Genomic DNA, 144,179 nt, shown 5'->3' with positions numbered 1-144,179 from the left:
AAATGCACTACTTTGCTTTAATGGCATGTTGTGTATAAGCAAGGAGTTTGAAATCCAAAGGAATATCAGAGTAACAAGATGGACTAAAAGTCACTGCAAGGGTTTTTTTTTAAACTAATTTGACATGTTCTAAACATTTATTTATTCTTTAAATTAGGAGCGTGATCAGTTCTCAGAATATAATTCTGGACCATGAATTTAAAAAAATCATTCATGTGATAAACCTGCAGAAACTCGTCACAAAACCAAAGTTACAACTTAAAACAACAGTGTGCTGTAGTAGCCTACACGAACTCAAGAAAACCCAGTGTGTATGTGATTATAACGTTTTAACGTGTTGCATGAGGTGAATCATTTTTTTAGTTGGTAGATTTTCTTTCGCTTTTGCACATTTCATTGTATCGTGGCGGTGACATTAAGTTGCTCTTTAACTTCGCTGAGGGGAGACAGTAGCCTCTGAAAAACGAGGGCTTGGTTTAGCATCTACACTTGTTGTTGCTCAGACTCTCCATAGGTCCAACGCGTTGGACGGCATGAGACAATCGAGTCAGAGCGGCTCTGGGATCTGTAATGAGTCGACATGGCTCTGCAGTGGGCTAATTGTTAGAAGTCCAACATTCAATTAGCATCCTTGACATTGCCAATAATCTCTCTTTCATTGGAGTCTCCGCTAAAGGAGCACACTAATTAAAAGCGTTGCTTGAAATAATCGAAGCGTTAAAGAGAAGAGCCATAGCGACTTTGATTCCACTCCTGCGTGGACAGGAACATAGGTGTGTGTGTGTGTGTGTGTGTGTGTGTGTGTGTGTGTGTGTGTGTGTGTGTGTGTGTGTGTGTGTGTGTGTGTGTGTGTGTGTGTGTGTGTGTGTGTGTGTGTGTGTAAAAGACTTAATTATTCAATAGCCCGTATCCATAACGTATTCAAGGTTGAAGCAGAAATAGCTGTTTATATCCGGGTCCTGCTGGCACTGGTGCCTGTGTTCCTTCAATATATCAAACGGGTTGATTTGAGCATTATAATATTCAAAAATCAATTATAATCTCGCCGCAGTGCAACGCCAAGTTTGCCAGCACGCAAACGCATCGTTATGGCGATAACTAATGCAACAATTGGACTTTGAAACAATGGCTCAGGCTAACAAGAGCCTGAATATTCATGAGGTGCGTCTCTTCTCTCGGTGGTGTCAACAACTCCAGCCAGACTATGGTAGGCCTACTGCTGCAGTTAATATAGCGCGCGCGAGCGAGAGATAAGAAACAAGTGTTCGTGTCTGCAGGGTCACTTTCAAATGTCAGCTGTAAAAATTAAAATAAAAACCCCTATTTTTAAAGACGCGTCAAAAGTGACTAACGGGGAAGAATCGGGACAAAGAGTTTGAAGACAAGAAGACAAGAACAGGATCTGCCTCCCCTGGACTCCGCCTAAGACGTATGTCATCTTTATCGGAGTAAATGAAAAGAAGAAAAAGAAAATGTCATTTACGAATTTGAGACTTCCAAGAAAAATAAATGCAGCTCAGAAAGGGGCACACACATTTCCCTCCCAATATTAGGTGAATGACAAAATAAAAGTTCAATTTCAAGGTCACTGCAAAATGGCCTAAATGCCTATTAAACCCTAACAAATAAGAAAGAAAAAAAGTGGGCCATGTATAGGTAATTTAAACCCATAGTCAACATATCTCTTTAAATTTCCATTCCAAAAAGCACTTTACTTTTCGCCTGATCAATTATCACCGATACATCCAAAATCTAGGCCTAATGACAGACAATGGCTTCTTCGCATGTTATTGTAACCTTGGAGCCTCGGGTCCTCAAAGTGCACAAGTCACGAGGAGGATTAGGAGATGCGGCCTCCACAATACTTCATACACACAACAATGAGTTTTTAATCAAGAGCTGAAGCAGCGCTGCGCAGCATATGGGACCAACAGACGTTGCATTAATCCCTCTTGGTTTTTGTCTAACAGCGCCCTTTGTTTCCCCCCGGTCTGGGCTCTGTCCGGTCCGGTCACAGAACACGAGTCCGTCCTCCGCAAACGGTGGTTTGAAGGCCGCATGGCCTGCAGGGGACATGGGTAGATTGTACCCCAAATATGGCGGTCTGATCGTCGGTTATAAAAGTGATATGCAGCAGAACAAGAAAAAAAATCACATCACAAGTACATTTACCAGCCTTTCAACAGTTCAATATTTTGCAGTTCAATATGAGAGCCCACGGGGTTTCCCTGTGCATGTGATTCTTCCCTTAAACTGAGCAAACCAAGGTAAAATCCAGCCTACTTTCGCAGTTGAACTTAATGGAAATGTTGAGGAATATGTAAAAAGGTAAGTGTAGGTGATGAAAAGGACAAAAACGAGTTATTATTAGAATTGAGAGGCAAGAGAAAGACAGAATGAGAGAGATTAAAAACTGCCAAGGAATGTGGGAGTTTAAATTAATTTAAAAAAATAAAACAATAATAATTTATTATTTATGGCTCTCGATTAAAAATGACCAAATTGCTTTCAGGTCTTACACATTGTATAATAGCCTGTATATAATAGGCGTCTTGGTATATACAGTATATTATACTGTATTTATTGCTAGACATTGTGATTGGATCTCAAAATAAAAGCAATGCCATAATGATGTGGGCAAAATGTGCCAACAACTAATAAAATAAACAAAATTATTATTTTTTTAAAGATAATCCAGCGGTATCCCCTTGAAAGTGCTTATCCAGGCTTAGTCAACGTTTTGTGAAATTATTTAAGTTTGTGACATCATCAATGAATTTGATAATCTTGTCAAAGATTAAATTAAAAGGGTTTTGTGAAGCCCAACACATAATAACAGATTTAGATGTTTTAAAAACGACGTCTAAAGAGATTTGAAGTACAAGCGCAGTAAAAAGCATGTTATTTTAATTTCTCAGACTGCTCACACAAATCTGTGGATTTTGTAGAGATCCACAGCTGATAGTGAAACCAGCAGCTACATTATAGCTGCAGGTCTGATGAAAAGCAAAAGGGCCACACATCCTTTCTACAGCAGCAGGCGTCGCAGAACCTGTGAGATAACCCTCAACAACACTCTAAATATTTGGGCACTTTTTCAGCGGGGTCCTTTGACCACTTAAGGGCTCTTAAAAAAAACATGCCTAAACATTTGGCTTATGATGTTCATAAGCCCCAGTGGACACAGAGGGCTTATCAGTTCATTAGCCACTTGATGGCCTATTTCAAGTTATAGTATGTGGGAGGAGGGCGATGGATGAGGATACAACCATCCATTAGCGGGGCATATTTTGTTAAGCTATTCAGGGTCGTGGGGGGGGAATGAAAACCATAAGAAGATTACCAGATCTGAGCATATGTTGAAAAACATATTATTACTATACTTATGGGTTGAGTTGATACCCAGTTAGTTAAAGCTCACCTAGTTAGTACTGAAGAGACTGTCCATTTGAAAAAGGACACGTTTTATTTTGAAAGTTAAGGACATTGAAATCAATATAATTGAAGGAAAAATGAACAGATTCAGCCAGTACGTTTTGTCCCATAGCCACTTTGTTCATTGGGACAAATTTGAATATGAGAATTTTGGGGGAATGTGCTTTAAGCCTACAGGTTTTACAAGACTCCACAGATTAAATATTCCCCCCGACCATCAATTAAAAAGAATCTCCACTAGACAAATGGAAATATTTTAATAGTGGATTATGCATCATCCTGGTGGCGATGTCCCACACAGCGGGGTGTTAAAGGGTAAAGTGCTGAAATATTAAAAGCATAATCGCCCCTGCCCAAACTGATAAGCAAAGGACATTAACAAAGGTTTGGCCAATCAGTATTGAATGGAGCCATTAAGCTTGGTTTACTTTTGATTTTGGGACATTTTCAAACTCATCTCTCTGCCTTTTTCAGTAGAAAAGCTGGAAGGAAGTTGGAACCCTGTGTCAAGATTTATTTTTTCTTTCAAGCTTCTGTTTCAAATTTTGAACTATAAAGCTCAACATTTTTTCTGTATTGGTTTAGTCCATCAAATGTAAATGAGGGTGTGTGTGTGTGGGTTGCGTTTAAGGAACTGATAGACATGACCCACTGTAATCCCACTGAGGCGAGGCAAAGTGATGAGTTTGTGGCATCAAATGTGTGTCAGAAACAAAACAGTGTAAAACAAACTTCAGTAGTAGTAGTATTTAACAGCATTTACATAGTCAGCTTTTGATATTCTCCTCTGGCTTAATACTTACTTTCAACTGACATTGTGTGTGTGTGTGTGTGTGTGTGTGTGTGTGTGTGTGTGTGTGTGTGTGTGTGTGTTTGGGGTGATGGGGTGAGTGTAGCAGTAACAACTGACATTTGACATTTCCTGTAAGCCATGATCAAACTCCATAGTTAATGGCCTCAAACACACCTTTTGATCACAAATAGCTTACAAATTTAATGACTTCATGGTGAACGGAGCCAATTTCTCTTCACTCTGTTGCCAGTGTTCTTACCAGAGGCGTGAATTCAGCAAAGTCAACCAATTAAGTCATAAAAGGGGTGAGCTTTCTCTTTGAGTCATTTTCTCTGAATGAGTAAAGTGCATGTGGCTCCCCTTGTTTCTGCCGAGCCGCGTCATATAGTGCAGTCAGTCACCTGTGAAAAGGCCCACTTCTCTCCTCCTCACCCGGACCGCATAGCCCAAGACACTCCTCATTATGACAATTAAGGCAGGGGCACGCAATGAGGCCTCGCTGATCATTTACACCTTTCGAAAAAACAAACACTCTATCTCTTAATCTCATGCAAACACTATTCTCTTCAGAGACTGTGGCGGGCCTATAGGAGGAACCCAAAGTTAATTGGCTGCATCCAACAGATTACTGTAGAGCTTGGAGAACCCGCATTCCTAGATGGACAGCGGTTAGTTTCGGATGCAGTGTGGGGAGAGGAAAGAGGCACAAAAAAAATCATCCCAGGGGCAGAATCTCTCTCTTTTGCTTATTTCAATATTTCATTGAGTGTTATCCATCAATGAACTGTTTCAGGGTGTCATCGTGCAGAAGCTAAGCCTTTTTGGAATTCACAGACCAGCAAGTGTAGAGCCTATGCGTTCATCCAACGTAACCTGAATGCACCAAAGCAGGCGTCTCTATCACATAAGTTTAAAAAAACAAAACAATTCCCAACTTCTTGAAACACCACATGCACAAGACTGTATTCTTTGCTACCAGCAGCACATACACTTTTAATATCTTTCTCTTTCTTGATTTTGTCTCTATAGGAAAGAAATGTAGGGACAATATCTGACCTCACTAATCAAGATTCAAGCCACATCCTGCATGAATACTGACGTCTTTAACATAATAAAACTGTACTCAAAACATTACAATAAGCATGCAGTACAGACCAGGGAGAGCTATAACTTTTAAATAATGAACACAAAAAACACAATAACAGTTGCCTTTTGAAGAGTTGATGCTCTCAGGCCCCATAGGGTCAATATGGCTCAGTGGCAGACAAAACGTGCCTCATTAAATAGGCCAAACAGTTAATATGGCTGAAGGGTTGAGACTTCCCCTCTAAGTGAAATCTTCCAGGGGGATAATCAAATCTCAGCTTCTTTAATGTCTCATACAGCTAATTTGACAGTTTCAAAACCCAACTGTCCTTAGAACCATTTTACGTCTCCTAATCCCTCCCTCCGCCCCCCCCCCCCCCCATCCACCTGTTAGTCTGCTCTTGCCTGCGTGTCTCCCTCTCTTTCTCCTGAGAGCATATGGAGCAGTGGCTGACCCAGGGAGTCGTTGGGTGTAGGGACAGATGCAGCCCCCCCCCCCCCCCCCCTCCTCTTGGTCAAACCCGCCACCACCAGCCCTTCCCTCCTATCCACCTGTTTAGGTCACAGACCAGGGGGATGAGTGGCTGTGTGCGCGTGCCACACCGGCGGCTTGGCCACTGCCGCATTATCCCAAACCCCCAAGACAAAAGAGTATTTAGGGAGGCCGGCTGCCTGCCCAAAGGGGAACACAATGCCATGAGGCTGGCAGGCCTGTGGACTCGGGGGCCGACCATCACGTGCCCGCTTTATGGGAATGAGCGTCAGGGTGCATCTGTTGTATGTGTGTATGTATGTGTGTGTGTTTGTGTGCGTGTGTCTAACCTGAGGTATTATGCCAGACGAAGGGGCATGAGACAAAGAATATAACGTGTGTGTGTGTGTGTGTGTGTGTGAGAGAGAGAGAGAGAGGCGGAGGAGGGGGGGTGGGGGGGCACTTAAAAACAATTGCATCTATTATAATCAAATGAGGTCTACACTTGAATACATCATGGCCCGACTAATAACAGGTCAACTTCTGCTGCTAATGAAATTCACACTGGAGTAATTACAAACATGCATGCGTGTTTGTAATTACAAACATGCGTGCGTTTAACTAGTTTTAAACAACCAAAAATCATTTGTTCAGAGCCTTATAGTGAAAAATGGTGCAATTGGAAGTAATTGTACAAATAAAATAACTCAAGTCACCTCTGTTAAAAAATGTCCAAATTCAACTAACTAATCAAAATCTGTAGTGGAATATTTACTATTTTCAGAAAGCAAGTCGGAGCATGAACTTTCCTTTAAAGTGTTCCCCTGTAATGAACAAACCAACTTGAACTTCCACAATTAACCAAAGTCACCAAATGTACTACTATGTAATTAGAAATTAAGACTACAATTGGCCTCGGTCAACACTTGTTACAGTCCTTGCTCCTTCTTATCGCTTCACAAATCAATACAATTGATCGGCGCAAACGAGCAACGATTAGCTGTTTCCCATCTGCCCCCCGCTGACTGTGCTGCTGTGTGATTTATTAACTCCAGTGGAGTGCAACGCTTTAATATCTGCAATCCTAATTTGACCTCCTTTTGATCTCAGTGAGATGGCCCATGCTGCTTCCAGATCTTTCTTATGAAACAGTTTTAATATTAGACCTCTTTAAGTAACCAAATTGTCTTCATATCTACATTTGTAACTGCTCATCTCTTATACAATGTGGTGTTCCTGATATTTTGTCCACTCCCTGTATGTCTGCTTTGAGAAAATTCATTCATTCATGTGTGTGTGTGTGTGTGTATGTGTGTTTTTTTGTGTTTGGTCTAGACAATGTTACATCATTCTGGCACGGGTGTTTGTATGTTATTGTGTCTATTGTGGCTTACAACATCATGTCGTGCTCTCTCGTCAGGCACGGTTACACATGGCTTGTGGTGCCCTGACCTACAACTCCCCCCTCTTGTTTGTCAGCGGTTGTTTGGCCTACTTTCATAAAGACAAACACAGCCATTTGTTTTGTGTGTTGCATTTCCATGAAAATGGCATAAACATAAACGGCAGGGAAGGGGACAGTTGGAGTGCTTTTTTTTCTTCTTTTTTTTATTGGTGGTGGGGGTGTGTGTGTGGGGGGGGGGGGGTAAATACCAGGAAGTAGAACAACTTCTTAACACTTATAAGTCATTATTTGTGAAAAAAAGTATAAAACCAAAAACAAATGTCTAAATGTTAACCGTAAAGAACGAAAAGCTGGTTAATAATGAAAAAGATTAAAGTCAAACTATGTAAAGACTCTCCTGGACACTCATTGTCAAAAGTGCTGCACTCAGAAATAACCAACATGTTGTATTTAATATTTAAAAGGAGAAAAAATGTGTTTGCTAATTTGCTATCTTTTTTCATCTCATTAGGTCTTCCCTGACCTTCTGGACACCAACTGAACCACCAGCCACGAGGCCAGCAGACCGTCCCACCCCTCCCCTCTTCTCTCTCTCAACAGACAGTAAGGATGCTACAGTTCATTAATGAGTATGCTCCATAGCTCTTTAAGAGTCCTTAATTAGAGGCACACGGACACTGGGCAGCCATGCACCAGAGGGGGGTGGGGGGGATGGGGAGTCACACTGGGGGAGGGGAGTTTATATTCCCATTGTTGGCTTCACTCTTATATATCATATTTAATTAAATCAAAACATCTTACCCTATTCTGAATTATCAGTCCACCAATTGGATTGCTTTGGAAAAAATCAATTGTTTTGACATGGGGGAACTTGATCAAACACAACTGATTAGGTCGCTGAAATGATGTGACATGGATAGCCCCCTCCAAGGCTATATAGGCAACGGACTGTAGCAAACAGCAAACACGTGTGATTGAAAAGCTTTAAATGGGTGTCAAACAAGCGGGGGACATAATGTTTGACTTAAATTATCAGCAGTCCCCCAGGAGGCTCCTGGGACCGATCCCCAGAGCCGGGGATGTGTGTGTGGAATACAAACAGGGGATTCACCAGTGACCAGTGGGTCAGCCCTGGAAGAGGGGACAGGGGGGCTCGCTCCTGTGGGACTTGGCCACATTCCTGCAGCAGCTTTTTTAATTTGCTGGACATGACCCCCCCTAGCAGGCGCTAACGGGACAGACAACACTTCTGACATACAGCCACAGTCGCTTTGAGTGTGTGTGTGTGTGTGTGTGTGTGTGTGTTTGTGTTGGTGGAGCAGGTGGGGGGTCTAGGTGGGGGTGTGTGGGCTGTTGTAGGGTCCCAGATGGGTTAATGGGGAGTTTAGCATCAGGATTACAATGCGACAGTGTGGCTTCAGATTGACTAGTTATTATTATTGCCCCACGCTCACACTGGCTGCTACCCCCTTCTACTGCTCATCGGTGCCACTGCCGCAATTTTTAACCAAAAATGATTGATTTGACCAGAAATAGTGTGTAGAAAACAGTGCTTCTAAAAAGTCACGTTAGAAAGAAAGAAGAGATGTAGGGAATCTCCATTTAAGCTGTCATTATGAGTTGCTGAGTCTCTGTAGCTCATTAAAAAACAGATGCACACCCTCTCATGGCGATAGCTGGTTATTACGATTTGTAACGCATGCAGTCGTAATAATGTTCCTACTCCTATGTTCAGGCCAAAAAGTCAGCCTTTATGTTCTCCATCCCCTCTTTATTCCATAACACCCCCCCCCCCCCTGCCCCCAACCCAGAAACACTGCATCGGGGTGCTAGACTAATCTGTTTGTCAAAACGTGTCTTTCCTCTGCACCCTCGAACCCCCCCCACCCCAACCCATGCCTCCCTCCCAGTAGCTGGCCATCGCAGGTCCAGCTCCAGCTCCAGCTCCAGCAACGCCAGCCAGCCAGCCCAGGGAGATTGAAATGTTAAGGGCAGCGACGACAGCTCCACCACTAATTAAATTCCCCAGGTTAATCCCTGCCGATCCCCTCATCGCACTCTCCCACCAGGCCCTGCTGCAAGGAGACCGGGTAGGGGGGGACAACAACAAACAAACGCTCCACACACTAACAATGTGCATCATGGGAAAAAAATACAAACGTAAATGAAAAGACTGAAACACTGCACAGGGGTATGTGGTTGGTTTACATGAGCAAACGTGTAGACAAACAAGCATCCGTGTTCAGCAGGACACACTAACAATCGGCAAACAAACGTGTGCACACCAATGCATCACAAGCAAAACACTCACGGCGTATCCAATGCTTTCCTTATGGAGGACTCTAATTAAGACCTTTCCTTAAATATATATATATAATGGTTGAAGCTAATGAACAACCCCCCATGCAACTGTGCCCTCACATTCACAGGACTAGCCTTGGACCAGGTCCAGTCATCATCTCAGCATGTACAGTGACCTCATGTCTGACCCTGAGCCACTGTAATACACAGTTCTGCTGACATGCTGACCACTACCTCTAGCAAACTATGTGACCCTGGCATCATTAGAAGAGGTGATACGTTTCACCTTTTCAGGAAATGACTCTCAAACTGGTTTGAGAATAAAATGGTTGTTAGCTAGAGGCTTTTAGTTGGAACAAAGGAATCAGAAGAGCAGTCAATGCTTCAGAATAACAAACTTGGTAGCAGTCCAACATAAATCATCAACGTGTTGTTGTTTGTTAAAACACTGGAATGAACTCTTCCTAAAATGAAAAAAATTACGAATCTATATGCACCAAGATTGAAACATCTGCAGATGCATCAATAAAAAACTGCATTATAGACAAAAATACTATTATCTCTATTATTGTTTGGTAGTGAATGGATGAAGCAGTAAAGTAGATTTAAAAAGGGAATGAATAGAGCAGGTGCTTTTGTACACAGTGGGTGTGGCGTTGGGGAAGACGTGGGTGTATTACAGAGTGTGGGCGTGCTGCGTCACAGACACCACGCGCCTGCGTTGTGGCTTCGCTCAGAGGTGTAATGCCTGATTAGGGGATTACAGGAAAGTGCTTCTTTGCAGTTCTGTGAGAAACAATTATTAACATGTTGGTGTCTCTAATCCTGGATAAACACAGCTTTTCAAGAACAACAGTGAGTCTTTCTTCCCCCCTTTAAAAAAAAGAATCCGTGTTTAAACCCCGTAGTCACTTGAACTCCAAAGCCAAACTAATACCAGCAGAGGAGATAGGCCAGTCGGGTGGAACACTGTCATTACAGAGGTTGTGCTCTTGGTGGAAGACGCAGCCGGCCAGCAGGCCTTCACATCAGAGGGGAAATCCACATTTAGCTTGGGGAGGGAAAAGCATTGTGCTGAGCACTGCTTGTTGAAAGGGCATTAGACTGCAACATGTTCACAGCCTGTAAGCTTTTATTTGTTTGTACACTTCACTCATGTAATCTGCTTTCTGCTAATACACAGACGATTTCCTAAGTCATGCCGAGGGACTCGTGGATAACCCATCCAGGTGGCTTGGTATCACACAGGCACACTGCAAGTAGCATACTACTGGACTTTAACATGCACATGTGTTTGCCTGCTAAATTTTTACATATGAGATGCAGCACATCCTCTTTGGGAAGTGTTTAGTTATTACAACATTTATAACCAGTAGTAGAGCTAACCTGAACTGGTTACCGTAGTGACAATCGGACCTTCTTGCAAGAGTTTAATTGCAGTTTGTGCATCCATAACAGCAACTCACGTTTGATCCAAACAAGATGAATGTCTTCCAGATATCATAACTGGCTACATAAAGAAACTAAGACAATAACACAAATCTAGTGATTCATGAACTCAATTAGACACGTTTTAGTGCCAGATGTGTGCAATAAAAGTCAAGGAGGAAGCAATCGGCACACTGCTGATCCCTGAGCCACCAATCTACCCACACACACACACACTTTATCATTTCAGAGTTGCCTGTGGCTGTGAAATACAGCACATCAAAACAACCTGTAAGTTTCATTTCCGATACCCTTGAACCTGCTGACTGGTCATTCTGTCCACTAGCTGACACTTTGAAGAAGAGTACCTCATCTCACCCCGTCTCTCCTGCTGCCTCTCTCCGCGCTCCTGAGAAGACACCATTCACGATACATTCACCAACATGGCATGAACAAATATGTCTCATTAGTTAACCCATCTATATCAATGTTAATGCTTAGTTAATGCTAGATTAGCATTAATCATTAGTTAACAGTTAACTTATGTGTCTAGTTTTCATTTACTAATGGTGTTCATGTAAGGCACATTTTTACATAATTTAATGTTTATAAATATGCTATTGTCATTAATGAATACATTAATAAAGTATTAACTAACAACTTATTAATAAAAATAACTTAAAAGAGTATATTGTTAACATTTATGAGTAGGTTACATTTTAATTAAGGTGTAAAGCGAATTATTGATAAAGAGGTTAATTCACATGAGGTATACTTGTTCCGTTATCATTTTCACTTGTACTTGTTGTATCCCCTAAGTGACACTTCATAAATGCACAAGGATGCTGAATAAGCATTATTAGAGCATAATTAAACTACATTTAAAACGTATTAATGCTCTTTGAAACCCTCATTGTATAGTGGGAACCATTTACCCATTTAGCTAAAAGGTACAGGTTTCCCGAAACTTCAAATAATGGGGGAAAGAATATTCTTTAAATAAAATTTTAAAAAATTAAGGGTTGCTTCAATTGCTTTATGATGCTGGGTACATTTAAATTAGATTCATCGTCATCATGTCAGTGCACTTTTATGGACCCCTGTGTCAGTTGAGAAGCAAACCTGTGTGTGTCACGATGGCTCTGGTCCCTTGGATCCACTGAAGAAGGGGGCAGGGTGAGCAGTGGTCCTAAAGGTGCTGGTGTTTGCGATGTTGTGGGATGTGTTGTGCCCATCTGGCAGGGCAGGGTTTAGCCCTAATCCCAGAGCCCCTCGGCAGGGGGGGCCCCAGACTGTTGATCACTTCCCCCCTGCTGGCTCCTTCCACACAACTGACCATCTCAGCTCACAAACACAAACACACACGCACACACACGCACACACACACACACACACACACACACACCCCTGCCACAGGAAAAAACTAAGTCCAACACACGACATCAGCACATACATTTCATATTCCCCAGACCTTGTCTCATTTTTCCATGCATATGTCAATATTGGGTGAAGAGCTATGATGTCCAGTAGAGACATATACAGGCTTAGGTATTGCAGCTCCGGGAACGCAAATACAAATAGACGCAGTGAAAGACAGGGAGGAAATATGACCCTGACCAACAGAGAAGCACGCAAGAACATATACACACATTGCAGAGGGCGCAGAGACTTGTTTTTTGTGAGACAAACGTGGAATAACACATTTATCACACACACACAAGTAGAGACAGAGTAAATATATACACACACATAATTACAAAAACATGGACGGATAGGCAAACACACAAAGACACCCAGAAGCAGTCACCCAGCCATACACACCACACACCTAACCACTGATAATCCCCTAGACAGGGGAACACACTCACACACACACACAGAGCATCATTATGTTTATCACTGGGAACCAGCCCACCGACACCCATCACTCTAATTCCATTTGTCTGTTTAGATTCGTTTTGCTTTAATCCTCCCTTGTTTGTGCACATCTGCAAGCACTGCAATAGTACAGACACAGCGAGAACGGGAGAACGAGAGAGAAAGACAGTGGCGGAAATAGTGAGAGAGAGAGAGAGAGAGAGAGAGAGAGAGAGAGAGAGAGAGAGAGAGAGAGAGAGAGAGAGAGAGGGAGATTCACAGGGAGCACTCTCCCTCCTGACATCCTGGTCCCCTTAGCTCCAGCAGAAGGGGCAGACACAGGCGTATCTCCTTGCCCAGGGAGAAGCTCCCTGTCCCAGCCGCGGAGTCCCCGCCAGGCCCGCAGGCCCCTGTAATCACTGCAAACAGTCAAACATCCAGTCACACAAGGCTCTTACACCAACACAACATTACAGGCTTTTTACACAGTATTACACCACATCTTATTATCCCATTCAAGTCCCTCTATTAGCTCAATTGGATGGTGGGATTTTCATTTGTAAATTGGGGGGGGATTTTAGATTAGCTTGTCTGTCAGCGATGAAATTCCCCCCAGAGACAGTGTATTATGTGACCAATCACATATGAATCGATGCTTCTGCACGCCGCGGCAGCGCATGAATGGATGGTGTCGGCGAGAGGAAATTAAACAACTTTAACCTAGATTATGGGCTGCGTATATACGATAAAACTGATTTTTTTATCAATTTGAGCATCGCAGCCATATGATTACAGATTAGAATTACTGTGGTCCTTTACTTGTCTCATGAAATGCTAAATTCAGTCACATGAATTAGCCTTAATGTGTCAACAAAATGTGAATTACACGATATATATATTTTTTTTAGAGCTGACAATAAGCAGTGTTGGCTTTTGTACACCGATAGAGAATTATTAAATAGATAAATATTAGCTGCTATATACACCTAGCAGCAACATTATGCAGAACTGAAGCTGGTTGGTTGGTTGAAAGGAAGCGAATGAATTACCCCTCTTCTTCCCCAGGCCCTCCATTCAGACACGGAGTGAGAAAGAGAGAAAGAGAGAGAGAGAGAGAGAGAGAGAGAGAGAGAGAAAGAGAGGGAAAAAGAGGGGAGAAGAGGCACCCCGAGCTAGTCGAGAGACCCGGCAAATTATGAAAATGCCTCTCTGTGTCCTAAATGGAGGCCGAGCTCTTTAATGTGGCACAAAATTAGAACCTGGGGGAAGAAGTGTGGCCCGCTTGATTGGCGAAACCCCTCCTGGTCCACTACCCCCCCTCCTCTCAAAGCACAGAGAGATATTATCCCGTGGCTGGTGGCACTCTCTTGTATTGGAGGGAAACTGAAGGACCCAAGAGAGAGCCCAGGGGCATCCATAAAGGTGCCTAATTTGTCAGTTTACTCCTCAATTATTTAAATAGATCTAAGAAGGGAGTGGGAGAATGGGTGCTTTTTTTATGCCTCTTCGTAGTGAAAGCAGAGGGAGACCTTTCTCCACGCTAGACATTTTCAATTGTGCCCTGCACTGCTGTCTTTGATATACGGAAGTGCAGTGGTGGGGAGAGGCGCTGTATCAAAAAAACAAATGTGTGTACACGAGATAACAGCGGGAACTTGGGGATAGTGTTCAGTTTGCTCTGAAGAAGTGAAATGTTATTCCACATTTACAAATGTTCAGATTTCAAAAGGCGAAGCACACAAAGTCTGACATACATTGGCAAAACGCACACCCATTCATGTTATCTATCTATCAGGGGAGGATTTAGGTAGGTGAGGTTTGGATATAAAGCGCTGACCCTTTGTTACTCATCCCGCTGCTCCTTTTCCATCCCCACACACACACTATCCTATCAGCACCCCACACCCAGCCAGAGCACCAGCCCCTCCAGCCTGGCAGTGCCAGCCCTCAGCTAGAGAGACCACTGGAGGTATGCGGGGCCTGGGGCCAGAGATTACCCAGCGCTTGAAGATTGATCCTGGAAATGGAGATGTCGCATTCCCCAAACACCTCTGACCTCTAATCCCTCACATATCTGCCTCTATTGTTTGGTCTGTTTGTGAGGAGGATGAGGACGCAATGAGGGTGTGTGTGTGTTTGTGTTCGTGTGTGTGTGTGTGTGTGTGTGTGTTGGGGGGTCCTAAGGTGACCTTATCGCTCACATGCGTCTGGTGTAGGCAGGTAAAAGGACCCTCTCTTTGATTTAGAATAGCTTTCACCACCGAGACCCTTATAGAGTGTATTTCTCATCTGCCACAACAATCACTAAGCTTCCATATCAGCAATGATGCCAGCACTGCATCCAGTGGCGGTACAACAGTCTGCCTGCGCCTACACAAAGACTTGAGCACCAACACAATGGCGTAGTCCTTTAACATTCATGGAAAGACACTATCAAACACTGGAAACGTGTTGTCCAATTTGACACAGTTGATGCGGAGCAACACACACACAAACAGGAACACAATGGAGAGCAACTACAAAACACCTGGACAAATAAACTCAGTAAACACACTACACCTGACATACAAACAGTGGCTACCACACACTGAGAAACCCACACATCAAGAGTGACAGCAAACAAGAACCTGAGACAAGTCAATCATGTCAACACAGTCTGACGTTAATGGGCCTAATTCTATCCAATACACATCAATAAGTCTAGAGGAAAACATTTTCTTAAGGAGAAACAACAATATATTCAAATACAATTAAAGATTTAGAGATTTAGTCAGCTGTGTAAAGGTTCCACTGTATTGAGATTCTACCGTTATCTAAAGATATTACAGTCAAGCCACTGACAAAGAGTTGCCATTTCGGATAAACATGCAACTGAGTACACTGGAATAACAACAATCCCGAGCTAAAAATACACGCGGAGGGTAGCAGGCATTGGCAACCTTCACAAAGATGGGTGGTGCCTCGTAAACATCCTTGAAACAGGTTTGCCCATGCTTAGGAAAAGGGATCTGCGGGCAAAGTTTTTCGGGGAGTGAGATTCTGCAAAATCTGTGGCCAGCTCAGTATATCATGCCTCTCACACCCCTCTATTCTCTTCCCAAACACTAACCAACACCATCCCCGGCCCCTCCGCCTCCCTCCACTCCAAGCTTCCCCATCCATCCAGCCAGGGAGAGGAGAGGAGAGGAGATAGGCCCAGTTGCTAAAGCTGTCTTTTCAGCCCCTGCTCCCCGCTCCGTCTATCTGAGATACACAGCAAGCGGAGGTGTCGCTTTTTTTCCGCTGGCATTTCGGACAGTATCTACTTATAGACGGGGAGGAAAAAGAGAAAAGAAAAACAGAAGGGGTATTATCAGGGAGGGATGAGAGCAGCAAAGGCATTTTGTCTTTTTATTCCCCTTCTAAGCCCTGGGCTTTGCTCCCAATCCGATTGGTCGATACGGCCAGGGATGTAAATGAAATGCAAAGAGGAATAAGGCTGGCTTCCCATCTCCAGTGTGTGCCCCCCCCCCCCTCTCCCCTAAGTCCTCCGCCCCTCTTTTTTCTGTCTTGCTCTCTGGGCTGTTTATGATGTTGTGTTTCTGCACTTGCTGCTCTCCCTGTTTCCGTCTCACCCTCCTCAATCTGCCTCCTCTCGCTCTCTCTCTCTCTCAGCATCCCTCCCCTCTTCCCTGGCTGGGCTCACAGAGCTCTTATCTCCTCAGACGCCCCACATTCCAGCGTTGCCGTGGCTCCCTGCCTGCATCCCTGGTCACGGTGATTCCACGGGTTCCCACAATCCTCGGCAGCTTGCTGGTTTAGGGTGGGCAACTGACTCTCAGAGACAGGGGAGAGGAGAGGAACAGAGGGGTTAGGGAGAGACAGGGTGAGAGTGGGGGATGAGAGGCAGGGATGACAAAGGGGAGGACAGGAAGAAAGTAAAGTAAAAAAAACAAAAAACAAGAGAGGCATCATGAGACAAGTGGCTGCAAACCACTGTGATGTGAACACACAATAACAACAAAACTAAAGGGTTAAACAAATAAAAAAAGGTTTTTACAAAATGTATTAAAAATAGATACAATCTTTAATGGAGTATTTGAAATCGGTAGAAAAAAGAATGACAGGTTTCTTTTTTTTTTTAGGAGAAACTAAACCATCTGTGCTACAGCAGGTCCATTCTCATCATCTAGCCAGCTGACAAGACCAGGCCTACGAACACTGAGGGCAGATTACATTCTGAGAAAACGACACATTCACTTACTGTCCCTTTGATTTCTAACGGTATCACACACACACACACACACACACACACACACACACACACACACACACACACACACACACACACACACACACACACACACACACACACACACACACACACACACACACACACACACACACACACACACACACACACACACACACACACACACACACACACACACACACACACACACACACACACACACACACACACACAACTCTACAAATCAAAGTAAATCAAGATGTGCACCAGCGCTGACAAAAACAGTGTGCAACTGAGGTTTTGGACACAGAGAACACGTCAAAGGCGAGTGACTGGGGTCCACTGGCAGAGTTTGTGTTTCTATGCTAAAGGGCTAAAAGTCCATTTTCCCGGGAGCTTGTTTTTCTGACTGGTGGTCTTGCGTGTCCTTTGGAGTTTGCATGACTTTTGTGTTTTCATGATAATCAAAGTACTTTGCTTTTCCGTGTGACGATCTGTTTATTGCCAATGTTTATCGGCGAAAGGGCTCGGTAGGAGATTTAAGCATGTTCGCACACACGCCGACATGCAAACACAAAATCGACACACACACACGCACACAGAAACACACCTCTAAAAGGGTCCCTGGCATTGTGACATTTCACATTTCATTTAAATCCATGAGGGATTACAGGCCTCCCGTTAGGAAGGAAGGGGTGGCGAGGGCGGAAAAAAAACACTCATCGACTCCATTAGTTTTAAACATTTAAAGGACCATCTAAGATAGACTGATGGAAGGATAGAGGGGTTTGGTGGGTGGGTGGGTAGTGGCTAGTTAGGCTGGAGTGAGGACTGTGTGGCACAGCACAAGTCTGTCCTAGATTAAACAGCCGCTCTAATCCCCCATTTCGTCCCTCAAATTGGTTTTTCCTCAATCTCGGGCCGTGCCGTCCTAATGTGAGAAAAAGAGAACTAGAGCAGTAGCTGAGGCAAAATAATCAGCACATTAAAAGCTGTGAGAGAGAGAGAAGGGGGGGAGAGAGAAAAGAACGAGATGTCATGATAAAGCAATCGGCTGGGTGGGTTTGAAAGGAGAAGAACGCACAGCTGGATTGGGGTCAGTCAAGGCTTCCTCAAGTTGTACTCTGGTCTGTGGTCAACTGTAGGGATTCATTCAAATGTGACATGGCGGAGTGGTACTTCTCTGTCCTTTGAGCAGGGCTCTGTTTGCTCGAGACTAGTTGTACTTCAATTTTAGTCCATTTAGCCAAAACACAAGCTGAACAACACCACTACATCATTCCAGAGCACCACCTTTAAAACAACAAGAAAAGGTACATTCAGACGTTGTCCCCCAGAGCCTTGCACTTGGGCTGGGCTCACAGCACTCTCTCAATATGTCAGATCCATATACTGTAGTGGTAAGTCTCTGTGGATCTTCTCAGGGTGTGCGCCTCTGGCTCATGCGGAGGCCGTCTCTCTCTTTGAGCAGTTGGGCAATGGCCGAGCGTATGGCGGTGGCCTGCTCATCACTGGGTTCCTTCTCTAAATAGAGTCTGAAGTGCTCTGTGCTGCAGGTCAGCAGGCTGTCTGCACTGTAGCCCCGCTGACCTGAGCGCAGCAGCCTCTCGCAGGCCAACGCCAAGTTCTTGTCCCAGTTTGAAGGGTAGTCTGAGTGGGCATCCACAATCTCCTTATACAGCTGTTAAGCAACAACAACAAAAAAATACACACACACACAAAATCAGATGTTACTGCAAATAACAAGAAAGCCTCTGAATAGGTCATATGCTTTGCTTTGTGTGGCACTGAAATCTTTCTTTTTATTGTAACTGACAGTATTGCTGCATTTTTGTTGAGGTCAGACTCACAGTGTAAGACAGCTCAAAGAGGCGAACGTTCCCCTCTCCCTGCATCCTTTCTGCCAGGTCAAACAGAAAGAAAGCCGTCTTCATCCTGAAACAAAGCACACAGGGCTCAGGGCTAAGTGCTGGATGGATGAGCCATGCAGATCCACACACTCACAGACGCACCACTCCAATGGAGTGATTTATGTAGATGCCGATACCAAATAGAATGTACATGTAGATGCTCTACCACACCAGACTGCTTTATGGAGATGTTCTGGCTTGTATTCATCGTGACGCAGCTTTTTTGTTCTATCTGCACACTTTAAATATACATCGTCTCCAAAGAGGAAACCAGTTTGTTTGGTTTAAAAGAAGTTGACTGTACCTGGCTTGCCACATCTCCTCATTAGCGATATGCTCCCAGGATGCAGGATGGAAGCTGTTCCCACATGGAAAAAAAGAAACATTTCTTTATCTAAACAGCTTCAGGCTTGTGCACAGTTCCACTTACTTTAAATGATTATTTATGTGAATATATTGTTCCACCCAACTGTGCAGGATTTTGATACACTAAACATCAATGTTTGCTGCATAAACATTAAATGACGGGGGCAACAATACCAGCTAGCACATTAGACATGGAGTAAAACCACATCTCCCTTTTTTCACTTTGTTGACTGTAAACACTTGACCTCTTCTTCAAAAGAATATTTTAGCAGGGCTGCCGAGCTAATGTTTGGCTTGTGGGCATCGGGCGGACACGCTTGTCGTGAGGGTTGCGGGAAATAATGTCACAGTATTCAGCCGTGGATATCTGAGTGAATGAAGGGCTGCTGGCAAAAAGCAACAGAATACGGAGCTTTGACTAATTCCACTTTTGACACAGTTATTGACAAAAAAGCAATAAGAAACTCATTATTTTTCATCTTCAGCCTCATTTCAAATGGCTGAGGGGCCCTAATGTCTTGCTCTGGTTGAATTCACAAAGAGCTGGATCACAGCCTAAAGAACAGAGGACAACCTCACTGAATCTATGTTGGAGGATGACAGAAGACCACAGAGAGACGAGGGCTGAGGAGGTGTAGCTGATGAAATAGGTGCTGAGGAATCAGTAGTTGTATCTCATAAGCTCCTGGAAATTAAATCCTGTATATTTAACAACTTAAAACTTCCTAGACTTGCCACAGGGCCAGGAAACACCAGTACCTGTAACAAGCTGACACACAGTATTACCTTTGTCAACCTTTAAGCTACTTATGAGGAGGAAAGGGGGGAAACTATGTTTAGGGGTTAAGCACATACCTATACTAAGAGTAGACGTTAAAGGTGCAGTGTGTAAAGGGAATGGGCCTTTTTCAGAACAGACTTGGTAGAATGGAATATAATATTCATTAGTATATTTTAATAAGTGTTTAATCAATTGAAAATAAAAGTTGTTTTTTTCTTTTATGACCCTAGAGTGAGCGTTTTATATATAAATAGGAGAGGGGTGCTCGGCCGTGTTGCAACACCATGTTTCTACAGTAGCACAGAATGGATAAAATCAATGGCTGTATGTGTTTTAATATGTAGTTGGTGCCAGAAATGCACAGTTGGAAGTACTATAGAATAAATTAATAACTAATTACAGCTACACCTTCACCTTCACTTGATATTTTAGACTTGAGGCGGTGGTAGATGATGCCATCTTTAGTAACTACTAGCTTCTTGTCCTTGACCATAGCTTCCGTAAATTCTCTGACCAGGAGGGGTAGACACGGAGCGCTGCAATCAAGAACTTTCAACACTAGATGGCCCCAACATTCTGGGCCTTTACACATGTGACGGCACCTGATAATGTTAATGCTGTTGTATGTTTGTGTATGCACCTGTTGTGTGGTTCACTCCAGTTGTAGAGGTTGCGGGTTTGACGGGCCCACTCTTCGGGGTGAAACTGCCTCTGGTACGGCACCAAGTAGTCGCACACGCCCATAGGCCAACGAGAGAAAGTACGTTCCCAGCTCGGGTCTCCCTCTGGTAGTCCAATGCAGGCAAACACATCCCTCCTGCAAAGAAACAATCAGAAAAGAGGCTTGCTCACATCCTTAATGAATGACAAACAACACATCTATTAAAAAACACCCCTCTTTCTCCTCCCAGGTAACTACTGATGATGAGACACACATAGAAACACAGTGTAGACTAACATTTCCTCATATCATTACACCATGGAGCCTTCCCTACAGTCCAGTGCTGCTCATGGAGCCCTTGGCCCTGAGGGTGATTAATCCCACAGGTCTGTGTTGCCCCCTACAGAGAGACGGGGCATGTTGGCCTGGCAAACACTGCCCCCTGGTGGGCTTGGTATTAACAGGTCTCCAGACAGTTTCTGAATGGGTCTCTCAATGCCTTCTCGTGGAGCTATATGAGTTCCACCCAGAGACTGTTCAACCAAAGGGAGTAGATTAGTTGTTTGTAGTTCATCAAACTCCTTTCTATGGCCTCCACAGTTCTATGGGCTTATCGTCTCCCTGCACTCACCGTCTGTGTCCACCGTCCCACTGATCTGTGCCTCATTAGATCACCCACTTGTTCATTTGGTTTCATTGTTGCCCTCCCAATTGACTCTCTCTCTCTCTCTCTCTCCATTTTACAACCGTGTATTTATCCAATCACCCCATCCTATTGTTCTCTCTCTTTCTCTCTCTCTCTCTCTCTCTCCCTCCCTGTGTGTCAGAGACTCACTGTGTGTTGTGGGACAGGAACTGCTCCAGACTGAAGGTGTCTTTGCCCTCAGGATGGAGCGGGTCCCACCAGCGGCCAGGGAAGTGCACCCCGGGGTGGTGGTGCGCCAGCTTGGCCACATACCAGGCGTATGTCATCATCTAGGGAGGGACCAAAGAGTTACCGCACCAGCTCTGTTGTTCAATTCTTTGTATCCAGTGAGATTATTAGCAGTTCATTTACCACACAGTTTACAATTAACTTGAAGAAAAGGATTGATTCGCTTTTTCTCAATATTTGAGGTTATCCATCCTAACAGTCTGCAGTTAGAGGCTGTTGTTTTCACTTCTTATTTGAATTACGTCGCTCTCTTGAAGCCCTTTATGATCATGGTTATATTAAAGGGCACATACTAGCTTTGTTCACAGCTCAGAAAGCCTGCAAGGGACTGCCCAAAAAAAGCATAATACTGTCACAGATAGGACACATCCTTTTGTGGAGAAAAAAAAATCAAGCAATCTTAAAGATTTGAATATTTTGATATAAAATGGCCAAGCCGACATGATCAATTGTATTGTATCAAATATCTATACTTCAATGAGTAGTAAAAAAATATATATAAAAAAGTGAAAAAAACAGAAGAGAATAAAAAGAATGCTCTGACCTCCTGGTCGACCAGCCGTACATCGGGCCGTACACCCTGGCAGTAGTACACGTAGCGTAGAGAGTTTCCAGGCAGATCTCCTCTGGTCAGGATGATAGAGTCTTTTGGGACAGAGGTCAGAAGCTCTCTGCCGAACCTTTCCACCACACTGTTTCCGCTCTGATCACACTCCCTAGGATCATCCAGCACATAAACCATCATACTTATACTGTATAGTGTATAATATCATCAAAACTCAAGTTGTGTTTACTTGAGCTTGAGTACATCTTTACCCCTGCTTACGGTAGTAATGTGTGATGATGTGTACAACTGTGTGTGTGTGTGTGTGTGTGTGTGTAGGTGTGCTTTCCAGATGCTCTGAGAGGGTAAGTTGTCAGTGCACCCCACCCCCTTTCCCCTCTGCAGAGCGCTCCGGCTGCCTGTCTAATCTGGGTGAGACAGGTGTGATGGGTTCTGACAGCACACAGGCCATGCTCTCTCCTCTTGATCAAAGCCGCTCAGTGATGGCTGTCTGGCATCCCACCCAGCACTACTCCAGTGTAATCTGCCTCCTCGGACAGCTAACATCTCAGGCTGAGCTCCGCGAGTGGAATCTATGTGCTAACCGTGCCTCTCTTTAGCCCTCTACCGTGAGGGTGAGCGCAGAAAAAACCTGACATGTGGAGTTCAGAACCGCTGGTATGAAGCGCAAGAGGAGAAACAAATCAAGTTCACTCAGGGAAAAAACTGAGGCCTGGGGGGGATTTTAGAAGGAGCTGGAATGAAAGGGATTTTTTTTTTTTTACTTTAACTTTACTAAACAGAAGTATTTAAGAGTAACTTAAGATAGATTTGGGTCTGGTGTAGTTACTGCAACAGGACTACTGTTCCACAAATTGTACACAATCTGACAGTTTTTGGAGATCAGATCAGAACTCTAAAACAAAAGCAGTTGGGCTCAAAAACATCTTTAATAAAGGGTAAGGAGAAGGGGTGAGTCCTACACTGTTCACCCCAAAATCAATGCTCACACCAACAAATATCTTCTCACCAATCAGTATTTAAATCCCGTAATAATTGCTACATGTGAAACTTGTGTGTTGTTTTGTTGTAGACCCGAACAATGACAAACAAATGTTTACACATATTGTTCTCTAACTTGTATGGACTTCATCTTACAATTTCTGTCACACTCAACAGGAAGTTTTCCCACTGTCACTGAGAGCAGTGCTGCTCACCTGTGATTGGTGTGCACCATATGCGCCAGCAGAGCCACGGTGAGGACCCAGCCTGTGGTCTTCCACAGCCTCCCACAGCCCAGCCTCCTCTCCAGCTCACTGTGTGTCCGGCTCAAGCCCAGGCCTGCCAGCACACACACTACAGCGTCGCTCTGGAGCCAGAAACGCTCAACCTGAAGGAAGTAGGCAGAAACGTGAACACACACACACACACACACAGAAAAATGTCCCGACAACATGAGACACACACACACACACACACACACACACACACACACACACACACACACACACACACACACACACACACACACACACACACACACACACACACACACACACACACACACACACACACACACACACACACACACACACACACACACACACACACACACACACACACACACACACACACACTGTTATTTCCAGTCCTGGGTTCACTCAAGGACCCTTTCTAGGATATGCCTATATAGATTTCTCATATATAGAACATTTTATTGGAGTTGTTTCTCAATTAGCGCACTTTTTACATCACTGCAGCAGGTAAATGAAGATAACAGAAATACTTTGTCTTAGAGAAATGGACGTCAAAATGAGCTGAAGTTTTATAGCTCACCACTCCAAGCAGTAGGGGTCTGCTGATGTCCAGGTTGGCCCTCCAAGCAAAAAACAGTGAGTAGACCAACAGCATGGCAGTCAACAGCCAGGACACGGATCGACACGTCCTTGGATGAAATAAGAACACCACCAGTTACTTAGAATACAAATATCATTCCATATTCATTATCACTCCATTCTATGTGCCTGGTGTGTGTCATATCCAATTCATGTAATCAAATGTATTAATTCAATTTGTAAAAAAAATATTTGTTTTCAGTCCGTAAACTGTTAAATGCAAGAATGGAGATCCCGAAGCCTGAGAGAAAATGTAGGCGGCAGTGAGCTAAGAGGTGCATGATTGAATTTCTAATGCAGACTGAGTCATAATGAGCTGCTGCTGCCAACGCTGCTGAATCACAAATTCAGTACAGTACGGCTGTATAATGTACTTATACACTGAAAAGAGAACACGCTACCCTTATGGCAATAACAAGTCATCATCTGAACCTGAAGAGACGCTTCCAAGCCGTAGAAAATGTGCTTTTCCTTCCAGCTTATTGATCTGATGTGCTCCGCTGACTGGCCACTAACACATAGTCAAGATTCTGATTTCTTCACATTACGTACAATGGCTAAAAAAGAAACACTAATTCTTGTTCTGATGTTGTTCACAAACAAGCAGTTTGAATCATTTTACATTAAGTATACTAGCATGTGCTCGGCTTGCTGTTATGCATCGTATAAAATGACCTTGCCCTTTTTCATCTATGTGTTTACGTAGCCAAGTTTATCAAAGCAGGGGGAGAAGGGGATGGCCTGTGCCATAAAGAGCCCCTAGGCTTCACCCAGCTTTAAAAGGCACTGGTGTAATGCATTACTGGCTCACTCCTGCACCCTGCCCTATACAAACAGTGATTTACTCATGCACACAAACATGTTTTTAAAAAATACACATCAACCTCTTTTTGATTTTGAATGTGGAGCGTCGCGACAGCTTGACAGTAAGGTGCCTCAGTGTTGTTTTGTACTCTTCTTTTCTAAGATCAGCGTTTTGTCAGTGGCTTTTTGTTTGCTGTCTTTTACTCCGGGGGGGATTAGATTATTGGTTGAAGTGGCTGCGGTGATGCGTGTGACAGAGTCTCGCTCATCCCACCTGTCCCACCAGGAGAGGAGAAGGCCTATTCCTGCCAGCACCAGAACAGGAAGGGAAAGGTCTGCCAGGCAGTGGTCCAACTGAGCCCTGCACACACACAAGAGAATACACACACATAAGGCATATATGATGGACACCAAAGACGAGCTCAATTACCCTCCCTGCTACTGAACTCAAGGACAGCAATTATTAAATGCCCTTCCATCCCCTATCAAAACAAACTCCTTGGACCAGGCTCTCCCTTCTTTCAATCGGATTGACAGATAGGAAGGACTGTGTCATCCGCCCCCCGCTGCCCCATCCTCTCCTCACAGCGCCTGTCAGTCAGCGAGCGCTTGCTCAGAGCAGAGAGATACTTTCCTGCCTCTTCCTTAATACCCATCTCTATTTGACAGCTTATTGAGTCTCTATATCTCCCAATGTACACTGTGTGGGAATGTGCTCGCGAGCGTGTGCTTGTCGGTGTGTGTGTGTCAGCTTCTCGGGCGGGTTTACGTCTCCACTGCGACATGCCTGTCATGTTCGCCTCTCTTCCCCATCTTGAAGGTGTGCTTGTCCATCAAAGCAGCAGGGGCTGATGGGAAGGGGTGGGTGCCTGGCAGAGGGGGGCCTGGTAGTGGGGGGTCTTAAGACGCGCACGCACCCCCATTCCGTCAGCTGGAGAGAGATACCAGGAGTGGGATGACTGTGGTGCTGGTGGTGGTGGAAGTGGTAGCGGGGAGAAAGGGAGGGAATTGGGTGGAGGAGGTGAAGAAGATGGAAGGAGAGAGGGGGGGGGGGGGGTTGCTGGAGTGGAAAAATACAATTTCTCCAGCTCTATTGCAGTGTCTGTCATCACAGCTTGTCACGCTTAAACACCAGAGCTGAGTGATCATTTCAAACTGCTGGAGAAACAGAACACACAGATTTGGCCCTCTAAGCAGGTTCAGTTCTGCTTTGATGGGAGAGAGTGGAATGGGAAGAACAAAAGCTGCTGGGGAGGAGAGAGAGAAGAGAGAGAGATGGGCTGCCGAAATGATTTGTGGCTCTCAGAACAGATTGGAGTGTCTGTGGTTAAAGCTCTGTCAAACACCAGCACCAGCGCAAACAAAAATGGTTGGTGGCCACCTTGACTTCAACCACGCGTGTCCTTTCGGTTCCCCTAAGATCATCTTCCCCCAATTTCCTCTTTTGTTTCTTTTCTACTAATTCTTAGAATCTCCTGTAGTCGTGCCGAGACCCAATAGCAACAACGAGTCGTACGACCTAGTTCGGAGTCGGACTAGTTCCAAATATACTGCAGTACTAGAGAGGAAAATCAAAAGTACTGCCGATACAATTGGCTGATCAATTAATAAGTTGGTCGACATTAAATGAATGAAAGATAATCAATTAGTTGTCATACAGTATATGAAACAAAACATGGCAAACTTCTGTTTCCAGCTTCTTAAATGTGAGGATTTGCATGCTTTTTTCTATTTTACATCATTTTGTTCTGACAAACGAGCAATTGGAGGACGTCAATGTCAGTTGTTCATGACAATTACTAAAATGAATAGCCAAAAGACTAGATAATAAAAGTAATTATTAGTTGCAGTCCTAAAATACATTATTTTTTACACTATAATGCTTTTACAATATGTCATGTAATGTTTAACAGTGTGTGTGAACAGTTTAGTCAAATTACAGAGAAACAAGCTGATAAACAGGGTCAAGCAGACTCACTTTAACATTGTGGTCAGGCTAACAGAGCTCTCCGTCTTCGCCTGCAAACACAAAAAGAGTACAATAACAAACATTGCTGTACAAAGTGGAAAATATTAACATGGCAATTCATCAAAAATTAAAAAAGAAGAGTAGTGAACCAGACTAAAGGTGCCATATTCAGCCCTCAGCAGGTGGGTCAGCAGGCCTGACAGTGTGGTCTGATCCCCCCAGCTCCAGCGCGCTTTGTTGAGGTAGGAGGAGATGGGCAGGTAGATGTACGGCAGGAAGCCAGCCAGGAAACACAACCCCAGAGACACCAGGCCACACAAAGACAGCTCCTGTCCAGATGAACAGATGTGCTCAGTTTCTTCATGTTCACATTTGAAAAAAACAACAGCATCCCATGAAACTCCAATCTGGATTTTTTGTGATTACACATGACGTGATATCTACCACACAGTATGGCAAGTGTCTACACTGTAGCTGGGATGGAAACAACAGCATTGCAAATTGGTGGTTAAAGAAGCAACTAGACGCAGAATTAAAAAAAAAAAAAACATTTAAAATAAAACATTAAAAACTAATTTTTCTTGGATGAATCATTTCCATTTACACTGTTTTAAAATGATTCAAAGCACCTTGAGGCACATAGTTATTTACCATACAGGGCTATATAAATAAAATGTACTAAAAGCATTTAGAAGTGCTTTCTGTTAAGTCTAAAAGATATGATAAGTATAATTGTTGATTGCATACAGCTGGAAATGTAACCTGTCTTGATGTTCCTTCAACACACATTTTAGAGTGAGCTTTAAATAAGAGCCCAGAACTTACCCTGTTAGAGTGAAGGCGCTGAAGGACCCAGGGAATGATGACCAGCACATAGAGCACCAGGGTGTGTTGGTTACACAGCCCTAAGCCACAGCACAGCGCTCCCCAACGGGCAATCTAACAAGGTAGAGCTTGAGTTCAATTTGAAGTCATCTTAAACAAATGAAATAAGGAATGATAAGGCAAAACTGAAAAGCACAGTCCCCCAATCATGGTACAAACTCAGTTACCTTCCTCCTCTGGGTGGCGTTTTCAGCACAGTGGAAGCTGGAAGTCAAGAAGAAGAGCAGACCAACAAAAAGGTTGTTGAGGGTGAAGACCTCTGCCATCATGGACCACTGCCAGCTCAGCCTGGACACGGCCAACAGCCCCCCAGCCAGCACTGCTCCAGGACCAGGACCTGCCAACCTGTCACAGTGAGGGAAGAGGATTATTCTACACAACTTTAGAAGAAAAAATAAATAAATATATAATGTTTATTTTAAATCACTATCTGGTTATGACCAAACTGAGTAATCCCATAGCCCTTAGGAGGAGGGGTCACTATTACATGCTTTATTAGAATTCTCTTTTTTCTATGATGACATTTAACTTTTCAGTAAAGGTTACTGTAATGAACAACTCTAAAAAAGGGACTAAAAAGAATGTGAATAACATATCTTATCTATATACAGTATATAGTGTGTGTGTGTGTGTGTGTGTGTGTGTGTGTGTGTGTGTGTGTGTGTTAAAAATGTATATACATTCAAAATATACCAATCCTTGCAATCCTTTTAGGTCTTATGTTAGTTTTAAAGGTTACAGAACTTCATGTGTTTTTTTCCCACAATTTTATTTGACTAAAGTTACACTGAGGAAAAAAAAGGCAAAACAACAAAGTCAGCGGCTTCACACAAAATTATATATTTTCCAGTTAAAAAAAGCAACCACTTTTCCTCAGACTAATTTTGGGACCCTTTATAATCTTCCTTCAACCCAAGTTTTCTTCTAGGACGAGACCATGAAAAAACACACTCAGTGAATTGGGCCATTCACCTATCAAGAGAAGAACTCCCTCCCCGCTCGCCGGTTGATCTCGAGCAGGCTGGCACAAGAAAAACCCACCGTGGTAGAGATAGCACTTTATCCTCCACTTCTTAAATATAATGTGTGCACAAAAGTTTCTCCCCTTCCTCCTCTCCTGTACTGTCTCCATCTCCTTTGCCGTAATTGAAGCAAACTTGGGATAATCTGTCATACGCTAAGACCCACCACTTACTAAAATGAGAGACGGGGGGTGTGGGGGGACAAATGATTGGGAGAGGGGAGAAAAAATAGTGCAGTAGAAGTGTGCGTTAAAAGGGGTGAGACAGTGCGCGGGATAAAGGATGAAATAAATAAAATGGAAGAAGAAAAAAAGTTCAATAAGAGAGGGGGGAAAAAGAGAAAAGAGAGAGAAAAAAATCGCAGCCCAGTCCCCGGCATGCTGGCTCTGAAATATGAGCAGGCTCGACAATTAGGGAAGTCAGGCAGTATGGCCCTTTCCGCCATTGTGTGGAGTGGCTTAGAGTCCTCATCAGCCTATCAGCTAACTGACAGGCAGAGAGCTGCTCTATTCAGCACCGCAGATACAAGCTGCAGGCCAAACGGCTGCCAGGTCCCTTATGACCCCACAATCCCTTGCCGGTGACAGCTTCAAGCTCCATAGCAAATTAGGCGCTCTCACATTACAATCGCAGAAGACAGATTCCATTAACGGTATCTGAAATTGAGTAGAGAGCAGGCCCGTTATCAGACCTGACTCATAAGCACCGCCATTAATCACAAGGCATGATACCATTTATACATTTCCAGCTCTCTGCCTGCCGCTGTGATAGTCAGCCACAAAAGGCCTGATGAGACTTAGGCTAGGGGAACAATGGAGCTTTCTGAGGAAAAGCGCGGTAAATCAGAAAAAAAGGAGAGGGAGAGCGAGCGGATGGTGGAGAAAAAGAACTACTGCTTGCTGACTACTTCCCCCCTTTTTTTTCTTGGGTTTTCTCTCTCCTTCTCTCCACTATTTTCTCCTCTGTGCTCACTGTAAGGCGAGCCTGGTGAATGAGTGTGTGTGCGCACTTAAAAAAAAGGGTGGGGGTGTTGATGGGGTGTCTAGGAGTGGGTCTTAATAAGAGATACCAGCGTCTTTCTTGCTGCACCGCTCCAGGAATTAGTTGTAACTTGAAGGAAGGATGAAGAAGGATGGGTGGGATGGGGGTGGGGGGGGTACAGGGAGATGGGGAATTTAGTTGAGGTGCAGAGACCCCCCGCACCCATAATTTTACCGCCCTGCATGACAATTAACCCATAGCTCAAACACCTAGCGGGGGGTCTGATTTTGGGGGTAGCACTGGGTGCAAAACAGTCGTGGGGGTCCACGCCACGGACAAGGTTATTACACCTCGTATGTTCCTGCCTCTGAAGTATCGCGTCTTATAGCCAGGCAGCACACGTCACATATGGAGACACACACACACGGCCCCTGTTCTTCAACTCCTTTATTCTCCCCGAGCGCCTGACAAATCTCTCTGTTAGAGCTTGTCAGTCCGTAAGAGCCCAGTGATGTGTGTACAGTGCGGGGCTGTAAATGACCTGTCTGTCTGTCTGTCTGTCTGTCTGTCTGTCTGTCTGTCTGTCTGCGTGGGGACCACCTGGGTCCCAGTCAGCCTCTTCTCAACAGCTCATTCTCCAGGCCGGCTGCTCCCAGGGCACTCAAGATAAAAGCAGGACACATTTTGACACAGTGGCCGTGTTCAGCCGTTATCACCACTCAATGTGGTGCAGGATGCTGCTGCTGATGCTGCTGAAATGTATTGGCTCAGTGACAATGGCCTGGTTGAGATGTGGCAGGGGGGGGGGGGAGGAACATGCGCACCTGACAAATGAGACTATTCTACCCCTGAACTGATCCGCCCCTGCCAGAAACTCTGTGTCATCACTTGGGTAATTAACTGAATGACAAATACTATGCGTAAGGCCTGAAATCAAGCACAAACTAGAGAAATAATGTCAGTGCTTCAAATAGAAAATTACTGATCATTCACATAATTTGTGCTAAAAAATTAGAAAAATTAAATGAAAAGTATGACACCGAATGAAAACATATTGAATACAAAACAATTCTGAACACGATTCAAAACTTAAGATCAAAGGTAAATAAAAAATGTATAAATGACTATGATACAACACTCGGGCTCTAGTAGCAACGTCCCCTTCAAGGACACAACAAAAGCTCAGGAGAAGAAAAAAAAAACACTTTGAAGTGTCAAAATGGGACCTGCCTCATTTATCCCCCTCTACTCTACAGTAAATGGGCCTGAAAAAAAAGTGCCAGCATCTGTGCTAAATAACAGCACACAAAAAGCCTACACCAGCACTCCGCACTGGAATCAGGCTTCACAATGGAGCTGGCCAAGGGGAGCCACAGTCACACACCACCCCGGGGAAACAGACAATACCGGGGCTGTGCCATCTCGGATCATCGCTGCACTGTTCTGTAACCGAGTGGCGCTTTGGGTTGGAAAAGAATCACACATTCCTGAAGAGAGAGCTAGAGAGCCCCAGAGAGGAGGTGTCCTGCTTGGGATGAGGCTGAGGTTTCCAGCTGGCCTTAGCAGACAACCCCAGGGCTCTCCTCTGGCCAGCACTACAGGCAGGGTATTTAGCAGCCCATTATGTGACAGTGGTTAAGTGTCTGATGCACTGCTTTGAAAAATATCAAAGCCAAGCCAAGCAATTGATATACAAATCTAAGCTGTTCAAAATGACACGCTTTGCATATGTGTCAGGGAAAGTGTTTTTAAAGCCAGCCAATGTATGGATTAGAGCTGGGCAATATTTCAGTATAATAGTGTATGGTCCTTGACAATAAATTAAACCATTGTCAAAGACAAAGTCCACATTTACCGACTGGAAAAATGTATAATTACAATATGATTCCTATTCGTTATCTTTTTTTTACAAACGTCACACACACATGTTAAGTTTACTTGTCAAACTGAGTTCTAGTCAGCATGAAAAAACAGATATATAATGTCTTATGTGGCTTTGGAGGAGATTAAAATAATTGAAGTAAATAAAGGTATTGATTTAGCATTTTTTTCCCTAAAATTGTATTATATGATATTCTCAATTCATAAAGCTGTTTTATCTGGAAACAATACAATGTTTAAATATCTTTGTCATTTTTTTCAGAATTATTTGATGTGTTTAGTATAGATTTGAACTAATTATAACGTGATTAACATTAAATAGAAAATATCTTTACATATGATTCGATTGGTTCAGTATTTCCCAGCCCTGATCCCTTTTCTTTAATGACTTTCAGAGCTATATATTTTGAATCTGGGATACCACAGTCTCATTTTCAGCCAGTCACCACACCAGGCACTTCCCTGTCTCTCCGACCTCATCCGGTGTGTGAGGAGGAAGGCAGTGTGTTCCCTAGCTCTGCTGCTCAGACATCCCTCCTCCAGGAGATGTGCTCCAGTGCTCCAAGTGCGTGTAAAATTAATCACCACAATTCTGCTCAAACAATGCAGCCACTGACATGACAATTTCTCCCAGAATGCCATCTTAATCTCCACCCAACACACAGAAATTACAGGAAGAGAGAGGGGGAAAGAAAAACAATTTAACAAAAAATCCTGTGTTTATGCACAATTCACTGAATGCCATATTATATTGCTGCTTTTTTCCCCAACCAACAAAAGTCATTAGGCAGACACCAGTGATACATAAATGTTGCTGTATAGATTCCATTAACTAATTCTGGGTGAATTGTAATTGCCGAGTCTGATCCGTCTCCGTGCCTGCCGCCTTATTAAGACCGCCTGTGGTGGGTGAGGAATATAATATTGACGTCCGAGGCAGACACAATCTCGGGGCCCACGGGCGAAAAAGGAATATTAAACTGGTACTGTATTCTGCTGTCTATCTAGCCCTCCTCCCTCCTCCGCTCTATCCCCATCCCATAGCCAGTAATGAGGAAATAACATCTTCATTAGACATCTGTTTAACTGTATTAAAGGATGAGTCCTGAGGGACCCATTGGTCATGCTGAGGAGGAGGGGGGGGGAGTGAAGGAGGTCTGTTGGACTACAATATAAATAAATGATGACATACTGCAAAAATTAAACAAAAAGGTCCAGAGATTGGGGGGCCTTTTAAATAGACTGAAATTGTCCCCGGCATTTTCAGAACAAAACGGGGAATAGGTGTATTCTCTATTGCCGCTTTGGGATGAAGATTTCATCCGACCGTAGCAGATGTGAGAGGGAGGGGCAGCTTTGCCACCTGCAGGGAGAGGTAAGAACATTATCCAAACAATACCAACTCTATTCAGCTGTTTCCAAGATACCTCAACTCACCCTCAAGAAAGAAAAAAAAACTAAGCAAATGTTGGAAAAACAACAATAGCAACACACTTTGCTCCTGACATGACACCGACGACACACGCAACCCAACCCCAGTGGAAAAAACAACCCATCTGAGCGAGGAGGGAAAGCGCCATCAGGACCATATGGTGCAGGGCCTTATAAGGAGCGTGGGGACGTAGCACAAGGCAAGGGGATGGCACTGTGCCCACCCTCCGGTCCACTGAGGTATCATCAGCTGTGCCACATGGGACGGCTCTTGGAGGTGTGCGTTTGGTTTCGAAGGCCGCCAGGGAAAAAAGAAGGGAGAGGCCAGACAGGTTTGGATTGCTTCAGCAGTCCTGTTATGTAATCATGTGAACCAACAAAAAAGTGCTGATGACTGAGCGTTTGCTTGTGAGGTGGTTTTTCTTGATGGGATGGCTGTCAGCGCGCCGACGTGTCTGCTCCAGGTTTCTCAGGATAAGCTCATCAATGCAGGGAGAGATTCCTCCCAGGTAGCAGAGATTGAGAGCAGCTTTAGCAGATAAACTGTGAAACCAGAGAGAGCACAGAATACCCAGCCGTCGGGATTATCCCGCACTATGAAGGGAGCATTCCTCTACACAGACTCACGAGCGGAGGCCTTGAAGCATTCCACGGGCCAAATGTTTCTGTATGTGAACCTCAAAGAGCAATCGATACTAATTATCATTACGTCCACCATCCTCAAAGGCTTGTCAGGCCACGGTGTGAAAACATAACAAGACATGCAATTTGGCTATCAAAACCATATGATCAAGCCAAGAGAACTGTAATTGACAAATCAAAGGGAGGCTAAGTGCTACATTTAAACTTATGCAAGAGAGAGAGAAGTGGCTTCCAAGCCTATCAACTTAACATTCCCCCACATTAAACACGGCAATCTGGCCGACTAATTTAAATTGATACATCAAAGGCTTGCTATGTTGGGTATACTCCAGATGAATTTCAAGGTCTTACAATTTTTGTATTTGAGGGGAACTGCCTTCAAGTAGCCGTATTAACTCCAATATATTTTGCCATTTGAAAATAAATCATACAAAGCGATGATTTGTTTGGGGGGGAACGTCTAGTTCTCAGCTGAGACAAACCTTAAAATGAGAAGTAGTGGAAAAACTTTATGAGGGCTTCAAAGAGACAAAAACAACAAAAGACATTCTAGAACTTATTTACGTTGGGAAAATAAACATCGAACTGGACTAACTGACATCCATGTCAATCTTCTTGGTATGGTCCAAGAACCCAATGCCCCCTGTGGCAGTATAGAGAGGGAGGTCTTGGCCATCCAGAAACCCTCCTCATCTTTTGCCCTCTCCAGTAACCCCTCGCCAGGCAGTGTGTGCCAGCTGATCCAGGGCCACTGGCTCATCCCAAACTAGGCCCTGAACAGATAATGACTAAAACCTTTTATGCTTATTTTTCAAATTGAAAGCATAGATTATACGTTCATACTTAAGAGCTTATATGGTGTGACTGTGTGCCCTGGCTGAAGTCCTCACTACCCATCATCCCTTGTTGGGGGGGACATGATGGAGGTCCTCATAATGACTTTTAACTTGACCATAATCCAAAATTGGATCTAAATCCCATGAGATTACAAACAGGGCAACGGTTAACATGCACACTGTGAGCCAAATATCAAACCCAGACTGCATGGATATATTTTGGCCACAAAATAACTGTGTGCAAAATGTCTGGCCAAGAGCTGAGTCTAATCGTCCAATTGACGGGCAACTCATCAAATGTATTAAGACCAAGGGGGAGGGAGGGAGGTATACAAAGCAGAAGCCAGAGGTACTTCCATTTCCTTTTCTCCTCCCAGTACTATTACTGTACCCCTATCCTGTAACAGGCAGATGGGTTGAAGGTGGAGGGGTTTGATTCACATCTGATAAGCATTAAAGGGATAGTTAAGTATTTGTGAAGTGTGGTTGTATGAGGTACTTATGCACAGTTTGTCTGTTACCTTATGGAGATGGCGATCAGTGCAGTCAATATAAGGAGTTTGGTGGGGGAGGGGGGACGTTGCTGTAGCAGAAGTCAGCATTGTACTGTTGCAGAGGGGGCCAGAAGAATAGTGGAATAGTGGCCCCCAACAGACATGGCCAGTGCAGCAGGTCAAAACGTAATGTGCTGCTTACGTGCCCAGTGTAGGTCCTGGGTAAGGCAGAAGTGGTCTGGGCTTAGGGCCAGTCCCCTGTGGGGAGCATTTCCTCTACAGCAGGGCTGACCCTTTATAATGACCCACTCCAGACCAACTGTCACCCTGCACACTAACTTGGCACACATTAAGTAAGGCCCAGTACTCAACACCTAGTAACACACAACACAACTTCAATTCCACCTGCTTTCCCCCCCAACTATCAATAGGCGTACAGCAGGAAGAAATGACATCGTATTCAACAATTCCTATTCTAGAAGAGTAAATTAGTAGGAGACGACATGCTTTGGAAATGCCCCAGTATGCATAAACCGCAACAAAAAGGAAAAAATGTTGACACTAAGCTGCGACCAACAATGCAATGTAGAAAAATGACTAAGATCAGCAAAAGGGTGATGTAAGGTAGTCCAGCCGTGGGAGATAATCACACACAAAGAGGAGAGAGGTAAAATACTCCTTTTCATGATAGGGTCAGCAGCGGGCGAAACTGCAGGGTGTGGGAAGATAGTCATGCAGAGAGCAGTGCACTATGGAGGGAAGAGAGATGGGTGACGAGAGGAGGAGAGGGAGGAGTGGAGTGAGTCTGTGTGATCCTAGAAGGCAAGAAGAAGAGGTAGATAAGAAATCGTGCCATGTCAGGATTGGGAGCACGCTGGGCAGTGGGGAGGGGCGGGAGAACGGTGGGGGGGTGGGGGGGTCGGGGTGGTGGGGGTTGGAAGGGCGCGATAATTGTGATATACATACACACGCGCGCTCACAACGGGGGGCTGATGGGTAAACAGGCCCGGGCATGGGGTGTAGGGGATGGAGGAGGGCGGCTGGGCTTTGCTCCTGAATACTGAACAGAGGATCAGGGGGACGACACTGCCAGTCTGTCAAAAAAAAAACACCACACCACTCTGTACCAGACACCAAGACGCACAAATATCAGTAGGTGAATGTTTGAAGACCCCCCTCCACTCAAACATGTCCTTCTTTGTAATGATACTTTCCTCTGATGTTTGACTTTTACTAAACAAATTGATGCAGCTACAGTGCAGAGTTTGTCAGGCAATTGTCAGGTTTATCCTCTGAAGGGGAAAGGCTTCTCTGTGCTTTCCTAAAATCTAGTTATGAGACATACTGTGACATGCCATCCCGTGTGTAGATGCCAATAATGAGAGAAAACAAAGTTCTCCACCTTAATTTAATCAAAGCACATTCTTTAAAATTGTCATGCAGAGGAATGACACATACACTTCAGAAATTGTGGATAATGACCTACGAAACTTGTATTCAGGGCTGGGTTATGTATCGTTCAAAATGTTTTGATATTGACACAGATAACAACAACTTCAGATTGATACAGTTCCCGAATGATACTTTTTTCTTTAAAAAAATCTAAATGATACTTTTACATAATATCAATTCAATAAAGCTTTAAATACGCTGAAATCAAACTAACTGCCTTCAGATTACCAAAAATGCGCTATCTCCTGAGCCACAGTAGCTTCAACTAAATATAAGAGCAAAAAGGAACAAAATGTAAACAAGGCATCGAATCAGTGCAAATGGTTTTCAGTGCAAAATTAAAAAGGTATAAGGTTAAGGTATAAAATAAGTATGTACGGCTCACTGATGCATACTCACTTACGTTGACGAGATCAATCCTTCAGCATTAGATATTGAAATTTGGTATTGAACGACAAGATATTTTCGATACTCTATGGTATGTAAGCATTTAGGTCGAACTTGGATACCCCAACCCTACTTATATTTCATGTAGCTACCTGCAAACGGAAATGCAGAGGGCACCACAAGCTGCGGCCCCCAGCAGACTACTCATCAGGTTGATGCTGTGGGCCGGAGAGAGCCAGGGGAGGAGACACATCGCCAGGCGAGCTAGTAAGGTGAAGAGAGGGTATCCTGGAGGGTGGGCCACCTAGGGAAAAAATGACGAACAGAATCAAAATCACAGCTTGAAGAGCACAGCACATAAACAATGTAATAATGCATCATTCAAGATGTGCATTAGCGAACAGCAGGCTAAGATGGTGAAAGTGCAGGTTTTGTACCGAAAAGTAACAGGGCAAGTGAAAACAACCAAGAAAAAAAGGAAAAAAATAATACAAAAGCTATGAAAATATAAGAAGTCTGTGACCATTAGGCAAGATGTTAAGAAACTGTAAGGAAGTGTTATTTTTAAACACCCCCATATGAGTGGAAAATCTAGTTGCTCTTATGCCCTCAGTAAATGCCCACAGTGGTGTGCTGTAGAGTTGCAGTAGGAGGCATGAAACATCGCTCCTGTCATGACCGCAAACTGACTCTGCTATGATGCCGGAGCCCTTCTCTCTCTTCCCCCCCTCTTTTCTTTCCTCACTTCTTCTTTTCCTCTGGCTTCTTCCCAAGGACAGTGCAGCTCCCTAGAGCCCTGTGCTAGAGCCACGTGGTGCAGTGCAGCCCCAGCCCCCCACAAACCACCTCCGGGCCGCACTCTCTCTCTCGCCTGGGGGATCTCGGCAATCACAGCAATTAGCCGCTAAGTCTCCTCCACCCAGATAAGGGCTCAGTCATTAAACACAGGCTCATTCCCTGGCACTGATAACACCAGCCATACAAGGCAGGAAGAAAGGGGGCAGCTCTTCAAAATGAACAGTGAGCTGAAAGGTGAGAGCGTGACTACCTCGCGGGTCACATCACACACACACAACAAAAGGCTCTTTGGTGTGTGTTCAAAACAAACTTCACCTAAATCAGAGGGATGGGGTGGGGACAGAGCATGTCGGTCAGAAGAAGTGAAGGGGCAAAAGAGGAAAAAGTAAAGTAGAGAATAAATTAAAGAAAAAAAAACTAAAAGATTGCTTTGTGAACTAAGTGTTAGTGTCACACTTGTAGGTAACGCCACCAAAAGGAGCATCAGTTAAGACTAAGTGTAGAGAAGACTGTGTGGCCGATGGGAGTGGACATACCAATGCATTAAAAGGGCAACTGGGGGACAGGGGCGACGGGGAACAAGGGGAAGCAGAACTCTGCAGCTCTGGGGATCAAAAGGGGGCGGGGGGCCCAGGGATGGCCTGCGAGGCCCTGGGGGAGGCCTGAAAGGCAGACGGGCAGGCCACACGGACTGCAGCACTAACGGCAGGATTACTGGCATAGTGACACCGACACAGCCTCCCTAAAAGGATCACAGCGGCGTAATAAACTTTATTAAATAATAAAACTTATTATAACTGTTAACCCGATTTAGTTCATTCTTCGCGGCTTACACACACAAAAAAAAGAGGGTTGGATATAATAAGCCTTATACCGTACATAAGGCAAAGCCTACAAAAGCCATCGCCTTACCATTGACTTTAATTGGATTTGAAAAACGGGTTGCAAATTATAGCATTCTCTACTTGCAACTTAGTAAAATAAGTGTATAGAAGAGAAGGGGGAAAACCTGTGGACTGAAAGTAAATTAATCTGCTTTCTGCCCATGCTTAATTAAACTTCCTTAATGCGTATAAGAGTTAATGAGTGAATTGATTAAACAATACAGCTAATACTTACCCCCAGCTCACAGGCAGTGGTGATCAGCTCTCCTGTGGAAGAGAATAGGGGAGGAAAATTAATGTAAACCCAATAATTATTATTAAGAGACAAGTCTGCTCCCAAAGTTTTCCCAAATCAAATACTTGCACTGGGGTTTTGCATTAATTTGCCAGGATCAAAACCTACAAATCTTCCCAGTGTGACATTTCCTAAGCGGCACGCTCATTCTCTTCATCTCTCGCTTCTCCCCTGATGCCTCCCTCCCTTTCTCCGGCACACATTCACACGGATACAAACACACACACACACACGAGCACGCTAACCATTAGACTTCCTCTCCGATGCTCCGTCACACAAAGACACACACACACACACACACACACACACACACACACACACACACACACACACACACACACACACGCTGATCTGAGGATAATGCTGCCAGTCCCATCCTCCCCATGCACCAGGGTCCTTTCCTTTTCCTCTTTCTTCTACCGCCATACGCACCTCTCTCTCCCGCTCCCACACTCCCAGTGTCTCATTGGGAGTTGGGCAAAAACAGAAAATAGTCAACGTTGGTGACAGTCACAGATGACTAAAAAAAAAGAAAGAGGAAGAAGAAAGAAAGAGCCGGTAGCACAATTTTCTGACTAGCTCTGTGTGAGGCGAGTGCACAGAGTGAAAAAGAGAGAACCCCTAAAAGCTATTTGAAGAAGCTTTTAATGTATCAGGGCGCAAACCCATTTGTGCCAGAATACACCCAGAGCGTTTCAAATTATGCTGATTTCTCACCCAATGTTTCCATCTCCCACTCATGAAAATTGAAATTTGGTTCAGATTAAATGACATTGATAAATGTTTGGTGTTTAAGGCGGCTCCCTCTACTGGTACTAGATGGTAGTAGTCATCTCCTAAACCCCAATGTAGCCAAGAAAACAGTGGCCTTGTTTTTCCTGCATCAGCACTGACTGACAGCATATTAGTCAGTCTATTACTTCATCTGCACACAGGCTATGAAGGAGGCTTTGTAGATTAATACAAAGAGGAACTAGGGAACTTTGTTTTCGATCAAAGTGAATGTAACTGGTCAATATACATATAATACTCAAAATAAACATTTGAAGAAGAGTAACATGGGCCCCAGTGCAGCGCCAACCATTAAAGAACAGAAAAGGCTGAATTTCAGATGTCATTGGCTGCAACACCTATTTTGCAACCTTGTTGATGCAGTGATTATTATGCCTTAATTTCTTGCCACATGAGGAGCCCTAACTGTTATCAGTCTAATGGACCGTGAAGTCAGCACTCCTCCACCTGCACAGCTTAAATGTTTTCACAGTTCCATTTCACCTGGCAATGCGCCGCCAGCTAACCTGCCATCTTGTTACATCGCAGACTCTCATCCCTTTTCTCAATTCCACTCATTTTCCCCTCAGTAGCTGCTGCTGCTGCTGCATACTTTGTTACACCATTCAGCGCAGACAAACTCAAACTATATACTGAGCCAAAACACCCATCTCAGTGCCACAGTCAGAGATGCAGTTCTGCAGCCCCAATACTAAAACGCAGGAGAAAAATATTGACTCAACGGGGTAGCAGCATGGGTGCCAAGAGTCTTTGTGGTAGTGGAGCATTGGGCACCCACACCAGTCTTTCCCATAATCCCCCATCATTTCCACACTTCCACATTCCTAGACAACAGCGTACCCTCAGGGCTGCAGCTCAAGCCTCTCCGGGGCACATCACACCTAAAGAGATTAGGACACAGAGACGGAGACCTGGAGAATTGGGAAAGGGTGTTCAGCTGGCACTATCAGAGCGGGCATCCTGCACCGTCCCTAAACGCTGTGGAGAAGGGGCTGGCCATTTTTTTTTCATTTTTTTCAAAAGGACCCCCATTCACTAGACAGCAGCACAAACCAGCAGGGCTACTCGCTCACGCACTCAGTCAGTGCTCCAATTGCCTGCTCCTCTCTCCTCGTCTCTTTCCGCTCAAGCTTTTCACACGCTTTCATTTTGCAAAGTGTGCATTCCCCCATCCACAGCAGCGTTTTGTGTGCCAGAGCAGTGCAAAACCTAACAAGCAGAGCCTTCATGCCTGCAAGTCCACAATTTACAAGTTTGCAACCTAGCTATCACTTCTAAACACTGTTTGTAATTGTGCAAGGCAGTCATTCGTAAACTGCATTACAAGAATGTTGGAAAAACACAGTGGCTTGCACATAGGGAGGTACTGAGTGAAATGCATTTGGGTCCACTGTAAAGCCTTGGTACAGAAGATTGCAAATGAGGCATACACACATAATGTTCAATTTAAGCTAACAACCCATATAACTTAAGTCAAGGTCTGTCAACAATACTTTGTCTTTACAAATGGTGTCTCTTTTATCCGCCATGGTAGTGCAGTCAGTAAAATACATTTGGAAAAAAAAGGGTAAAAGGCAAATAATTGCAGATGAAAAAGGACTGAAAACTAAAAGTAAATAACTTTCTTACAACAAATATTTTATTTCGGTGTCTATGAATGGAATTAAGGATGGGTAAAACGGGTACATTTAATATGTTTACAGTTATAATTGCATAAACTGAGACCATTCAAATATAATTACATATTAAAGATCATTCTCACATTTTTTCAAGTCTCAAAAGTAACACTGAATCCTAAAATAATTTTTTATATAAAGTCAAATGCACCACACTCAACTTTCAAGACCCTTTAAAATGTAATTGGTAGGAAACACGTCTTTGTCTCACCAATACACAATTAACACAATTAAATCAATAAATATACATACAACACGAAATCATCAAAAATACAGAAATATATGTGCAAAAGTTGAGAAAGTTATGAAATTGTATTCTCACAGCTGTATTTTGTTTACTTATAGTAATTCCAACTAGTACAAATAATCCCTTACATAAAAATGTATTCTTTACCAGAAATGTTCGTTCAGGTGACATAATGTTAAATTACGCTACATTAAACTCTTACAAACAAATCTGTTGTGTGAACTATGAATATAATTCAGGAAGCCTATGTGCTCTTATCTGTTTCAGTGTCTATCTGCACCTGAAGCTGCAGTACCACGGACAGCACCCGCTCAGCTGCAGCCACACAAACAAGGCGGCACGCGATTGGCTGTCGAGCAACACAACAAAGCCACGTGACCAGAGTAGCAGTAGCTAGTTAGCTATCTAGCAAGCATGCACCAACCTGAGTCTCCACCGGGTACCGTCCTCTGCACACAGGGCACATACAGAGCGGTGACACAGGCGACGACAGCGCCTGTCAGTATCCAGCTCGTACTCTGCTCTGCTGGCATTTTTTTCTTTCAGGATGAACACCGGCAGTTTCCAAACTAATGCTAGTGTTGACTAGCAAATGTTAGCATCCATACATTCCGTCGGCGGGGATTCTGAATTACAATGTAAACTACCAGTTACCTGAAAACCGATTTCAGTTTAGAGCTGAGGTGAAGCACATATGACACAACGACGTTAATACTTAACTTAGCAGTTTCATTTCACAGTTTCAATTCAAACGTTTCTGTTCCCGGGAAGTAGCAACCTGATTCTCGCCAACGAGCTAAACTCGCGATATTACCGGACGCGCCATACCTGAAAGTTACAGCTGTAGTTGTGATTTATAAAATACTGATGCTGAAAATGATTACAATGTACGTTCGTTGCGTCTGTGGAATACGAGTGTGTTGTCCGGAGTCGCTCGTAAGAGTAGTGACATAACTTCCTGGGTCACTCAGAGGCTCAGATAGAAAAAAGAGCAGTTGCCTGATCGCTGCTGTTAGCAGGGCTGCACAGTTACAGTATGCAAAAACACAAGTTACACAACGGGTTTTGTGTGCAAGCTTCCTGACCCTTTAAAATACTTTAATCTAAAATATAATTTCCTAATAATTGCTATTAAAATGTCAATTTAAATAGCCTATTCAATAATCTGTAACATCTAATTATTATTATGTTTTTACATTTCCTATTTAATTTACAAATGCGGCATAAACATTATACTTATACAAAGATAAGCATGGTATGATCCGATATGTTAAAGTCGCGACATTTCAAATACATTATTATTAGTATTGACATTGTAGTTGTGTAGGCAACATTGTAATTGTCATTTTTAAAAGTCTGAAGAAATGTACGATCAAACTTTTCTAAAGCTGTAGGAAACCTGTGTGTGCATAAATAAATGCTGCTGTCATCAATTGTTCTTGTTTGTGGTGTGTCTTAATTTGTTTACCTTTGCTTGTGTTCTGCAGGTTAAATATGGATGTGTTCAAGGGTTTACAATGTTTGTACGGACAAATATTAAATAATTAATGTGTAGCCTACTACTGAGACTGCACTATAAATCCAAACTTTTGTAGATGACGCCAGGCCAGGAATTGAGAATTTGAACACATTTTCAGAAGTGGGCAACTCCATCTAACGTGTTTGTCAGTAGCTGTTCAGCAGGTTAGCAATTCTGCCTCAATGGCCCAGCCTCCACTGCTTTGCTTCACAGCTAAAGGTTGCTTTCATTCCATTCACCATTGTTTCTTTGTTGCAGATGCAGCATAAACCTGTTTTTCTCAGTGGACTGTGCGAGCGACACTCGATACATCACAAGGGGTTCAATACAGAGGACCAGCCTATGAGTGTTGACATTCCAGGTAAACCAAAACTCAAACAAAGCTGCTTGTCTTATCCGATTTGGAGTCTTAAAAAAAAGGTCCCTGAAGTCCTATTTAAACTCCTAGGAGTTGAGGTATGATTTATGAACAGTTGTTTTATGATGACAATCTATTTTTCTAAAAACAAAGAAAAGAAAAAAGATTTGTCGAAAGACACTTCCCCCTGGAAACAAAATTGCATTTACGTATTGTGTAGTCGGGAGTAATATTGCTTAATTTAAACATTATCATAGTAGTTTCAGGGCTAGCACACTATTAATTGCAGGAGCAAAAGCACTAGATTATAGCTGAAACAAGATACGACCACCCTTAAATGTCTCACAAGTGTCCATGCTTTCCCAGGTTGAAGGGTGACTGTAATAAAGAAATTGCCCTATTGAACTGATAATAATCCCAGCCCACCATAAATGAGTCTGATCCCTGGGTAAATTGAGCCCTTGGTGAGGTGGAGTGGTGTCAGCACCTAGCCAACTCTCGGATGGCTCTCTAATCCTCGCTTCCCTCTCACCACCACCCTCATCGTCTAATCAGTCTTGAACACACACACACACACACACACACACAAAAAAACGCTCGCACCCATTTGACACACGCACACACACACCCAAGCACACACCCTTCCTCACATTCGGGCTCAGCCATCTCTTCAGTGTGATGTCACCACTAATCCACGCTCGGTTATCCTCCGGGCTGCAGTGCTGCCAGAGGGATGCGCCGAGGAGATGGAGGGAGTTGTGCGGGGAGGAGGTGGAGGGGCGGAAGGGTGGTGGGGGCAATCAGGCACATCATAAAGTCTTCCACTTCCATAGAAATGCAAAGTAGTCTTTTATCCAGCCAAAACTGAACAGCAAACGCACAGATTGTCATTATGAACATACTGCATATTTTGCCTTCCATAGGATAGATAGAAACACAGCAGCGGGTACATTCACAGAGGCCTGCTGTAGCTCTCATTTACGGAACAGAGGAACCATTAGAGAGTCCGCTGGATTAAGGCCTCTTCCCCCACCCTGCCCCAGTGCATCCAGGAAATACAAGGCCATTTTTATTGACAGCTTGTCCAAACAGAGGAATTATCAACATGGTTGAGGCCCCTCGTTCCATATGGCACCAGGCTATTAACAAACATTAGTGGACTGTAATAGCAGTGGTATTAAATCGTTGTGTGAATTTTGTGTGTGTGTGTGTGCGTGCGTGCGTGTGCTTGCGTTTGTGTATGTGTGTGTGTGTGATGCTAGAGTACATGTACTCACATTCAGTGTGTGCCAGTGTGTGTGATTAGGGACTTCTAATGTTCCAGCCTTAGGGATTTGTAGCATGAGATAAGAAAGGGCATTAATGGCGAATTGTGACGGTCCAACAGAGCAAAACTGTTGTTTTGAAATGTGCATATGTTTCCCTCGGCTGAACCCTTTTATTTTACACTTGCAATCTACACATTGTGTCTCACATAGAAATGCGGTTTCTGAATGTTGCTGATTTTCGAACTTGATGCCTCACGTGAAAAACAACATGCATGACACACGTGCATGAGCGGGTAAAAATCAATCTATTTGATTTTGTGTTTTCCTCATTTACCACATATCTGTTTTAATCTTACCTTAAGCATCCTTGAAATGAGGTGTAATCCAGTTAAGCCTATTTTGTTTTCTTTTTTTGAATGTGCTTCACATCCATTCATCATCCTATGAACATTCCCCCTACTGAACATTTGATCTCTGAGTGTCCAAAAGCCAAGATTCACATACTGTAGAAGATGTTATAAAGACAAAATTGAATGTGGTATTTCAGCTCTTGTAAGTGTGACGCATTGCACTGCAATAAGAAAATGTGCTCAGTGGACTTTCCCTGGGTGAAGAAAAAGTTGAAACGATAAGCAGTATAAGTGTTTGTATTATTAGTTCAAACCTAGTTCCATTTAATAGTTGGATTTTCCTGCATTCTCCATAAAAGGTTGGCGATGCCTTGAACCAGTGAGCAAGTCTTCAGAGAGATTAATCCTTCACTCTGTGATCCATGTTCTCATTACGAGAAGCGAGGGGGACTCAAACACACTTAATAACAGGGCAGGCTGCTGTTCCTTTGTATCATGTGGCTACCTAAATGATCCTAAATAAGATAGATGACAAGGATAAATAGGAATCATAATCGGCATTTTTGCACAATGGAACATAATAGTCTGAAGAGAACAAGAGGGGGACAACACACAGGGCTCCTTTTCCCCCCCAAGAGCCTGGAGCAGCACACCTAGTCGAGAGCAATTAAAACGAGAGGATTCAATTTTGTCAAAACACCGGGAACCTTGAGATAAATCTCGTATCTCATTTTTCCAGCGGAGGACACTCCCTCGCACCGGTTGCTATCATGTTTTTATGGTGTTTTTGAAGAAACAGCTGGTTACTGACAAAGTCGCTGAAACAACCCCCCCCCCCCTCCCTCTCCCTTTCCACGAATCACTCTTAATCCCAAACCATTTCAGTGTGAGAGAGTACCAGGAGTGAAAGAGAGAGAGAGAGAGGCGGGTGGGACTGGGAATAAAAGATGGCCTCAGACTGTTGGTGTTGGTGGCAAATTTAGAGTGAGCAGGGAAAGACAGAGTGGGGGGGAGGGAGGGCAGCACGTCTCTGCATGGTTTCCATGTGAGAGAAATCCACTTACTTTAACTGATAAAGATTTAATTAACATGAGAGTTCTGCAATTACTCCCTAATTAAAGTCATTTGTCCCCTTGTTTGGGTGAGTGGGCAGGATGCCACATGTGCCTGCCTCTGTAAGAGAGCAGAAGAGAGAATGTTTGAATTGAATGCTTGAATCTCCAAACCTATGTCCTTTCACTCCTCACACTGTATCGCTGTATTAAAATATGTGGCTCAGCTTCTCTTTAGCCCCGTGTTTATTTGCCTTTTTCTTTGACAACTCATTTGTTATTCATTGAGAAAGTAATAAGCTGAGTGGGCCGAGTGCAAAGTGTCATCAAGAGCCACGTGAAATAGTAAATAGGCCGGATATAATCGTAATCCTCTTCAAACTGCTCCGCGTACAGCTTGAGTTGTGTAATGTTGCCCCGACAAAGCTCTATGGAAGCTTAGGCAGAAACAAAATACCCCCCCCCCCACCCACCCACACACACACACACACACACACCTCCAAAAAAACAAAACAAACAAATCAGATCATGTCAAATTGCATGAATGGATAGCGAGTCTGATGAGAGGTGTTTGACCTTGGCTGTGGGTAAAGAAAGGTCAACACCAAAATATCGGAGCATTGTGGGTAAAAACGACGCCGAAAATACGCTCTCCGCAAGAAAAAGTGACTAACCACACACGACAGAAATTTCGAGGTATTAACGACGTCGTCCAATGTGTGCCACTGGGCCATGGCAGTCCAATTTGCTGGTAGATAATTATTATTAATATTAATAATAATAATAATAATAATAATAATAATAATAATAATAATAATAATAATAATAATAATAATAATGATAATAATAATAATAATAATATAAAAAGAGACAAACAACTACAGTATATTTAAATCAGCATACCATTTGCCTCAGTTGCATGCTGGGTAATTGAGGTAAATATCACAGCCTTCAACTTGCCAGCTCAGGTGTCCTGCTGGTAGCTTGGCGCACAGCCCGCAACCACCTGTGGAATTTCACATGTTGGGTCCCAAGGCACAAGAAACAAAAAAAAAACACCCACAACAAAGTCTGGGGCCCTTTAAAAAAGACAGTGGGAGGTTTTCTTCTGCTATGTGACGTTTACCTACATGACAGACAGCTGTTACACATTGTAGTCCAACTAAGGCTACATGATGCTGGATGTTGTCACGTGAAAAACTCCAATCCAAAATATGTCTAGCCAAGGAAATGGCTTGATCAATAGTTTACATTGTATAAAGTCAGAGCAGAACCGTAACAGTATTTTGTCAACCACTGCTTTTCAAATAATTCTTTAATTATAATGTAGTTGCACCATTATCACTATGCTTTGGTGCTCATTACTCCCAAAAAGGAGCACTTTCCAATTCAACGCAAAGTTAGTTTACTCTTCTCGAAGAAAAACTACTCAGCCTGTAAAAAGAGCTGTACAACGGTATTTTTTTTTTAAGATTATTTTTGTTGGCATTTTCAAGCTTTATTAGATAGAACAGAGTTGAAATGGGGAGAGAGAGAGAGGGGGGATGACCTGCAGTAAAGGTCCACAGGTCGTATTTGAACCCGCAACCACTGCAACGAAGGCTGTAGCCAATGTGGTACGCGCTCTATCCACTACGCCACCAAAGCGCCCTGTACAACAGTATTATGTGAATGTAGATGCATTGCTATTGAGTTGCATTATGGGAAATTTAGATTTCAGCATTTTTTTAGAGTTCAACCCATTCTATATGATCTAAAAGTCATCTCAGCCTCTCCTTTCATTAAAAAAAACTCTGTCTATTGTGAATGCCTAAAAGTTATAGAACTGCAGTACTAAACTACTATGACTTAATGAGCATCAAGGGTTTATTTACTATATGAATTTAGATACCATCTCTCTCAACACTTCTCTTATTCCATTATCAAATTTACAGTTTTGAAAGGTTGATGGGCTTCTGTTGTGTTCCCTTCACTAGAATGGGCTTCTGGTTGGTGAGCCATTCTGTGTGGCAAAATATATAGGCCTATATATATATATATATATATATATATATATATATACAAATGTGTTTAATTTATTTGAAGAGGAACTTTTATCACAATTATAATGCAACTGAAAAAACAGGATCCTGTAAAATTGAGTTATGCAGCTATGTAAAGTGTAAGAAGTTAATTAAGGTGATGGTGAGGTCTATGTCAGTGTAGCACATGGACCTTACTTTTGGCATCCAGGAAGCTGGTTCAATGACGTATAATAAAAATTGTATCATTCCACTTTCTGTGCACAGCCCTGCCCTGCTTAAGGCAGGGGAGCCACCGAGTGATCTCAAAATTAGCATGCTGTCACCTTCAGTGTCTCTTCTGTCATTCAGAAAAACAGGCAAGTGTGCAGACATGTGAACCCATCTCACATCTACTGCAGAAATGTTAATTAGGAAGCGAGGCATCCCACGGCTCCAGCCCTCTCCTATAACGCCTAACTGACGGCTTGTGTATTTAAATCCCTTTCATGTGCCCTTATTATAGGAGGAGATGGAGTCACACGCGAGTGATGGGAAATGTCATCATCAACATCACCACCGTCCCAGTCGTGCAATATGTTGTGCATGCACAGAAAAATAAAAGCTACATCGCTCATAACTGTATGTTTGGCGGTCATGTCTGATGCCAGGATTTCAATCTGAAATAAATCTAAGAACATTATAATTAATTTCGAGAAACAAAATGCAAAAGCAAAACACATATGGTATGTTAAAGATTAATCAGTAAATGTCCAACTTTAAATATATAGCCTGCATACATCTCCCGTGGTCGCATAATTGCACATATAGGAGGATTTTAAGGCATCTATGGGCATGCCAATTTAGTTCATTAAATTCCACTTGTTTCAAATGTGCTTGTGATGTATTAATACAGAGTCTCTTTCCATAATAAACATCAAACTTCCATTTCTTTGCTCGGTGTTTGTGGCTATTGGATGCCGCAGGGCTCATTGGTTTGGTGGGCCTTGTGCCAACATCTCTATTGTTGAGGAAGCAGTGCCCTCTTGTGGCATCAGAGGATGAACTACACCCAGCATTGAACACCAGGGAATGATGCTCATGCAGTCTCTTTTTTCTCTACGGTAAATATTAAGATGAGGCTGATAAGATAGAACAAGCAATGTGGATAAAGTAAAGCTGACATAAAACTGTGTCCCTTATCTAAAAAAAAAAAAAAAAAAAGAAAGAAAAAAACCCACCAATAACCCAGAACCAGTCGGGCTTTCAAGATAGCAGGGAAATGCTCACATGGAGGAATGATGAAACATACATGTAACTGTGATTTCACATTACTGCTCTGTTGTGCCTACACAGCTGAGACAACTGGAGTTCAAAGGCTTCGAGAAAAATGAGACAAAAATCAACTGGGCAAACATTATCGCAGCCTTAAGAGTATAACATCTACCATGGCTAACCCTGCAAAATCAAGGAGAGAGACAAACTCACTTTAAGGTGTTTTTAAAAAATATTTTAATCTTTGCAAAGGAGGCATTGGGAGCATCAGTGCGTTCTATGGCTTGTGTGTACAGAGTTCCTGTAGGGGACAAAATCATAGAACAAGCCCTTGGGTGAACTGAGGGCCCCACCCATGTTTACCAAGGAGGAATGTTTGAGGCAGCCACTCTGCAGCTGTTACAGAAACAAAGTCTTAAGCAATGGGCACACAGTGTTTGAGCTGAAAGTGTTGGAAAAGGAATGCTACTGTACAGTATGTGGATTTAGTCATTGACCCTGCACGGCAGTTTCATTAAATCTGTAGAAATCCAGCCATTCAAGACAATGCTCTGTGGTGTGAGTGAAGCGTAATGCTGCTGATACTTTCTAAGAATGATCGGTATGTTTGTCTTAGGAAGGGAGCCCGAAGAGAGGAAAATGCTCCAGAACTCCCAATCGAGATCATAGCTTCTGGAAGTCCCTTCAGCAAGGTGGATTTTCGACCCTCAACTTGGCCTATACCTCTGAGTTTACTCATCAGTGCTACCTGGAAGGACCATTTGAATGCTAGAATAGCAACGTTACCGTCATAGTTGTAATGCTCAATGTGCTATTTAATAAGATATAGTGGCAGAACTAATGCCTTCAGATACACTCTACATATGGGCACAGTCTTCTGGTGAGCTGACATCACAGAAGAATGCACAGATTTGTCCCAGATTCTTTAGTTTTCTATTCATCTGCTGCTTTTTGTTTCCAACAACTTGACTCATCCACACACACACACTCACACACACACACAATAGAACTTTTTACTAAATTTGGCATGGTGTGTGATAATATCGTTATTCCTGTGGAGCTGGGCCCGAGCAACCGAACGAACAACCTCGGCTTTAATCCAGAGCTGTCAACATTCCACCATAGCAGCTGTTTTTTTTTTTTTTTAGGATTGTTTACAGAAGCACTTTGGATGGGAGAGAGTGGTCGTTACATCTTGCATGTGGAAGGAAAAACGTCTCCTCCTTATATTTGGTATAATCTCTGGATGCTGCTGAGACTCACTGTGCCCAGGTTTAACAGCGTACAAATCATTGGATCAGGCCCAGCGTGGGATAAAGCTAACAACAACAGTGCAGATTGAATACAGTACGTGTGTGTGTGTCTGTGTGTGTGTGTGTGGGGGGGGGGGGACACGGCTCACTAGCTAGCAAGCAATCAATCAGGTGTGATAGAAGTATATGGTAGCACTAGCAACAGTTTCAATGTTATCTTTCACTGCAAACAGGCCTTACCCATACCTTTTAACAGCACAAGCTGTCCAAAAAGCAAGTTTTGTAATTGAAGCAGTGTCAGTGAGGGGACAGGGAGTCAATGTATTTCAGTACATTCATTGTGAAACCATAGGACGTCAGATGAATAATTGTGTTCTCTCCGGTAGCGTTCTTTTGGGGGTGTGGGGCGAGATGGGGGGGGGGGGGGTCATTGGGGTGAAATGACGCAGGGCGATTTGAACAACAAAAGCCCCAACAGCACCCACACAGTCCGACCCACACACAAACACTCACAGCCACACACACATACACGCCATCTCAAACATTCGCACACTCATTATTTTATGCAGGAGAAAAAATATATTAACATTTGCATTACAAAACAGTACAAGGGGCCTCAGTGTAGCAAAATACCCCTTCTGTCTGATAAAAATACGGAGAGGAAATCGTTTTGAGTTTATCATTTTCCTTATGTCTCATGTAAGCAAAACCATCTCTCCCCTTTGCCTTCAACAAAATATCTTTAGTCATTTATGAAAAATATTCCCACCATTCAATGAGAGTTGAGGCACTGGATTATATCTCTATACACAACAAGTCCCAATCCCAACCCAATCCTTCTCAAAGTCTGTTCTGCAAATGGAGGCCAAATGCAGAGATATACATGATCTAGGTGTCATCAGGGCTTCAGGGCCGAGAGGGTGATGGGGAGCACTTCAATTGTTTGTCCTTGGACCCCAAGTTTCTCCTGGCCTTTCTCCCAGCCAACAGTCCAGCTGTCTGGCTCTGTAAAAACTTTGTCCGTCTTTAACCCACCGAGAATTGAACTATAACCCCCCGTTAGTAAAGGCCTAATTAAACCTGCTCACTGTCATCTGGTTCAGTCACTTAACTCATTTCAGTCCTACAGCCTTATTTCTAAAGGCCCTCTGATAAAAAAGAAAACAGCAGCCATTGTAGTTTAAAAACAGCCCAGCGCTGGAGCCCTGTTTAAAGCAGTTGGTGGGTCAGGACAGCTGAGACAGTATTTCATTCTGGAGGAGCCAGGCCCCTGTGGTCCAGTGTGTTCCACGTCTCCGTATCCCACAGTGACCAACCAAACAGCCACAATAGGCCCTGTGAACAATCCGTAATGGCTCTCTGTTGTGCAGAATCCACAGTATATGACCAGAACTAGAAGGTAGACGTGCTCCTCTCCACAGCTGGTTTACACTAACAAAAGAAAAGCACAAAATGAATGGGAACAGTTTCACAGCATGTTGGAATTCCCAGTCTTGATGGTCTCTGCCCCAGAGCAGGGACCCCCCTGGGCTCAGTCCACCGGGCCCTGGAAGATGAGCTTGGAGCAGCCCTGGGTGAGGCTGAGCTGGCTGGCACAGAATGGGCATGCGGCGTGGAAGGCGTGGGTGCCATGGGGCAGGGGGATCTCTGCCCAGTACTTGACAGACTTCTCAGAGCACACGTGTCCACACGGCACAAAGGCGTGTGTGGGGGCGCCCGTGTCCACATAGAAGGCTGGCTCGCAGCCCAGCCACAGGGGCACGTAGGGCCCCACCACCCTGCACATGGGACACTCTCTCTGGGTGTTCTGCTCCTGCTCAGAGCGGTGGCCCCAGTTGTGGTAGCCGTGCACGTGGCCGCACGCCAAGTAGACCCAGGGCTGCTTGTCCTCCAGTGAGGAGAGGGCGCGGCTGCGTTGCATGCTGGGAAAGGCAAGCGTGTTGAGCCCTACGGGGCACTGGGGCCGCGCGGCGTTGATCTCCTGCCGCAGAGCCTCCAGGTGCTTCTGGGTGGGCGTGTGGAAGAGGCCTTCAGCAGTACGCCACAGCAAGGTGGCTCCACATAGATCCACCAGGGAGCCATCCAGCAGTGTGTTGCTCTCATTCTCCACCTGCACAGGGGGGTGTAGCAGATGCAAATTAAGTTTCACAAGGCAGAACGGTGGAAGGCTTTTGAAATGCATGTAACCACATTCTTTTTTGGGAATTGAGACACGTTAGCTTAAAGGTGCAGTGCAGTGGTGTATTTTGGCATCATATAGCAGTGAAAATCCTAGATTGCTACCCATCCCTTACGGAGAATTTACAGAAGCTATGGTGGCCTTCAAGGTAGACAGGATGGCTACTAAAAAAGGCCTTATCCACCACTGCTATAATATCAAGTGATGAGGTGAAGATGTATTAAGTTATTTAAAGAATTTATTCTTCGTCTCCCAACAGGTGCAACAGGATTTTTCGGCGGACTTCCACTATTTATTAAAAACTTGCGGTTGTAAAGTTTGTCCATTGTGTGCTACTGTGGAAACATCACAGTGCAACATGGCAGCCTCCCTGGAGGACGCCACTCTCCTATGTAGATATAAAACGCTCATTCTAAAGGTAATAAAAAACAAAACAACTTTTATTTCAAACAATTATACACCAATCAAAACATACTTAGTCATTTTAGAAAAAAAGGCCAATTCCTTCCAACACACTGCACCTTTAAGACTCTGTAGTGACACTCTTTATGCTCTTTAAATTTACCGTGTTTGTGAAGCTACTGACCAGTTTGCCTGGGGTCTGTGCTGAGCGCGTCTCTCTCAGTGTGTACACATCCCCACACACAGAGATCTCTCTCCAGACCCCCGGCTTCGACTCTTCTGTGAACCCGCCCTTAGGGTGCATTACCAGCACGCCATTGGTCGTTAGTCCGTCCATGTGACCGTCGGGGTTCTTCCATTTTGCAGCTTTTTCCTGAAGGCGAGAAAGTACATGGACGATATGCAGACGGATTTTAACACGTCACTGCCATTGAAATAGTTTGCATTTGTTCATCTGTTTTTTTTAAAACACACACAAACTGGACATCCAACCATCCATTAACAGAGCATTGTAAACAGAGCTACTGTATATCTATGGTGCGCTGAATAGTAATTACCCCGAGGAAGATGTTTTTGGAAGAATCAAAACCGGCTGCGTAGATGCGAGCAGTGAATGGCGGGTTGCGCTCACAGACAACGCGGCAGGCAAAGCGGGAGATGGTGCTCTGCGTGATGGGAGTCTCCTCTCCCTCCTGGCCTCCTGCTATTGTGTCTGTCACCACAAAGTCTATGGGACTCTCAGTGGAACGCCCAATCTAAAAAAACAACACAGTCATTTATCAGTCTCATGCTATATTCATCATATGATTTCTTGTAATCTATTGTCACTATGCTGACATGGATGAGAAGGGGTTTCTTTTTCATTCACTGTGGGCATCTGAACTGTGAACCGTTTCTGCTTCCCAGCAGCTCAGCTATTTGCCTTTTTGTTGCGGTTTGACATTTGAATGACTGCGCACAAGATCACGTTGCTGTGTGTGTGTGTGTGTGTGTGTGTGTGTGTGTGTGTGTGTGTGTGTGTGTGTGTGTGTGTGTGTGTGTGTGGTAAAAATGCTGAGACATGACACACTTTGGTACAAAGTTTCATACAGCATTGTGTTGTTATATCAGAGTGCCCCTCTGAAGGGGATCCAAGATTACATTTTTTCCTTCAAAAGTAATATTTCAGACTGTTATTGTTAAGGTGATGTCAAAACAGTTGCCAAGCTGGACAAACAGAGGTTAAAAATAAGCTTTTCCTACTTTCATTTCCTCTTTTTTCCCCATCTTAAACTGGCTTGTGCTTTGAATGGTTTCCTGCTCTGCTGTGCGTGTGTTTCTGTCAAGCACGTATGTAAAGCACGTGTTGCAGTGCTAGCTTCCCTCTGGTCATCATCTCTTTAATGCTACAGACAGAGCAGTTGACAGCTCACATGCAGTCACATGCACACTGGTGGAGTGTTAGGGAAGGAAAGAAACAGATATACTGTAGCTGAAAACATTCATTATCACATGGAGAGCTAAAAAATTAAGTCAATGAAACCATATTGTCAATCAACAGAGAATAAAACGGAAACTATTTTAACAATCCCTTAATTGTTCAGTCATTTTTATAGACTTCATGCCAAACATTGGCTAATGAAAGTCTGTTTAATGACAAGGATGGATGCTTTTCCTTAAATGATATATAGGTTTGGGTTAATCAAAGAAGGAAGCCATGTTAAACAAGCAATATGAGATCCTCCCCCTTCAGCTCCAGGAAATTGTAATGGAAATATTTGATTATTATAATTAAAAGCAGAGGATTCAACAGGTTATTCAAAAGGATCAGGTAACAGTGTCATCCAATGGGTTAATTACCTGAAACATGTCTGTGTCTTTGTCATGGCAGTACTCCACCACCACTGTCTGGTTTCTGGACAGTGTGTAGGAAATGCTGTGTTGGCCTTTACAGTTCACAGCCTGAAATAGAGCAACACAAAGAAGGAATACACACATTAGCCATTAAGTATACACACACACACCTAAAACAAAAGACTCGCGGCAGGAATTTATGGCAGAGGAATAACAGAGACGAACGTGTAAAGTCACACTCCCATGATAGTGGCCATAAAGTGCCCAACTGGCCTCAGTTAACACAAGGCTGCCTACCAGCTGAACTGCCTCAGTCTCAGTGTAGTGACAGAGGGTGTTGGTTAAAGTCATTCAGGCCCGGCTCCCATCAACACTCCACCACATGCCACTATATCATCCCGCTATAATCTGCAGAATTCCATTTCCCAAACAACCCCCGCCTGCCTCCCCTATTTGTCACGTGCAAGAGGGAGGGAGAGGGAGGGAGACGGAGAGAGAGAGAGAGAGAGAGAGAGAGAGAGAGAGACAGAGAGAAAGTGGGTCACCGGCACTGCCTCACTCTGCCGTAACCTCACAGACAGACAGGGACAAATGTCATCATCGTATGCAGTCTTGTCTCCACTGCACTGCTCCAAACAAATGGCTCTCCACCTGTTTAACGGCTAAAGTAGGCTCACTCGCACGCACACACACACTCACTCACTCACTCGCTCGCTCGCTCTCTCTCACACACACACACACACACACACACACACACACACACACACACACACACACACACACACACACACACACACACACACACACACACACACACACACAGATTTTTAATAGCATGACAGGACAACCTACCCTCCCAACGTGTCACTCACCCACCCCCTCCCTCAGTTGATGGGAGTGAAAATAAAAACATCGCCACGGGTGCTGAACGACCACCACAAAAGGAAGTGACAATACAAACAATCAACATGCGCAAATGCACTAATTGAGATCAAGTGGGGGGGAGATGACAAAAGCAGAGGGGCTTGATTTGCATAGGAGGCCGGCGGTGGCCTCGCGGGAGCTGCTCATTATCTGTCATGAACACCGACGTGTGCACAGACACGTGAGCGTTCAACCTCACAGCCTCTGAGCAACGCAGCATTCTTAGTTAATTTGTACGAGACAGCGACACTGCTAAAAAGGAAATAAATAAAACGCTACAAAAATAGGAGGAATATGGCTGGGGTTCACTTTACTCCTTCCTCAAAGAGAAGGCTCTCCTAAAAGATTGAGTAAGCCCACCACAGTCACCTGTCTCTAAGGAATAGCTATTTTTGCCCTTGTGTACAGCTGAGGGTGCAGGGTCAGGCAACTGCAACAACTTCCTCCTAATCCCAGGGCCTGATAACAGGGTGGTGGTGGAGAGGAAGGGGTGGAGAAAGGGGAAGAAGTTGACAGCAGTTCCCATCTCTTAAACAGACTTAAAGTGAAAGAGGCTCTCTGTGCTGTTTATATGGGACATTAAAAAAATAAAACACTGAGTTAGTGTTATTGCGAATGTAGCATTCCATTGTGCCATGCTTTGCATGTCAATATATTTGGCCAATCAGATGAAGCCCTACTGTTCTAGACACCTGCCCCCCATGTAGTGGGGGTCCAGGCTAGTGGATGAGGGGGTAAAGAGCATGGATGTGAAAAAATAGCTCTTGGATAATGTGTTAGCCAGCTGGGACTTACATTAAGACCAACAAGTGTGTAGCATCACAACTGAAAACAATGCCAACATTGTGAAGGCCACTGAACTCAACAACAACTGGGTCAGACTACACTGATCTGCTTTGTTATGCTGGCCTAAGGGTTAATAATATGCATAGGCTACTTACTGTCTGGGGCGTATGTTGATGTTTGAAGTGAATTTAAAGCAGTTAAGACATTGACACTGTATGTCTAAGTGTTTGTTTATATTTTTGCAAGTGATATTGTCATCGCAATATTCAACAATGTAATGGCATATCGCATGTTTTCCTGATATGGTGCAGCAGCCCTACTGTTCTACATAGCAACAGTTATAGCACTGGCACTGCGGCACAACATCCAGCTTCAACTCCAGTGGAACGATGCGATAGAAAAAGCCTGGGCCACAGAAAAAGCCTCTAAACAGATACTGGGAGGTCAGGTTCCACAAGGTGAGAGTAACCTGAACCAGAGCGAGCGCCTTTGGCCAGCCAGCGCAAACACCCAACAAAACGTCTGGAATACTGGCCCCCGAGAGTTGCAGAGGTAAGCAGCTCCTGTGGCTTGTTTAGCACTTTTTGCTTGGGAACCAAAGGGAGGAATGCAGGAGGGTTCGACATGTTATACTCGACGGGGCAGTTTCTGGCAGGCGCTCCAAGCGCAAAGAAAAAGCTATGAGGCCCCGGCTAGGAGCTGAAAGTCATTGTACTCTGTCTGGAAATGTCAACATTAAGGTCTGCCAACAATAATGCAAAGGAGTTTACTGCACGTTCCATATGCTACTGAAATCACTTGGGGTGGGGGGACATTCAGTTCCTCAGAAAGTCAGTTTTGCCGTGAATCCACTGCCTTATAATCTTCTGAATCACTATCACTATGAATTAAAAATTAAGGCCAGACCGATAAGGACTTTTTCGGGACAAATGCCAGTTTTAGGGAGTAAAAATGTAATATTTATTTCAAAAATATATAAAAAAATAAATAACTAATAGGGGAGAGTGGCCTAAGTTGTGCATTTTGGAAGTTGTTCCACCCCTTGTTTCTAGAAAACCATGGAAGAAATTGGAAATGTGACCACATATTAAAGAAGAGCCATCCATTTGACTCATCCTGTAAAGAAGGGAGACACAAGGAATAAGATATAAGCACATTTAAGCTCAAAAAACTGTGTTTTGCCTTTCAAAGTAAAATTTCCATGATCAAGGTGTTTTGATTATTGTGTCTGAACAATTATAGACAAGTTTGAAAACATTTGACACATGTTTTAGTGCTTTGGCATGCTACATTTTGAGTCTATACAGTTAGCACGATGTCAGCCCTAAACTGCTGCATCATGCTTATTATCCAAAATTCTGGGGATGGGGTGATTTGTGCCAAAGGGCCTGGGTGAGTTATAAGTAAGTAAGTAAGTAAAATGTATTTATAAAAGCACATTTATGACAGTTTGCACTGTCCAAAGTGCTGTACATAGTGCATTCAGTAGGTAAACTATGAAGGTAAAATAACAATAACCAAAATAAAAGACGTAAAGCCCATACATCCACATAAACACAGATGCAGAGGTAAGATAGTTAATGGGGAGGAAACACCAGGGTGTACATATGGGTTTTGAGCCTTGATTTAAAGGCAGAAATGTAGGGGAATCACATTTGTCAGGTGGCAGTTGGTTCCACAAGCACGGAGCAACTAGTGCAAAGTACATTTCTGAGAGTTGTGCCAGTGGCATGGCTGTATACGCTGGTCACCAAAAGAAAGTGATTGTCTACAGTAGCTCAGAAGAGAGTGACATCTCAATTCCACTTAACGACACCACTGATGAGAGTTCAGATGGCCAGAAAGATGATGATGGTGACTTTGTCATTGTGAGCTTTGCAGGTAAAACCATTAGATCTGCTAGGCCTTGTTTAAGAAAATTGTCCTTCAATCTTTGTCAACTATTTACTTTATTTACTTTAAATAAACCTTAAATAAGTAATTGTCTAATGGATTTGTCTTGCATTACAGTTTATGAGATATATAGCAATGGCACAATTCACCCCATGGTATTCTCTCCAACCGCACAACTTACACCACACCGGGGGCAAGTTGTGCATCAAGACAACTTTTTTCCCGAAAGCTATATTTCTTCAACAGTTTATTCCAGATCCAAAGTTTTTATTGCCAGGGATGCACAACACCCTGAAATATATGTACATATTTGAGTTGGATACTTTACTGTCAAGGCCTTACTTTAAAGTCACTTTGAGTGAAAAGTTGCACAACTTAGGCCACTCTCCCCTATATAGCGAAATACCTGTGACAAAGATATGAATTGAAGGCAGAACATTTTACTGTTTTAAAATGCTTTTATTTGTGCAGTAACATTTCTTTATTGTTATAGGAATTGGCTAAAAAAAAATTTAGTTTGAAGAAATTTGTCTTAAATTACATAAGGGCATTTTGGATCTCAGAGCTTAAGCATTTTTCCTAAAACAAGGCATGTCTTCATGAATACAACTTATATTTACAAATGATACATTTATTTTTATCTTTATATATTGGTAATAGGCAAGCGTATAGGCAATTAACATATTTAGGGTGTATTCACACATGCCGTGTTTAGTTCGGTTGAATCGAACTCAGATGCACTTCTGCCTTCGGTGCGCATCTTTCAGGCAGGTGTGAATACAGCAATCGCACTCGGATGCGGACCAAACAAACGCTCCGAGACCCAGCTGAAGAGGTGGTCTCGATGCGTTTCCAAACGCACTCTGCTGCAGTTCGTTTGTGGTGTGAATTTGTTCGGACTCGATCCGACCCAAATGCAGGAGGCACTGTGCCTTTTCTTTCTTTTCTTTTTTAATAAATAGCCGTCAGCTTCACATTATGGGAAAGTGTTGTTGTCGCCATTGTTAGGAAGATTAGTTGTGGTTTGACCGGGAGCCCAGAACAATATAAATGCTGAATGTGTTCAGCGATCAGATGAAGGAGAGGGGAGCGTCTCTCGCACAGTGCCAACAGGTTCACGCTGCGCAAGAAGTGTGTGTTTTTATTTTGCTTCCCATGTACGGGACCGTCAATACTATCCCAGTGTCAGTTTGGAGCTGAACTGCGCCGACCCAGCTGATACACAGCTTAATCAGCTGAATGTCAGCTTGAGCCTATTATTCTCGCGTGACGCGCATCCAGCACCAAAAATACAGTAAAAATGATGTTTCACATCGTAGGCTACAAGCCACATAACGTGGCATTGACATAAGGCTACACATTATGACCATATGAAACAACAATAATTTGATGTTTTTCCTCTTTATTTATAGGTTAGATGTAGGCCCTTTTATTATTTTTAGCCCCATATTATATCAATGATATATATTTCGCAGTTTAAACTTCGTGCTTCCTGTTTCTCTCCACCCCAGAATGTCTGTCCAATGAATGAATGACCTCAGATCACGTGTGGTTTTGCTTCGTAATGCTGGTTCACTTGCAAAAGGGGCAATATGAAAGTGGACCACACCAAACAAAAAAAATCAAAACTCTATTTGGTCTGGACCAAAGCAAGTGCACTAGCGGACTTTCCCAGTGTGAATACACCCTAAGTCACTGGCAAAACATTATCTGAAATGCACCTCTCTTTTGACCTCTAAATGTTAATTCACATTTTCTCTACTGTATCATTCTGAACCATTGAGTCTCTATGAACCAATCTCCAGCCAGAAACACCTTTTATTTGCTAGTTTATAATGGTCGCAAACAGACAGGAGATTGTCAAAGGGGGTGAAGAGATCAACATTGGCGTGCATCGGCCATCAGGATTATTCTGAGCTAGGCTATTATCAGCCGGCAGATTAATCAGTCGGGCTCTACTAAAAGTAATTTTTGTTGTTGTTGTCTAAACTATACTATCAACAGGAGAGACAACAAGTGTTTCATTCTCACTGAGAGTCAGTTAAATAAATCACTTATTCATTTCTATGATCTCTTGTACCTTGCTTGCCTGGGGTGTGTTGAGGATGTGCACAGTGCTGGGCTTAACACCGTTGGCTTTGGTCCTCCTGAATAGAGCAAATCTGCTTTTCCGTCTCCCCCGATCTCCATTTGGCAGAGAGCCATTGTACCTGTCACAGAGAGAGAGAGAGAGACAGAGAGAGAGAAAGAGAGGGGTGGTGGGAAGGACAACAAATTCACAGTTAAATTCTGCCATGAAAAACGCTATAGAGTAGCTGGGAAAAGATGTGTCTAATGAGATTTAGAGGCACAATTTGTGTAATCATATAAACAAGTAAACGTGGTGGAATTAGTAACATTCATGGGTTTTTTTTTTCTTCGGAAAAGGGAGCTTTGCCATGGCATTACATCACTGGCAATCTAATGCACCCTATTAGCAATCTAAGCGTTACCTTGGATAATGTCTCTCATTACATAATGCACTCTCTGGTACTTGGTGATTTTCACTAAGCCAAACTCTGCGTTTACAAACTGCAGCTGTTCTTTTTAGCTCTGTGTCCAGACGTTTAAAAGATGCACGTCAGGTCTGTCTGTATCGCTTTGGGAGCGCGCCGTCTGGGCGGAGGGACACGACAGAAATACGCTGTGTCGTGGCTGAATTTTAGAATACGCAGACACATAAAACTCTAACACCTCCAATCTAAAAGCCTCAGCACCACAAGAGTAGCATCTTTGCACTTTCAAAATAAGATCCCAGCTTTGCCCTTCAGTCTGCGTTGTGAGTGAGACGCCTAGCCTAGTAGGGAGCTCCTTGTGAATGAATGAAGAAGACCCTTTTCCGGTGGAGCGGTCCTCTCTCTCACCAACCACCAGCTGGTTCCTACAGCTGGGACACCCCATGCCTTACTGCCATCCAACACACAGACCTTCTGTCACACTCTCTCACACACACACACACACACACACACACACACACACACACACACACACACACACACACACACACACACACACACACACACACACACACACACACACACACACACACACACACACACACACACACACACACACACACACACACACACACACACACCTTGTACAATGAGAATATTTCTCAGGTTTGCATAGCGGTGCATATCATGTGGGTAATTAACTCTTCCCTACCACTACATCATCTGACACTTCTTTGTTGCGACACAAATGCAACGGTAGCAACAAGAGGCTCTCTCTCTGCTCCCTCCCTCCCTCCCTCCCTCTGATCAGAAGCTATAGTCCACCTGTCCCATGTCTACACACGGCTGGCCAGGCACACAAACACATGGTCCCAGTCAGCACAGTGCACAAAGCTGGCCTGTAGGACAAGCCACCCACAGAGAGCCGGGGAGGCACTGGATGAGACTGTGGACACAACAACTAGTACCCCGACAGCAGGAGGAAAATGTTAAAATAATATGGATAGATATGTAGGGGAGAACGGGGTTGGTAGGCACACTTTTTACTCTAAGAATTGCTCATCACTAAAACATCTTTCAATAGTCATTCCTACATTAAAATGAAGCTTATGGTGTTGGCTTGAAATGTGTATTCCTCTCATTTTCCAAATTATTGTAATAAAGAAGTAATTAACCATCAAAGACTAACCCCGTTCTTCCCTTAACTGTATAAAGTGTTTTTATTTGTTTAAATTGGTTGATGTTGCAAAAGGCTTTTTCTTCTCATGTGAAGAATGTTTTTTTTTGTTTACATGTTGCTTTGAATGACATCTAGCAACAAGCTACATCATTTATATTTTCTCCTACGGGTATGTTTAGGAATAAGAGGCTATAAACATCCTACAAGAACATATGGTATAAAAATACAGATGATCTCTTATTAATAAACATATTTTTCTAAGCTAATTTAAACAGTGGGCCAACTATACTCCAATTTCATTAGACCTGCCCTAGAGACTCTCCACCTAAATAAAGAGCAGCTTATGGCTATATAGTGTGTGTGTGTGTGTGTGTGTGTGTGTGTGTGTGTGTGTGTGTGTGTGTGTGTGTGTGTGTGTGTGTGTGTGTGTGTGTGTGTGTGTGTGTGTGTGTGTGTGTGTGTGTGTGTGTGTGTGTGTGTGTGTGTGTGAGGTAGTGGTGGTGGGGGGGATATCTGTTGGATACCTGTGTGCCTCACGTATGAAACACACACACAAACACAATCAGATGATTTGCAGCTTAGCATTTTCTGCCACGCTGAATTTCTAAACGACAAAAAAGCATAACCCCGGCTCTTTGAGAAACGCCATGTATGCCCTCCATTCATCATTACACGGAGGAACAATGTCCTGTCAGCTACCAACCGCGACCGTCACATTGGATGGGACAGGCTCTTCACAGCTGCGCTCTCGACTAATTGTGATCGCTTTTCCCTTTTGACCTGTGCCAGACAAGACTGCGGATTTACCTTGCGATGCTTGGGAGCGGGGATTAGAAGACTCTGGCGTATCACCTATACTGCAGGGGTTGGGGGGCTAAGAAGCCAGCAGCAGCACCTCCCTACTTCTTATGCTAAAATGAAATGCTACTAGTGTTTGCAGAGTTGTTGGAAGCCTCATTAGCATGACACAGAGGCAGGTGCCTTTAAAAGGTCACAGAAGATGACACAGAGGTTAAGTGATGCTGCAAAGTAAGACTGTGGGCTATTGGGTGCAACCATAGATAGTATAATAAAGGGTGCAACAGAAAGTCAATCCAAACTGTAAAAATACATCAATAGTACATTATCATCAAGCATGGCAAGCAGCAATCAGTCAACTGACTTACATTCAAGCTTCCATGGCCACAATTATCCATCTGATTGATTGATACAAAGCTTGCACAAGACACCACTACAGCTCCACCCCCCCCCCCCCCACACACACACACACACACACACACACACACACACACACACACACACACACACACACACACACACACACACACACACACACACACACACACACACACACACACACACACACACACACACACACACACACACACACACACACAGTGAACCCTAACAGGATAAATCCTCTCCGTCTTGGATGGATGGGGTTTAAAAAAAATAAATAAAAAGGCATCACAATCAACAATCAGTGCCACTTCGTACCAAAAACGTCCCCAAGTTGATTTGTACACTTCCCTTTACCGAGCAGTTTCTTCCAGGGAGAAAAAGTGCAAAGTTCAATCAATAGGCCCCAGTCTCCCCTGCTACAATGGACAGAGGAAGCTGAGGAGGAGAGGCAAAGAGGCTGGGTCACCATCAATCCATCCTTTCATTTCCAGGATACCCACGCAGTCTTATCCCCCACCACCACTGACCAGCACCAAGCCAATCCTCATAGGCAGAGATGGAGGGGGGAGCAGCCATGCAAGTAATAAGAGTCATCGCGGCCGTGGCGACAAACCACTGAGAGAACTGCTGCTCAAACAAGCTTTGTTCCATGCTGTCAGCTATCTTGTCTGCCATCAGTTTTATCAATGGGGTGTGATGATGTCATGGCAGTGATTATACACCCGTCACATCTGATTCAAATATGTGTCTTTATGTCAGGGGGGCTAGAACAAAAGTATCAGCTTCATAACATGCCACATGTTCAGCCAGCGGTAACAAGCAGTCAGCACTTTTTATACCCTCTTATAATAAGCAGTATGGCTGTGAGTGTTTGGGTGGAGGGCAAGGGAAAAAAACACACTATAATGTGCCCTGGGTGTATACCTTTATGTCACGTGTGCAAAACATATGCTGCATACACAAAAACCCAAACACTTAAAAATTGTCATTTGAAGATTGTACTAACTTTGGAGCAGCAGTGTAGAGGCCAAACTCTGAAGACACAGCCACTGTGTTTCCTGATACTTTATAAACATGATTACTCAGAAAGATTACTGTCTGCAGTTTCTCTTGAACAGATCCTGAAACAAAACTAAATAGTTCAGACATAAACAAAGAATAAACCACTCCGGGTTTTACTCAGTGGCAGGATGAGACCAGTTCACTAATGCCGCTGAATTTGATGCCAACTTTCAGTAGGCTACCTGTAAATTTAAAACAATGAGTTGGCTAGTCAATTAATACATAAATTAATCGGCCACTAGTATTCTTCAATGTGATCTGACAAAAGACATGTTATCTAGTAAGAGGGCTTAAGTCATATGTAATACAGGGGACAATATACATTTGTCCACACAGACTTTCCGTTTTCTTTTTTGGCTTGTATGAGGCCACTGTAGGCAATATTGAGAAATAAGGAGCAGGACTGTTTTTATGGCCATATTTGTTTATGATTTTAGCAGCAATGGGATAGTCTAGTCAAGTTCATTATTAGAAATAACCCCTTCAGATGAACCCATCTCGTTTTCAAGGTGGTCCTTACGGCACCAAAGTACAATAACAACATGTTTAGAACATATGTCTTAACATGAAGTACTTCTATTTGTACTTGTTATTTGTTTAAGTAGTTTATTTGCTCAATTAACCAAGAAAAAATATGTGTTTGGTCATTCTAACTGTAAGACAGTTTCTCTAAAGTGTTTCCCATAAAAATGTAGCCTATCACATCATCACAATATAGGCCTACATGTATATAGAGATATAAAGATGTCATCCCTATTCCCCACTCTCCCACATTGATGTTGGTCTGTAGTGGTGAAAACAGTTAAGGCCGGCTTCTACCTGACCTGACCATGTGTGAACAGAAGACATGAAGGAATGTAAAGAAACCCACAGCAGGGTGTGTTGTCTTCATCAAGGTGTGTGATCTCAATGTATTCCATGTAACAGTTATCTGTATGCCGGTTTCTCCATCTTGCTATAGGCTCAAAGATAAAAAACCCATGACCTTGTGTGCGTGAGAACAGATAATGTGTGTCTTTCAGATGTAAACTTGTGCGGGCTGAGCTACAGATAGTATTGAAAATAGAAAGAACCATGGGGACTGGGGGAGGGGACCATCACCACTTCCGAATTCCTCAAACCCCATGAATTCAACTTTAAGGTAGGAAGGAAGGAGCGCCCTGGTCAGAGCCGCTGAGTATGGGGTTCATTTTGTCCCTGGTTTGCTAAAGTTTTCCTGCACGTATCCATATGGTGGACATGGGTTGGTTCAAAATTAGCAAGATATCTGTTTATCGGGAAATAAAACATAGCCACCAACTCGGCAAAACTACAAATGTACACAGTGAATGCGCACGTGTCTGATAACGGGAGTAACGTGAGCGCGTGAATCTCTACGGCTTGACGTTTTCCTGAATAATGTATATAGCCTACGGAGTAAGCTACTTCAAAGTCGATGTGAAGCTAGGATAAACAACCATTTCAGAAGTCCACTTCTTATTTTCTAAACTTCCTTACAGTCACGTCGGCTACGTAAGCACCCTCTTGTGAAACTTCCTCAAGACAAACACTCGCGTTCGTGCAAACGTAGGAGAGACAATAAAGCAGAATTAACCCGAATAATATATTTATAAGCGAGGCCAAACTTACCCCAGCACCACCAGTTCCCCGTATTTCACAGGGTCTTTGGACGGGGCGCAGTGCTCCTCTTGGCTTGACGAAAACATGAGGCTTCAGGCTTCACTGTTTAACGTTAGCTATACAGTAGTAACAGCGGCCCGAAAATCACCAAGAATTGCCTTCAAAAGACACGACAGGCTCTCATTTCAGGTCGTTCATCCAGCGGCATACGTCTCTGTGCCCACATCAATCCAGTTTTCTATAAATAAACTGCTCCGAAACTTCTTTAGCGTGACATGGCAAAATGTAACTTACTTGGCGGTTGAATCCGCTGTGAAGCAGATACAAAAACAGCGACCAGCAGGGCCGGAACGTACCATTATCCTGTTCTTTACTTTTTGAAGGGGGAACTCCAAACCTCATACGTGTTTAAACCACTGTTTTTAAACTAAGGTTGCTGTTTATAATTGTTAAACGTTGTTAATTACACTAGAAATGATCAGTTAGCGTTCAATTTGTTCTTGTGTAAACAACGCTATCGTACTTGGAGTAAAAACTCCCTACCTTTGCCACCTCACATAGTCCATGGATCGCCCCTTGTGTTATGTAAACAAAGAGTACAATCTGGGAATTCTTAAAGGGATCATACTTTTCCTGATGTGTTTGCAAAGTTTCCATTTTCCCGTATCTTTCGAGAACAACGGTGTTTTCACTTTACGTCATAACATTTCGAACATATTGCAATCTAAGGACTCACGCTTTCCTAGCATAAATGTATCAATGATCAAATATTGTTATTACATAGGACAACTTTGTCTAAAGTTACTAAGGCCAAAGTCCACTGAAGGTGGAGCAGAGGGAAACACATGGTGAAAACCGTTATCCTGGTACATTTCCTGAGATAACATGCAGAAAAGGATGGTGAAATTAGATTGGGCTTCTTTTAGTGGTGACCCCTCTAGCCCTTTCAATAAGTTTATTTTATTACGACTTTATTGCAGTGGTCTAATGCATGTGATTGATTATGCAACCTAATGACATCACTATTTATCTGCCTTTCTGAAGTTTCATTTTCACATTACCATTGCTCATTTTGATCTTTTAATTTTGCTGTCTAGCTTCCTATTTTCATACCCCTTGAAGGTTGCAGGCTTACAGTTATACACTCAATTCTTTTCATTTCTCAGTCACCTGGCTCCATGTGAGAAGAAGCAAAGCAATCCAATAATAACACCAAAGCCTATCATTTGCTCAATTTCTTCATCTAAAACTGTCTATTCTAACCAAATGTCCAAAACTTGTATGTGATGATGTCAGGAACTTCCAATATCCCACATGCCCTGTTGTTTTCACGCCTGTCTGATGAATGTGCCACTTCTCCACGTTTGTCTGGCAATCTCATTTAGCATTGTACTGCCTCTGTCTTGTTTTCACAAGAAGCTCCGTAGTTGGAGGTGCCCTCATTGCTCCAGGGTCCCTTCAGTGGCACCTATTGCCTCTGCAATTATGTCCGCATGTTTGAACTGGTGTTCAGTTACAAAGCGCAATAACACTTGACACTAAAACAAAAGGTTGTAGGGGGTCACAGGGGCCTATGAAGGTACTGGCCTCCCCCACCCCTTATGTGCTCCAACTAGCTAAACTATGCGGTTGCAGCTAGACACAACGTGGATGTGTTCTTCCATTGGTAAGCAACACAACTCCCAATTAATCCATGGCATTTGTTGGTTCCGTTCATAGCTGCACATACTTGTCCATTAATAGTACAGTGGATTGAAATTCAGCTTCTTCAGCAGTTGTGCACAAGGATCAAGCTTCATTAGGCCTTTAAGTACAGGGCCTAGGGACCGGCCTTAAGGCCCTGGGTTTAATGAATGTTTACTGCTCTTTTGTGTCACTGTCTCTTTCCGCTTGCTTTCATCCACTGGGCATTGTCTGTGTATAAGACAGCCTCTTCTATGTCTGTCTGACTCAACCCTGTGCCATACACACACACACACACACACACGCACGCGCACGCACACGCACACGCACACGCACACGCACACGCACACACACACACACACACACACACACACAGTAGAGGTGGGTGGTTGGGGGGGATCAAAGGCTCTCTAGCACATACCACACTGATGGAGAGCAGATGCAGGGAGTGGGCTTCTTTCGCTGAAGTTGTGCTGGCGCGCGAATCTATGTTTAGGAGGAGGAGTTAAATGTTACCAGGCAGGAAGCGTGCAGAGCCCAGGGAGGCCTACTGCAACATGCCAAATTGCACAATTGAGACCAACAGTGTGAGCAGCGATGACATAGGAGAGACAAAGCCCCTATTAACTTGCTCACTGCTTTTTGGCAGGCTTCACACGTCAGACCCTCTATGGCAGTCATGGGACTGCCCGTAAGCGTCTGGCAAAGTGTAACCTCAGACAGATTTATCACTGCTTTCTCCAGCAATTTCTGCCATTTGATGTCATGTCAGGCTTTTCCAAAAACTGTGAGACACATTATATGGGGTAAAAGTGAGATGACTTCAAATATCCTGTTCATAAATGTGTCAGTTATAGAGATCATAAAATAAAATGTGTTTTTCATTAAACATAAATTAAAATTAAGACATTTAAACCAATGACTGTATAATAGGAGTCAGCTTTGTTACTGGGAAGCCCCTACACAAGGTAGAGCTTGCAGTCATTCCAGCAGCAGGCTGTGAAAGGCGCTCCCTGTATTATCCAGTAAATACAGACAAACATGTCGAAGATACAGTGGTGCCTGTTTCGCGTTGTTTCCATGAAGGTAAAAGCCACATCTCCAATCAGCTGACTGCAGCATGACAGTGTGGGAGAATGTGAGGAATGTGCTGATCCCATGTTGCTTGCGTCCGTGACCTAACCCCACCACCGCCCCCCAGCTATAGCCAGCCAGCACAACAGTCCTGTTGTTTAAAAGGCCTTTTAACATGCAAAAGATGAGAGGAAGAGCTTTCTGTGTTGATACTCAAAGTCAAGTCAGGGCCAGTCACACAAGACCTGTTTTTATTCTTTCGTAAAAATAAAAAGCTGGTTTTGGTGAAATTAAATCCAAAACATGGTGAAAAGAAAAATCACAACCATGACGCATTTGGTCTGATAACACACAGTCGCCCACCCACAGCATCAACCAGTGACCACGAGAGAGGAGTCAGATGTTGTCCTTGGCTCTTCATCATTGCACCATTGAATATTAACTCCCTCACTCCCCTCCACATCTTCTCTCTGATGGGAAATATTTGTAAAACCGAAGTCCCCAGTTCAAATCAATTTGAAATGTTTTAACTAAGGCTGTGTGCTGCCTCACAGTGGTAGGGAGAAGAAATTGCACTGGAAGAAAAAACACAGGACTCTGGACAGATTTATCAAGCATCCCTTTTTATTAACATCACCTGTTACAAAAAGAACAAAATCTTCAGTGTTAATGAACTTAGCAATAATATAGCGAGTGTTGATTACAGACGATATAGGACGCTTATTCCTAGAGTAGTTGCAGTAGGATTAAAAACCTCATAACACAGTTGACCTGGCCTTCTCTTTCCACAGCCAGGGCCACAGACTCCCTCTCTCCCAGGAGATGCAGAACAGACTTGACTTAGATTTGTCCTTGCATCTCCATAGTTACAGTCATGTAGTGACCCTTCTGTTACGCCGAGACCCCTTCTTACCACCACCCCCCACCCCCCCACACACCCACACACCCAACACTGAGCCAAGGTATGCATAGAGCAATGAATTCATGAATGCCCAATGATGCACAGTTTGATACTTTTGTGTTCAGGAGGTGAACAAAAAAGTGTATTTCAGCCTGGCCTAACAAACATTTAAAACAATACATGTCTTTAAGTTAAGGAAAAAAAAAGACTGAAAACCCCAAAGTTTGTTTTCGTCAAGATTGAAATTTGTATCACTGCCCTCTCTTGACAAATAAACAACAAACTACCGCAGTATTCAAAAAGGATTTCATTGAAAAATACAGGTGTTTTAAACAGAGGAATGGTTGCCACACACTTTTAAAAATGATGCTGGATGTCATATTTAAGTTTAGAATAAAAATTATCTGGCGATGATGCTGCTGACGAGGAGGAATGTGGAGGGAGCAGAGTAGTGTGTTTTGGTACAGTGTCTGGAGTGTTTGGAATTAGCAGTAACCTTGACCTGTTCCCTTCACGGCAAACACTGAGACCAGAGGAGTGGTTCCCCAGCTCCTTGGGCCAGAGTCAGTTTGAGGCTGCCTACAGTAGAGGTGAGGTGAAGGAGGCCGGAGAAAGGGGAAGTGGCTGGGTGTGACAGTATGGTGCGACAGTGGTAGTGACGAGACCCTGGGTCAAAGGTGGTCTCTGTAGTGCAGTCAGGGTGGCTGCATCGGGGTCAATCCTCCTCTGACTATACCTTGGGCAAATCTTTTTCCGCCTCCTGGAAGAAATGCCAAAATGGTAGAAATGTTCAGACTCCACACTCAAATACAGCTGTTGCACGTAGAAAGACAGGACAAGGACACTTGTTTTTTCTGGTGTGGGGGTGTTAAAGTGGTCAGGCCTTACCCCTTCTTGTCCCTTGGCGAGTTGCCGGCTGACGGCTTGTAGCAGCTGCTGCAGTTCTGTAACTGTTTGGTTCAGCCCTGCAGTCATTTTCTCCTTTCTGTCAATCTCGTCCTGTCACAGAACGAATTGCAGGTTGAGCATAATGTAACCACTTCACAACAATACATACTCCCCCCCACCTTACTGTTACAACACCTGCACCGCCCTGGACTCTTACCCTCTGTGACGTCAGACTGCTATTCTCTATCAGCTCATCAGCATTGTCCGATACCTTTGAGAGCTCCCCCTGGATCAGATCTACAGATTGCTGGGCCTGGAGAAAGAAGCACAAAAGTTTCAGCTGTTAAGAATGTGGCCTGATGTTGGATCCAAATCAACAGTGCACACACACTTTATTTTTTAAAAGAGCATTTTCACCTTATACAGGTCACCAGCCACCTTTTGCCTCTCGCTCTCTTCTGTCTCCAGCTTGGACAGAGTCTGGGTGAGCTGGGTTTTCAGCTGCAATCAAAACAGACACTCAGTACATGCTCTACAGAACATTATAGCTTCTAAATGATACAAATGAATGCAATTTCTGATTAAGCATTGCCTTTACACAAAAAGTAATCATTCAGAGAATCTTTTCAACAATGCGTACTTTAAAAATTCTCAACATTTGCACAGATTTTACAGTTATTGCTCGTCTTACTTGGCTATTTTCAAACCAAAAATAGCACCTGGTGAAAGAGTGGGACGATGCTGCCATATTATGCAACAAAAATGTGATGATCCTATGTTACTTTATTGAGGTCCTCATTGTAATTAATCAGGGAGCTACATTTTTGATATTGCTATTGTTGGTCTGAATGCAACCAAAATATATATATATATATATATATATTCAGTGTTTCCCGCAGGATTTTTTTCAGCAGCGGTGGTGTGGTCCCCCAAACCCTGTAGGGGCATGCCCCCCCGGCTGAAAGTTTTTTGTACCCTTTAAATTTGAATGCATGAATCTGGTGCACTTTGAGAGGAGAATATGCACTTAAATCCCATTCAAGGAGTCTTGTGTATTACTATAGATAGGATAATTGATGCTGACTCTTAAACAAGTTTAACCCTATTAACCCTAGCCCCTAAGCTATTTTTGAGATGTTTTTGTTCGCCTGGATTTATTCTCTTATTAAGCTTGCATTCATCACCCCTTTAACGCACAGCAGTCAAATATGAACATCATTTATTTGGGCCACAACCTGGACTATAAGAATATGTGTGTGTCGTTTGAATGTAGGAAATATCAATTAGACAGGGGTGTCAAACTCATTTTCACAAAGGGCCACTCTACGATATGATAATCACACTAAAGGCCAGACATGTAGTTTACTAACATGCCTTCTTTTTAATCCAAAAAGTAAAAACAAAATACCTATGAATATATTTTAAACCAACCTGCGCAAAGGGCAAATAGGCTAGGTTTTGTTTCAACATATGGGGGTACAAATTATAGGTGGGGTGTATGGGGGCACCCCCCAGAAATGTTAGAATGTATCACTTCATTTCCTGCGGATATGAGACAGGCTCTGCATGCAGCAAAAAAATAAATAAATGTAAACCTAAATTGATATGCAAATAATTTTTATAGCAGCGGCGGGAAAATATAGCAGCGGCGGCGCGCCGCTGCTGTGTGAACCTGGGGGAAACACTGATATTTTAAACTACTGACTGCTACCACCTAACAAAGAAGACCACAGAGAAATGTTAAACGAAATTACGGCAAGACAAAGATAGAGACAAAAACAGACAGACAAAATGATGAAGATGGACAAAATGGAGCATGTTCTTCAACAGAACAGAGGCAAGTTGCAAGCCAGTGGTTAGGGCGAAGCACCAGCGTAGAGAGGGGAAAGTTAGTCTTGTAAGTTTCACCACGTGTGAAGGTGAGTCATCATTCTTAACCTTATGAATACATAGTACATTCATAGATATATTTGCTGCTTTACACAGTCCTGCCTCCTAAAATGGTTGGGTAAGCACATTCACTACGGTAATTGATGATGACCCATGGGTGAAGAAGATGGAGAACCCCCGTCCTGTGTGCAGTCAGTGCAGAGCCACTGCTGAGAGCAATAAGGGATAGGTTTGAATAGAGCTCTAAGCCAGAGGGTGAGCAACGCTTACCAAAGTCAGCTCCTCATTCTGTCTGATAGCCTCATTATATGAGCCATCAAGTCTGGTCTGCAATTCAGTCAACAGATCTTTGAGCTGAAATTAAGTTTGAGATTATGCGTTTAATGGGAGGTGTGTGGGAGTTAGTCCAGGACAACGCTACTAGCACACAGCCTACACACTACGCAGTGACACAAAGGGAATGCGCAAACTGTTTAGCAGAGCCGTGTAGTGATAACTAAAGCACAGGCTCCTGACCAGGGCTGTACGCTTATTTTTTCAGGTGGTAGCACTGGTGCTAGCAAGCAAAAAAATTCAGTAGCACAAAAATAAATTTGGTAGCACACAAAGTAGGCTATGATTGAAAACTTGCATAACCTTAACCCTTGCATTTTGCTCTAATTACCTTTGAGCATGTCATCCTGGTCTCATTTGAGATTCACAATTAATATGATATCCTAGTGGGTGCAGTAATAATTGTAGAAAAATTAATAGGGGTGCACTGATTGCAATTTAGAAAAAAGAATCTAACCTGCCAATTGCAATTTTTTGCTGATTCAGAATTATTATTATAATGTCCTTCTGTTAATTAAAACCAAACTTTAAAACATTAAACATAGCCTATTAAATAAATAAGTATAAATATTGGTACAATTTAGGATAAATTAAATAGGTTGTTGTGAATGTGTTGGGAGTAGCTTTTCAGTGGCTTATTTAAAACTTTGTAAATAGACTAGGCTACTGTTGACTGCTCTCTGCAGCTGAATGAGTTGCCTTTCAAGCTAGAAAAAAGCGCTAACTTCCTGTTCTTACCGGCTTCAAAATAAAAGTCAACTCACGTTTGGCTAATAACAGGCTTTTAATGTGAAGGCGCACAGGAAATGTTCTGTTTGTACACGAGCTAACTTAACTGCGGTAATGTGCCGTCTCCTTCCGGTAATTGCCGTTGGTGAAGTTTTTATACCTAGAATCGCTGCACCCGCACAGATCCCGAGGACACATCTTTCACCAGCCAAAGTGGAGGGTGGATTCAATAACTTACTTGCCTAAGACTCATTTACCCGCAGTGTTAATGTAGAGCCCTCTAAGCAGTGTTGTGCATCTCTCCTCTGTGTTTCAAAGACAGCCTCTCCTCATTAGCAAGCTGTCGCACGAGTGCTAATGGGTTCGTATTCATCATCGCACGTGATCAATTTCAGTAGCAAATGCGATCAAAACTGTCGCACTGTACAGCCCTGCTCCTGACAAAGTTATCTATTGAGTTAGTCTGGTTAAGTGGTGTTACTAAGTCACTGCTAGAGCTGACTAGATGAAGTGTGTACATTGAGTTAAGCTATATTGAATGTGTTGTGTGGATTTCTTACGCCCCATGTAAACAAACATAAAAAACACATTATGAACATGAAAATGACACAAAACAGGGTTCTTCAGTCCATTACAAAGGGAGAATGAGCACAATGACAAGAGGTCATGCATCTGCTCACCTCTCTGACCTCCGTCACATAGGTGGCGCTCTCACGCTCCGCTCGCTCCAACTCAGACTCCAAGTGCTGCTTGTCTCGTCTCAGCTGAGGAGCACAACAGAGATGGAAATGTTACAAATGGCTTGAACTTGGTTGTACTACAATAGGCCTTAAAAAGATATGTGAGTGTGTTAGCTTGAGATGCGCGCTTTAAAGAGTACTGACGTTTTCCAGCTCGGCTCCATCAGTTATTCTCTCCATCTCTTGCTCCATAGCTGTGACTTTCTGACTCATCTAAAGGAAAGGGACAGGAGAATGATGCAATGAGAAGTTATTTCAAAGACACAACACCTGAGTGGTTTGGTGTTAAATCTAGGATTGTTCTCCTGCTGAACAAGCGGAAGACAAACCTCCTTGAGTGGAAGACATACCTCCTTGAGCTCTCCCTGCGATAGCTCCAGCTTCACCTTCCAGCGAGACTCCTCCTGCTCCACGCTGCTCTGGAGGCGCTGCAGGATGCCCTCCTGTGGACAGAATGGGAATGACAGCTCAGTTTTGGCAAGAGACACAACCACAGGACTGCACATGTTTGAACAAAAGAAAACCTCATCTCACCGTCTCCGCCAAAACCTTCTTGTACGTCTCACAGTCTTTCTGTAGAATTTTCTGTGTTTCCTCGGCTTCTTTCAGCTTCTCAGCCACTCCCTAATGAGAAAGAGAGAGTGTTTTAGTTCCTAAAGATACCTTTAAGTTCAAGAGGAGAGCTATTCAAAATGCACATTTCCACTTGATATACCTGAGAGTCCCCTGATGCAGGGGTGGATGGTGCAGCTGAGCTTTCAGCTACTGCGCTCTCAAATGTGTGGAGCCACTCCTGATGGTTCTGGTAGAAGGACGAGAGGAAGAATAAAAAGAGAAAAATTCTGTGAAACATTCCGACACAGGTGGTGAAGTGTGCCAGAGTGAGGAAGCTGTTCAAACACAATTTGCATGGGGCAGATAAAAATCCAATGGCACCCTTACCTGCTCACCGGGCAGAGGCACATGGGGCAGAAGTCTGTGCAGGACATCCCGACACTCGGCCTGAGACGCTTCCAGGGCCGTCTGGTTCTCCTACAGGACGAAGGGAGGGGGAAAACAGAGGGACAAAGAAAACAAAGGGGAGAAGAGATTGAGTACCGACAGCTCAAATAGTTCAGTCACTTTTGACGACAAGGTCCAGTGGTCACTAGAGCAGATATGACCACCATCTTTCCTCCTTCCTCTCTCTACTCGAGTTGCTCCAATAAATAGGCCTTTTCGGACCAAGCAGTTATAAGAAATTTTTCAGAGGAACTCTCGTGGGGAACTATCAGTGTTTAAGACATTTAAAAACCACCAATAGGAACCCCCTGAGGAGACATACACCTGCTGGTGTATGTCTATATTTGTGCGACTGACGACGTAACTTTTACACAACATATGAGAACAACAACAATTCAGAGATGGAGGACGCTGTTATGGAAGCTATACGTTTGCTGTGTGAGGTGGGATTTATGGATCTAGCAGACTTGAAAAAGAAGAAGAGCAAATTGTGTCCCAGCATTTACATAAACAGGGGTTTGAAAAATTAAGGTTGCTGGCGACGGCTCCTGATTTCTACCAGTCAATAAACACTTATGTCACTATAATTGCTTTGGTGCTGCGAAAGCACATATTCTGGAGTTAGAGCTAATGACAAAAAATCCTAGAAGAACTATAATAGCTCACGGTTCTTGCGGTGGGGGAGCAATAAAACTGGAGGTTCTTAGAACTAAGTACAAATAACTATGAAATGGTTCTTGCGGCCCAAAAACACTTCCCAGGAATGATTAAACAGGATCTATAATCATGACCATATGGATAAAGTATGTCCCCTACTTGAAATGACACTGTTAAACGCCTAAGTCCTTCTGCGACCACAAATACATCTGCTTTCACAAAAGTAGCTTACAACTCGTCATTAAATAAATAAAAAAGGTAACGATGACTCCTCCCAAAATGGGGTTGCACCACGCACCGTCACTCTGAGGCTTGTAGGGATAACGCAGGCCGAGCACTGGGCCAGCTGGCAGCACGCTTGTGTCACACGGTGGCACTGAGACAAATGGAGAGTTGAGTACTACCAGTGTGTACCGGCGACAGTACACAACAGCTGCCAACGGACTCCAACGCTCAACTCTTAGAAGGAGCTTTCTACTGTACTCAGACGCACGAGAGCAGCTGCTGTGCTGATGGTTCAGCAAGTACCCTTCTCCTAATGTAAGGGGAGCACGGCAACAAATATACACACACCTCCCTGTAACTGTTAATAGACCAGCTATCTGGTAGCCCGCTCTGTGTCTACACAAGGGGACCTGAAGCTACAAGAGAAACACTGAGGATCCTGCTTTCCATTTAATTGCACAACAGGGATGTTTCAGTACAGAGCATGGAGTGGTATTAGGAGGCACTGTCACATAGTCATTAAATGTTTTCGAACAATCAACTTTGAAAGGAAAAAAACAGTTTTAGAAAATCAAAGTGAATGAAACATTTTCATTGACTGGCTATTGTGATATTGACGGTACGGATGTCACAGATCAGAATGGGGGGAAAACATGCTAGCAATGAGCAACGTGACAGAAAGACAGGAAGCGGCAAAATGAGTACGATGAATCTTAATCTAATGACGTCTAGTGAAATCATTTCTAGGTCACTCACTGCACACTCATTTCCAAGCGTCGGCCTGAGCTTTGGGCAGGGAGAAAATACTTTATATTTTCTGCCCTTGAAAAAAAAAATAAAAAAAAAAAGTTTGCCCAAGAAAGCAGTATTTGTTAATGTTAATCAAAAAGTCTGATTTTCCAAAAAGAGAAATAGCACAGTTCAACAGACAGCCAATTGAAAATTTTGAGGCCAAACAACAGAGGGGCGGGGCAGGAGGGAGGTAAATGAGTATGCAGCTTTGTTATGGATAATGGCGAATAGTAAAATTTCACTGGTTCAATTATGGCAACAAAAAAAAAGAAAAAAAGACAGCATTTTGAGGGAGGATGCATCAGATTGGGACTAGAGTGAAGCAGACTGAGGTGGGGGTGTCGAACCTTGACAGTTTTGCTGAGTTTCCCTTGAAGCATGGCCTCGGTGGCTGACAGAGCTCCCATTGCACTCCAGTTTTTCTCCCGAAGCTCCTGTTATGGTCAGTTCCAGAGAGACACTACTTTCAGTTTATGCCTCAGGGGAAATGCAGACAGTGACCCCGTCAAAAGAAGACTGGTAAGAGTAACACAACAAACCGAACGCATTTCTCATTAAAAAAAATATTACTATACACTGCTTCTCACCCATGCTGCAACCGCTTAAAATAAGGAAGAACAAATAGCCTTCTACAGTCCGACTCTCACACCTTGTGTGGGTGAAACAACATGCAGAGTTCGCAAGATGTGTATTATAGTAACACTGTTCTAATGTATCTAGCATCAATGTTCCAAATGAGGGTAATATTATCTCGAGAAATAAAGGGTATATGTGCGAATGAATAAAAAGCAAAGTCCAGATAATTCAAATCAGATGTGCTTCTACTAAGAGAAAAAAGAGAGAAAAAGGTAGGCGAGATTCTAACGCTCTGAACCACCCACCAGCACAGACAAGCTAGCTGATACAGCCGTGGCCGACGGCGAACACAACAAGAGTAGGCTGGAAACCCTGTTATGCAACGCTCAGCTTAAGCATTCCAAATCAAAATAGACATCTGTACTGATGTGTATAATCACGTTGAGAACACGTCCTCAGTGTAGGAAAGCTTCCTATGTGGCTTTGAAAGAACAAAAAAGCAAAACAAGAGGAACTAAGTAGCAGTGGACAACGTATGGATGCATGCAGGGTCCAGTATCCAGTGAGGGGAGTGTTCTGAGGAACCACACAAACAAGGGGGAGGGGGGTTTCTGGCAGGGCTTAAGACCAGAGAAGTTGCTTCATAATGCTGTTATATAGCTCAGCTCATCTCTGGAGGACACCTACGTTGTTCTTCTTCCGATGAAGCTCCATGGAATCCCTCAGCTCAGCCAGCTCACCCTGCAGATCTGAGACCTGCTGCTCCTTCTCTGACAACCTGACAGAGCACAACATGAGCACTCGTTAACACCATGATGTTGTTATGGGTCCCTTAAGAGTGACACAAGCATAACATATATAATATCCCATGTTGGAGAATGACATGTATGTTACTCACGCTGTAAGAAGCTCTGGGCTTGGCACGGCTGTGTGGGACTGCTATATGAGGAGGGGAAAACCAAGACTGTTAAAACCAGGACTGAAAGAGAACATGATCTCTTATGAACCTCAAAGCAAAAGGTGAGAAGATCAAACTACAAGAACAATTCAAACATTGCCTGTATTCTCTGTTCTGATTCCTATACAGTGTTGGTTCTTTTATGCATTCCTGGTAAAAATCTTTTTTGGACAAAGTCCTGATTTAAAACCACAAAGTCTATATCACATCTGCACTTACTGAGCAATCTTTTGAAATGATTCCTCACCTGCTGATGTACCTGCTCAATCTTCTCACTCAGATCTTTAGTCCTGGCCTCCAGCTCAGCCTGCAGACTCTGGATCTCCTGGTCCTTCGCTGCTAGCCTGTGGGACAGATGTGGTCATTATTAGTCCGATTTGTAATGGTGGTGGAGGGAGGACTGCAAGGTAAAGCCAGTTTGTGTGTGTGTGTGTGTGTGTGTGTGTGTGTATGTGCGTGCGTGTGTGTGTGTGTCTGCGTGTGCATGTATGTGGGTTGGACTTACTGAGCCTCAAGGTCTTGAACCTGGGCACCAGAAGCGGTGGGCTCTTCTGCAGTCTCTTTTTGTCTCATCTGCTCCATCTCTGCCTGCAGGGTGGCCAACTGCTGCTCCAAACCCTGCCGGACAATAACAGAGTCAGACAAGAGCTCAAACTAGGACAGCACAACATGATAGAAAAAAAAATTATTATGTGTTTTAAATCAATACAGAAAAAGTCCACACCTCAGCAGTCTTTTCTCCAGTGGAGCTGCTGTCTTGTGCAGCTTGTAGACTCTCCTCCATTGACTTTATCTGCACATCCTTCTCTTGAATCCTTTAAAGTCAAACAAGGCTTCGTCATACAGAGCAGTGGGAAGTCACACAGAATTTGCTGATATTTAATGATTTAACACACAACCTCTTTTGCTAACAGATATCAGATGTTAAAGGAACTACTATCAGGGGGGTGTTTAGGGAATGGCTTGGAGTGCCAGCACGTATCAGATTGGTTGGGCTCACAGTAGACTAAGTAGCCTTTGGTTTATTAACATAGCATTTATGACATGAGCTACTCTTCTAAAGTTATGTGTGTTGTGGACGGGGGGGCGAAAATAAGACTTTTGTCTATTTGGGAATCATGGCGGTGAAGTAATCCAAAGTTAACTTACTTGCTCTGGAGTTCTTCCACTATAGAATCTGATGATGCCTGTGATGATGCCTGGGATAATGGAAACAGACAATTAAAAAAACAAATGACTTAAAAAAAAAATTGAGATGTACTTGGACACAGATTTTCCACAAACAATTCTTACGACAACAACTGACCGTTTCTGCTGTGTTTCTCTGAATGGCCTCCATGTCTTGCTTCAGTGCAGCGTTCTCTTCTCTTATAGCCTGCAACAGGGAAACATTTGATTTATTTTTGAGCCATTGGTGATTGTGATTACAAGGCAAATAAGTGAAGTGTCATTTAACAGCAATGCTGACGTCAGTGAAATGTGGGTATGCGTGTGAGGCAGCACGTTTTTCAGTTGTTCCTTAGAGCTTGGCTGCTCTGGGGCCCATCCCCTTTATCAACAAGAAAATAAAAATGAAAACAGACACCTTGAGCTCTTCCTCCTTATTGGCCACCTCAATCATCCCCTTCTCCAGCAGGCCCTCAATGGTTTTCATGTCCTCCTCCTTCTCCCGGACACTGGGTGGGAAGAGTTGTTTTAGAAAAGAGGTTACACAGTTAATGATTATCATGGCTTGGTAATTGTATTGACAGAGTAACAAGTCTAATCTAACAAGCAGATGCATTCAAAATATGTTCCAGTTTTAATATACACACACCTCATCTGAATCTGGTCCAAAGCAATTTGGGAGGCAGTCTGCAAAAGCAAATAGACAAGAGAGGGTGTGTCAAAGAGAAGAACCCACAAAACACTCAAAGGGTCTTGTTAAGTTTGGCAAAGATAAAAACAGCAAAAGGGTTCATAGCAGACCTGATCAGAGATCTGTGCCTGCAGATTCTGCAGCTCTGCCTTCAGTGCCATGTTGTCATTGTGCAGGGCCTGCGAGAGGAAAAGACAAGAGACAGGACACGGGCGACAAAACGGCTTATTATACCAAGACAATTCAGGTTCTGAAAGAAAGCCAGATGGAACAATGACAAAGCTCTCGTAATAGGTTGATAAAAAACAAAACATGAAATAAATCACATCGGAGCCCAAAATATCTGCCACTGTGAACCAACGATCCCGCTCTACACAATGAGAGGTTTTAGAAAACATGGTTTGCTAAATTCCTGCGGACTAATGAGCCAATGCCATGTTGGTATAGGATGCTGTTAGATGAGGCGCTGTTGTGATTTGTACCTGCATGTCGGTTTCTCTGCCGGCCCCGCTGCTCCTCTCGGCATTTAGAGAATCCTCCAGACTCTTACGCTGAAGCTCCTTCTCAGACAATCTGAACACAACATGGAGAAGTGTGTCAAGCTCAACAACACTTCAAAAAAAAAATATATATTTTTTTTAAGAAAATATACTGCATGTCTGTTTAATATTTTCTTTACTCACAGCTTCTGTAGCTCCTCAATGTGGGAGACATGGGTAACCTTAAAGAGAAGGAAATCAATCTTATCAGCCTATGCACATACAGTTATGTAGGTGAGGCATATTCTGGATAGACATAGGTAAATTAAGTCGACAAAATATACCTGTGATGAGATCTGGGCGTGCATGCCCTCATTCTGGACCTGAAGATCTTTGTTTTCGCTCATTAGTTCCTGTTAAAACACATGCGGGATTAGCATATACAAATACAAAGTGTTAGTGGTTCTGCGGGCACAGAGCCATTCACTTTGCTATTTCAATGTGGTCAGAGTACATGAAGAGCATAAAAAGATTCCATCAATGTTATTTAATGTGCCAGCTGGACTCAATATAAGGGAATTAAGCCAACGATGTAGGGTTGTTGCAGCTCACCTGTACGCGGGCCTGCAGTGAGTCGTCTGACAGCATGCTGTGCTGCTGGGAGATATCCAGCAGCTCCATCACCCTCTGCTCCAGCCGCTCCTTGGAGACCATGGCTTCGGTCAGGCTGCCGTGAAGGGTCTGGAACTCCTTGTTCTTGTTGTTCATCTCCGTCTCCATGGCAAGCATCTGGCTGTGCAGATCTGCAACACACACACACGGATTGAAGTGCTGGATGTAGTCCGCGCTCACTCAATCTGATGCAATAGAAGCATTATTATTATTGATTTATTTTATTTTAGTGTGACGTGGTATTTCATCACCTTGATTTGAGGCCTGAAGTTTCTCTCGCTCTGCGTTGACGTTGTGGAGGAACTTCTGCAGGTCTTCCCACCGTCGCTTAGCATCCTGCAGCTGGGCCTGGCCATGGAGAGATACATTCATTTTTGTGAACACACTCCAGCAAAAAATACTAGAAACTAGGGATTACCAAAAATTAAGAAAAAAAATGTATTAATAAAAATAAATGTTTGAATAAAACAAATAATCTACTATATTTTGCACTAACTATTGTAGTGCAAAATGTAGCTACATCTTTTTAAGATCACTGCCCTTTTGCTATAAACCCAAGCATGTGAAACCTCACTTAGAAATAAGCTGTGTGGGTAGTATTATATAACAATAGGTAACTGATATGCTGTTACACACTCTTGTGGTATGTTGCATGTCTTGAGAGGGCATGCAGTGGTGCTGTGAGCAGAAGTCAACACTGTTGGTATTGATATTGTTGCAAATTAATATCTAATCCAATACATTTTCTAAGTATTGATTAGTATATATGTTACCAGGGATGACTGAGCTACACTCGGGTAAAACATCCATCCATTTCATATCATCACTGTAAAAAGGTGAATGAGGGGTAGCTGATTTGCATTAAAGCCAACCTGTTTACTTATGCTCAATTTGATAGCCGAGACTGAGTCAACAACTTAAATACTCAACTTTCACAGTGGTGAATATAGAGAGACGGGAAAGGCTGACCTGGGTGTCTAGCAGGAAAGTGATGTTTACACACAGCACAGAACCTCAAACATTCCATCTTCCAAAGCCAACACAATCCTCCCAACCCCAGGTTTCTCATTTCCCACACTCCACTCCACAGGACTTCCCACCACAACCTCCGCCCATTTCCCTGGTAATGCTACCACGCCCCGCTGACCACATCTGAAGCTGTGCCGCATGTCCACCTTTTGTGCAAACAGAATTAATTTTTTTTCTCTCTCCCTTTTCTAAATAAACACTTTGTACATCTGGACTAGGTTACCTCCAGCTGGGCCGCGTTCTGCTGGTAGCTGAGCTCCAGCGTCTTCCTCTGGTGCTCTTCCTGCTGCAGCTTGCTGTTGTTGTCTGCCAGGTCTTTCATCAGACCGGCGTACTCTGAACGCAGCTGGTTCAGCTCGGCGGAATTCCTATCAAGCAACACACACAAGCAAAAATTAATTATGTAAAAAAAAAAAAAAAAAAAAAAAAAAAAAGAACAAAAAAGGTTGATGGAGCATTATTGTGGGCCGCAGTTGATTAACCAAACTACAAATAGCCCGTATTGAGCATTTCACATTGTGTGACAGAGCAGATTGGATCTGGAGGATGATGCCCAGATGGAAAGATCTGTGCTAAAATGCAAAGACAATGAGCCGAGATTCTTATACTATATAGCACAGGATCACTGTCACAACCTCAGAGAGCAATCCACAATGTCTCACATAAATCAATAGTTCTTTTATAATTATTTACTGTCATATGCCTTATAATTTGTACTGCGTGTATATGCATGTATACTGTACATGCATGGGGAGGGGGGGTTGTTCTGATTGTATTAATTTGTTATTTGTAATAGATGTAATGCTTTTAGGAATACTGTTGTCTAAAAATAGTCATTCCAATAAAGCTTTTTGAATTGAATGTAAGGTGAGCAGATGAGACATTGCATGCAGCCCCAGAGTAGGGCCTTTAACAGTAGTGTTCTATCATGTATTGCAGTGTAACACTGACTTGCTCTCCATCTGGTTGGTGGCGGAGCTGACCGCGTCCCTCAGGATGCCGTTCTCCTGCTGCAGTCGAGTGATTTGGCTTTCCAGCTGCTCCCGAGCCTGCTGGAACTACGCACGGGACAAAAAAAAGAGAGAGAAGGGAATTCAGTCTCTGTGCAGAACTCTAGAACAGGGGTGTCAAACATACGGCCCGCGGGCCGGATCCGGCCCGCGAGATGATTTGATCAGGCCCGCGACCTGTAGAGCATAAATTTCTGAGTATGTCAAAAAAAAAAGTAAGTCTCTAGCCCATTCCTGTGAGGAGTTATGAATTTTTAAAGAAATAACCGAAATGCTCACTCCTGCCGCTAGGGGGCAGCCTAAATAAAAAAAGCACATTTTAGCAACGTGGTAAATGGCAATCCTGCTTCACCGCTATTAATGTTTCCTCCAGTGCTTTATGGCAAAGTAAAAACCAAAAAAAAAAAACATTTTTATTTTTAGTACATTTATTTTATTACTTTTTTATAAGAATAAAACTATTTTTATTTTTAGTGCAGAACAATTAATGTACTAGCAAGCGTGGTGTGTCTGCGGCTCTGTGTGCGCAAAACGAGCAGGAGCATGCTAGTGTAGGCCTACAAGATTTATTTCCTAATTTTCAATGCTGCTTTATTTTTATGTTTTAAATTGGGAAAAACGAATTCCAAAACAACCAATAACCTCTGTATTTAAAAATAAATCAAAACAGTAGAAGTTGCACTTTTATTTAATTGTATTTTGTACAGTCTGCATGTTTGCACAAAATGTGTCCCTGTACATATAGTAAACAAAATTGGACAACTGTAAGGTCAGTGCCTGTTGTATTTGTGTATTCAAATAAACAGTTGTTTATTTCATTAGTGCACATTGGCATCTTTGAGCAAATTACCCCCAAAATTTTTGCTGCGGCGCTACGCGCCGCACCTCCTATTCCCATGGCCAGCAGCAACCTTTACTAAGACATTTCCTGGGGGCTACAGAGATCCCTTGTGATCCGTGATAATGTAGGTTACAAATGTAGGCTGAGTGATAAAGCATATTACTGAAAAACAAAGTTAGGGATTTGGAGTTATTTTGCCATTATTTTACTAGTCCGGCCCACCTGAGATCAGAGAGGCTGTATGTGGCCCTCGAACCAAAATGAGTTTGACACCCCTGCTCTAGAAGGATGCCAAAAGGTGTTGTTTCACAAGCCATCTCACCTTTATCTGCATGGTCTGTAGTTCCTGATAGCTGCCCTGTGCTTTTGCCTGCATGTTCCCCATCTCTTTCTCCATGGCCCCGCGTTGATCCCTCATCACGGCCTCCACACGGCCGGTCTTCTGCTTCTCCACCTGAAGCTCCTAAAAAAGGCACAGATAAGAAAAGCAAGAGGATGCATGAAGCGTTACGCTGAAACTGCCGTACTAGAACTGTTACTGCAAAACGAAGGACACGTTTGGGAGTAAATCATTAAAGCTGTAGTGCGTGACTTTTTCAATATAAATGAATGTCGGTTACATTCAAGCCATCGGGCAAACGAGTTGACACAAGGTTGATTAAGCCAATCAGCTGCACAAAACTCACTCTCAGCATGGCAGCATTTACAAACTAATGCCACCCCCTAACACTGGTGCAGGAGCCCGGAAAATTATCAAGAAATTTTTCCGTTGTTGAAACTACTGCTAAGAAAAAACCTCGACGTACAGCAGAAGGTATAAAAATCTATGTGCAATCACTGAAGGCTCACTTTATGTAGATGTGCCGACAGTGTCGATTACGTTACGTTACATGTCACTTAGCAGACACTTTTATCCGAAGCGACTTATAATTGGTTGCAATTACTCAGAATTCCTCATGGGGGCAACAGAAGTTACGCAATAAATCTTTAAAATCATAATCATGTCATTGATCTTGTGAATCCAGACCTGGCTGAGCTGTTTGACTTTATCCTTGGCGATGGAGGCCTCCTCCTGCAGAGTGTTGAGAAGTCTCTCTCGTTCCTGTGCGGCTGGGTCAGGCCTAGCGGCAGACTGGCGGGGAGACAAGCGGCGTTAAAAAAAAAAGAAAGGAAGGAAGGAAGGAAGGGGATAGGGTGTCCAATTATAAATACCAGGTCCGCTGCCAAATGCAAATAGTGTGAAATCACACAACAACATATTCAAATTTAGTCACTAATTAATCTCTCACTTTCTGCCAGGCGTCCAAGGCATTAGGGCTCTTCTCTCGGAGCAGGGCCGCCACACTGACAGCCTCGGCCTCTGACAGAGCCAGGCTGGACAGACCAGAGAGCAGCTCCTTCAGCTTCACCTCTGTGTTCTCTGTTTTAAAAAAAACACACAAGGAGGGAATGGAGGATTTAGTATTATTACATTGCTGGATAGTAGATATTGGGTAGGAAAAAAGAAGAAAAAGAAGATCAGACGTTTATTTCCTGTTACCTTTGTCAGTCTCATTCTTCTGTTTCTTGATACTCCCTTTGGATGGTACATCATCGTTGTGAGCTGCCTGGTGGTTGGCAGAAGCTGCTGAGTCAGCCAAAATATGGGCTTCATCTACTGCTTTTGAGGGGAAAAAAGAAAGAAAAGTTGATTACAAATTGACAGGTTTTGGGCTTAGGTTTTAACAAGTGTCCTGATAAATGGAGATATAATTTAGCATGCAAGACCATAGCATCGTTATTACCATGCTCGGTCTTCTGCTTCTTGGATGAGTTCTTCTTCTTGCCACTGGGAGCACTTGGGGTCGCACCATCCAGAACTTTGGTTTCTGCCACAATGGGAGCCTCCTTCTTGACTGGAGCAGGAGCCTGCTCTGCCTTCACCTCCGGCTGCTGCTCATCCACTGGGAAAGGGAAGAATAACATACATTTCAACCAATCTGTCTTGGGACTGATGAAAGGGGAATATTCAGTTAACATTTGGATGTGGCAACTATGGCCAATTCATACTGTATCTTCAGAATGTTGTCTATAGTAAATAGTTTCTCTTGGAAGACGTGGAGATTACTCAGTGAAACCCCCACTTGTAACTGTACACTGCGCTACTCACCAGGCTCTGCTTTTTGTTTCTTCTTGTTCTTCTTCCCAGAGGTCTGGGGAGGAGTCTGAGCCTGGACTGAAGCCTGGGCGGCTTGGACCTGGACTTGAACCTCGATCTTAGGAGAGGGAGGGCTGGACTTTTTACTTGAAGCCAGAGGTTTTGAGCCATTGACTTCTGGTACCTCAGAAGCAGCAGCAGCAGCGGCGGCAGCAGCAGCCTTGGCGGCCTTCTTCTCCTTCTTCTTCCTCTCCCTCAGACCGACAGGAGCCTCTGCTGACACTGGCACATGGGGAGTGGGTGTAGGTGGAGACGGCTCTGGTGTGGCCTCTGGCTCAGGTTCCTCATCCACATCAGGAGTGGAGCTGTTGGCACCGTCGGCCATGTCAAAATCACGCAGGTCCTCCTCAGACTCTGCTCCTCCACCTCCACCCCCGCTGGCACTCTCCTTCTTCTTGCTCTTCTTCTTCTCGTTCTTCTTGCGTGTGTCCGGCCTGGACGGTGGGAGCTTGAGGTCTCGTTTCTGCCTGGCCAGCACTTCATCGTACGATGTTTCCTTCATGAAGAGCCAGAAGAAGAGGAACATGAGGGCGATGACCAGGGAGGGGGCCAGGATCAGCAGGTACTGAGAGTCATAGATATCCACCGCCATTCTGGAGAGGAAGACCAAAGAGAAGAGAAGTGCTTTAGTTATGGCCGCGCTTAGTCCCTCCGACAGATGTCAGCCCACCGGGCGATTGCCTGCAAAGGAAGTGTTAATACATTCAATAGTGCCGAGAGGGTGTGAGATAAAGGGCTCTTACAGACACCCCATGTCCTTCCTTAGTGATGATCCAATTAGATTACACTACCCCAGCTACACATCTTAAGATCCTTCCCATAGGTTCATAGAGAACAAGGCCTATCTACTTGAAACATGGCTTGGTAAGAGCCCAATACAGAAAAGTTATAGGAGAATAAGAGCCATCCACTTCAAATCTCACTGGCTTCAAAAAGGGGACAAAATAGGTCAAGAACATCAGAGTGACATCAAGGCTAAAAAGGAGATGGCTCACTGTCTCATTTGGTCACTCCTTCAGCCCCCACAAGGACGACATGGTGGTGGTATTCTAAACTCATCTCAGGATGGATTTGCAAGAGGCAAAAATACACCCACATGCAAGTGTCAACCAGCTGAGCTCTGCTGCAGCTGCAGTTTGGGCCCTGCCTGCTTCAAGCCCAGGGAGAGGAGGGTTCTTCTTTTTCTTCCTTCGACGGCAGAGTTGACAGAGTCAAGAGGTCCTGAGAGACTTTGTCAGTTTAGCATCTGCCGAAGACATTCTTGTAAACTATGTGTTGTCTCCTCAGGGCTACAGAGTAGGGATAAACTGGGGTGGGATCGGGGCCGATAAAAGGCGTGATTAATTGAGACACAATGCATCTTATGCACTATAACCAAACAAACTAACAATTATTGTCATTTCTTGGCATCAATGATACTGAGAAAATGCCAGCATGATGGCTGTCTTGTGATGGCAACAGTTACTATTTTATCACACATATGAATATAGATGTCCAATGTTCCAATGTTTTCTCTTTTGTGTTCTTATTTCTATCTTTTGAATTATTAATGTTTTCTTGCATCACATATTTTGTCTTCTTTAAATCTACCTGACTACACCTTAGATGGTCCATTTGATGTGACTGTCACTGAGATACTGCTGCACTTCTGTAAGCGCCAGAGTCAATAAGAACGCAATTCTGAAAAAATACATAGAACCCAAACATTGGAGTGTATGTCTTAAGGCCAGGACACACCAGTCCGACTACCCGAAAACGGAGTTTGCCGATTCAGGCAGCTCCAGTCTTCCCGTCGCGGCCAAAAAAGTGCAAAGAACACACCAAGCCGACTGCTGACTTTCCGTACGCTCTGCGCTTGCGCGGGACGTAATGTCTCCATAACAGCAGGCGGCGCTAATCTGTATTATGGCCCGAAAAAATACGGAAGCCGGAAATGATGGGACGGCTCTCTAGACCATAAACATAGATAGAAATACATATTTATATTTATGGACCATAAAGAGCACCATTTTTAGCAGAGAGTGTCGAGCATGGTGTCGAGCAGTCAACAAGGGTTGATGCATGCGAGTACTCGCTGAACGAAACAAACAAACACATTAAAACAATGGCTAACTGTTGTTAGCTGTTTGTGCTACCCGCCTCACTTCCGGGCTTCACTGATTCGCTAGCCCTCCACAAATCAAATTGCTCCAACTGAAAGACTGCCCGTCGAAAGAAGCCCGACGACATCTACGACGACCGATTTCACGGCACACACCAAACAGATTCGTGTGCCCGCCCCCTCCAGACTCTACGACGGCGATTATCGGGCCGGTTTGTCCGGGCCTTTAAAAACCCAACACACAGCCACGTATTGTAGAAACGTACGCATGCACGTACCTAAATAAAACCAGACAGTACTAGCATTGTGTTATCAACGGAGTGCCATAGACATTGAGCGAACCTGACGTGCAGCACAATCCCATCCCATGCCCAAGATGTGTCAGTAATGTGGCATAAGACTCACTGTTGTAGAGCAGACCTGTTTAGTCATTTGGATTAAGCAGATTACCCATGATAATACATTTAAGAATAACTTTCCACTGCGGAGCTTCCTGAGGACTGGAAGGCTTAGCCCTGTAGCGTAACGTTGACCCCGTTTCTTCCCACGGCGACATCTCATTACCTCTCCCAAAACAAACCCAAGAATGTACCTGGCCAGTTGTAATGTTTAACATTTGCCTCTTCTTATTCTGAAATATTGTCTTTGCCTTTCAACAAGGGAATATTACTATTGTAGAAATTTTTTGAAACACATTATTCTGTTTAGCAGCTTTGACATTGGATTGGCTGATGTTAGGGGTTGGTTAGGAATATTTGCCTTATACACTCAGCGCCTATACGGTTTCCTATATGATGGTTGTATTGCATCTGTGTCAAAGAGCACGCATTCCTCCACACACTCGATACGCTACAGCTGGAGATGAACTCCTAAAAAAATATATGTTGTTTAGATAGCTGTTTAGAGGGCATTGTGCAAACTCAACACAGTCAAATCCAAGACCTTGAATTTAAAATATTAGCCCTTTAAATTTCATACAAGTTTTTATTCTATATTTGTCTGTCTGAACCTAAACTGAGGCTAATAAGTATCATGCAAAGACAAATAATCCTTTCAGTGGCCAAGAGACTATGCCCATTGTATTTTTCAAATCTTTACATGCACTAAGAAGGCTACTCTGCAAGTTCTATACAATAAGACCAGCGGCCTAAAGAAGCCATAGTACAGTATGTACTATACACACCATGGGAGAACTGGGTCTTACATTTCAGTGGCTAGCTACCAAAACAGGAAATACTATAGTATATGTTGCATAAATTGTATGTTCCAATCCAGAAATCTCCCACCTCAGACAAAATGAAGGTTTGAAAGTACTCTAGAAGAAGCTTCTTGGCAAATGATGTATGGGTGGAGTAAGAGGTGTAAAGGTTTCAAGCCTGCTGGCATTCTTTCAGTTCCTGGCCTCTGAGTACAAGGTGCATGTGCTGCTTCCTTGTACAGCCCCAGCCTTGTCCCAGCATCAAAATGAGCCCAGAGGACAAAGCCCTCTCGGGCTGTTGGCTCCCCGGAATCTAGCCACTTGGCTGGCCATGCCTCCTGATTTGGCAGGCATGGACAGAGAGAGGGAACTCCTGATAACTACCAGGCCCAAAAAGCAGCACTGACAGTACTTGAAAAGCAGGCCATTCAGCACTCTACACTTCACATCTTCAAGGGAATAATTGACCAAATAGTACATCAATGGACCAGGAAAGCAAGGGAAAACTAAGAGCTATTGAATTGAACTAGTTCACCTAGATTACACACATACCACAAGTTTAATAACAACATGAATATCATTGTTTTTCTGAATCATAATTAGCCTAAGATGGTGCGAGTGCCTGGAAAATATTGTAATGATACAACATTTCACATCAAGTGATCATGTTTATTCATAACTTACCTGCCTAGGTTCTGGAAGTGTACATGTAAGCCAAATACATTTTAAGCGAGATTTGAATGCACAAGAAAAAAGAAGACACTATTAAAAAGCTACACTGTCACTTCATCCCTTTGTTTTATTACTACTACAAGCACTTTCAGTACAATAACTTTTATCCAGAATGTTTAAGTGATTGCAGGTAATGAATTAATAATGTATTCTAGAGTGATAGGTGAACAACTGCTGGAGGAGGAGCTCGTCTGATTAGTTATGGTGTGATAAAGGAAAACGTAGCAAAGTAAACAGCAGGGCATCTGGAAAAACATTAACAAACTGGCATTTGCTCCTTTGAAATAATCTGTCTTTCCTGGTCAGGCTGTAACAACGAAACTTGAGAGCATGGTACATGGTAGTACACCTTAAACTGGAGCTTATAGACCTCTGGGAAAATGGCAAGGATGCCAGCAGGACAGAATTTTCATTGTCCCACCACAAGCCTAGGAGAAACTCAGGAAAACCTGTATGGACTCTGTTGCTGAGTTAATGGGTTCATTGATAGATTTACAAATGATCTACACAAAAAGTACTGTCATTCAATAAACAATCAAATGTTTCTTTTAAGCACAATATGGCAGATCGAGAAGTCCACAGGACACAGTGCGACAGCTACACATAGCCAAATATTTAGTCACCACATTACTGTAAATGTAGTGGGGTTTGCCAACACGTGTCGATCGTTTGAAGTACCAGAATCAAGCTAATCACCTCGACTTGTCTTTGAGATAGCGTTATGTCTAGCAAGCCACCTCAAAACCCAGCAAGGCCAGATCACTGTGGTAGAGCACCAAATGTTCCAGCACGCTAGGTCATGCCCAATCGTGGGCCTTGTGCAGACTACTGAACCAAGACACGTAATGGCAGCTGTTCTTAAACCAAACGCACACTAGTTGAAGGTGAATTCAAGCTTGTAATCACAGAAAAGGGCAGAACTGAACTAGCGTTAATAGTGCTTGCTAGGTTAGCCAACCTAGCTCCTCAGTCACACGTCATAATTACATGCAGTATGAAAGAGAAAGAATGGGCACACATGACGGCGACCAGCTTCCTACACCAACATGGCTAGCAAGACATAGTATAATTTTACTGTGGGGGCTCAATAGTGGCCCGAACACGGCTACAACTAGTTTCCATGATAGTTAAATCTTTGCAGGGATACAATAAAAGACTCCAGTTCGTTTTACTGAGTGGCTCTAATAGCTTAACACCATGACTGAGCTAGCTAACACAAATGCTAGCCAACCAACGTTAGCCGGCCAATCCAATTATTAGTACAGAGGAAGTGTTCAGCATTTAATAAAACCTGAACGGCAAAAATGCTAGCAGCAACACCCAACTTTGCGTCTCTTTCAAAGGGCACTGAGCCCCGTAAGGAGGCGTGGACATCTGCCCCACGGGCCTCGCCCGGCTAGTGACCCAGCCTCCCTCTCTCCTGAAATCTCTGACCTGGTCTACTGCTTCATTCTTCCGTTCAAGTCCTGAGGGCCGTTCCCAGGCCCGGGTAAAGAGCTTAGCTTTGCAAAGACCGGCTAGAGCGGATTTTTTTTGACGAGAAATAAACACACAGTAGCTCACAGCATACCTGTAGCTTCAGTTTGTTGTTCCCGTAGCAAGTGGTGAAATTACGCTGTTCTGCGTTGACTCTGGCAGACTCCTGACTTCCCGGAGCAGCTCCAGCCTGGCTTTCTCCTGCGCTATGTATCCGTCAGACTATCTCCTGTTTCTGGTTCGCGGGGGCGGGTCATAGTCAACCTGCTTCTGGACGCTTGTTTTGGGACTCGGCGCTTACCGTTCGGAGCCGTTGTTATCATTAAATGCAAAGCAAGACATAACCCCGCCTTTTCGAGACAGCCCCGGCCCTTAAACCTTACGAACGAAAAAAGCAAATAGAGGGGAGTGGTCATTTCACTTCCTCCAAGTCCATAAGACACATGAGTACAAAAAGTTCTTTCATATTTCTATGGAGACTTTCTGCTGTATATATGTGGTATGTAGTGACTGAATTGACCACCTTTTTTTTAAACTTTAATTTCTAATACAAACAGGTCAGAATTTCTTCAAGATTTAACACATATTGTGCAACAATCATTAAAATATCTAAAATGAACATGGCTATATTGTAAAAAAAAAAACATGAATACTGGAATTATTACCAAATAAGCTGATCAATAAACACAATATGCCCAGTAATGATGAACACACTCATCAGTGTATCACCACCCCTCCTCCCCACAGTAAGGCTGAGTCAGTCATTCCTCTTCTGTATCAATGGATGCTGGCTGCCCTGCTGCCTGTAGATCTGCCTCATATTGCTTCCTCAGGCCCTTTAGATACATACGCAAGCTGTCTGGGTCCAGTCTGGAGTTCCTGGCAGTTTGCAGGAGGCGAGTGGCCAGGTGATACACAGCTCTGTGCCTCTGTGTTTCTGGATCACTGTGATGTTTGGCCTAGAACGATAATAAAGCACACCACAGGCCTTATATACAAGCTACATACTGTGATTATTTAAAGGTGGAGTCTCCATTGTCAAAATCTGTGAATATCTCTTATGATCCAATACCTGTCTGGACTGTATGCGCTGAAAAAAATCTGGTGTTCATACACAGTCTAGGCTCCACAAACTAGTATGTAAACAAAGGGTGTGTAATAGGGGCCCACCGTACCGAGCAACATACCTGTTCACAGGGCCTAGGCTGTGTCTAAACACTGGAACCTTTTCAGCGCGCACACACAGTACGTATAGGTAGCGGATCTTGAGGAGATATTCACTTAATTTGACAAAAAGTTATTTGGACAACAAGCATTCTCCAGAATTGCTTACTGCAACTTTGAAGGGACACAAAAACATTGTGCTATCCATCATTAAGAGGTCCAAGAACAGCATTTCACTTTTTTATGCTACAATATTTGTGTCTTGTAAATTACTGGACAACGAGGGACATGTTGTAAAAGCACCTCCTAAATGGTCTGTATATGTTAAATAGACAATAGGTTGATGTGACTCAGTACAGGCAAGCTCTGTATATGAACCATACCAGAAGCTGCTGGCTAACTTTGGAGGCAATTGTCTTTGCATCTTGGATTATGCTTGAAGGAAGTGCCGTCATTTCTGCTGCTCTCAGACCTAGAAGAGGAAACAGAAGCTCTGTTAGACCCATTTTCGTGATCATTTTCAACAGGATAGTACTTTGCATTGCTGACTCTGTACCATAGTTCCGTTCCTCAGAGCATCCTCTATTCAGCAAGTATGTATACACCACACTCTCAGCACCAGTGTCACTGCTGCGTGTGTGCTGCACCTCCATGTGCTGGTTCTCCACATTGGGATAAAGAGACTCCAGTTGGCACAGCTCAAGGAAGTGTGTGGCAAACAGGGTGAACGCCTGCAAACGGCAGGGAAACAGCCCACACCTTAAAGATTAAAACACGCGCTGTCCCTTTTATTTGTTTTACGGCTTTACAGTTGTCCTAAGGGGTGTACCTCAACAGACAATACCAATTAAAATTGTATATATAGCATGGGAATGTGATTCATCTGGTTTTAATTGAAAGCACTTCAAAATAAGTGACAGTGCAGGATTGTTTTGAGGCACACTCTACCTTGAGGCTAAGGAGGAACTCACAAACTGAGTGACAGATGCCGATGCCTTCCTCAGCACTGGTGCCTCGCCCCAACTCATCTATGATGATCAGGGACCTGTCACTCACATTGTGGATAATGTAGGAGATCTTGAGGGAGGAAATATTCAGTCAAATGACAATTGCATGATCATACTGTAAATGTGAACTAAAGCATGTGAGCTGCCCTGATGTAAAACAACATATACTATATTTATCCATACCTCCTTCATTTCCAACATGAAGGTGGAAGAGCTAGTTTCAAAATCGTCGTCCACACCAATTCTGGTGAAAATCTGATCGGCAACACGGAAACAGGCATACTCGGCAGGGACAAAGGAGCCTGGAATAGTAATGCAAGGTCTTCATGTCAAAACAATGCGTAAGCTCTGATCTGCCTTGCATTCCCAATTCACGTGCGGCTGAAAAGCTGCTGCTGACCTATCTGAGCCATGATCTGACACAGCGCCACCTGCTTGAGGTAGGTGGACTTGCCGCTCATGTTGGGTCCGGTGATGATGACAAAGTTGCTGCCCTCGGAGATGTAGCTATTGTTCGATATGGGCTGCTGTCCAGCCATTCGCTCCAGAATGGGGTGACGACCTTGCTTGATGGCCAGTGTGTCTGTGAACTCCGGACGCACTGGCAGACACAGCACAAAGGAAAACAACAATGAAAAATACCACAAGTTGCTGGTATTTTGTCGATGTAATAACACTCAAAAATCTAAATGAATAAAAAAACAGCTATATCGTATGAGTTAGCATTTTGATATGTTATTACAAACATACTGTGTATAGCCAGTAAACTGTCACTCAATGAGTACCAATGATGTGTACATTTCACAAGAAACATGTAAGCTTTCATCAATCTAAATTCTTACATTAGCTAAATGCTGGTTGTTTACATGAGAGATTTGTAACAGTAAAATAAAAATAAATAATATTTGAGAGATGTGTGCAGTGGCTGAAGCCATCTATCTAGCTGCTGGGGAGATTTGTCTGGGTAAATACAGCGCACCAGTGCACACTTACGTAACAAGGGGTAACCTTAGTAGAATCTGGCTGGGATAAAAGGGGGCAGGCAGTCAGCACATGCCTGTGGTGGAGATACACTTTCAGACAGCTGAAGGCCAAGCGCTCACCACCCACGTGGCTTACTGGTGCTGGTGCTAACCACAACCTTCACACTACACACACACACACACACACACACACACAGCTAAGGCCAGCGGCACTGCCAGCTCTGTTGAGCGGTTTCTAGCTGTCATGCATGTGACGTTGGCTGGGTGCTGCCTAAGGTGCATACAGCACTCCCTCAGACAACAAATCCGACTCCCTCAAGGTTGATTGACAGTTGGCTGGCTTGAGACCAGAAATGGAATAGTGACGCATAGTTACCGTAGTCTGAGATGGTGCATGCATTGGCCAGTGACAGCAACATGTCCAGCATTGACACAGCATCAGAGAGCTTGTAAAGGCAGTGAATGTGCTCGTGGATAGTGCTCAGAAGTTGGCATATCACCCTGCAAGGAGAAAGGTTAGATATTGAAGGAGCAAAGCGTGAAGGTAAGGAAGTATCTAACAAACAGCACCCTCTAGTGGACACAAAGTAGAAAAACATGACTTGATCTAAATCAGCCCTTAATGCCCCGACTACTTGCAGTGCCCCCCTTAAATAAATGAGTAAACCCATTATTTGGTCAGCTAAGAAATAATGTGTGACCTTTTATTTGGGGATTAAGACAGTTGTAAGGGTAAAATAAAAGTCACATCTCTGGCATCCAAACAATATTAAAAAGATAAGCTTTGAACTTAGACGAATATTCCACGTAATCGTATTCATGTGTGGAGGCAAAAGAATTCCAGAAAAAGAATTTGACCGATTAAATCCACTCTTTGCTATACCAAATCCCATGATCAAAGGACAGCCCTTTGTACAAAGCAAGTCATTCTCTCTTTCAATAGTCAGTTTACGGTGTAATTAACTGCATGCAATATACAGTGTTGTGCATGATTGGAGGTCATGGGATGGGTGATCTCCCTTACACATAGGACATGTGGAAGATCTCCCTCAGGGCCTCGTCACAGCGGTCATTCATCTTCATCAGGTCTGCTGTTGTGAAGCTGTAGTTGTTCTTGTGCTTAGTAACCTAAAGGTGGCAAACCCGGCGTTCATTCAATGATTGACACATTGGTAAAATGTTACTGTCCCCATGGGCACAAATTAACTTCCTTCATTCATGGCCGATGTGGAATTAACCCGTTTTTTTCTGATCTTAATTAGTCTGTCTGTTAGCTCTCAGGGAAAGTCCGCTAGTTCACTTGCTTTGGTCCAGACCAAATAGAGTTTAGATTTTTTTTGTTTGGTGTGGTCCACTTTCATATTGCCCCTTTTGCAAGTGAACCAGCATTAAGAAGTAAAACCACACGTGATCTGAGGTCATTCATTCATTGGACAGACATTCTGGGCTGGAGAGAAGCAGGAAGCACGAAGTGAAAACTGTGAAATATATAACTGATACGATATGGGGTTAAGAATAATAAATAAATATATATGCCTACATCTAGCCTATAAATAAAATAAAAAAACATAAAATTATTGTTGTTTCATATGGTTATAATAAGTAGGCCTGTGTCAATGTGTGGCTTGTAGCATACGATGTGAAACATAATATTTACTGTATAATTGCTGCTGGACGCACGGCTCGCGAGGAATAGGCTCAAGCTGACACACAGCTGATTTAGCTGTGTGTCAGCTGGGTGTGAGTTTGGCGCGGCTCAGCTCCAAACTGACACGGGCATAGTATTGACGGTCCCGTAACATGGGAAGCAAAATAAAAACACGCACTTCATGCAAAGCGCGGCGTGAACCTGTTGTCACTGTGCAGGAGACGCTCCCCCTCCTTCATCTGATCGCTGAACATCAGCATGTTTACGCGTCCTGTCTATCAAATGTAATATATTCGCTCGGGGCTTCCGGTCAAACCACAACTAATCTTCCTAACAATGGCGACAACAACACTTTCCCATAATGTGAAGCTGACGGCGATTTATTAAAAGATAAAAGGCACAGTGCTTCCTGCAATTGGGTCGGATCGAGTCCGGACAAATTCACACCACAAACGAACTGCAGCAGAGTGCGTATGGAAGCGCATCGAGACCACCTCTTCAGTTGGGTCTCGGACCGCTTGTTTGGTCCGCCCCCAAGTGCGATTGCTGTATTCACACATGTCTGAAAGATGCGCACCAAAGGCGGAAGTGCATCTGAGTTCGTTTCAACCGAACTAAACACGGCATGTGTGAATACACCCTCAGTGTTCTTGCCTCCCCTGCCTTTAGTGGACTATACTATATACATACCTTGATGAACTCTGCAGGGAGTTTCCCTTCAGGCAAGACAGCTCCTTCAAGCTTCACCTGGATGAAGAAACCCCGAGCTGTGCTGAAGCTGGTGCGCATTGGGTAGCCATATTTTTCCGCCATTTGGTTCACTAGGCCTGTGCAACACAATGACATGTCTTTAAAGCCTCTAGAAACCTGGTCTAAAATTGTGAAAAAATCAATATATGATTTGAAAGTTAGGTGTCTCTTTAAAAAAGCTTTGACAAAGACCTTAATCTTAGTTTTTTTTTAAACAGCCTTTTTACTATCCAGACCATTTGACAGGACCATGTGGGCGTGGCCGTATACAATTGTCTCCATGGCAACAATCATTGTTTTGTTATAGAACGCACAGGCAGAGAACTGACGTGATTGGTTACAAATTCTTATTGTGTAATAGGAGCCAGAGCATAGCCCGCCTCATCTAAACAGAATTTCTGTAAAGTTTATCAAACTTATCAATATCTTTCATTTCGATTGAAAAATATGCCAGTAATGCTAACTAACTCCCCAAATTCCATAGTAAGGAGGATTTTGTGGATTTGGGTTTACAGGACACTAACCGAGCAGCCAGAATACAGACCTGCAATATCGTCCACTATCTCTGTGTAAGCTCTGCGCGCTATGTCCAGAAACTCGTTAATGTTGGGGCGGACAGCGTAACACTTCTGGGTGCGCATGTTCAGGCTCCCCTTCAGGTAAGTAGTGTCGTCATTAATAACTGTCTTGATCTGCTCTAGGATCATGTCAAACCTGAGGTGGACACAAGAATATTCATTAGAAGAAGAGTGTAGACAGTAGTATATATATACATCAGTAAATATATACATCAGACATACACACATCTGGGCTAAGTACCTGTTGTCATCCAGTGAGGTGCTGTATGCTTTAAGCAGAGCTGTGTTGCAGTTCTTCAACACCGTCTACACATAAGTGGCAATATAAAGAGTAATGCTCAAATACTTACATGAATAACAGGCAGTACAATGTTTTTGGAGTAAAATATATATTTTTGGCAGAAGAATGATTTTGAACTAATCGCATCTCTACGTTCAGACACAGACCCGTAACCGTGGCACCAGATCCAGTGTGTGTTTCAGCTGAATGACGTGGGTGATTTTTGACTCTGCCACCTGAACCTGTAGAAGACACAGTGTAAGTACTGAGGAATGCACCAAAGAAAAAAAAAAAGACAGACTCATATTTCACATGTGTGAAATTATTTGGCCATTACAAAATACACAAACATGAATTCCTGCCGTGACAAGACATTCCAGCGCAATGAAATAAATCTTCATACGCAAATCACGGCTGACGAAAGTACAGTACTTACCGTTTCCTGCTTCGGGATTTGGACGAGAACTGAGAGCAGCTGGTCAATGTCGAGGAAGTGACCTATGGCTAGGGAGTGCAGAAGAACAGATATTTCGCATACAGTGTCTCGAATATGAACGATATCTTAATGTTTGATGATCAGAACTCTCTTTGTGTTCTTTTCTGACCATTCTTCAGGCCAAAGAAGAGCTCCTCGTCCTGCAGCAGCTCTTGTATGGTGTCCAGGCGTATGTTGATGGTGTCCACGTCAACCAGAGGCTCCAGAATGTTGGAGCGTAACCTTCTAGCGCCACCAGGTGTTTTGGTGTGGTTGAGTACCCCCAAAAGACTATGTTCACTCCTATACACAGACACACAGACTGAATGTTTATATGATCACACAAGCAGCATTTAAATTTGAGGAGCTTTCATAGGCCTTGCCCCCTTACTTGTGGTCCCTATTATTGACCACCAACTCCAAGTTAGTGGCAGACGCCGAGTCGATCATGGCCGTCTGTTCACTGCCTCTGAAGCTCACTTTGAGAGACTTGGCAGCGTAGACAGAGTTCTGGATGAACTCTAAATATTTCAGCACAGCGGCTGCTGCTGCCAGACAATAATACCTAAACAAATGGTGACATTTGGTGGTTAAAAAAAAACAAAAAAACATGTAGCGTCACATATATACATTATCGTGCTCAGTGGCGTACTTTGCTTGCACTTCCATGACGACGGTGCCAAATTCTGGAGCACACAGCTGCTGAATGTACTCCAGTCCTTTCCTCTCGTTAAAATACCTCCTTTGGATAGCAGTGAAAGCTACTCCCTGACAACAACAAAAAAGAACATAATAAAATGGCAAACTACCTCATATTAACGGTTCAGTATAAGTGAGCTAATTTCTGCTTAATGAAATCGACCTATCCTGAATTGGTACCGGAAAGTTCTCTGTGATGAGGTTGAACAGCTTGGTCCCTTTCCCCTTCTCACTGGCTGTGTCCGGCATCAGTATCTCCAGTGGCACCAGCATGTGAATCTTAGTTATGACCTTCAGAAGAGACAAGAACCCTCTATTTCAAGAATCTCTGTTGAGTGTCACAATGATAAACAGCTAATTGAGCTAATTAACATAGACTGTAGCATTTTAAGACAAGTGCATGGCTCACTTTGGCATATGTCCCAGTGTCTGCAAACTGAGAGAGAACAAGCTCTGGACACTTCAAGTTGAGGCTGGCCATGCCAATCTCCCCCCTGGCTAAACCGCGCCCTTCAACCACCGCCACAATCACAGAGGCACCAGAGGTGGTGGTTACAGAGGAGCAGCTCGTTGCTGCAAAAAAAAAAATAATCCAAACCGGCAAATCAGAATTATATGCACGTTTGACACCCACTTGAAGTATTAGCTCTGGGCTGGAGTCATACCGCTGTGATCTGTCAGTGGGGTGCGCGCAGGGTGTGACCCCAGGGCCTTTCTGAGTCTCGGTGTTCCTCCAATGCTGCGGACGAAGGGGGAGCTTTCTGAGGTAGATGAAAGGAGAGGATTGGTCCCAGTTAACCTGCTTACGCTCTGATGGAAAGGACCTATGGTGGAGACAGGATATGAGGAGATGGTCTTTGTCATGTTATTACTATAGTGAGAGACAATGTTTTTTTAACTCTTACAAACGTTGCCCCATTGTCCTAATATGATTATCCACTTCAATTCAAAGATTCGAGAATTGAATGCCAAACATGTCATTGTAATTAAATTTTAACGTATTTAACACATATTGTTACGTAATAATTGTAACGTATTTTGTGGTACCACCTAGGCTGGATTTAAGGTCAGATCCTCTTGTTTTTAGGTCCATGTCAGAGATGCTAGAGTTAGCTTAAATTGCTCTGGCTAGTTAGACTGATCATCACCTGAGGCGATCCGGGGGAGAGATGGGACATGTCCAGAGCTCGTGCTGCCTTCATCTAAACTTTGGTGGGAAGAAGTGGAGGAAGCCGACGCGGGACCGCACGAAGTAGTTACGTTTAGTCCGCTTACGTCCATGGGCATGATGGGGGACACCCCCCAGGTTTGTCCATCCTCCGGGGTGTCCCCACCAGTTGTTACCTCCTCTGTGCTGCTGTGAAACATCTTGAAAAGATGAAGGACTCAAGAGGCCAGCCGATAGACGTGTAATTTACCCAACTCCTTAGTACATCTCTCAAAGTCAATTAATATACTAATAGCTAAACATATGTTAAAGTCTTTCTTTATAGGTCCATGGTTAAAGTCACACAACAAACAGTGTGCTACTACCCACACGGAATATACGAGCCAACGTTGCGCGCGAATGCCAATAAGCAGATAGCATCTGCGCATGTCCATTAAAAAACCACAGCCATTGACATTATTGAAAAAATGTAGGCCTACTGATTGGTTTAACTGCCTTGATTGATTGATATGATGATAGATTGATATGATATAATAGATTGACTTTATTGATTGATATGATAGATTGGTTTACAATGTTGTTTATGGTGGTTTAATGTTTCCCCTTTCAGATCCAATAGATTAATAATGAAAATAATAATTAGGTAAAAGGGAGAAAAATAGAGTCTAAGGGCCCTTCCACTACTACGGGCAAACCTGTGTGCCTGAGCTATGAGCCACACGTTAGATAAAATAAAATAAAACTAATATAATGTTGTAGTGATCTTACATAATTCACCTATGGAACTGAAGTTCCGGGGTTCCGGGGGAACTGTTATGACTGGGGGAATTTCCTGTTTTGTCTTGTTGGCGTTTTGAGACTATCAAGAGTTTACTGTCTGCTCCGTTGTTGTTACTCGACAAGTGTATTAATGTCATTAAAGCAGTTAGCTCCGTCTTTTGACACTCCGCCTCCGACTCCCGTCTCTACACGCCACATTGGTGACCCTGACGTCAGTCCCGCTGAAGATTCCGAGACTGATTTGAATATCGATCGCAACAGCATGGCGCTTTCCATCGTTCTCAAACTGCCGAAGTTCTGGGAGACGTCCGCGGCAACGTGGTTCGCACAGGCAGAGGCTCAGTTCACCCTCCGTGGGATTACGGATGATGCCACACGCTATTACCACGTCGTCTCAGCACTGGAGAGCTCCACTGCAGCCAGGGCAGTAAGCTTTATTACATCTCCTCCTGCCCAAAATAAATATGCAGGGCTCAAGGCTTACCTCCTCAAAATCTTTGAACTGTCAAGATCGGAAAGAGCCCGGCGTCTTCTTGCCATTCAAGGCCTGGGGGACAGCAAACCCTCCGAACATATGGAAATGATGTTAAACCTGCTGGGCACGGAGGTACCAAATTTCCTTTTCATCGAACTCTTCCTGCGACACATGCCACCACACGTCCAGACAGCGCTCGCGAATACATCCATCACGGAGCCACGGGCTCTGGCAGAGGAGGCAGACAGGTTCTTTCTGGCCACCCAGCGTTTCGCCCCGGATGTGCTGGCCCCGACACGCAGTTACACTCGTGCGGGCAGCAGCGCTCCCCTTGGCGGAGGACACGCGTCCACCGACAGCCTTACCGCTGCGGGCTTGTGCTATTTCCATGCACGTTTCGGGGCCAAGGCAAAAAAGTGCCGCTCTCCGTGCACTTTCAACGCGGCGGGAAACGCCAAGGCCTGCGCTCAGTAGTGGCCGTGAGCGCAGGCACAAAGGGCCGGCTGCTGTTCATCGTGGACACCCTCTCCAGGCGTAAATTCCTTTGCGACACCGGTGCACAGAGGAGCGTGGTGCCGGCTACGGTGGACGACGCCGCCGGCGGGTTGCACGGCCCTCCCTTGACATCTGCCAACGACACCCCGATCCGAACGTATGGCACGAAGTCTGTGGATTTATGTTTTGGAGGTCAACGGTTCACATGGGATTTTGTTACAGCCGACGTCTCCTTCCCCCTCCTCGGCGCAGATTTTCTGTGCGCACACGGGCTGCTGGTTGATGTCAAGAACGAGCGCCTGGTGGACGCATTGACCTTCTCCTCGTTCGCATGTGTCTGCGATGAGGGGACATACGACGGCCTTTCTAGCTCGCTCTCTGAGGGTGACAAGTACCAGCGGCTGCTCAGAGAGTTCTCTAGCCTGCTGCAACCAACCTTCTCGTCCACGTCGACGAAACACGGTGTGGAGCACCATATTGAGACGAAAGGGCCCCCTGTCCATGCCAGGGCCCGACGGCTCGCTCCGGAGAGACTGGCGGTTGCTAAGGCTGAATTCGCCAACATGGAGCGCCTGGGCATCATTCGCCGTTCCGACAGTCCGTGGTCCTCGCCACTCCACATGGTTCCGAAGCAGGATGGCGGCTGGCGCCCATGTGGAGACTACCGCCGCCTGAATGACGCCACCACGCCCGACCGCTATCCAGTGCCCCATATTCAGGACTTCTCCGTGCATCTGGCGGGCAAGCTCCTGTTTTCCAAAGTCGACCTTGTGCGGGGCTACCACCAGGTTCCGGTGCACCCTGCGGATGTCCCGAAGACAGCTGTGGTCACTCCGTTTGGGTTGTTTGAGTTCCTCAGGATGCCATTCGGCCTGAAAAACGCGGCCCAGTCCTTCCAGCGGCTGATGGACTCGGCGCTGAGGGACATGCCTTTCATCTTCGTCTACTTGGACGATGTCCTGGTCGCCAGTTCCTCGGAGGAGGAGCACCTCACACACCTCCGGGCCCTCTTCACAAGGCTCGACCGCCACGGCTTGATCATTAACCCGGCGAAGTGTGTTTTTGGGGTGCCGTCCATCCAGTTCCTCGGGCACCTCATCAACAGGGATGGTGCCGTCCCCCTTCCGTCGAAGGTGGAGGCTGTTTCCAACTTTCCCCGCCCACGTTCGGCCCGGGGGCTCCGGGAGTTCCTGGGGATGGTCACCTTCTATCACCGATTCATACACCGGGCGGCCCACACTATGCGCCCGCTGTATGAGGCCCTCAAGGACAAGGCGCCCGGCCAAGACGTCGACTGGACTGCAGAGAGGGACAGAGCGTTCGAGGACACTAAGACTGCATTGAGCCGGGCCGCGTTGTTGGTCCACCCGTTGCCCGGAGCTCAGGTGGCCCTCACAACCGACGCGTCCGACTACGCGGTTGGCGCGGTGTTAGAGCAGTGGGACGGTGGCGCCTGGCAACCGCTCGCCTTTTTCAGCCGCCAGCTGGTACCCCGGGAGCGCAAATACAGTACTTTCGACAGGGAGCTGCTCGGCGTCTGGCTGGCAATCCGTCATTTCCGCTTCGCCCTGGAGGGCCGTCAGTTTACGGTTTTTGTGGACCACAAACCCCTCACGTTCTCCATGTCCAAGGTAGCCGAGCCGTGGTCCGCCCGCCAACAGCGCCAGCTGTCATTCATCTCTGAGTATACCACGGACATCAGGCACATCGCTGGCAAATCCAACGTGGTCGCGGATTGCCTCTCCAGAGTGATCGTCGGCGCGGTGCAGCTGGATCTCGACTACTCGCGTATGAGTGCGGAACAGGCCACGGACCACGGTTTTCAGTCCCTCAAAGACTCGGACACCGGGCTGCGCCTGGAAAAAGTGGCGATCGGCGACTCAGGGGTCAGGTTATGGTGTGACCTCTCCACCGGCCAGCCCAGGCCACTGGTCCCTGCCGGCTGGCAGCGGGCTGTTTTCGAGGCAATACACGGCCTGTCCCATCCCGGTAGGAGGGCGTCCGTGAGGCTGGTCTCTCAGAAGTTTGTCTGGAAAGGACTGAAGAAGGACGTACGGGCCTGGGTCGACTCGTGTGTGTCCTGTCAGCGTGCAAAAGTGCACCGCCACACCAAGGCCCCGTTGGAGCCATTCGTCGTCCCTGGTAGGAGGTTCGACCATGTCAACATCGACCTGGTGGGGCCACTCCCCCCTTCGCATGGTTTCACCCACCTCCTCACGATGGTGGACAGGACGACGCGTTGGCCTGAAGCTGTGCCACTCACCTCGACATCGTCTTCCGATGTGGCCCGTGCGTTTATCGGCACGTGGGTCGCGCGCTTTGGGACACCTTCGGACCTCTCCTCCGACCGGGGTGCACAGTTTACCTCGGAGATCTGGAATGTGGTTGCCAAGGATCTGGGGGTTAAACTGCATCGCACTACCGCATACCATCCTCAGGCTAATGGTTTGTGCGAGCGGTTCCATCGCTCCATGAAGGCGGCCTTGCGTGCCAGTTTGACGGACGGCAACTGGTTGGACAAACGCCTAAGGAGGACCTGCAGTCCTCGTCTGCCGAGTTAGTCTACGGTCAGGTGCTGCGAGTTCCAGGGGATTTCATTCCGAACGCCACAACACCCTGGTCGGCGGCCAGGCAGCGGTCCTCTCTGCTGGAGGTCGCCAAGCAGTTCGCACCCGTCCCCACTTCGCATCACTGCACCCCCGTTTCCCTGGTGCCACCCAATCTGCACACGGCGGAGTTTGTGTTCATCCGCCACGACGCCCACCGTGGACCGTTGCGCCCCCCCTATGACGGGCCGTTTAGGGTCTTGCAACACGGGGATAAGAGCCTGGTCGTGGACGTCGGTGGTAGGCCCGAGACTGTCTCTGTCGACAGGATCAAGCCTGCCCACGTGGACATTTCCAGACCGTTGGAGTTGGCCCAGGCTCCGCGCCGTGGACGCCCCCCGTTGCCACGCCCCGCTGGGCTCCCTGCCGCCTTGTCGGTGCCGTTGCCGCCCAGTCCTGGGCTTGGTCCTGCCGCACCCACCACGCCCCTCCCCTCTTCGGCCCCTGCCACTCGTTCTAGTCGCGGCCGGGCCATCGTGCAAAAGCGGCACGGGGACTTTGACTATGGGTGAATTCTGGGGGGGCTTGTGTAGTGATCTTACATAATTCACCTATGGAACTGAAGTTCCGGGGTTCCGGGGGAACTGTTATGACTGGGGGAATTTCCTGTTTTGTCTTGTTGGCGTTTTGAGACTATCAAGAGTTTACTGTCTGCTCCGTTGTTGTTACTCGACAAGTGTATTAATGTCATTAAAGCAGTTAGCTCCGTCTTTTGACACTCCGCCTCCGACTCCCGTCTCTACACGCCACAATGTAACTTAATTGACTACTACGTAATAGGCTACTCCTTTACTACTTACTTTTTTCTTTAACCTTCGTGCTGTGTAAAAATTGATTAATAGAAAGCATACTTTTATTCGGATGATTGATTTTTTTTGTGGATCATAATGTTTTTAATATAGCCTATGTAGAAACATGTCCAATGTTTAACGAGCAATAACTTACAATGTGTTCCTGTACCTGTAGAAGAAATAGCAGAAATTAAACTATTTATTTTTTGTCAAAGGGAGGAGCTTACCGTTGGCAGATTTTGACCACCCTTGCTAATTATTATTATTGTCACATGCGGCATTCTGCAGAATTAATAGCTGTATTTTTATTTGCTCAACGTGTAATGTATTTTATTATGGAAATTCTTTCACCGGAAGTACTCTTCTTGTTCCTGCCTCAGCCAGCATGGCGGCTGATGAGGACGATAGTCATTATTTTGTGAGGGAAATAGAGAAAAACGACAGTTGTACCCTGAAAGTTAAGCAATGCTACTTGGGAGATGTCGGCTGCGTTGTATGGGACGCAGCTATCGTTCTGGCCAAATATTTAGAGACCAAACAATTTTATGAACCGTCCTCGGGGGTGAACGCTTGGGCTGGCAGGAGTGTAGTGGAGTTAGGAGCTGGGACGGGAGTAGTTGGACTTATGGCAGCAACACTGGGGTGAGAGGAGAGAGAGAGAGAGAGAGTGTGTGTGTGTGTGTGTGTTGCTCTATCGTGTAAAAATATACATGTACGTTAATAGGTTATAATAGGCCAAAGGACAGTATTTTATGAATGTGTGTATTAAAACCCACAGAGCTGAAGTCACTGTGACAGACCTGGAGGATTTGCAGACACTCCTGAAGGTGAACATCCAGGAAAACAAGGCACTTGTCAGTGGCTCAATTACTGCCAAGGTACTGAAATGGTTTGTACTCGTATTTTGTCTTTTATATATTCCTCACATATCCAAGCTGCATGTCTTTATATATTATATCAGTCATGTCCAAATGCTAGCTGTCTAATTTATACTCTTCTTAAAGGGGTGAAGATGTGTCTGACTTCTTGCCTCCCCCACATTTCATCCTTATGGCAGATTGCATCTATTATGAGCAGGTAATTCCTTTACTATAGTGTTCCACTATTTAGCCATGGCCCTGTTGCAAATTTGCACTATATCATTGTTAGTATTGCAAAACAGAACCAACTTGAAAGTGTAACACTGTATATCTTGTTGTGACTCTGTTTACCTCCACTCAGTCTATTGTTCCACTGGTGGAGTGCCTGAAGCTGCTCTCTGGACCAGACACCTGCATTATTTGCTGTTACGAGCAACGCACAGAGGGCGTCAACCCACAAGTGGAAAGGCAGTTTTTTCAGGTGAGAACGCAACTGTCATGTTCTGTTTGTAAATAGTAATAAATTAATAAATAGTAAGAAGTTGACATGTTTGCCATCACCTCTCAATGATCATGGTCGTGTGTGTGTGTGTGTGTGTTTGTGTTATCTTTTTAGTTGCTGCAGCGGCACTTCAGCTGCGAGGAGATCCCAGAGGACAAGCAGGACCCAGAGTTTAGTAGTCCAGACATCCACATCCTGCACATTCGAAGAAAAGTCTAAAGGCCAGCACACACCAGTCCGACTACCCAAAAATGGAGACTGCCGATTCAGGGAGCTCCAGTCTTCCCGTCGCGACCGAAAAAGTGCAAAGAACACACCAAACCGACTGCTGACTTTCCGTACGCTCTGCGCGGGACGTAATGTCTCCATAACAGCAGGCGGCGCTAATCTGTATTGTGGCCCGAAAAAATACGGAAGCCGGAAATGATGGGACGGCTCTCTAGACCATAAACATAGATAGAAATACGTATTTATATTTATGGACCATAAAGAGCACCATTTTTAGCAGAGAGTGTCGAGCATGGTGTCGAGCAGTCAACAAGGGTTGATGCATGTGAGTACTCGCTGAACGAAACAAACGAACAAACACATTAAAACGATGGCTAACTGTTGTTAGCTGTTTGTGCTACCCGCCTCACTTCCGGGCTTCACTAATTCGCTAGCCCTCCACAAATCAAATTGCTCCAACTGAAAGACTGCCCGCCGCCGGCTCAAAAGAAGCCCGACGACATCTACGACGACCGATTTCACGGCACACACCAAACAGATTCGTGTCCCCGCCCCCTTCCGACTCTACGACGGCGATTATCGGGCCGGTGTGTCCTGGCCTTAAGGTTCTGTGGGGAAATCTGTGGGGAAATAAAGCTAAGAAAATGGGAAATTGAAAGTCTGTAATGACATGTGTGAAATAGTATGTATTATCCTTCTTTTTTTTAAGAATTTGTTTTTGTTGATATATCACAAAACACTGTTCTGAAGTGTCAATGAACTAAAATAAATATTTGAACATTTGAACTCATGAAAATTGTTTGTTCCACACTATAAACCAATTTAAGTTGCTAGGAGCAGTTGCATTGTTCAATGTAGTTATTAAGACCGTGACGGTAGATGGCAGACGATTGCAAGTGCACAGACATGATGAAAAAACTACATCTCCTCATCAAAGTATTTGTTCAAGCAACTGGGATCCCAAACAGGCCTGGAAGGTGTGGTGAGCAAACGCAGTGCTCATTTGGATGTTAAAGGTGGAGGATTAGCTTTGCAAATGTTTTGCGGGCTTATATGCAAAACACAATGAAAGCCATGAGTTTACAGCTGCAGGAGACTTAACTGTGCTTTTGCTCTTGAACACTCTTCTTTGCATAAATTACAGTGATGATGGGTTATATTGAATTTGAATAATAAAGTCAAGCCCATGTGAGATTGAAACCCATTTTTCTACTGAAACCTTTCACCAGAAATGAGCACCTGCTGACAGACAGGAATTGCTGTTAAAGAGGTAAAGGTTTACACTGTTATGTATAGGATTCCTTCTAATTGAAAATTATCTAAATGAACTATATATAAGGCATTGTCCATTTTTAACACTAGGGGGCAATAGTTGCCTAAAATCCCAAAAACTAGAAAATATTAAATTGAGTAATTTAATAACAATATTTAGTTAGTTCTGCTCTCATATTATTAATCTAAGGGCCAAACTGAATATTTCACGAATAAATATAAATTCAGCTTGTGAAAAGCATGATGTTTCTACATTATTAGTAGTGACTACATTGATAGACTTTGGGAAACAAATCATGACGAGTAAAGATTATTTATCCATATGTTTATGTTTTTTAACCAGTTTTAAATCCTAAAGTCAACCTGGTGTATTGCCATATCTGCTGAAAGCTTTTGCCTTCATGCCAGAGGAATTCCACACCAAACCCCAGATTAGCTGGACGATTATGTCTCTTTTTCAAGCATAAACCATGAAGTACGCCCCGTACTCCCACAGGCATGTGGGGGCCCCTCACTGCCTTTCATGCTGCTCTCTGTTTACACAGTGGAGCTGTAGTGTAATGAGCAGAGTGGCCTCCAACGCTCAGGCCAAATCAAAAAATGTTAACGCTGTAGCGGACTGGGTGGGGTGAACGCTGAAGGTCCCATTAAGTAATCAAATCACTTAACAGAAAAATGCTGTGGGAACCAAGTTTGACTATATGCATTAATGAGATGCTCCTCACGCTCATCCCACAATTTCTCTATCGGGATCCAGGAGAGCCAAGCTAACCTGCTTGACTGAAATCTGCTGAAGCTGTAAGGCCGGAACATCTGCTGTGGCACATTGCCTCAGACCCATGAATATTATTGAATTTAATGGCGCAAATTGTAATCTAAGGATATCTTTATAATCCAATCGTCAGCAGATGCTTTAGCTTTGTATGCAGAGTTACTGTAATTGACCTTCAATCAATTTGGCTGAATACGAGAAAAAAAAAAAACTTTGATCATCTAATGTACACAACCATATACGTGTATAATACCAACACAACCCTTCCTGACTCTGGCTATTAGATTCATTATTTTGTGCGAAATCCCAGCCTTAATTGTGTATTTGATGGAGAAAGACAGAAGTGTGGTTGACCCCTGAATCCCTGTAGGCATTTGTTGATAATGTAGCATATTGCAAGAAGAATAGAGTGAGATTAATTGGCTTTTTTTCTCTTTTTTACTGTAACATTAAAGAACTACATCGGATCATTTAAGATAATCACTCCCTGTGGTCCTCCTCTGCCCTCTCACTTCTGCTTTAGAGCAGATGGACTGCTCCAATCAGAATCATCCACCTACAAAGGTGGTCTCTCCCTTGGCTTGGACCAAGATATGTTCACCTAATTAATTTGACTCACAGCTGGACTCAAGGCCATGTATGGTGCATTGGGACAGGACAACCGGAGGTGTTATTGGGAAGATTAGAGGTTGGGTAAAGGGGAGATCCACTATTCTTTGTAAAAATGTCACCCCCCCCAGGCCTTTCCATAGCTCCCTTGGTCAAATCATTTAGAATCTATCTTCCAATCTCTCTGGTGTTCTCTCCTCCTTTAATGTTAACCTAAAATGATGCAGTCATATCTTCTTGTGGTTGACTAATTAGGCTAGCACTTCAGGGGAATACAGGAAGGCTGATGGTAAATGAGGACAGCGCACATTGAAGCAGTGCCTGCTGTCTCTATTCTGTTATCATATCATATCCTATACGTTAGAGTGGATTCTGGTCACCCTGCGAATTCATTACAGAACATGTGGTGTACATGATGCAGGCACGAGACAGAATGGGGGCTGTTTCTGCCGACAGATGGTGCTATTAGCAGAAATAACTCTGTTTGCAACCTGTGGGGAAAACCTGCAGTATAAGACAGACCTCACGAATAGCTGAGCAGTGAGTTTATATGAATTATGTCATGCTGATGAAATTTGTTGTTTTGTCTTTTTTGTACCATAAGTTTAGCTGTTTTCTTTAAAGCCCCTGTAAGCCCAAATCCACAAAATCCTTCTAACTGCGTATGTTATTTGGGGAGTTAGTCGCATGATAGTAAGTATCTGAAAAGAGTGAGAGGAAAAAAAGGGCATTTTTATCAATCCAATTTTAAATATTGTCATTTAAGTTTGTTAAACCTTACAGACATTTGGTCTTTATGGGATGGGCCATGCTTTGGTTCTTATTATTCAAAGGGTATTTTGGACCAATCACAGCAGTTCTTTGCCAGATCACGCTATAAAAAACAATGATTGTTGCCATGGATACCATTTGATACAGCCACGCCCACACATAACAATCTTGTCTAACGGAATCTAGACAGTAAACCAGCTGTGTTTTTTTAATGTAATTTAATAATATTTATGAACACTTATTTTCAATCAGATTTTTTTAAACCTTATTGAGACATCCAACTTTGATATCTTACCTGTATACTGATGTTTACCTTTTTAGGCCAGGTTCCTAGAGGCTTTGAAGATTCTCATGCAGTTCAACCCCAGGGGCGCGGTGTGCTTTTTCTGCATATTAAAACATAGTAAAATACATCTGCATGCATGGACTCTATAACCCCTCCCCCCTCCCTGGTTGTTTTAAATCGAGTAAAGCATGAGGGCGCAGCACAGCGGCCCTCCAAAGCAGATGGGTGGAGGGGGGGTCCAGCACCATGCAGACCTGCGTGCTGCGCTCCACTCCACTCTGCTGATTCACGGCCAAGTGACACAGAAGAGCCTTTGTGTCACCACCGTCCTCACACTGCCTGGAGCCAAGAGACACTGCTCCAGAAAGGAAGACTCATTTTCTCTCTGACTATTTGGGAGTGGCTCAAGAATAGACATCAAAACTGGGCTGATTAAAAATAGATGAGGGGGCTCTGCATAAACATGTCTCCTCTGATTCTTCACTCTTTCACAGGACAAAACTGCTAAACTTTCTTGATACCATCTTTCGTTGCATATCGTTATCATTTAACATTGAGATGCAACGACGATAATAATGTGTGCCACTCTTTGTTTGCTGGATTTCAAAGCAGGAGGTGGTGCCAGGACAACAAGCTGATAGAAACACAATGCTGACTCCAACCCCTCATCCCCCCTGCAGGGGAACAGGGAGAGGGCAGGGGGTGCTGTTCAGACAGCTGTGCTGCTGCAGTTGAGAGGGGACACAAATCCAGTACTGTGAGAAAATCGTACACACTTGCCCCCTTCTTCCATTCCTGTTCATATCCAGCATATCAGCACTGTAACATGCCCCGATTGTCAAAATGGAAATGAATAGAGCAGATGTGGTAAAAGAAAGAGAACAAATCTCCTTTTTAAATGTTTGCATAGTAACCATAGACGTGTGTATAAAAGAGGTAATGACACCTGGCAAACAATAGCTATAGACATTTAGAACTAGGTTTAAATCAGTTATGATTTACTATTATTACTATAAATATATAGACTGACTTGATATGTGATGACAGTAAAAATGCAATCGAGTATTGATCTTTTTCTTGAAATACCACAGGTTTGGTTGCGCCCTGGACAGCTCTCCCTACGGCATTCTAGTGCAATAATGTATTTGTCATCATTAGAATGTGTGGCGGCCCCGCACCGAGGGGAGAACTGCAGAGGGGAGGAGAGCAGCCTGTGTGTGTGTGTGTGTGTGAGTGTGTAGCATTTCCCTGAGTCATTACCTCTCAGTGGTCTGAAATCTGGACTGTGTGTGTGTGTGTGTGTGTGTGTGTGTGTGTGTGTGTGTGCATGCGTGCACAGCAGCAGCGCCTGACTTGCCTCAAGATCTAAGATTTCCTCCCATACCCAAGCTGTTGTCTAATCCAGACGCACTGTCATTCGTAACAGTGACTCCTCTGTAATTACAGCGATCTTGTCGGATACACAGATGTAGTCAGTGTGACAGTGCGGTGGCAGGCTGCCTATAAAGGAAGCCCTTTGAGGTTTGCTTTGCATGGATCTCTCTCATCCCGTCAGTCAGCTTTATGGAGGGCCATGAGAGTGAGTACATGTGGCTGGTGTATGATTCTGCTGAAATGTCGCTGTGGTGTCAAACAAGGTTTTGTACAAACCAAAGTACAGACGGCAGAGGTCAGTGCTCTGTGTACTGTTTGTATAAGCCCCGGGCAAGCTCAAAAAACACATCCAACTGATCTCATTTCGTTTAGAAACAGATGCACTTAAATTTCCAATCTTTGCAGCCAAGAGTCTGCTGCAGCACCATCCATAATGCCTGCCCCCCCCCCCCCCTTTTCCTCCTGCATACTGTGGCATTGCTTACATCTGAAGGCAAAGGCGGGCAACACACAGAGATGATCCCCTTTGGACTCTGTGTGTTACAGCTGGAACAACACGGATACATGAGTCCGGGGACTAAACTGGTTGACACTCTCTCACACACACACAGCTGTGTTAAGACATCCTGCAATTCTCAAGAGGGACAATTTGGACAAATGTCAAGTTTTTCACATACTGGAAATAGAAGTCTAAGAAAATGTAATGAGACATCTTTTTCTTAAGGAGGAAACAAACACGATAATAGGCCAGGGAAACTGCATTGACAAAACGGTGCGGTTCGTGGCTTGAATGATGTAGTAAATGCTTGTACAAGCACTTTTATCAATCCATTGAAAAAAAACTAATTGCTCATGTCATGTGGACTGCCAGCACTCATAGTAACTTTCTGGTTCTCTGAGTTTGTAAATTTCCCCACAGCAAGTAACCTTCAGCTGCAGATATGAATGGAATGCATCTTGGACCGATGCCCAGAGTGCACCTTGGACTTCACAGCCTCTCATTTTCTATTTGTATTTGGTTGCCCTGTACCTCAGAGTATGCAAGATTTAAACACTTTTCTAGATCCTTTTACGTGTCGAAACAATGCTCAAGTCGCACCCATCACACAGGCAGAAATAGGAGTGTGTCAGTGTGAAGGAAGGTTGCCATTTAGCATGGCACTCAAGACCGTTAACCTCAGCAGGAAACTTGAAACAACCTGAAGCCACTTCCGGGCCTGTTTTGTGAGCTCTGTGTGAGTTCATTATTCAACAGCTAAATCTTAAGAGGGTACCCCAAGGTGCAGTTGGACTTCAAGGTGCAGTCAGCAATTGGAAAACGCTTGTTGTCAAAATCACTTTTTCCGCATGTCCATACTGTGTGCGTGTTGAAAAGAAAGTGGTGTTTATACACAGCCTTAGCTCTGTAAATGGGTATATGAACAAAGGATATGTAAAGAGGGCCCACTATAGCTAGCAACGTGCCCATTTTTAGAGCATAGGCTGTTCATTAAAACCAGATTTTTTTTCAGTACACACAGTGAAGACAGGTAGCGGATTATGAAGACATATTCACTGATTTTGACAACAAGCATTCTCCAGAACTGCTGACTCCATCTTTAAACAGAGACATTTTATAAGCAAAGAGGTTGCTGTAATGAACCTTGAGGATTAGCAGGGCACTGAATCAACATGTGTGAACTGTGGCCTTTAGTAGGTGTTCCCTCCTACCACTTGGCAGATGAATAAACCACTTTTAATAACGGTGTTTGGCCTATGCATCACTCCTACTCATACAGTCATTATCCGTTTGGGTGTGGCCATTCAAGTGCAGGCCAACATTAAGCCACCGATGACTGTGTTCACAACCCCCCAGTCAGAAATGAGTGTCATATTCGTGCTACCTGCGCACATTTGAAGTCTGCAGCTGGAGTCAAAAGGAAGTGAAGACAAACCAGGAGGCCAAACCACACCCATGAAGAAACCACAAGCATAATTCAGGGTATAGGCTACGTGGGGACTGTCAGGAGTACAGCTGTAATACCACTCACCACACAGTCATGCCTGATATGAGCTGTATTCAATCTTTTGTCAAGTTGACTAACAAAAGGCCCTGATCTGTCAATGCGCCGCAAAGAAGGTGCAGGGTTCCAGTATTGCAGAAATTTGCGGCGCCTCTTTCGATTTCTTCCCACTCTTCCTCTTTCCATGTACAGTAGAGAAGAGGAACTAGAAACTTGCAGCGCAGTCAGCCACCTATGTGATGATGATACCCAAACACCAGGCCAACACTGGCAAGGATCCCATCAGGCCATTGTCATGGAAACTGCCCCAACAAACATGCATTCTGGCCGCCTGAGAGAAGTCCGTCATACATTCTTGTGCAAAGCAGTGGAAGCATTATGTCATTTGAATTATGACACCAGTGAGTCATGAATCAAGAGGGTCAATTTATATCCTGTCGGTTCATTTGTGCAAGAAGGGCTGCGGAGAATACAGTCATATTCTGCCACGCCTTTGCAAAAGCTGATCACTTTCACACTTCCTAAGTGGGAAGAAGGAGACCTTTTACATAAAGCACCTATTAATGTGGCTCATTCTGCCAAACTCAAAGGTATTACCAAATTTTCCTCTCAGGAAGTGTGTAAGGAATTCCAGCCGGGCACAGAGGGAGTTGACAGAAGGGCAGGAGGTCTCATCTCTACAGAGGAAAGATCATAAAACCTGGCTTACAGTCCCTGTCCTTGCCCCCGGGGGCCCCACAGTGTTGCCAATAAAAGATGTGAGGATCATATGGTTGTAATGAAGTGGTGGGGAACCAAAGTGGCCATTACAGCCCAATTAAACTGCCATTGGAGTCTAATGGAGGCCCTCGACCAAGCCCTGACTGAAAAAGCAAGTATTTACAAATATCCCCAGAAGCTCGGATGATTCTTTCTCGACCTGTATTGTTTGTGGCTGATAATTCCAATGATTGATCCTTTTTTTATATAGTTCAAAATTACGTCTGCAAGAGATGTGTGGGCTGCGTGAAGCATCTTCGAGCAGTGGTGGAGTCATATCTGTCTGTCACCTGACCTGTCTGACGGAAAACCTCTGTGGTGCTAAAGCAAACATCCTGAGGCCTCAACTGCAACTTTCTAAGCACCAGATTTTCCACACAACGAATGCCACCATGATTACACAGCCAAACGTGTGTGGACGCAGACACATGTATACTCAAGGATAAAGTCACTGGTTGTCAGTGAATGCTGCATCCTATTATTTAAAACAAAAAAAGAAGCAAATGCTGTGGTAGTACATTGTGCCATTTCTTTATGTGGATCACGTGCAAAACACTTTAAAGGTCCCAGAAATCTTCAGTACGCTGTGTGGGAAACTCCTTTAAGATCTGTGGAATAACACTAACTAATCGTTTGTAGCCCTGAACGCAGTAGTCAGACCGCTTGTCACCATCAATCCTGTCTTTGTCGGGAGTGAAAACACTTTTTGGTAATCAGCTTTACTGGAAACTAAAACATTCCTACACTGACCTAATAGCAAACAGAGGAACTGGGAAACTTTATTCTCATTTTAAAATGAAACTGATGTAGTTACATGGACTATTGTATTTCGTTTTAATTTCACCAGACCCCGAATTACTCAGCTTGAAACGACATTGTTCTCATAAAACAACAGAGACTTGCTTTTTAATAGCAGCCCCAACCAAAAGCAAACTCAGGAAGTTACATCCGACAGCTAAGCATCAACCAAACTATGGCTCACAACCAACATGCAGAAGAATTCACATTGGGGCTGTATATCTCCACTGGCCCTCCAACTCTCATGCAAACCATCACGTGGCTCTGTTGTTCCAAAAAGACCAGCAGTTGGGACTTCCTGTTATGTGAATTTACCCCATTTACTGGCAAGGCGACAAAGGCCAACAACTCAGTCTAAGGGTGGTCATAACCCTTTATGAAGAAACTGCCCAATAGAACTGGAACCTAGGAAGATTTACTCATCAACTGAGTACTTCTGAAACATCCCCATCATTTTTTTTTAAATAACCGTTTATTATTAAGCTATGCTACTTATAAATAAAACCGTTCTCTTTAGTCAAACTTTGAATCACAGGCTTAATAATATACCAGACTATTTGTTCCTTGAAAGAAATTCAAAAAAACAGACATAGTAGATTTAAAATCACTTTTTTAATAAGACATTACAATGACATTGTTCTGTACATGGTTCCCCCAGTCAAAATAGGAGTAAGAGCTGCACTGAAGGGTGTCTTCAACATTTCACCAGTTAACAGCTCCCTCTGACTGCATGACAGATGGACTCTGATGTAGGGTTATTGTACTTCCGTACTCATGCTACAGATATAGGCTATCATATAATGTCGCAATACTGAGGCTAATCAACTGTGGTTTCAGATTGAGAGAGCTCAGAGCTGAATGACATTCCTTTGGAAAGATTGAGTCGAATGACTACATGTTACCCAAAATAAAATAAAAAAAGCATCCCGACAAGCATGTTTAAGAATTACTGGAGGCCTATTTGTTGAATATTCAGCACATGTAAGTATCAAGACATGACACAAAAGGTCAATCAGTAAACTATAGCCCACATACGGGATAGGTGGAAATAACATGTCTGATGTATTTTTTTTTCTTTGAAGTCAAGACTGATGACAATGAAATCCAAGCAATGGTGAATTACCATTTATTCTTTTTTACCCCTTGCAGCATTCAATACCATTGAGAAGAAATACTTTTCATCACAGTGCTGCGTTAAATCAAATGTCAAAGTCCTTCACGTTGGCTACATGAAATGAAAGACCTCACCTTGAAAGAAAAAAGAAAAATGTCTGAGTTCAATGCAACAGAGACTGAAGGGCCTTGAATCAAGCTTTAGTCCAAGAATGAAGATACACACTTCAGCTTCATTAGAAAAAGTATATAACAGGGAAAAGAATAGGCAAAGGCGGTGATCTCTGTGGCTTTAACATTAGGACCAATTCATTCAATATTCACCAAGCAAGCCCCAAAATTATGAATGTGATATAGGCCCGCTATAGAGTACAAGCAAACTTTAAGCCAGCAAACCCGGTATAAGATAAATTAGTCGTGGGGGTAAACATAGTATTAAAAATAAATGGGAGATAATCAACTTTTTCATAACCACTCATTTCGAGAAATTATTTGTTACTTGCAACGTTATTATAGTTTTGACCTAAAACAGTCTGCACTCAATCATTAAGATTTGTAATTTGAGGTGAGCCATGTCAAGCCCTCATACAGTCCATCACCTGTGGTCGCACAGGAGGGCTGAACATACCAATTCCTATCTCTGATGCGGGTCAATCCGAGCTTCTCTTGGATTTCGTGTGGCTTCATGGCGTCGGGAAGGTCTTGCTTATTGGCGAATATCAAGATGATGGCGTCCCTCATCTCTCGGTCGTTGATGATGCGGTGAAGTTCCTGTCTGGCCTCGTCGATGCGATCCCTGTCCGCGCAATCCACCACGAAAATTAACCCCTGGGTGCCCGTGTAGTAGTGCCGCCACAGGGGGCGAATCTTATCTTGGCCTCCCACATCCCACACGTTGAACTTGACGTTTTTGTAGGTGACAGTCTCCACATTGAAGCCGACTGTGGGGATTGTGGTAACAGACTGTCCGAGTTTCAGTTTGTAAAGGATTGTTGTCTTTCCAGCAGCGTCAAGTCCAAGCATCAATATTCTCATCTCCTTGTTGCCAAAGATTTTGGACAGCACTTTGCCCATTTTGAACTCTTGTGCATAAATACTTTGTTGCTAGCGAGAAAGAAAAAAACGTCTGATACTGTGCTTATGATTAGCCTACTTACTTTGTCTATAGCTTCAGTTCATGGGCTTACTTGTGACAACATAACTCAGTTCAGAGTATATGTGGGGCTAAAAATCAAAAATGCACACTCATGTTAAAACCGAAAAAACAGTATGCGGGGACGTTTTACTGGAGAGTTTGCACGTCCTGTGGAGTCCAGGGGCATGTATGTTCAGAGTATCACAATGTTTGCAGGGCCTGTACACACCATGGCACGGTTACACTAGCAGCTGTTCCAGGACGTTCATTTTCTTGTCCAAAACGACATTAAAACTGCGAGACTAAGACTCACTGAGACCGTACACGGAGTGTGTATAAGGCCCAGAAAAAGCCACGGTACTTGTGAATTCCTTGTGGTGTCTGTGTCTGGCGGTCCTCCTCATCGGGTGCGCCCTTGTTCTCTTCACTGCTACCGGAGGGGAAAAGCAGCTTTCTGCAGCTAGTCCATCAAGCGTCGCGCCGGGTAACTTCACCGTGCAGGAGGGGACCTCTTCAGAAAATAAAACCCCTCGGTGACTCAGCAACACGTCTATCCACTCGCGAAACTCCACTTCTTGTCCCCCTGAAAACAGATTTGGGTGGAGGGTCAGACATGCCAAATTAGCCAGCTACCGCTCATGTCTGCTAAAAGAGGGCTAGCGAGCTAACATTAGCTAGCTGGTTGCCTAGCAAGCTAGCCTTAAGCTAACTAGATAACGGTAGTTAGCTGCTACAAACCAACCATATGTGGATACAAAATACATGCGGTGGTGACAAAAGGTTTGGCTCGTGCCTTTCTGAGTTTAACACTCAATTATAAAATGAGTAATTTACCTCCTATCTCCCCCTCCTGTCTCGATAAATACACCCAGCTCCCGTCTTTCTCCTTTAAGTCGAGCTGGTCGCAGTGCTGCTACACCGGAAAGGTGTGGAGCTGCATTAACCGCCACTTCCTCCCGTCGGCTTCATTCAGCTGCTGCCGCCTAGTACAGCTCTGGGGCATCCACTGCTCATAGCATAAACAATGAAATGCACACGGTGACATGTAAGGAAATGCCACGCTTATGATTTGTACACCCCTTATCTAGATATCAGTCAACGTTATACATAACAGCAATTCATGTTAGAATGTAGTTATGCGTTATTCAAATAGCCTAAACCTCTAACAATGCTAGGTCTACTATATTATTTTAGGCTTCTTTGACATGAACACATTAAATATTTTTTTTAAAGTTTTAAATTGATGGAAAAACAATATGGGTAAACTTTTCAGTATAACGTTTCCCTGTAATTAGTCTGGTTCCTAGTTATTTATATAAAGTGTAACATCACCCCCTTGTGGCAGTTACAGGCCATGCACACAAAGTCAGTCAGCATAATGTAGACCTAATATTCAGCCATTTTTTGCTTTTTAAATTGATAGGGGAAAGTTTGATAAAAATAATAATGAAGGGCTAACAATGATTAGTATTATAAGGATATATAAATAAATAAAAAATAAATTTCGAAGTAAAAATAGAAAAGAAACTAGAGCTATTAAAGACAAAGTTTGGAAGTTACTGAAATCCTCTTCAGACACTCCATCATTTCCTTTAGCTAAAAGCTCAGCAGCACCTGAGTCACAGTAGTAACAAGAGGGCTGGATAGGCCTAAGCGTGTATCTATGTAGGCTATTATTATAATTGCCAGCTCAGAAGTCAAATACATGGTAACATTGCATGTGTAACTCTCATGAAGTCCTTATGAGATTTGCTAAGACTCTAAATGTAATCCTATATATTAGGGTTACCCCGACTATGCCACCTAAACTGGTGTATCCTATCCTACCACGATAGGCAAACACTGTGAACCTGGTAGCCTGCTTCTATGGCTCTCTTCCGGTCCCCTGGGCCATTGTGCTCTGCACAGGGTCATTAACTGCTTCCTGAGGTGGTTCCCGCAGTTCAGCTCGTGGTGGTCTCTCCTTTTCAGTTGCTGTCTTGATCTACATTGGATCATACCAGGGTCCAAAGCTAATAATGCAGTTTGTGGTCTGGGCTGCTATATTAAAATAGGTTACAAGTTCAATATTCCTTTAAAAATTAATTACAATTTTTAATATTTTTCACCTTATACCCATAGACGGATTATGAGATAATGGGCCCCTGGGCACAAACTCTTAAACGGCCCCGACTCCTCCCTATCCAGTCAGGTACACTGACTTTTCCACACAGATACATACAATTAGTGGCAAAAACATCTTAAGGAAGTCAGTGTTTCCCACATGATTTTGGGATACTGTTGGAGGGACCCTGTACCTTGTAGGGGGCTCTGGGGGCATGCCTCCCCCCCCCCCGCTATATCAAATCCTGAGATGCAGAAGGAACATTATTTTTCATGTTTCCCAGGCAGCACTCTTTACTCTGCAACTGTTACAACAGTACAGTAGATTGGTCTGCAGAGCCATGTTCTATGATGGAGGGGACCATTTCAACAGATAAATGGTGGATAGCTACTTTTTATGAACAATTTAGAATTCACACATAGAAAGCTAATTTCTGCACGTGTGAGGTGGCCTTTAAGGCCCTTAGACAGAGCTACTAATGCTGATGTTTTGCACTTGCTTTTGTAATTCTCCTATACTACTGTAGTTGAGGGGCCCATGATGATTTCTATCTCCATGATTTTAATGAGTATTCTTATATTTAGGCTATTCCTTTTTGGACCCTGTTGTTGACATGAGTGACTGAGCTCTTTGACTATGCGACATTTTTTATTTTTATTTTTTTTAACCTTTATTTATACAGGTATATCCCATTGAGTCCGAAGACTCTTTTGCAAGGGAGACCTGTTCCCATTTTACACGGATATGGAAAGTTACTATCGGTATCTCTGGCTTAGGGCCCCCTGAGCCCCCGGGCCTGTGCCCAGTGTGCCCGTGCAGTAATCCACCCCTGCTTATACCATCTGTCGTTTAATGTTTTCCTTCAGATATTTGCCGTAAATTCTCTTTTTTCCTAAAAATCTTTTATTAAAAAAAAGTATTTCACATAGTCACAGTCATCCTGAACATCGTTTAAATTACACAGCGACAACTTCAGTTTCAAATTCTTCCACACAGCACTGTGTAGGCAGAGGCGGCCTTAACGATCTGGGGGCCCCATTCAAGACCTAGTGTGGGGCCCCCCACTTTTTTTGTATTTTCTTGAAAAAAAAAATCTTAATTTTTTTTTTTTTTTTTTTAATACATATTTCTTGTGCATGCTTGTGCATGCTTCCCGCAAAAAGAAAACAGATTGTAGAGTTGTATGAGATGATGGGCCACTGGGTGCAGACTCTTAAAGGGCCCCCCCCACTCCTACCTATCCAGTCAGGTACACTGACTTTTCAGCACATATACAATTAATGGTAAAAACATATTAATGAAGTCAGTTTTTCTCACAGGATTTAGGGATACTGTGGGAGGGACCCTGGTCCTTGTTGGGGGGTCCGGGGGCATCCCCCCGGAAGAAAATGTGTGCCTTTTGAATTAAAATGCATCAATCTGATGCACTTTGAGGGGAAAATTTAGAGATGCAGCAGGAACATTATGGTTGCGTTCCGAATTGCATACTCTTTCTTTTTTCTATTCTACATACTACATCCGACGATAAAAAGAATCTAGTTAGGATGCAGTAGGCATACTATTGGGACATACTTTACTCTCTTATTTCATCATAACATTGCGCCTTGATCTTGCCTCTTGCTTTTATATCCGTCGCATCCCCGTTTGTTTTCATATGGAGGCTTCGTCGATGTGACGTCACTTCACGTGCGCACTGGATTGTGGGTCAGAATCGCCCAAATAGGATGCACTTTTCAATACTAACAATCTTGGCCGCATGAAGTAGGACATCCGGGTACTTCTAACCATCCTAAATCTGGCCACAAGAATCGGGACATCCTAAATCTTTTTTCTACATACTATATAGTAGAAAGTATGCGATTCGGAACGCAACCTATTTTTCAGATTTTTCTTAATCAGGCAGCACTCTTTACTCTGCTACTGTAAAAACAGTACAGTAGATTGGTCTGCAGACTCATGTTCTATGATGGAGAGACTCATTTCAACAGATACAGGGTGGATAGCTACTTTTTATGAACAGCATAGAATTTACACATATAAATCGTATTGCTGTATGTGTGTGGGGGCCCTAAAGGCTCATCATGAAGCCCCTTAGACAGAGCTACTAATGCTGTTTTCTTATGCTTTTGTATTTCTCCCCCTTCTAGTTGAGGGGCCCATGATGATTTATTTCCTTGTATTTAGGCTTATTCCTTTTTGGACCCTGTTATTGACATGAGTGACTGAGCTCTTTGACAATGCAACATGAAAAGTTACTATGAGGCCTAGGGCCCGGTAGCCTGCTCAAGAATTATTTATCAAAAAAAAAATATATATATATATATATATATATATTTTTAGGGGGGGCTTGGGGGCCCCCCAGAGGGCGGGGCCCCATTCAATTGAATGGGTTGAAACATAGCTAAGGCCGCTACTGTGTGTAGGCCTATATTGCAAGGCACTGTATACAGACTATTTGCAACACTGTCATTGGGTTTTAAGTAACGCCCACCCATGTGACGTCAGAATGCACACTGTCCATCAACAGTTCAAGGGCAAATAATATAGGCTACAGTTAGGGGTCTTATAGGGGGAACTGTCAATTCGTTCAAGGCAACGCTGAACTAAATATTAAACAATTATGTGTCCGCCTTCCATTGACTAAATCACTTAAATTCGATGGAAGCTGCTTTTCCGTATACGAGCCCTCAGAATCGGTACCGTGTTTCAGGGTGTCCCTCCTACTAAAGCGGTGACGAACACCGAGTTGTTGTGAACGCTTTGCAGCCAACAGGCGCGTGTTGGTTTAAAGTGGTCGGCACCGGCTCACCACGTCATAATACATCATGGCGGACTCCACCAGCTTCAACAACATGACATCCCTTGCCCGGGCTCTGTCACATCCTAAACTGGACCTGTTTGAATTGGCGGAAAATGGTCCTTCGCGAAATATTCAGCTGCCTCCGCGCAGAAGGAGAAAGTTATCGAGCTGTGCCTCCATTGAAGAGGACATTGAGTCGCCGACTTCGCCCGCCGTCGTCGAGGCGCGAGTTATGGTTATCAACACAGGAGGAACCATTGGGATGACACTTCATGATAACGGTAGATAAGTGGATCCAAAGTTGTTGTTTTTCTCTCTCCTCCTCTCCTCTGCACCGGGTCAACTCGGTAGATCCGCCGTTAACTTGCTGTTTAGCAGTTTTGGTTTTCTGGAGCATGTTCTCGTGTTACTGCAAGCAGCATGAGGCATGGAGTAAGCATATGCGTCATAATTTCTTTATGGTCCATGGTCATAACAGGCATCCTAAAATAGTGGCACAGACACTACACTGCTAAACTAGATTAGAACAGTTAGCAAAAGCGTAGACATTAATGACGAAACGGTCTTCAGTGACTGTTTGTGAATGTAAAGTGGGCGATTATTTTAGTGATGAACAGAAGAACCAGCACATTAGCTTTAATAGAAGGACTATTTCTACTCCATCAACCTCCAATGAAGACAGCCGGCTACTAACATTGTCTTGAAGTTCTTGAAACTGTCAGAGGCATTGCTAAAGACACTGCTCACCAAGGTGCAGCAGTATCAATGATTCCCTCAATGAACAACTAGGTGTTTACCTTAGGGCTTGTTATATTGGGGGGTGGGTGCTCATTGAACCTGAATAACATTCAATTTCTTATACCAGGGGTGTCCAAACTTTTTTCACTGAGGGCCACATACAGAAAAATCTACGAAGGGCCGGGCCACTTGGCCAAAATAACACATTTATCAGGACATGTAGCTGCTCAGTCACATAGTGTCTTCGTAAATTATAATCCTTCTTCACGGCAACACTTTACTTGCACATTAAACAAATACATTCCCCCTCTTGTTAAATGCCATTGATACACCCAGTGTTTTCTGCTTTTGCGTCCAATGTCCAGCTAGGTGAAACTAGTAGCAAACCGAGATCGCGACCCTCCTAGGGGGGTCTGGGGGTATGCCCCCCCAGGAGATTTTTTTAAGTTTTTAAAGTGAAATGCATGAATCTGGTGCACTTTGAGAGGGAAATTAAGAGGCTAAATCTAAAGAATTTATGAAAAAAATGGAGACACTGTCAGATGAATTAGAAGCTATTGGAGAAGGACACATGGATTTTCCATAATAATATTAATTTAAAATAAAATACTATGCAGGGTCCTCTGGGATGGGCTTGGTGCTCTTTTTCTTTTATGGGACATATTTCTCTGTAATATAATGAGTGCATTTCAATTATTTCAAAATTAAAAGGGCCATATTACATTATATTTTTAAAATGTGCCACGGGCCAATCAATCAGTTTTGACACCCCTGCACTAGTGGGTTAACTAAGAAATAAAAAAATAAAAAAAGTTTTTTTTTTTTTTTCTTCAAAGGGCCAAATTATATTATATTTTAAAAATCGGCCGCGGGCCGCAGTTTGGACATAATAGTTTATTATGGTATAAGACTTATACCATCCTCAGCTACAGGTCGTGACACGCACCCTTTTCACGTGACTATGCATTAATGTGGATATGTGGGCCCCAGCCTGTTTGAACATGCATGATGGTATCTCCCACGTTTGCTATGTTTGAAAACAGTGGGATAGTCAATTTTTAGCCAAGGATGACTGTGCCAGCCAGTCAGTCTGCCACTGGCACTTTAACACTTTCGGAGTTCAGTTGAGTTCAGAGTCAAATGACAACTGCTTGTCACCGCTTGAGTTTGGAAATGAACCAATCAAACGGAGGGTGTGTGTGTGTCCCAGTTACTGGCTATGGAACATTTATTGTATTTTTACTTTCTGTGCTCCAGGTTTAGGCCAGTCTTCCATGTTGAGGCCATGCTGTTTACCCTCAACAGAGTCTTCCAGTATTTGTGTCTTGTTGTCTGAAGGCGGCTTTACTGGTCGTCTTCAGAGCTTATGACCAGCTGCCACATGATGTCGTCGTTCATTTAAAATTGTGAAAATGTTTCTGCTGGCACTCATTTCAAAGTACACAACCACAGCAGGAGCTGTTACATTAACAGTTATCCATTTTTTTCATTCAACATTTCAGAAATGTGGCAAGTTCAAAAGCCTAAATAAACAATTATTAACTATTAATAAAGAATCATAACTGAAATGAACATTTCCAGCCCCTGCAACAATTGCATTTCTTACATTCACCACTAGAGTTCAGTATGAGACTGTTGTGTGTTATTGAGAGGTTTGGAAGACCTCTGTACTATTCTCCCTAAATAGTTACCGATGATCAATAATACCACAGAAAGCAAGCTGTGAAATATAACAATAACAATTTGTTGTTTTTGTATCTCTGTAACCAACAGTGCTTGCCCCAAAAGCCAATGCTTTTGTGCAGAGTCTGCGCAAGTTGCCCATCCTCCACGATGAGATGTATGCCCAGCAGACCTGTCTGTACGACTACTATGGATCTGAGAACAGCCTAGTCCTGCCGTAAGTGCACACACAATTCCTCTCCTGCTCGATTGTCACTAAGCTACACCGAAAAATGATATGTATGTTCTGCCCTTCAGACTCATTTGACATTGTCTACAGAGCGTAAAGGATTCATGGCCTGAATGAATGTGTAATAGAATTACATTGCAAACTATGTGTAAATGCTGATTTGTTTGGGTTTCATTAAAAAAAACATTTTTTTATTTGTTTTAAGGGAACAACATTTTTCTTGTTAAATGACAATCTTATCATTGCTAAGGAACTTATAATTGCTTCAAAGCATTTATTTTCACAAACTTAAAATGAACCATATTTACCAGTGTCCTGAAACCAGGCCTAATATGTGCAGACTATCGCGAGGACAATTAAATTATGTATACAGTATATTTGTCAGACATTTTTGCAAGGTATAATGATGACTTTTAATTTGTACCGTTGGTATACAGGTCTTCATGCCAGAGAGTGAATGCAAAAGATTTCTTCACCAACAGACCATGAATAGCAGAGTTTTTAATAATGCCTCTAACTTGCTTTTTTTGCTTTAACAGGAAGCCAACGCCCCATTCTGACCGTCTCTTTCACGGGTGCTGTAGCACTGTTAGCATTGTTATGTGTGTGTGTGTGTGTGTGTGTGACTGCACTGTGCTTGAGACTGGTTTGATGTCTCTGCGATCCTTAAGACTAAACGTACAGTAAGGGTGTTCTTGCCTGACAGGAAATGCATGCCGACGTGGCCTTTGGCAACAGGAGGAAATACCAGCAGGATACCAACAGGAGCACTGAGCTGTGTATTGATTGAATTCTTTTTGTGTTTCTTTACTCTGCACTTGCTAACACTACCTCTGTCTAAGGGAGCCTGCGTGTGGAGCGTGTGTCTTTGTGGCCTCACTGCTGATCAGCGTGTGGTAAAGATTAAGGCACTGGTATTTGTGAAAACATTGAGGCCCGTTGTGAGTGGGCAGTTTGTATACTAATACTAGGCTGTTCAGACTGTTCAGTTTTACCGTCTTTAACCTCACACCATCTCCACATACATTAGAAAGCAACCTTCACAAGAGCTCCCCGTTAACTAACTGATGGGTGAATGTCTTACATTTCTAGCAGGTTTGTTTTTGACTAATATTAAACCTTTTCTAACACAATATTAATATTTAGTTTTGAAACGAACATGTGAGCATGTTTTGCACGATTTCCCTTCAATACTTGCTCATCTTTGAGTTGGCATTGTGTTAATATCAACTGGAGTAGGCTCCTTTGCAAGTCTAATGGGCGTACTACTGTTGATAGTATGCAGCCTATGTCGAAGGATGGAATTAGTTTATTGATTTATTGGAAAGCCTCATTCATGTGATGTTGAGAGGCAGTGCCACAAGGCCGCCTGTGCCCCCCTCCCCTAACACACACACACACACACACACACACACACACACACACACACACACACACACACACACACACACACACACACACACACACACACACACACACACACACTCATTATTCTTAAGCTATGAGGCATCTTAGCATGGGTATGCTAATGTGTAGCTTCGCTGCACCTTAGGGTACACTGGCAGATAGATGAATAATTGCTGATTTGAATAGTGTTTTCTTGTGGCACTTTGGCTTTAAGATTACCAACAACATATGTTCAGGGGTCGTGTGTGGACTTAAGGCTAATTAGTGCAGTGTGTGTAAGACCCCTGGTTCGTGGACCGGGGCTTGCTTGCTCTTCCCCCCGCTGTTCCATTCAGCTCCTGTCTCCGTGTTGTAAGACAGCCCTATGGTAATGTGGGGGGCGTTGCACCCTGTTTCTTTAAAAGGGAGATTAAAAAGAAAATCTTACCATGGCTGTTTAGCCATTCACACTGCCTTGTAGAGAGTGTCGCAGGTGGGGCCTAGGAACGCCTGAGTTAAACTCCACTCTGAGGCAAAATAAATATGTATACATGTGTAAGGCTCCTTCCCTTTTAACTGGCATGAAAAAGAAACACAGGCTTTTGCCCTAACCTGAGGACACTCGTCAAGAACACCCCTCAAGATGTCTGAACCCAGCCACCTTATGTCCCTCAGCTTTGCTTGTATTTACAATACCCTCCTTGACAAAGCTCCACATTAGGATTTTAGCGTGGAGAGGAAAATAATTGCACATTTAAAACTGCGCCTGTCATGCCCCTCCCTATTACGCTTCCACAACACTCTCTATGTTTGAAACAGGTTCTGGCACCCTGCTGCTGAGACAGAAGGCCCCGACTAAATAGACTTTGTCTCGTTTCATAAAGCCAGCTTGGATTTTAGCATTCCCCTACCCTTCTTTAAACTCAAATTGAATCAGAACCAGATCCAACTCTGTTAATTGCGCAAAACTAATCCTTTGTAACCGTGAAGATAATAACCATCTAACCGTGTATCGTTTGGGTTTTGGAGTGAACGCCTGCAATTGCAACGACTAAAACAACTGATTAATTTTGTTTGGCCCTTTTTGGCATGTGTATTTATGATAATAACATTTGTGTACGTATGTATGGTGACTGAAACTTAAACGTCCCTCTCTTTCCAGGCTGAGTGAAGACAACAAGAGGATAATCTACTCTGTTTTAGAGTACAGCCCTTTGCTGGACTCCTCCAATATGACCACAGATGACTGGGGTAGAATTGGAAAGGACATTGAGGTACTTTCTACAGGATACATAAAATAACACCACATAATCCATGCTTTTTAAGGACTAGAAATAAATCATTCCTATAAGCCGTACTGCTTATAAAATACATCATAACATGGAGGGCTTTCTTTTTCTCTCATTCCAGAAAAACTACGAAAACTACGATGGTTTTGTGATCCTTCATGGCACAGACACCATGGCCTACACAGCCTCTGCCCTGTCTTTCATGTGTGAACATTTGGGCAAACCAGTCATTCTCACCGGCTCACAGGTAACCGCTTCTGTCCACAAAGGGTCTCATGAAAAAACAAACGATAAGACTAAATGTGTCTGCAGTACTGTAATTATTTGTCTGTGTACATTCTATGTTTTGTCTTCAGGTGCCCATCTATGAGATGAGGAATGATGGCAGAGACAACCTGCTGGGGGCGCTGCTGATTGCTGGCCAGTTTGTTATTCCTGAGGTGAGGAACTCGAGATGGCACATACTGCATAATACACACATTCATATTATTTAATTATTAGATTAATATCATTAGGGCAGCCTCAAGAAAGTAAAGCAGTTTGTGAATGTGAGAGAGAAACAGTTCATATGAAACTAATCTACAGTGGTGGCTTTTTCTTATGTGAGCTTTTCTTTTTACCACTATCAATATTTCACATATGGGGCTGGTAAATGATCAATTCAATTATTTCAAAACAAACTGGCAAAAAAAGCAGTCCTATATTAATTTATACTTATGTGTAAGCTTGCAAAGGGGTGGAAAGTTTCTGGTAAATTTCCGGAAACTTTCCACAGGAACTTTCGCTTGGGAATTTTGGGAATATTCAAAATTGGGAATTATAGGAATTAACTAAATGGCGGTCATTTAAATGATTTTTTTAAATCAATTAATTAATCTAAACATTATGTTTTGTCATAGGCAGACATCCATGCAAACTAATACAATTTAAAAACATTACATCTCGCGCTGCATGCGGCGAGTAAAAAACATCCTTCAGGACAATCTATACCCAGCACACCACCTGTTTCAACCAATGCCCTCTGGCAGAAGATATAGGTCCATCAGGGCCAAAACTAGCAGGCTGGCCAACAGTCTATACCCCCAGGCTGTCAGGCTGCTAAATGGACAGTATGCCCCCCCCAATCCCCATTGGACACCCCTCTATGACATAATTGCATCCCATACACCTCCATAACTATGAAATGGACTTTGCATCGCTGCATAACACTCAATAACCCTACCACCATCAGATGTATATATTTATTTAGAGTATCTATTGCACCAAGCACCTTATGGGTTATGGGGAGTCTATGGGGTATTTATGAGATCTATGAGTAGTTACCATGTGTAAAATACTGGGTGATTGATTGACTCATGGAGATCAGATTGAATTACAGTATGTAAATGTAAATTGGTGGACAACTAAAACTTTATGCCTGTTTGTGTTTGCTCTGACAACGTTTCGTTGTTACCTGTAACATTGACAAAATAAAACTGAACTGAACTGTACATTTCAACAGATTTATTTGTAAGTAGAACTTTATCAATTTTGATTATTTTATGAGCAATCAATACTTTCACTGAACAACAAAAAGATGAATGTTGAGTAAAATATTACTGTCTGACCCAACCCATTCAACAAATTAAGTAAATTGCCCCCCATGTGATGGAGGAATGCACAGTGCATGTAGGGGGCGTGGCCTCAGTTCCCCTACAGTAGGATGTGTGCTATGTGCAACTTGCCAAGTGTACTTGCATGAAATCTGGTTGTTTTAGTCAAGATTATGCTAAAATATATTTTCCCCAACTATATTTATAATCACTGTTTAAGCCTCTGTAAACCTGGTCTAGTAAAAAGCAAGTTGGGTCTCAATAAGCTTTAAAATAAAATCTGATTTGAAGCTAAATGTTCACAAATAACATAGTTAGAAGGATTTAGTGCATTTGGGTTACTTTAAATTGAGTAAATTCCTGTTTATTCCCGTTAATTCCCATAAATTCCCATGGAAAGTTTCCAACTTTGAAAATTCCCGAAATTTTGCGACCCTACCTATGTGTTTGTTTATGCGTTGAGAAATTGCGCTGTGTTCTGCAAAGACAGGTGTCAGCGCTGTTGGCAGGTAACAAAAGGTCTCTCAAAGGACTTGTCTCATGAGAATGCTTTCCAACGACAATGTTTCGCAACACTGAGCGACAATAACCAGAACAGGAAGAGCAGAAAAGTGTTATCTATTTCTGTCTATGTTGGCCTACAAAAGACATGCACTTAAAGTGTCCATTGTGTTTCATTGATTAATATGGTTGCAATGACAGGCCATTTATAATTAGTTTTGATAATACAAAATCATCTTTCCAGTCCATGTACATAGGTTAACATCTATGAGTAAAAGAGATTCTGTTTTTGTATAAGAGCAAATTGGTGCATTAAGTATATGTTTGTCTTTATTCAGGTGTGCCTGTATTTCTACAACAAACTCTACAGAGGGAATCGTGTGACCAAGGTGGATGCTGGGAGTTTCAATGCGTTCTCCTCACCTAACTTGGCTCCTCTGGCCACTGCCGAAGTGGATATTACAAGTAAGCCGGTAGTGTGACTGCCGGGACTGTCTTAATATTGTAAATGTCCCTTTTTCTCCTGGTGTCCAGAAGAGTATATTTATACAGTATATATTGTTTCCATCTTTCCTTTAGTCAACTGGGATACAGTGTGGAGGGCAAACACCGTAGCAAAGTTTCAAGTCAAAACGGAGCTGAACAGGAATGTCGGCCTGCTCAGGCTTTTCCCAGGAATCACTGCTGCTACTGTAAGTCGCTCAGCAATGTATTTTTTGCACCCTGTCATAGTCACATTACGCCAGTGGTTACTTGTTGTCCATGGTTGATGTGACAGGGCATTTTTTTGTTGGGGGAATTATTCAGCAGCTAGTGTTGCTTCTTGCAAACATGGTGGTACATGACCTGCCTTAAAATATAAAATATTTGAGAAATCAAAGTTTGCCTTATCTCACAAGTATCATTTGATTTCAATCAATTACTTATGGGTAATGTACACAATTTTGAATCCACACCAATGTAAGGAGTGAATAAAAAAATGTTTGGTGTAAATCCTTTTAAGGGAATACTTGGAAAGTTTCCCTTCCTAGTCTATTCAAATGTAATGAAAGATATGTCCATCAAAGGTAAGTGTCTGCTCAACACGGTTGTTTTGTCTAACTGCAATAAAACATAGTTAACTTTGGTTTAATTGGCCCTTTACCAATCTTCCGTTACTTTCCCCATGTAAACTGCCATCAAAGCTCAGGCTGGAGAAAGATGAGAAGGAGCTATGGGCTGTGACCAATCGCCCCTGTAAAGAGGGGAGGATAGGCATGGATACTGTAACATTTAGCTGCACCACCCCCTCCCCCCCACCCCCTGCCAAGGCTGCTGGGAGAGTGACTTTACTGTCTCAATCTGCTCGCGCTGCCCAGCTCGGCTATCAAGACTTCCTTACAGCCTTTTAACTGCCTTTATGAGGCGGCGCTTTGATTAGGCACATGGCTCTCGTGTGCCTCGGCTGTATGAGTGCAGCTTCATTGGTAACCTGCGTCAAACATATCCCGTCAAACTGCTTATGGCATCAAAAAAGTACCGACTGAACCACTTTTTTGATGTCACCTTCTTCTCACATTTGATGTTAACGGCCTCGGTCTTGCCAAGTGGTTTTATGCTGGCTAATACCTTCAGATTAATTACTCTCCCTGCTGCCATTCCAGTCATCTGTCATTCTAGTCATATGGCATGCCTAATGATGTGGTATAGGGCCTCCCTGGTGCCAGCCAACCAGTGACTGAGATACTGGTTGCTTTAGACGGCACCAGATGGGCTTTTTAGGAGTGTGGATGGACTCGTGCGCCGTAGCTAAAAGGGGCAGCAGAAAAAAATAACTTGGAATATTTATTTCCACAATTTTGATTCTGCACAGCTGAGGAGCCTGTTCATTTGGCAATACATTTGTGTGAGTTTGTAATGCGGATACTTTGTATTTCTATGTCCAGGTGAGGGCCTTCCTGCAGCCTCCCATGCAGGGCGTGGTGCTGGAGACATATGGCAGTGGAAACGCGCCCGATAACCGTCCTGACCTCTTAGAGGAGCTGAAGAAGGCCACCGACTCTGGCGTCATCATCATGAACTGCACCCAGTGTCTGAGGGGGAGTGTGTCTATGTCATACAACACTGGCAAGGTACTTCATCTCGCCTAGTGTTCGAGCCAGACCAACTTTGAATACATTTTGAGACTTAAATATCGACCAAATCACTGCTTATTCCCATGATCTCTCAGGTGTTGACGGATGCAGGGTTGATTGCTGGGGGCGACATGACTCCAGAGGCCGCCCTGTCCAAGCTCTCCTACGTATTGGCCAAGAAAGAGATAGATCATAATGCCCAGAAAAAGGTTTGTGTTTACATAAAAGAAAAAAAGAGTAACATGATGACATAGGTGAGCAAAAGTGACTCACAGGCGCGTGCGCGTGTGTGCGTGCGTGTGTGCGTGCGTGTGCGTGTGCGTGTGTGTGTGTGTGTGTGTGTGTGTGTGTGTGTGTGTGTGTGTGTGTGTGTGTGTGTGTGTGTGTGTGTGTGTGTGTGTGTGTGTGTGTGTGTGTGTGTGTGTGTGTGTGTGTGTGTGTGTGTGTGTGTGTGTGTGTGTGTGTGTGTGTGTGTGCGTGTGCGTGCGTGCGTGCGTGTGTGTGTGTGTGTCGCTGTCCAGATGATGGGTCAGAACCTGCGGGGTGAGATGAAGGCTGACATAGCAGGAGCCAAACTGTGTCTGACCGACAGCCGCTTCATCCAGGTCATCGCCAAGTCTCTGAGCATCAGCTGCAAGGAGGTGAGGGACTTTGACACAGTTTGTTTTAAAGGTGACATTTGCTATTTAGTACAGAAAAAGGATTTAGGATGTTCCAATCACATGTGGTCAAATGCAACATGCTGAAAAAGACTTGATGCCGTACTATATCCGGTTGTAACTTATAGTGTGGAATATTTGGTGATTCTGACCCACAATCCAATGCGCAACTGAAGTGATTTCACATGGACGTCGGATGGAGCCTTCTAGTCAAAATAGCCAGTAATGCGACGGATATATAAGCAAGAAGCAAGTCCAAGGGGCGATGTGATGATGAAATAAATAAGTAAAACTATGTCCCAATTTTGTGCCTACTGCACGCAAGCTACACGCATCTGTAGTATGTAGAACAGTTAAAAGAAAGAGTATGCGATTTAGAATGCAGGGTTATTTATGAACAAAAAATTAGGTTCAGACTTACACATTCAGAAAAGTATCTGGAGTTTTTTTTATTAAGATCTGTGGTGTTTGCAGGAGCTGGAAGCCATCCGTGATGCCCTGACTCCCCCACTGGCATGTGCTGCTGCTAAGATCGGAGACATAGAGGCCATAGAAGCCCTGAGGGAAATGGTAAGCAACCCTACAATCTCAACCTTACGTAGGTCTGTACAGGAGACGATCTTTGATTGTTTGTCAGCAGTGCAATAAACCTTTCTTACACACACACACACACACACTACCACACACACACACACACACCGCCGGGATTATTATGGTTTGTTTTCAAGGAAAAGTCCCATGAGTTTATCTTGGTTGTGTTTGTTATGGTGGGGTCAACGGACCGAGGTAAACCTTTCGACATGGGCGGCTCCACAGCATATTTTCATGGTCACTCGTCCCGCATCAGAGCGCTGTAGGAAATGCACAGAGGTAGTAGAGGCAAACAAAACATGAGGACAGACTGGTGGGGCAGGCCCAAAAGTCGCCCAGGCGGTCACATGATGCACATGTTTGTATGTGGCTTGACTGGTGTGCAGTTGCTGTTTGGATTACACTACAGTTTCTACTGTTTCCAGGGACTTTATTTATATCTCTACACTTAGATAAAAGCTTAACAATGAATTCAGGGAAGCTCTGTGGTTGTAAGAATAGGAATGTGCCATGCTCACACCTACTTTACAACAGAAATGTTTTACACATTTCCGTGGCTTGTGATTCGCTTTCTTTCTTTCTTTCTTTGTTTCTCTCTTTTTCTCTCCCTGCTACTCATTTGTTAAACTGTTCTTTCTATTCTTCAAATATTAAGAAAAAAATCATATAAGACATTTGCACTCCTCATTAAAGAAAAAGCTATATATGTTTGTCATTGTCAAGGAAAAGAACAATAACCAATAAAGTTTTTGCTTTCCAACTTCCGTACTCTGACATTCATTCCTATTTGTTCGTACTGAAGTCATACATCTTTATAGACTGGTAATACACACATATAAATTAATAATTTTAAAGGGTTGAAGTAATTTCCTTAAACAGCTCAGCACTGTAGCTTCTCAAAGAAGAATAAAATTACGCTTATGGTTGGGACTATTTTCAGCTTCCGATTTGGTACACTAGTCAGTAGCAGGACAAAACGATTAGCTTATACAAACTACAGAGTGCCCTGGCTTATTGTAATGAAGGATCATGTCACACATAATTAATAAGATGAAGTCATTGCTGTATTTAGTTAATATATTGTATTAGATTTGTTCACAATTTAAAAAATAAAATAAACAATATCACCAGGCCTATCCTTTTAACCACCAAGCAAAGATCACTGATGGTCTCATGTTGTTCTGTGGCACAGGGCAGCAACTTGAGTCTGGGTGACTATGATGGCCGTACACCCCTACATATCGCTGCCTGCGAGGGCCACCTCAAACTGGTGCAGTATCTCCTGAGTCACGGATCTACGGTCTATGCTAAGGATCGCTATGGGGACACACCCCTGTGTAACGCTGTGCGCTTCAGGTAAGGCTCGCCTCGTGTTAAACACTGTCATCTAATGTGTTTGTTTTTCATTTGTCTATTAAAGCAATAATGTCGTTTATGACGATGCAAACACAACGTTTAAATTCCCCCTGTTGGCCATTAGCACCCATTTAGTGTTTCCTGAAAATATGGTGTTAATAGCTGCTATTGAGTTCATTAAATGAGCTGCAGCGAAGGTTGTATAATCTGGTTCTGCCTAAGCGACAGGAATAGTGCATGAGCAACTGGTAATGGCGTTTTGAGGCCAGGCAATAATTATAAAATAATTAGGCTAATAGTCATCTGACAGTTTAGACGGTGTTTATTTTTACCAAAGCTGCTTTTGTTTTTGTCATTCATTGACATTGCCCTAAATGTAAATGCCCCGAAATGGATAAGCCACGCTTAATGCTTCAGAGTTGAGTACTTTAGTGTTGAGCCTCGGGGTGAAAACGTTGTATGTGTGTTGATGCACTGCCAAATGACTATTTTAACGGTTGACACTGCAAGTATAGACATGTTTCCTTTTTCCTTTTGTGATGATAGCGCGATGCATTGGAGTGCAAACACCTGTCATCTCACTTCCTGCGCTACAAACCTCGGCCTGCATTACCTGTCCTAAAATCTTTTTAATCAAATGACACGTGTCTGAAGCATTTTGAGTTTCAGGGACACTTCAGACATGGCTACAGCCTGATGCCCATATAAGGTGTGACAGAGAGTGCAGAGAAAGAAGTGGCAAAGAACAAAAGCGGGGAGTTCCTCTGAACCAGTCCAACCAACCTGCTCCCAGTTTCGCAGATGAGAGATACTAGCTTCTTAACGCTCTACAGGAAGTAATCCACGTCCTTTTAATAGTATCTTTAGCTGTAGCTCTACATTCCTGACAACAAGTAAACATCAAATTGAAGTCTTGGGCAACTTACCTTATTAAGCAGACAGCTCAGCTGTTACTTAGAAAGTCAGCTAAACAATTTTGGGCCTTTTTGTTTTTAGTGTTACTTCCTTTTCTCTGCAAGTGTCTCTACAGGTGAATCCTGCATGGGCGGTTTATTGAGAGGGAGAAGGAACTTGTTCTTACATGTCAAACTACAATCACTGCCACACTGACTTTGCCAATGAAAAGTCTAAACCGTTAAAGCATTTTATCCAGGTTAGGTTTCTTAACAGGATTTATCAGGTGATTATTTCAGTAAAGGTATTTATATGTTACATATAAATATACCGGTATATATTTTTTTTCATATCCCTAACTGAATTAGGCACAAGGAGGTTGTGAAGCTGCTGAGAAAGACTGGGGCCCACTTCTCCAGAGACGAGTTGGAGGAAGCAGGAACCGAGCTGTGCAGGTGAGTCACAGAAAGCACATCTTTCAAACAACTACACACACACACACACACACACACACACACACACACACACACACACACACACACACACACACACACACACACACACACACACACACACACACACACACACACACACACACACACACACACAGGGCAGCAGGCAACACATTTCCTGGTTGCTGAGCCGTCGACGGTGACCCCTCCTACATAGCTGATACAGGTACAACCAGTCGCCCCGCTGTTACTCAAACTGTAGGAATGCCCCCCTGCAACATAACTCCCGATCTTATTCTGCATCTCTCGTGTCGACGAGTGTACTTCACACCGGCTGGCCCTTCAGTTACAATTCAGTTACAGAAACACACCTTCTGTTTGGTATGATGAGCACGCATTAAGATAAAACCAAAACATCCGAGAGTCACGAGGCACAATGTTATCAATGTGCTGGGTCCAGTATTAGAAAAAAAATCACTCTACACGTCAGCTTGTCTTTTATCTGAGTATCCTATTTGATTGTGTTGATAATACAGATTTTTTTGGAAACGATGCCCTTTGCCATAGTAACTCAATCATCCTTAACTACTGTTCATTTTCAGCCTAGCAGCCAGCGGCGACATGGAGGGCCTGGAAATCTGGCACCTTGCCGGTGCGAATCTGAACGCACCCGGCTACGACGGACATAATCCAATTCAAGTGGTGGGTCTTGGGCACACGTACAGTACATTACAGTATTCCATCACATTACATACAAGAACCCAGCAAGTACATCACATCAGTGGGTAGCTCGTTCCAGCATTGTGGAAGGCAGAACAGCAAACAGTTGTTATATTCCAGGTAAATAACACATCAAGCTCCCCCCTTTATTCATTGTTTTTTTCGTTTGTTCTCCCGTCACAGGCCGGGGCTGTTGGCAAAAAGGACGTAGTGGCATTTTTAGTCCATCTCATGAGCAATAAATCCAAGGTAACCCCTCTCCCTCTCCTCCACTCTCGCTGCCTTTCTATTTCTATTTTCATGCCAAACACCCACAGCTTAAACCCAAAATGCACTCAGATTGGTATAATTCTCTGTCTATAATTGTTTCTCAATTACATGCTTGTCTTGTTTAATTTCAGACTGAATTTGGGGAATTTAATGAGTATGATGAATATGATGATGATGATGATGAGGTAAATGAGATGTAATGAACGTGTGTATTTCTCCCATCTCCCATATTGAGCATAAGGTCCCCATTAGCATGGCTGCTTTGGCTCCCTGTGGTCTTTGTGTACATCCGTGCGTGTGGCTTTTTTTTGTCAAATCCTTCACTTACATCTATTTTGTAAACTGCTTATCCTGCTTCGGGTTGTGGGTTGTTTATTCCAGCATGTATTGAACAAGAAGAATGAGTCACAGTCGAGTCACAGGAGAAAAATCGCATGCGTTCACAACAAACACATTTTACACCTACGGGCAATTTGGAGCTGCCAATTCAACCTGGCACCCGGAGGAAACCCCAGAGAGATAGTCAGAATGAGATATGAGACATGACAAATATACCATGCACAGTCAAATGTATTGTAGTGCTGCAGAAAAAAAACACACAACCTTTTTTTTTTTTTCCAAAGGTGTTCATGAGTTATTAGTGATTGGCCAATGAATTGATCGACTGATAATTCCACGGAAACCATTTTGATAATCCCTCAAGTCAAAGCAGGAATGTCCTTTACTCATTTAATGGTTACTTTCTTCTCAAACTTAATTATTTTCATTTGGCCTTTTTTCACTATTTCACTACTATACTATGGTTTTTATTTTCAATTCATAATTTGTCTATAAATCCAAAAGGCAACAAGAAATTCATCCATAATGAAAGTAATTGTTAGTCCCAGGCCTACTTTTGAGAAGCAACCATTGCCTTTTGAATTGAAGCGATGCATGCCTCTTTAACCTGAACTACGTCAGATAAGATCTGGTCATCTTTAGGGCAGACCCGCAAGTCTAAAACCTGTGCATCCTGCTTTTACACTGCGCTGACCAGTATATTGTGTGTGTGTGTGTGTGTGTGTGTGTGTGTGTGTGTGTGTGTGTGTGTGTGTGTGTGTGTGTGTGTGTGTGTGTGTGTGTGTGTGTGTGTGTGTGTGTGTGTGTGTGTGTGTGTGTGTGTGTGTGTACCTTACTAGTCAATAGCACTGAAACACCTTTTGCCCTCTTTCGTGCTCCGTACTAATCCCGTCACTGTTTGTCTCTGTGGCAGAACGGTGGTGTCATCGAGTTCTCTGCCAATCCGACAGCACTGTGAGCCTCTGCTCCCTCGACCAACGACAATCCTCCTCTGTTTGCGTCCTCTTCACGCCCGTCCTGTTGAAAACTTCACCGAGACACTTTTCAATGTCTGCACAATACTTTTATATGTTCAAAGGCCTCAATGCTTACATTTCTTCCGTCCAAACCAGTGAAATAGCACAACATTGTATCACCGCTGCTGGTGCACACAAAAGGCAACACTAACATGTATATGTGTATGTCTGTTTCTTGCACAGTGACGTTGTATGAACAAGGAAATCATCCTGAAGGTTTTTAATCAAATGTTTTTTATCACTAAATTCAAACAACAGTTACTGTGATATCCAGTCAGGTAATTAAGGGTGAATTTTCACCTGAGCTGTTCTAAAATTGAGTTTGCTGAAACCTTCTAATAAGATGGTGGTTAAATGGTTTATTTGATATATATATATGATATATATAAATATAGACACATCAAAAGAGTTAAAGATGTCCGAATGCTATAACAATACTTTGTAAAATAGGGTTGCCACTTGTTATAAGTATATATACATATTTATGCTTAACATTTAAAAGTACAGGGTACATTTTAAAGATTGTATTTGTATGATTATTTTTACAGTGAGGTGCTGGAATGTATCATATAAACTAATGCAATTGAGCTGATTTCTTTTTTTTAATCAACACTTGTCCACTTCGGTCTACGTGTACAGTACCTCTGCTCCGGGTGCTCCGACAGGTTCTACAAAAACCTGTGGTTACCTTTCAGACTCATCCAGCCTGTTTCACGTGCTGTTGAGCAAGAAGAGTCGCATATCTCCCCCTTTTGAAATGGGGAAACTATAGGGACTATTGCGTGAGCCCTGATACACATTTAACTTAACAATGCTGCAGTTTCTGTGGTCTATTTTGTATCTTGTTAAACAAATCCTGACAGACTGTGATTTCCTTATCTCCGTAGTGCGAAAGAATAAACAGTGTTAAGCACTGATTCTATGGTTTCAATACTAATTTGAAACCACTCTTGCACAATATCTCTACACTTCAATGTTGTCATCTGGTTTTTAAGGGAATCCTGTGGTTATTTTAATGACTTGACATTTGTCCTGTTTCCAATGCTGTTACTGTCTCACTGTTGTATGCAACAAAATATTGTGAGAAGGGTGTGTTTATGTATGTGTGTGTGTGTGTGTGTGTGTGTGTGTGTGTGTGTGTAAAGTTGATCTTCTGTGGAGAAAGGAACAGAAATAAATCCCTTTTGTTTCAAAGCATGGTTTCTGTCTCTGTGATTTCTACAGTGTTGCACCCAACCCTGAAACATGCATGAAACCGTCCGTGTGCTGCTGCTTCCAGACACATTTTCTATTTTAAACTGTATTTTACTGTATGAATTAGTGCACCTGAAACCAATTGGTAGAGGTCATTGTTCTTAGTGTGCTCATAGAGTCAATCTATGCTATTTTAATTAAATGTGTTGGGAACAGTAAATTGGATTCATTGACTGCAGTAGACTACTAAATCAAACCCAACAATGGAGCTTGTCTAACCCCTCTATTTGTGTGAGCTCATAATGTCTTGATTGTGAGTTAAATACACCAGAAATAAAGAATAAACTTAGAAGACAAAGATGACCTAAAAATTCCATAAGTGCATGTGACCTCTCCTTCTGCACTGACTGGTATGTGCTATCTCTGTCTCGAGGGCGGCTGCGACATCGTGCTCCTTGCTGGTGGAACCCAGCTCATCCGGTCGGACCAGCATGGGCCTCATTCCTCCCTGAATGAGAGGCTTGTATGAACCTAGCCCCGGAACAGTATATAAAGAGCTCTCTGCTTTTCACTCACTCATTCTGGGCTGGGATGACAGCGAGGAAAGGCCACACACACCGCAAGGACAGAGCTCACCTTTCTCCAGGTAAGAACCCCTCACACAGAGCTTGGGACTGGGCTTTAAAGGCTCCATGCCCTGTCCGCTTCATTATACTTTCTTGTAGATATCCTTTTGTGACATGTGTAGGCTCTGAAATCTGGTGTAGTTAGTGAGGTGTTTGCTGCCAACGGAGAATTTCAGGGAAACTAACCGGAGCTGCTTTTTTTCCTCCACCAGTGGACTGAGGCTGTTTGGAAGGAGCGACTTGGCCTGGAAGATGTTATGTGGTCTCTCTGATTAAGTGGTTCTCAACAGTTCAACAGTTCTTTGAGAAAATTGTGAAATGTTTAGGACCACTTGACCAGTCAGACAAATGCAGTCAGCTTGGAAAATGCTCAGCCTTTGATTGGATCTCCTTTTTTTTTTAAAGCATTACTTCTAATGATTTCAATGCAAGTGTGTGATTTCCTCTGCTCCTCTGTTTCCTTGAATCTCTCTCTCTCTTTCTTTCTCTCTCTCTCTCTCCCTCTCTCTCTCTCTCTCTCTCTCTCTCTCTCTCTCTCTCTCTCTCTCCTACTCTCATTGTGCCCCCTTGTGTTACAAAGTCTGCTGCATTCAAAGAATTGTGTGGTGTTGTAAAAATCATCAAGCTTCAGTAATTTCGTTCTGCTGGCACAGGTACAGCTTTTTTTTTACAGCACTGCTGCTGCAGTTTTTTCTCTCTCTGCGTTTTACTGTTACCACTATTCAGAAGTGCTGATTAAAACAAGTCAATAAAGAATAAGTTGTCTCTGTTGAGTCCGTGTGGGATGATGGGGCCGTGAGTCTGCTGCGATGGTCGCTGTCCAAAGTACTGAAACCCGCTGCTAAGGTAAATATGGCAAAATCACTGCATCTGCTGTCAGCTACTCTGCCAAACTAGGGAAGGACTATGCGTTTTTCTATGGTCACCGTAGATACATAGGCCATTTATATGTTTGCTTTTAACTTGATTCGTGACAAATCTTTCGGACTTAGACGTCCAAATGTTGCCTCAGTTGGACTGAAAAGGCCTTTGATTCCATTCTAAACTCACAGTATTTTACTTTTTTGGGGACTATAGGCCTACGTTGATGGGAAAATCTGAACTGCAGACTCTCAAATCTTGACACCACTCTAGCAAAGAAAATCCCAACCCCTTTCTTCCCCGAGGTGTATAGGCTACTTTATACTGCATCAATCATTCATGAAAAGGCACTGTGCACCGATTATTCCCCCTCTCCTTTTAGACAGCCCCCTTCTCCCTTTCCCTTCTTTGATCTCCTCCATGCGCCAGGAACTATCAATATTTGCTAAACGTTTCTCACAAGGTCTGTCCGTGCACCGAGAAAAGCTGCAGAGGTCTCACGGGCAGGGAGGGATAAGACATAAGAGAGGCGTTAATGAGATGCCCAGAGCGATTTCTCTCCACGTGCGTGCGTGTGTGGCGTGCGTGTTTGCGCGGGGAGCAGCAGATGTAGCAGTACACACTGTCCCAAGGGACCCCGTCCTCGAGATTTTCATCAGACACCCAAACTACCCAGACCTCCCCCGATGGGGAGAGCAGGGTGACGGACGGGGTAAATCATCTTTACTATGGATTGTAATTATCGGTTTGCTGAGAACCCTTGCCTCCCCCCTAGCACTAAAACTCTGTATGTGTGTGCGTGTGTGTGGGTGTGAAACAGGGCGGGGAGTGGTTAGCGAGATGTTTTTTGGATCAAAATAATGTATTCATCCCTGGAATATATATTTTGTACACCCCCCCCCCCCTCCCCCCCCCGCGCCAACACACACAGATACACACTACTTAGCTCGCTGTCAACGCCTCATTGTTGTGTGTTGTTGTGTAGATCCTTGATTTTTTATTATGACTGATTGAAAAATAAAAACTTGTCAAAGGCCCCCGATGTATTTAGCTTTCTGACCTATGACCTGCATCTTTGAAGTTTGAAAACACATATGTGATCAAACATCCTCTCCTACTGCAAACATTAATTAAAGTTTAGCCTATATTAAACTTTTTTTGACATCCGCTTTGGATCAGCCTGTGAACCAAATTTTATTTTTATTACATTTTTTTTTACAAAAGACAATTAAGTCAACCTGCATGCAAGGCTGGGCTAATGTCTTCTGTGGCTTTGGAGGCAAGTTCTAAAGTCTGAAATATAAACCATGATGATGTCATTAGGGTTATCTCAGCTATATATATATATTGTAACAGACAGATTGTGTCACAAACTGAGGGCAAACCAGTTTGACAGATGTGGGAACTATGAAGGTCCAATAAAACATGTTGGCCTGTTGCATTCTGGGAAATGTAGGATCCAATGTTTTTGGAGCTTGAATCACACTATAGGGAATAAAAGTCTGGATAACTCATCCTATTCGGTGCTTAGATTTGGACTTTTCTTTTCTTTATTTAATAAAAAAATATATAATATCTGTTTCATGGGAGTCATCCAACATTGTGGGAGTGGAAAACTACAGGTATGCCCCTTTAATCCCAAAACACTAGCCTGGCACCGCCCGCCTACCTACTTCCACTAAATTTTCATTTAACTTCAGTACAAATGAAATGAAGTACGATGGTCTGGTAGGACTAGGCTACCAAAACACTGGACCAGTAACTGATACATGCTGTTAATGTTAAAATGAGTCTTATTTGAATGCAGATTCCTGCTGTGCCTCAGAAAAATCCCTATTATCTCAGTGAAATCCTCTTCCAATGTGTGGGATAGATAACTACCCTCATCTATGATAGAAATGGTGAAGGCTTTTTTAATTTAATATTGATTAGCAATCATGAGATCTTACTTGATTCTAGACGTCAGCTGCATTATGGAGTACCAATAGCAACAAATACCTGGAATTATCAAGTCAACCAGAGGTCACACGAGAGTTGTATCCAGTGTTTATTTCAAAGCAAATTTTGTTTGATTAGATTTTGATATAAGCCAAAAGTAAAGTAGGCCTACGTTGTACATTACAATCAATCAAAATCC

At 43.6% G+C, this 144,179-nt stretch overlaps 7 protein-coding genes across 17 annotated transcripts; 2 read left to right on the top strand and 5 right to left on the bottom strand.

Moving 5' to 3' along the window:
* Positions 1-18,428: 18,428 nt before the first annotated feature.
* tmem260 (transmembrane protein 260) lies at positions 18,429-42,108 on the bottom strand (the record flags this gene model as incomplete). Its single annotated transcript, XM_080042411.1, has 16 exons — positions 18,429-18,689; positions 18,859-18,943; positions 19,223-19,276; positions 20,706-20,882; positions 21,562-21,701; positions 22,205-22,376; positions 23,422-23,594; positions 24,041-24,149; positions 25,178-25,264; positions 26,882-26,922; positions 27,022-27,201; positions 27,698-27,811; positions 27,925-28,102; positions 37,036-37,187; positions 38,801-38,832; positions 42,000-42,108. The coding sequence occupies 16 exons, from the start codon at positions 42,106-42,108 to the stop codon at positions 18,429-18,431; spliced, it is 2,064 nt and encodes a 687-aa protein (XP_079898537.1).
* Positions 42,109-49,655: 7,547 nt separating this feature from the next.
* peli2 (pellino E3 ubiquitin protein ligase family member 2) lies at positions 49,656-66,490 on the bottom strand. 2 transcript variants are annotated; one of them, XM_080041879.1, is made up of 6 exons: positions 66,216-66,490; positions 60,748-60,877; positions 55,071-55,172; positions 53,789-53,986; positions 53,395-53,604; positions 49,656-52,760 (listed from the first exon to the last, which is right to left on the bottom strand). In XM_080041879.1, exons 1-6 carry the CDS (start codon positions 66,290-66,292, stop codon positions 52,182-52,184), a joined length of 1,296 nt encoding a protein of 431 aa, XP_079898005.1. In that variant the 5' UTR covers positions 66,293-66,490; the 3' UTR covers positions 49,656-52,181. The 2 variants fall into 2 exon arrangements, with proteins under 2 accessions (XP_079898005.1, XP_079898006.1); XM_080041880.1 differs by having other exon boundaries at positions 53,416-53,604.
* Positions 66,491-69,565: 3,075 nt separating this feature from the next.
* Positions 69,566-92,464, bottom strand: ktn1 (kinectin 1). 8 transcript variants are annotated; one of them, XM_080042446.1, is made up of 36 exons: positions 92,342-92,464; positions 86,693-87,333; positions 86,328-86,486; positions 86,084-86,203; positions 85,833-85,963; positions 85,571-85,675; positions 84,866-85,006; positions 83,644-83,750; positions 82,916-83,060; positions 81,915-82,011; positions 81,604-81,794; positions 81,336-81,404; positions 81,196-81,233; positions 80,995-81,085; positions 80,623-80,691; positions 80,471-80,508; positions 80,240-80,330; positions 79,961-80,029; positions 79,804-79,853; positions 79,379-79,469; positions 79,160-79,272; positions 78,902-78,998; positions 78,595-78,635; positions 78,384-78,474; positions 77,468-77,554; positions 75,387-75,476; positions 75,160-75,246; positions 74,979-75,068; positions 74,795-74,887; positions 74,589-74,657; positions 74,385-74,468; positions 72,913-72,996; positions 71,170-71,253; positions 70,970-71,065; positions 70,753-70,863; positions 69,566-70,624 (listed from the first exon to the last, which is right to left on the bottom strand). In XM_080042446.1, the coding sequence occupies exons 2-36, from the start codon at positions 87,330-87,332 to the stop codon at positions 70,595-70,597; spliced, it is 3,789 nt and encodes a 1,262-aa protein (XP_079898572.1). In that variant the 5' UTR covers position 87,333; positions 92,342-92,464; the 3' UTR covers positions 69,566-70,594. The 8 variants fall into 8 exon arrangements, with proteins under 8 accessions (XP_079898572.1, XP_079898574.1, XP_079898575.1 ...); XM_080042448.1 differs by having other exon boundaries at positions 78,595-78,632; XM_080042449.1 differs by having other exon boundaries at positions 79,804-79,841.
* Positions 92,465-93,008: 544 nt separating this feature from the next.
* On the bottom strand, positions 93,009-100,327 carry msh4 (mutS homolog 4; the record flags this gene model as incomplete). The annotated part of the gene is made up of 18 exons (XM_080042003.1): positions 100,241-100,327; positions 100,012-100,122; positions 99,785-99,900; positions 99,524-99,697; positions 99,263-99,435; positions 99,094-99,161; positions 98,825-98,899; positions 98,619-98,683; positions 98,344-98,513; positions 97,740-97,876; positions 96,426-96,529; positions 95,778-95,902; positions 94,819-95,019; positions 94,602-94,720; positions 94,360-94,488; positions 93,968-94,142; positions 93,795-93,883; positions 93,009-93,206 (listed from the first exon to the last, which is right to left on the bottom strand). Exons 1-18 carry the CDS (start codon positions 100,310-100,312, stop codon positions 93,009-93,011), a joined length of 2,301 nt encoding a protein of 766 aa, XP_079898129.1. The 5' UTR covers positions 100,313-100,327.
* Positions 100,328-106,513: 6,186 nt separating this feature from the next.
* On the top strand, positions 106,514-108,752 carry vcpkmt (valosin containing protein lysine (K) methyltransferase; the record flags this gene model as incomplete). 2 transcript variants are annotated; one of them, XM_080042066.1, is made up of 6 exons in its annotated part: positions 106,532-106,788; positions 106,925-107,035; positions 107,151-107,223; positions 107,368-107,487; positions 107,623-107,727; positions 108,341-108,752. In XM_080042066.1, the coding sequence occupies 5 exons, from the start codon at positions 106,532-106,534 to the stop codon at positions 107,725-107,727; spliced, it is 666 nt and encodes a 221-aa protein (XP_079898192.1). In that variant the 3' UTR covers positions 108,341-108,752. The 2 variants fall into 2 exon arrangements, with proteins under 2 accessions (XP_079898193.1, XP_079898192.1); XM_080042067.1 differs by having other exon boundaries at positions 106,514-106,788; positions 107,623-108,752.
* Positions 108,753-116,982: 8,230 nt separating this feature from the next.
* arf6b (ADP-ribosylation factor 6b) lies at positions 116,983-119,573 on the bottom strand. The gene is made up of 2 exons (XM_080041860.1): positions 119,463-119,573; positions 116,983-119,211 (listed from the first exon to the last, which is right to left on the bottom strand). The coding sequence occupies exon 2, from the start codon at positions 118,565-118,567 to the stop codon at positions 118,040-118,042; it is 528 nt and encodes a 175-aa protein (XP_079897986.1). The 5' UTR covers positions 118,568-119,211; positions 119,463-119,573; the 3' UTR covers positions 116,983-118,039.
* A 3,984-nt stretch (positions 119,574-123,557) lies between these two features.
* Positions 123,558-140,484, top strand: aspg (asparaginase homolog; the record flags this gene model as incomplete). 2 transcript variants are annotated; one of them, XM_080042964.1, is made up of 17 exons in its annotated part: positions 123,558-123,813; positions 126,044-126,170; positions 128,731-128,842; positions 128,979-129,104; positions 129,214-129,297; positions 131,289-131,415; positions 131,530-131,642; positions 132,876-133,061; positions 133,160-133,273; positions 133,586-133,705; positions 134,198-134,293; positions 135,507-135,670; positions 136,933-137,019; positions 137,619-137,718; positions 137,920-137,985; positions 138,138-138,184; positions 139,258-140,484. In XM_080042964.1, the coding sequence occupies 17 exons, from the start codon at positions 123,558-123,560 to the stop codon at positions 139,301-139,303; spliced, it is 1,971 nt and encodes a 656-aa protein (XP_079899090.1). In that variant the 3' UTR covers positions 139,304-140,484. The 2 variants fall into 2 exon arrangements, with proteins under 2 accessions (XP_079899090.1, XP_079899091.1); XM_080042965.1 differs by lacking the exon at positions 138,138-138,184 and having other exon boundaries at positions 139,259-140,472.
* Positions 140,485-144,179: the final 3,695 nt, after the last annotated feature.

The sequence above is a fragment of the Ammodytes marinus genome (assembly GCF_949987685.1).
Source record: "Ammodytes marinus genome assembly, chromosome: 15".
In the NCBI taxonomy this organism is placed as follows: Eukaryota; Metazoa; Chordata; class Actinopteri; order Uranoscopiformes; family Ammodytidae; genus Ammodytes; species Ammodytes marinus.
Note: the sequence above shows the minus strand (reverse complement) of the source record. Positions and strands in the feature narration are given on the sequence as shown.

What these genes read in the sequence shown, in the direction of transcription:
- arf6b (XM_080041860.1), bottom strand. Translation starts at nt 118,567, where the DNA reads ATGGGCAAAGTGCTGTCCAAAATCTTTGGCAACAAGGAGATGAGAATA.
- peli2 (XM_080041879.1), bottom strand. Translation starts at nt 66,292, where the DNA reads ATGTTTTCGTCAAGCCAAGAGGAGCACTGCGCCCCGTCCAAAGACCCT. An exon ending in AAGACACAGACATGTTTCAG is followed by an intron (nt 53,987 to 55,070) that starts GTAATTAACCCA and finishes TTGTTTTTTTAG; the next exon opens with ATTGGGCGTTCCACTGAGAG. An exon ending in CCAAAAACATCTTCCTCGGG is followed by an intron (nt 53,605 to 53,788) that starts GTAATTACTATT and finishes TCTCGCCTTCAG; the next exon opens with GAAAAAGCTGCAAAATGGAA.
- ktn1 (XM_080042446.1), bottom strand. Translation starts at nt 87,332, where the DNA reads ATGGCGGTGGATATCTATGACTCTCAGTACCTGCTGATCCTGGCCCCC. An exon ending in ATTGAGGAGCTACAGAAGCT is followed by an intron (nt 81,086 to 81,195) that starts GTGAGTAAAGAA and finishes TGTTGTGTTCAG; the next exon opens with ATTGTCTGAGAAGGAGCTTC. An exon ending in CGCAGGGAGAGCTCAAGGAG is followed by an intron (nt 74,658 to 74,794) that starts GTATGTCTTCCA and finishes CCTTTCCTTTAG; the next exon opens with ATGAGTCAGAAAGTCACAGC.